Genomic DNA, 143,026 nt, shown 5'->3' on the forward strand with positions numbered 1-143,026 from the left:
GCTGGAGAGGAGCTGATCACACACAGACAAGCTGGGGAGCAGCAGACAGATGCCACGAGAGCACGGCTGTCATCGGCGCGGCCAGGACGGAGGGAGGCGAGGCGAGGCAGAGGGAGGAAGGAAGGAAAGGGGAGGCCGGGACGGAGTGAGATGGAGGAAAAGAGTGAGGCCGAGGAGGAGGAGGAGGAGTGGGAGAAGGGAAGGAAAGAAGAAAAGGGCGCAGAGGGGACCACTGCAATCGAGGGAAATGAGCGAAAGGCAGGTGGGAAGGAGCATATCAGGGATGAGGCCATGGAAGGAGATGAACAAAAATTAAGAAAGAAAAACTTTCAAATAAGGAGAAAGCGCAGGAAAGTAAAGGGTACCTGGCAAGATGTAACTGCTCGAGTGTAAAGTGTGGTGAAGGAAATGTCTCATTTTCTCTGTCTGTTTCCACGTGTCAAAGCAAATGCACTCTGCCAAACATTTTACTGAGTGGTATACCATTAAATAAAGTGTCATTAAATAAATACATTATTGTGTTACTTTAAAAAAGAAAGAATAAAATATGCACTAATAAAATGTTGCACAAATGTGAGGAGAAAATGACTCGTACTCTGCCTTAAATTGCTGGAGTTCGGAAGAATTGTGTTTTCCTGTTTAAGCACAGTCCTCATGAGAAGTCTGTATTAGGGCTGCACAATTAATTGTAATAAAAATCACCATCTCGATCCATCAAAACATCAAAACAAACGCTCATACTTTGTCCCTCAACAAATGACCATCAGCAAAGAAAAGCCCGGGTGAGACGAGTGAGAGAGACCGACGAAAAGACAACGCTCAGAAAAATACTGGTTTAAGGGTTAAATAAGAGACGACAAAAAACTGAAGTTGATTGTTTTTTTGGTTTGCTGATTGATGTAATCTTCTTAATGATGGTTCATCAATGATGATAAATGATCCGAAGTCTGCAGTTTATGAACATTTTGAGTCATCAATGTTTTATTTGATTCAGTAGTAGCATTTTATTGATATGATTGATCTAAAATGTCCTTGATTAATCTCAATATTTACATCATGAATACTTGGAATATTTTATATCACATATCAGCCACCATCATTTTTGTTGTTGTTGTTGTATTGTGTTTCAAGTAAAAGAAAACAATGAACATATTATACTATTATCATATTGCAAAAAAATTGTGAAAGAATCATTTCAATTCTAAACAAGAAAATTTGCAATTCTCATTTTATCCAGAATCATGCAGTCCTAGTCTGTATGCATCCACGTCAACGTTACATAATTTAACTTTAGTTGTATCTACAATATTCTCACTGCCTAACCTCTCTCTGTATATTGATGTACAGTATGTGCAAAATCTGATGAACAAAGGATGTTTAGACTCTTTTCCATCACTCAGTGCCATCGGAGAGGTATCACAAATTCAATCTGTAACATGACACAATTAACACAACTAAACACAATTATGTTTTGTTAGCTTTAGCGCATAACTAGTTTAAGCTTTGATCTAATTTTGAGAAAATGACTATTGTTTTATTTTTTTAATTTAGTGTAAGTGTTGGTTTTTCGGGTATTATAAGGGAAGGCTTTACATTTATAGGAGCTGAAAAATGACAGCATTAAATCAAATATTGTTTATAAAACCATTGTTTGTTAAAGATGCCATAGTTTGCAAAACCGCCTCATTCCTGTACACCATGAACCATTAACACTGCTCAACCCACGACGGAGCTCAGTAATTAGCACCCGTAGCAAAGTAAAAAGAGTAAACTTGAAATAATCTGTATTAATAACCAAAGTGAAGTTGCGGAAAAACAATTTACAAGCACAGTTTTAAAAGGAGATGCAAACCTCAGGGAGCAAGCTAAAATAGTTCTTTAAAAAAAACACATGTCACACATTCTTAAACTGAATGAGTTTCATGTCAAAGATCCACTACTAGAACAAATTCTGAATTAAAATTCCATAATTTCAGAAATATTAGGCCACACAGTGAAGAGGCAAGAAGGGAAAGAGAGCGCGTGCGCACACACACACACACACACACACACACACACACACACACACACACACACACGCACGCGCGCACACACAAACACAAACACACGCACACACGCACACACACACACACACACACACACACACACACACACGCGCGCGCGCGCACACACAAACACAAACACACGCACACACACACACACACATACACACACAAACACACACGCACATACACACACAGGCATACGCACCACTGCCACCACGTATGTTTAGTCAAGTAACCTCATTAATCTTGAGGAAAATATGTTGCTCAAGAGAAGTTGTCGCCTGATTTCTCTGATCAGACGTTATAACGCACACATCAAGAACGTGCGCTGCAAATAAGCTTGGGAGGCAGCGTCACTGACTGCATCTAAAGCCAACACTTCAATTATTGGATAAATGGCTTCCTTTGCCCTCTAGAAGTTCAGTGGGTTGTCACAGATAGTTCCTTGCTGGATCTTGTCCATACATTGTCATCTCACTTGCTGGATGGTTCATGACATTATCGCCAGACCTCCAAGATGGGAGTATCCCCTGAGGTTACTGGGGACTGGTGAGGCAGTTTCAATGGCACTTGAGATATTTTCGTCTGTAGTTGTCCTGCTAAGGTCTGTACAAAGGACATCTTTTGTAGAAGGGCAGGCAGTAGTAGAAACAGGAAGTGGGTGTGCCTGCAGGTTTAAAAGGCATGGCAGTACATGAGACAAGGACTGGCTGTCATACTGGAGCTGGTCAGAGCGCAAAGCAACAACTTCTCACAATTTGCTCATTTGCAACAGATGACTTGCAGGCAGCATGAACCAGACGTCTTGCCTTCAACATGGTAAGCCTGCGTGTCCATATAATCAGGTCACACTGGAGAGTCAGGATCTTTCACCTCACTGGTCTCGCAAAAAGGAGCCTTCACAATATTCCTTCCATTTTGGGTTACAAATCAACACCACTATGCTGTTCCTTATTAATTAACATCCATCCAACATAAGGTCGATGCAGCGGGCGATCAACTTGCCGGATTGTGGGTGATCTAAGCAATGCAAATTTAACAATACATGCTGTTGCTGTCACCCCCCCATAGGGGACCTTAATAGGCAAGGTGCACTGAGCAACTTACACAAGCGGTACCTTGTAGAATTGCGTGCAAGCATTGAGGTGAATTGGTGCCATTTTAAAGGTTAAATATTGATCCTTACTTTACTTCATTGTTTAAACTTTTGCACGGTACTGTATATTGATAGTACTAATATGTATTTCTGAATGGAAACACAAGTACAACCCCTCGAACAAGAAAAAAAAAGACTGTTGTAATAACACACCTATCTGCACTTAATATACAAAGTCTTGACTTGCTATTGAAGTTATCTCATTCACGAAATTATCAAAAACACATGGGAACAATTTCACAATGTTCCCGAACAGTCCTAAAACTCAGCTTTATGACTTTATCTCAAGGTTTAGCAGCACACATTGCAACTTATTCATGTCGTCATTGAAATCACTCAGTTATAATCAAATCAATTGAAATCATAGGTGACAAAAACAATGCTAAATATCACTAAATAACTAGCCAATCCAACACAACTATGTGCTTCAACTTTCTGTCAGCAACAGCATTTTCAGACAGTAAACTAACTGTGCATCATTGTGCTCTTTGACATCTCAGTAACCAGTGTTACTAAAGACATAACTGTGTGTCATAACTGACACAGTAAATCTGAATTAGACACAGTACAGTAATTGTACATCTGCAGTGGTGAGGAATCCGCTTATCAATTTATCTCTGTTGCACTTGTTTTACTTCTCGCACAATAATCACTCTGTCTGTAATCCGAAGAGGTAGAAAATATGGGTAAATAAAGGGGAGCAAAGACAAAGACAGGAACTGATAAGAGTGATAAAGGAAGTCTTTTTGGAGAAAAAGTAGAAGGATCAGATCAAGACAGCATACAGTATCCATATCTTATATTCTGCCTATTATAACAGTGATCACGTCTTTCATCGGACCATATTATGTTCTTTAAACACTTTGGGCCTTTCATTCCCATGCGATTCATTTGCACATCAATATTTTTTTTTTTCAACTCTTGACAGAATGCAAATATTTAGTGGCGAAAAAAAGCAATGAAGGAGGTTGATTTTTCTGAGTTTTTGCACTATGAGAAGAGGCATCGACCAATCACAATGTGTGGCCAAGGAGAAAAATATCAAGGACAATGTATGGAAGAGCATCACCGAACAACTACGTTATCGGGACAGTGAGTCATTTATGTAGTTTACTTTTGGATATCGTAGAGTTGGTGGTAATCAGGCAACAGTATCATGTTTGGCGAACGTACCAAAATCTCCTCTTCTTTTTTCGAGTGAGGAGGAGCAGGACAAGATCAGCATCACTGAATGATATTGAATCCATCCTTTTTCTGAAGAATCAGCTGATGCACATCTATTCAAAATGATCTTTGAACAACTGTCGCAAATTTGCATACGTTAGTGAATATTTTGCTTTTTCGTGCCGTTTACTCGTCACGCCCATGGTGTGTAAAGGACTTCAGAAGGATCAAAGTCACATTTCAGCCGTCACGGACCCTAACCTTTATTTTACAATGATAAACCACATTTACTGCCCTGCACATCCATTTTGGTTCAGCATCTTTCCAGTGAATGTCATCTAAAAAAAAAGAAAAAACAGTAGTATAATTTGTTTTAAGCCTTTACAGTCAATCATTTTGCATCAGAATTAAAAAATAAACACACTTTTTAAACGTGCTATAAGCACAAACTAATACCATCCAATACGCATCATCTCATCACACACACACACACACAAAAACACTTCCACAAGCTCCTTTCCCCCCACTTTAAGAGAAGTTTAGACAAAGTTCCCTCCTTTTCCTTACACTTGGAGGCTTGTGTCTTGCAGAGAGAGCCCATCACAAAGCGTCAGCTAATCTCGGAGATGGCAGAGAGGGGACATGGGTTTGACAGGGGCTCGCTTACTCCATAAGCCTGCCATTAACACTAATCCTTATGGGTGACGAGTAGAGGAGGGGCGGTGGCGAGGAGGGAGGGACACGACAGGCTGTAAATATCAATAACAAATAGGAGACGTGGTGGTATTAGCCCCCTCCATCCAGTTCCAGCGCCGCCACCACCACACCCTCATTCCAGCCCATTTTGGCCCCCATGTCTTTATCCTTTATCTTGCAGGGATTGAGCTGAAGTTAATCTTGCCAGCCGTTATGACAGTCAATTAGTAGAGAAGAATGTGGCTGGACTGGAGATGCATGAAAGTGAATGTATGGGGGTTTGTGTGTGTGTGTGTGTGTGTGTGTGTGTGTGTGTGTGTGTGTGGTATGTGTCGGTGAGTTTGGTACAGAGGGGTGTGTGTGTGTGTCTGTTGAGAGATGTTCCACAATGACAACTATCTCTCTGTCCGCCCCCCTGGAGAGCAGATGGGATATGAGCCTGCCAATGAAACAAGAAAGAGTTGTGTGTGTGTGTGTGTGCGTGTGCGTGTGCATGTGCGTGCGTGCGTGCGTGTGTGTGCGTGTGTGCGCGTGGCTGTTTTTTTCTGTGCATTCAGTGCAACAGTGTCTTCCCATAGTTCCACAGTTGTACAGTCTGGTGAGTTGATAAGAGTATATTTTCTCAAACGGCTGCCTTGTTATAAAGTGATGCTTTCATGACATGACTCACAGGAGAAAGAAAAAAAAAAAAAAAAAAAAAAACAGGCATTAAAAATATTACTCATTGGTGTTTGTTTGCTCCTGCTCCATTTGTTTTACTAAATGCAAAAATATTTCAGAGGAGAAGTTTGGCTTATTGTTCAAATCAGAAGACACAAATTCACAATGTTAAAATCAGTTCAGCTTCACTTATCTGACTTATTTAGTCGCCACTAGTTGATTTGAGTTCATGTTTATTGTGAGGAATCATCTACTTGCAGGTAATTTAGTTAAATGCTGCCCAGCGATAGGGAAAGAGACAAAACAACCTCAGTCTCGAAGCTGCCACACTTGGTTGTGAATTTATAATAAGTTCAGATTTCACTGCGGTGCTGCTGCGGTTTCTTCCCCCCCACACGTTTGAGGTAATATCAGGATCAATAGCGGCTGAGTGAAAGATCTAACAGCAACAGATGGACAGTTTTGGTGTCTGTGTTTCTCATTATTTCATGGATAAGTTTACTCTATGTTACTCTACGTTTTGGAAATGTCTACTGTGTAGATATGAAAGCAAAAGAAATGTATCGTTTAACTGAATTATTATTTTACCGATTAATCAATTAACCACGATGTCAGAAATTTTTATTAAAAATTGCCATTTTCGAGCCCAAAGGGACCTCTTCAGATGTCGTGTTTGTCTGACCTATAGTCGAAACCAAAAGATTTTCAGTTTACTAACATATATTTTAAAAGACAAGTAGAAAATTCTCATATTTCACGGTCTAAAATCAACACTGCTTCTGTATTTTTACACGAAAAAAGAAAAGCATAATTTATTGACAAAATATTGAATTAGTTGGCTAGCCATTCCAGGCCTAACTACATTAAAACTTTAAAACAGCACTTCCAGACTGTTGTATGTTCCTTTGCAGGCAAAAGTTCTCATCAAACCAAACAAATCCTATTTGAAATCTGAAACTGACATTGACATCCATCAAATCTAATCTCTCATCATCTAATTTGAAAATAAATTATATATATTTCTGGGAAAGCTACAAGCAGCATAATGAGCTTGTTTACCTTTTCGGATGCTGGTGAAACAAACAGCCGGCAGAGGAGCCCGGTTCTCTGTGGACCCCGAGGGGGGGGGGGGGGGTAAGGGCAGCCACCCAGGTGCCCTGAACCAGAATGAGAGGCTAAACTGGGCCGCAGGACGCCCCTCGGTCCCTTGAATGCCTCTCCCAGGGCAGAGGGGTCCTGGAGGCCAGCCCAGCGTGGTCCAAAACTGAGCTGAGTCAGCCCCGGGGACCAGGACAATGGCCAAGAATGTGTTCATGTGGTAATGCAATCAACATCAAATCTAACGAGAACAGATTTGGGTTCTTTTGTTTATTTATGGTGCTTTTTTAGAGTTATGAAGCTGCGCATACTCTCATGCCCATAAACCCTGCTGAACTGTGCATAAACATCGCCGTATACACACACACACATAAGCAGGCTTACACACACACAAACACAGCAGCAGTAGCAGCTGCATAAGTCTTTGGGTGAGTGCACATCTGTTAGACTGACTTAGTACAGTGAAACTGGCTGCTGACAGCAAATGTTTTCACTCAAGCCCACATTGTGAGTTATCATATATGGAAGGTGCAGTGCGGGGAAGAGTAGAAATTCATTTATGCTTTCTGTGTCATTCTTTGTCTCCCATGCAAACTCTTTCAGTCTTCTTCTGGTTTTCCTTTTATTCGCTGCCCGTTTGAGGCCCGCCGGCCGGCAAGTTAAATCAATTATACCTCGAGCAGTGGAAATATTTGCGGCCATTTGAAATAAATGCTTTACCCAGGTTTCTCTTTTAAAAAGCCCCCCATTTCCAGAGGGGAGAGGGCAGGTCGGGGCCACATAGCTCCAACCATCTATCATCTGCCACCTAAGCGCAGGCAGTAATAGCCTGCTCTTCCTTCTCATATCAGAGTGAATGGTCGCAATGATAGAAAGGCATGTTTTTATGTGCCTAAGATGTGTGATTGTATGATTGATTTGAAACCTGGTGTTCTTTCCTGTGAGTCAGAGGATTTGTGTGTAGGCAGAGGATGAAAAATAGATGTAACGATTGGAACAAAATGATCTGACCCTCAACCTTCAATCTTTTTATGCCATTCAGAGGAAGCTTTCAATTTGTTGACATTCAGTGGTATGATTACTCAGAATGCAGCGCAGCGTGTATGCGTGTGCGTGTGTGTGCGTGTGTGCATGTGTGTTGGGGACGACGTGGGTGTGGTTGTCGATTAGTAGGTGTGGATGTTTTAATGTGTGCGAGTCACCTGACAGCGGCCAGCTGGGGCGGAGAGTGTGTGTGTGTGTGTGTGTGTGTGTGTGTGTGTGTGTGTGTGTGTGTGTGTTGGGGTAGGGGGGGTGTCGAGGGCACCAAACAGGTCTTTAGAGTGAGGTTGAGTGAGCAGCAGAGTCTCTCTCTCACACACACACACACACACACACACACACACACACACACACACGTAGCAGCCAAGTCCATGACAGGCCCGAGCCAAGACTGTGTTTAGAACAAGAAAAACACTTTGTTTACGCTTTAGGGCCCTTCACTGCTCAACCAGTGAAAAGAGGGAAATCAACTCATCCCTGGTTCCCTAGCCACTGCTGCGTCGTCAACAGATGAAGTCAGCATCTCACACCCAACAGATGGGGCGCCGGGAACAGCAGCCCACTTTACCAAATGGACCTTTCTTTTCCCCGTTTCCCAATCTTCTAATCAATGCTCGGCGTCTGCGAGACAGCCCTCGGAGCTGTTAAGTTGAAGGTGAGGAAGTTGCTGGTCGAAGCAAAAAAAAAAAACGTGCATATCCGAGGCGTGCAACGGTGCTTAACGCAATTCTGAACTTGCTGTGGCATCAAGTTGGCTGAACAAAGAAACACATATATGATTTATTGTTCAAAAGGAAATGTCTTTTCTTGGGAATAATCCTGCAGGGCTTTGGTGAAAGTGCATCTGTGGCAGGGGATGTGTAATATCAGATGCCGCTTATTTTGAAATTGTCTTGCTTTAGTGAGATCAGAGCATCCAGATGATAAGGACACGCCCACATAAACGCCCTCAATCAGATGAACAAACAACTCTGGCTCCAGAGGGAAAGCACACACACAATCTATTTATTTATTTTTTATCATTTATCCTTTAAGTCGTCTGTTTTTTTGTCCACATAATTCCTTTATTCTTCACACCCAAATCAAGTGCCTCTGTGCGCGGCAGATAAATAGGAATTCCAAACTCCAATGGTTCATTTGTCATGGTGTGAATTCCAAGACTGGAATCTAGAAATAGCTCGAGTGTTTCAAGCGCGGTTGTTGCCTGGGGCTCGGTGGCATGTAGGAGGCTTTGGTGATATTTGCTTTTTGCATATTTTCTACTAGGGGGCTTTTTTGGAAGGGAGATATGCACTTTTCCCATTGCAAACATTGCAAAAAAAAAAAAAAAAAAACAGAAAAGATTTTTTGTGTGTGTTCTGAGCTGCACGTTGTAGGAGGCTATGCCCATTATTTTGGTATGACATTACAGTTTTAATTGAATTGAATACAATTTATTCTTAAGAAAACTTTTAATTAAGTGCCATATGGACAGATTGTGGAGTAGTGGCCTCCATGATATTCCCTTGGGGACATTTGCTGCATAATTAAGAATATGAACTGTAATGACATGGTGAGATTTAATAGAAACTTGCAGTCTAAATAGGCATCGTTGGAAATCCATTATTATCCAGTTAGAGAGGGCCTGGTAGGGTTCTCAAGGGACAGTGGGCTCCCCAGAGTGTAACCCTGGGAACAGAAAAACCCACAAGAACGAGGAAAGGAAGGAAGGAAGCAGAAAAGGACGGAAGAAAGAAAGGAAATACAACACTTCCTCTATTATACTCCTGAATTTTAAGCGCGAGTTCTACACACCGTCACTCACTCAGGCTACAGTGGAGAAGCAAACTCTCTAATCTTTGCTTCTTTAAACATTTAACACAAGTGCCTTAGTTTGTGCTCTCCTAAAGGTCTTTTTTGTTCTGATAAACCAGGTCAAGGTGCTGTATAAATATTGTGCAAGTGTCAAAACACTAAATCCACAAAAAGTGCACACAGCTGTATTCAGCAACTCTAACATTTAGACACTCATGTCATTTGTCGACCTTCAGCATGGCCCACTTTTCAGCCTTTTATGTGGAGCAAAACACACTAGCAAGCTACAACATGGAAGAAAACCCTGGGTGTGCATCACCCAGAAAAGGGTTAGCTAATCAGACGAGAGAGTCACTGATGTCAATGCGCCTTAAAGAGCCAGACACAAAACAGCCTGTTCTTGGTAGAGGTCCACAGAGAAGCTTAAGAAAGAAGATATAAAACTATATTGAGATGGTTTTTGGCACTTAAAACGACAAAAACAGCAGAAATTGAACAACAGAAAAGTGTACAATATGGGACCTTTAAGTGTTTATGTCCAACTTAGAACATTATAAACATTCAGCTGGTGGACATGGAATGGACGGTCTTGTCAAATTCAAGACCTTAATGTGTGAAAAAAAAAAAAAAAAAAACTATCAAAGTAACCAAATGACCAATAAATATGAAAATTAAGTATCTAAAGTTAATGTATAGATAATAACATCAATAAAAGTAAATATACCTTAATCAGGAGCCACGGAAAATAATTCTTAAGAATACAACAGCGAGCATTTCATTTTGTTTGTCATCAGAGTTAAGGTATCTCCATACAAATTGAATTGAGCTAGAAAACAATATCAAGGCTGAGGAAGGACCTGGAGAAAGTTGCCTTATGGATGTAAAATTTACCAACTACAAGTAAAAGATTTGTCATGTAACTCAAAGGTTTATTCGAATTTAGTAATAATGCCTTTCGGCATAATTGTTATAGAATTTCCAGTCTTGTTATAAAACATCATCCCTGCAAAACACATATGGGGGCGGGGGGGAACAGTGACTGCTATATGTAGGAAGACAACTTTCTGATTCTTAAATCCTGCCTGCTAGTCACTGGTTGGTCGACTACATCTCCCCATGGGGAGACAGCTGTCACTGAGCACAGCACAGATCTAGAAGAATTGGGGTGTGATGATAATTCAGAGGTGTGGCATCAAAATAATACAGTTAGTTTAGTACACAACACTCGGGTCAGAACGTGTTGCAGCATGATGTCAGGGTGCTCGCCCTTAACTCGGTCGACACAAGTTATGGCATACGTGGAAATAAATATCCTGAACCTAATATCCTTGTTTGTTTCTCAATACTCAGTTCACAAAGAAACATCTGAGACGGAGAGAGTGAAGAATTAAAAGTTGACTGTTATGTTTAGTACACATTTTTATTTCCTGCAGGCCGTTGTTTGTCAACCATGTTTATTGTCTGAGGAGTCAAACATTGTCCACAGCTACTTTCTGTGTGGAGGAAACTTGAATGTCCGCAACAGCTCAGCGCTCAATTCAATTTCTGTCTGTCTTCTGGGGTTCTTCGATTGTCTGGAGCACGAATAACAGTCGAAGGAGAATACAGCAGGATGAGGCAGCTGAAGTCAAGGTAAACTATTTTCTGTGAACGACGCGCTACAAAGTAGAGAATTCCTCTGTTGTTAGCGCTTAGTGAGCAAACAAAACAAAGAAAGGGAACAACAAGTAAAGCAAAGATGTAAAAAGCTTGATGCACCACAGAACAGAGAGAAAAGAGAGGGAGAAGAGAAAGATTGAGAAGAAAGAAAGAGGGCGTTGAGGCAGCCAAGGAGAGGGGAACTATGGAGGCCAGATAACAAGAAAACAAAGGCAAAAAAATCTAAAGTGTGTGTGTGTGTGAAAAGAAGAGAGAAATAAAAGGAAGGAAAGACACAGTTAGCCGCCCGCAGAACAGAACAAACTCATTTACAGAGCAGCGGCAGACTTGAAAACAATTATCTGCCATCTCCGTTGCCTCTGTAGAAGAGTAGCCTGTTTTGTGGGTCTCTTTGTTTTTCTCAAGGACATATTCATTATTTCAGATGAGACCCATTTGAGTCTAAATAAAGACTTTCTCTCCTCTCTGTCAGATTCACTGGTGCTGTGATGTTGCATCTGAGGGGATGTGAAAACACGTTTGAAAAGGAGTCTGATGAAAGCACTTCTATGCCAGTAATGCATGTTCATTAAGTTTACCACCTCCTCTTCACATTTGAGTCCGGGTGCTAATATTTGTGGCTTTTTGTTTATCTGTGTTTGCACCGTGTGCAAGTTCTCTATAAAAAAAATAAAAAAATTTAAAAAAAAAAACTCAAAAAAACCCCCGAAACATTTGAGCAGTCGGTGACATGTTTTTCTTCCGTTCGCCGCCCACTACAATAGTCTTCTGTCCGAACGGGCCCTTTGAAAGCAGGCCACATCTACTCCTGTGCATGCGTGGAAGAGGAAGAGGCTGGTGCTAATCACATCCAGACAAAAGACACCTCTAACAAACAGTAAACAAGGAGCCAGAAGTCTTTTATGACTCACAGGGGACACACACATTTGCAGAAAGCGTGATTCCTCTCCAAATTAGAAGATTTTGACATTGCAAGAAAACATTTTTGCTGTTGTGTTTGTAGCCATCTGAGGTCACGACGCCAAACATGGATGGAATCAAACTGACACGGAGGACGACGTGGAGAAAGAACCGAGCGCGATTCAGGTCCCATCTTACCTGCTCGGGGAGGTCGTCTCCGCTTTAAGACCTCGGGGAGGGGGGGGGGGGGTGAAAGCAGGGGTTACAGGCACAAACAAACACACGCATGCACGAACGTACACATGCAAACACAACACACTTCAAATGGCCTTCAAGAGTCCTGCATTCCACATTTAATTGGAAGCAACTTAAAAAAAAAAAAAAAAAAGAAAGAAAGAAAGAAATCCACCACACAGCACCCTCCAAAGTAAACTTCTCGGAGTGGTGAGCCAGCCAATCACACGGGGAGGCCAGGTCTCCGGGGCCCCGCCCTCCAGAAATAGGCACAGATAACCCATTGTTGGAGCTCAAACAGTGGTCTTACTCACACACACACACACACACACACACACACACACACACACACACACACACACACGCACACACACACACACACACACAGATGACCTCGCACACAAAAACACACTAAGTCTTACTTGTGAAATCAGCCGTAAACATGTTTTGTGCAAAATGGGATCGGAGTCAGCTGCAGGTACTGTGAGTGTTTTCACAGCTATTTAATCCTAAAAATTGTACGAGAAACTAATGGAAACTAATGGATTGGAGTAAAAAGCAGAGCAGAGAACAACAGGGAGGACGAGGCTGTAGGAGGGTGAAAAAAAAAGAAAAAAAAGTAAAAAGGTATGCCTGGTAACTAGTTAAACAAATCGAATGTCACATTACAAGGGTTGTATTTTCTCTCCTCACACGCACACTTTTAGGATACAAGGGAGACTATTGAGGGTTAAAATTGTGTTCTTTTAATTCACACGTATTAATGTGATCTGACGTTTGCGCTGGAACATCAGAATGACAGCAGGTCTGCGAGCCCATGTGGGAAATTTGACTACTTTGATCTGAGCTTGTGTGACTGCAATCCGTGTCAAGATGAGGACAAAGGGCAGAGAACGAAAGAGAGGCGGCGGCGTATTTTCCACTGCGATTGTATTAAATTAATGTTGGAAAATAAATATGCTTTAATAAACAGTTTGACATTTCTTTAGCACCCAAACAACAAAACCGGAGACACTGCTATTTCTGCTATTCTCCCATATTTCCCGTAATTCAGGGCATTTGTTTACGTTCTGTTTTTTCATGTTTTAAAGCATGATTTAAACTCTCACGCTCTGAAATAAATAAATGTGTCTGAATCCAATCTGGATTAAAACATTATAATTGTGAGCATTTATCCCTGCAAATCCACAGCTGAATTTTTAAGAGGATGTGAGCACTAGTTTTTATTTAACGCAAACACACACAGGGGGGACATCTGTGCTGAACGCTGACCAAATCCGCGGCGACTTTACTCACAATACAATTTTGTTGGAAGTGTTAGAATTTGTTTCAAGTTGATGGCACAGCCTCCATTTTGAGTTGACTTTGATATCATTCTGCGAACAGTGAAATGTCTGGATAAGTGTTGCGTTTAGGCCAGCCATCTGTACCATCTCCAACTCCAAAGCAGTTAGATGCAGAGCAGCCCTCGAATTAAGAGGGGGGGGGGGGGGGGGGGGGGAGGGAGGGGGCGAGACGCCGCGGCGTTTTAAGTGGTTCACTGCTGGCATCTACTGGAGAAACGGAGAAGTCCAGGAGCGTGAGGAGACCCAACGGACCCTCGCTCTGCCGCTCACAGAGCCATCCCTGCTCTGCTCCTCCAAATAGATGAGTAACTCCGCAGATGAGGCATCACCTCCCCAGTTCCAGCAAGAACAACACACATGATGTGGTTTGCCAAAGACATGAATTGTACTAAATGAAAGATATAGGATAAAACAATATACTGGCTTTTTAAATGAAGACCAGCTGCGAAGTCAAAAAGTGCTCGAGGAATCATACGTCATCTTGAAGCACATAACATAAGGGACATTTTTCTGATGCTGAATGGAAAAATACATTGTTGTTGGTTTTTTTTATTTGTTTTTGTTTTTTTTATAAATGCTCCTTATCTTTACATCATCATTTACAGATTTTAAGAAAATAGTTGGATAGGAAAAATGTTGTTATTTATATCATTTGAACTGAGAACTCGGTGAGGAAGAAATTCTACTTTTTTTTTAGATGTTAATGTTATATTTGATCTTGAATTCCTGGTTTGGATCCCCTATTCGAATGTAAGGTTCCTCCTGCTTAAAAGTAGAATGATTATTTGTATTAATTACTCACTAAACGTAGATGTCAACTTTTTTTTTTTTTTTTTTTTTTTTAAGAAATCGGTTGTAAAATGATCACACATTTCACTTTGGATGCTTTCAGGTATTTCACCTCATCATTATTTTCTTGGCAGACAGGACCGAATGCTGGGCGAGTACGCGACAAACGAAAAGCAAAGATCGGAAAATAAAATGTAACTTGAAACCGCGAGATTATAAGAAGCTCGGTGATAGTTTTTTTTTTTTTTTAAAAACATCCAAGCCATGAAATATTTCACTGCTGCCATAATGGCCTCTCACATTACAAACTGATATATGTAGAGACTCAAAATCCAAAAGATTGCTCTTGAGAAAATAACACAATTGACAGCAATAATTAAAAGTACCTTCACATGCAGCACGGGAGTTTACCATGTTAAACTGTATGCATTTGTGTGTGTATGAATGCAAAGTGAGACCTAATGTGCTGGTAATACTTCTCTTTCCTCGAGGCACTGCAGAGCTAGAAGTGATTTAAAAATGGTGTTAAAAATATCAAAATGCTGGAATAATGTCAGGATCACAATATTATTACCAAACTGATACTCAAACTACAGATAAACTGTCATAATTGTTGATCATGTGCAGTTGTGCACTGTGCACACAAGTCCACTAAAGAATTTGTCAGTTTGAGCAAGTTGGAGTAAAAGAAATTCAAAGAAAATTCGATTACTATAGTTTCCACTTCTTCATTTTTATGCGTGTATGTTTGCGTATGTCCATGTGTGACTTGGGAAATCACTGCTCGATGCGGAGAGGCAAAAACAATCAGCGTGGGGAGAGAGCGGCGACGGAAAAGATCTCCTGTGTGAAGGAATTACTGTCACTTTTTCTTTTTTTTTGCCGAGAACAATTCTCATCTAATTCTTGTAATTGTTGCCTCATAATGTGACACATTCATATGAGCGAGTGCATTCAGCTCCGGTCTGTTTAGGGATGCTGCGGATTGAGTTAGAGAGTTCATCCGTTACAATGAAGAACAAAGCGACCCCCTATCTGTTTCAGACATTTTGGCTCTTTATGACGCCGAGTGCGGCTCCGAGGTTGTCAGAGAATTCAGACAAACAATGCATCGCTTTGAGATTCATCAAGAGCGCCATAATAAGATCCTGTGTTGTTGATCGTTTTGAAAGGGAGAGCGAGGGAGACAGAAGCAAACTCCAGACAAAAGGGATTGTCTTGATTATTTGTCCGTCAGCGATGTCAGGAGCATATTACGAACAGCGATGGCTGCGAGGATAACGGTGATTGAGATTAGGCCCTGCTGAGAAGAGCGAGGGGGCGAAGAGGGAGGAGAGACAGAGAGAAAGAGCGAGGAGAAGAAGAAGAAGAAGAAGAAGAAGAAGAAGAAGTAAAGAATAGATGTGACTCGACTCGGAGAGAGCTCTGTGATAACTGCCAGCCAACAGCCTGTTTGATCCTGAGGGATGGCAGAGGGATGTAAGGCGTTTGAAGCTGACAATCCCTTTGTGATGATAACACATGTTTTTCAGTGTGCGCGCTGATCCTCCCTCTCCTATTGTATTATGGGCAGCAGACGGCAGCTGCCTGGGCATTGTAGCGCTGCCGCTAATCTGAAACAATATCTTTAGGCCCGGCGTGGTTATGAGCAGCTGTCGGCATTGTGGGAAGCGCTGCTAATCTGCTTCAGTATCTTTAGCCTCTCGTTTAGCTCTTTGATCCTCTCCCATTATGCCTCCCTTCCCATCACAACGAGCGACTGAGCTTGGCAAAGCTGTGCTGGAATGTTGGATGGATAGCAGGAAAAAAAGAGGGAGAGAGGGAAAAGGACAAAAAAAAAATACACAGCACTCCCATCAGAAGCTCGTCTGCTAACAGATGTTTCTTCGCTGCTTTTCCCGCGTGTCTGTCTGCGCTTTCGCACCTGTCACAGCCAGTCAGGCAGAGAGACGGGGGGAAGATAGACAGTCAAGACGGGGAGACGCGGGGTCCTCACAGATATCACAGGAAGAAGAAGGAAAATGAAGCTTCTTCCCTTTAAGTCTGACAAACCCGTCATTTTGGTCTCCATCACGCTATTTAGGCTTTCACCCACAGGTTGTGATTCGGAGCGAGATCTGGATTCCCTCAAGGCACGAGCTCAGTTGGTTGACATCACTTCAGCTCAGCTTTTTCTACTTCCTCTTCCAGCTCAAGGACAAGCGAAGCACGTGGATGACACTGAACAACCTGGATGGGTGAATCAATGAAGCTTGCCATAGCAGGATGCTACAAGCGTACAGGTCAAGCGACGTGATTTTTGGTCATTTGATTATCAAATACCAGCGTCAAAAATGGCGAGCTGAGCAACCACAGCCAAAAGCGGCTTCGCTACCCTTTTCGGAGACTTTGTAAAGCCTCCACACCGCAGACATATTATTGCACCTTTTTTTTTCACACGTAACGTGAAATACGCGAGCCCGCCCGTATGTGCCGGGGGACGTGGTGTTGAGCGTTTAAGCCCGGTTCACACCAAAGATTCACGACGGTACGAAACCGTTTTAAGAAGGTTGCAGGAAAAGTTCCAGCAGTCTGAACTGGCTCGACTCAAGCCAGCTGATGGTGCCGCCTGTAACTCAGCAAAAGGGGCAGTTTTAGACTGGAGTTATCATGTTTTTTTCTGTTTATTAAAGGAGACATCAATTCTTTGATGGAATTGCTCCGGAAAAAGCCAGGAAGTTACTCAAATTCTCATTCTTAAGATGCTGCAAATTATATACAGATATGAAAAATGATTTAAAAAAAAAAAAAAAAAAAAAAAAAAAGCCGACAGTTAAACAGAAGTACAGAGAGTCATTGCTATGGAGACGTCACACCGTCTCGTCTAATTGCTTTTGGAATTGCGAGTTGTTGCAAATTTGAAATCCTCTCGTCGCAAAGGATCATTTTATCGCCCTGTCATATTGGCAGAAATGTTCCTTTTGGGCCGATGACCAATATTTTATTTTTAAGCCTTTATCGGCTGATCATTGTTGGGTAATAAGAGCTCTCGTGACCTTTGGCCAAAAAGGCCTCGCTGAGACTTTCCAAGTCAAAGATACAAGTCACTGTTTTCTTCTCCAAAAATAAATTCAGGCCAAATGTGTTAAATTGGAAGAAAATGTCTCACACATTATCCTTTTCGAGCATGCCCACCATCCTCAAACACTCCTCCATCACGCCAGAACCATAAATAGTCAGTCCAGTGTGATAAATTCTGTCTAGTTTCCAAAAACTACTAAATTCCATGAGGTAGAAACCAGAGGTGGTACAAGTCTCAGCTTTTCTTGTTGTGACAAAGTACTATCAAAACTATAAGCCTTCTTGGTAGGTTCATTCATCTAAATCTTGTATTTTCTGTCCCTGCATGATTAGGAGTTCATATTTTGGGAGGCACAAACAGTGCCTGGATGTAGGAAGACACAAACAAATAAAATGTGAAATAATTTTAGACACAGTCTGATTATAGAGGCAAAAGCAGCCCAAAAACCGCCGCACACCTCTCCTGCACTGCTTCATCAGTACAGTCTCTCGCTGTATTGGTCTCCTACTTCCTCTTAAGAGCAGTTAAGTTCACTGAGAGTGACCAAAATATCCAAAACAACAAGTGAAAAGTGAGAAAAAAAAAATAAAATAATGGGTCTCTCTTTGCTGTAGCTGTAGAAACTGCAGACAAGGGATCCAGGCTAATAGGCTAATTATGACTAAGAAACAAATCAGGTACGAGACAAATTACAGTCTTTCAACAGCTTTGACTGTTTGAGCGAGACAGTAAGTAGTAATGAGAACGTAATGAGATGAGGTAGGTGTAGCGGAGGTGTGTCTGCGTGTGGATCATTGTGTGTGTCAGTCGGGGTGCGAGCAAGCCAAAGCGAGCCGAGAGGATACAAGCTGCACACAATTAACAGAAACATAAATATCTCACCGCGCTTAAGCAAGCCATTAATCAGATATAAATAGAGCGAAGGAGCCCTTTGTGATTAACGAGGTGAGACTCGCTGCTAATTACGGTTTCCCTCTCCTCTGGTAATTAGGTTGCCGCCTTGAATGGGGATGACTGAGACTGCCCTGACCCCCCCCCCTCCACCCCCCCCACCCCCCCCAACACACTGCCATTGTTTGGCTCTGTGGCTCCTCGATGCGACTGCAGTAGACTCCATTTATGTGTGTGTTTGAATTATTTTCTCGTTCCTCCTGCGGTGAGCTGTGTGCTTTAAAGCATCTCGGGGCGGCTGAGGTGGGACCTTCTTCCTTCGTCTTTTGGTCTGCGCGGGAGGGTAAATGAACGGGTCCTAACTGTGTCGCAGACAACCAATCATAATTCTGCATTTTAGTTTGGCATTTGGGATGGACAACCGGAGTTCACACACACACACACACACACACACACACACACACACACACACGCACACGCACACGCACACACACAGACACACACACACGCACACGCACACGCCTGCTTGGACTTGAATTTAGTGTCATGTAGTATTCTAGAGACAACACACAAACGAAACACATCAAATAGGCTACAGCTCAAGACCTTGTTGCTTCATTCAGGATGGTTTTTTTTGGGGGGGGTGGGGGTGGAGGGGGGGGGGGGGGGGTTTAGTTAAATTACAATAACACTATCAGCTAAATTGAAACTGCATCAATGCAAATGTGATGTTTTGTTTTTATATTTAACAGGTTATTGGTGAGTAAATGCATATTCCTTAGTAAATAAGTCGCAGCCAAATTTTGTATATTATAACTTTTTTTTATTTTTGTGCACATTTCCACGACCCTTTCAAAATGGCCAGGCTCCACACCCGCCAGGTGAGGACCACTGTTTTAGAATATGGACGGACAACCGCTGCCAATTAAAAAAAAAACACAAGCAGATGATAAATTAGTATTTGGTTTTACATCTAAAAGTAAATCTCTCTTTCTCTGTATAATATTATTATCATAAAAAGGCTTACTTTCACTAGTAAGACACTGAAAACAATTTAAAATCAACTATATTAGCCAAATAATTTATATAATGCTTTTTTTTTGTTGTTATTGTTGCCAATTTTGTGACTTGAGTTGATGGTGAAGAGGCAAAGAGGATACAGGGGAGGAAGGGGGAAGACGTAACATGCAGGTTCCAGGGGGCTCACTCTTTAAATTGGTGCTGTTTAAATGTAATATTTCCATATACAGTGGGTATACGTTTGCACATTTTTATGTACATATCGCTTTCCTTTCTGATATTGACATCTATTCATATTCACTGTTTGCCTTGCCCTCCAGCATGTCTGAATCGTTCCCCAGCTAGTTAGAGGTTTGCATGTCAAAGCAAGCATGTGTTCGCAGGCCCGGCAGAATCCAAGAGTACCGGACCCGCTCGGGGTTCTGCGACGCGTCCACCACTATGTTCAGTAATAGTTCAACAAACACTTGGATGCGAATGCAACCTTTCAATCCATTTATTGGAATATTGCAGGTAAGCTGCTTTACTACATACATGCATTGCTACTTTGGCTTGAGAGGTCAACCACAAGCTTATTCCGATGGTTCGACTCCTGCACCGTCAGCTTCACGATGGCTTCTACCTCTACTTCGTGCCTCGTCTCTGTCACTGGACTTTAAGTGTTTTTTTAAACCCACAGAAACGTTACAGAAATAATCTATATTCTCTCTACTGGAGTCTGTTCGGCCGGCCCGAGATCCTTGGTGCTGGAAGTCCACTGCACGGGGCGTTCGCATTAAGAGTTTGGTGAAATGACACCTCTGATGGATGTGCATCGCAGCTGCGTCAGCACTTCTTTTCGCCCAGGCTGCAGCCTCTGACTACCAACAGGCTTACTTCACCGCTCCCTGACACACAGTCTGCGCCTTGGTGATATACAAGTGTAATCCATTATTACACACTTACACTAATTGTCTTCAGTTGGAAGTGGCTGCTATGACCTTTTTATGGGAAATGAAAATAAGTGGAGGCGCAGAACAGGCGATATTGGATTCTGTTGTTAATTAATGTGTGTATTATCTGGGTGGATGAAGCCAGGGGGAGGAAGTTAATTGAATTACAGTCAGCGAGTTGGATAATGCACTGTTGTAATTGTTCGACTGTATAAGACAGTGTGCACATTAGGGAGACGAAAGGCAGGCCTGATTTACTTCCAGAGAATGGTAAGAAATTACTTGTTTGGTTTTGGGGGTGTGAGGCATGAATGGCTTTCTAATTCATCCTTTGGGTTACTGTAAACATGTGCACTTCTAAAGCCTTATGTACTTACCACACGATTGCAGCACAGCCGAACAAACTAACACATTGCAGTATTTCTGCTGCAGTAAACTTTTTGAATTAAATCCATATAGCCTTTACTTAGATTATTTCTGATATATAACCAAATGTAACTCAATTGTAACTGTAACCAAACCTGGTCTTCGTCAAAGAAAAGCGGTCAGTGTTGCAAAGCAATCTAAGCCCGTTCAATGAGCTATTTTCTCGGGAAATTCAATATTTTCTTATTTGCTTTGAATATAGAGGTTCAATACAGGGCATATTAAGGAGCTGCCTTTATTTTAAATATAGAAATCCATGTTAATAAGCATTAACATCACAAATAATAAATGCTGAATAGGATTAATTTTTGACACCGTGGTGAGTTTTCTGGCAGGTTGAGGGGGTCTATGCTGAGCACTAGTTTCTTTCTGTGGGTTGTGTCGCCATCTTGCGGTCATTTCAAGTACAAACTCTAATCACACAAATACTTCCTTCCTCTCTGTCCCAGGTCAGCTGGGACCTGTTCAGATGGGAGAATTACAGATGTAATGATCTCCCAAAGACGCACAGAAATTTCACAGTAATATTCTGATGCCACTTAATACATTACACCTGTCATTTTGTTGCTGCAGTTTCATTTAGTGGCCCTTCTGGCCCTATTGAAGCCACGGTGCTCATTTTAGCTTCGGGATGGTTGAGAATAAAGCCCAGTTAAATAGACAATTAGTCGTACCAACAATTATAGTGAAGAAGTCATCATTTGCAATATCTCTCTAATGGGTTACACAACAGACTACATCATACTTAGTAGGTATATCAGAGACAATCAAAAAGTCCAGAGACTGTTCCTGTTGCGCGCAAACGGAGAGCGGCACAATGATGTGTCCGGAGCAGGAGGGGAGGGGGGCAATCTCGAACCTTTGGGAGCAAATAGTCAAAGTTTTGTCGCTCGTTTCACATCATATATGACTCACACATTTTGTCTGCAACCCAGTGTACCCCGGCAAGGCAGGTACACGGGCTCGTAGCCAACGCCACAACTAGAATCACTTGCACCTCTACACACAAACACACAAATTAACACCGACAGCATAACTTATACATACATAATGCTTTTGTTTTGCACTTGCTTTTTTTTGGAGCTGAAGGGCCCATGCTGCATGGAGTACTCAGCACCTCTAAAGTCTCCTTATTAAAGTGAGAGGGTAAACGCTCACTGTATAAGTAGCCGAGTAGGACTTTTGGGGGGGGCTCAACTGATATACATGACTAAGTCTTTTAATTATACAACAATAAATGCAAAGTTAACAACAGCGACTTCACACAAGAGGCTCTGCCTCAGGGGCCTCCTGGGCCTGGAAGGCATATTGGGTAATCCATCCATGGGTACACATTACACTGAATAAAACAATAAAAAAAAAAAACAACAGAACCCAAAAATGATTCATAGATTTTGAGATCGATTTTTGTCTTATCTTTATCACACAAGGACTTCAGAGCTCCCAAAGACCCGCAGCACTTAACAAAGCTCGTTACAGCACAGCTTTCAGCCGGAAGGAAAGTGAAGGGGCTCTCCCAAAATGCAGACCCTCCGCACAGGTGGATTCACAACCGTAGGACTGTATAGACAAGTTCACAAGTTCACAAGTCAGCAGGTGACCTCCGTGAGTCCAACACTGCACAACGAGTTACTCACAGCCAACGAGCAGACGGCAACAACACCTGGGAAGAAGCCAGCCCAACAAAGGAAGAGTCACCTTTCTTCACTTTGGAGCCATTCTTCTTCTTCGGCGCGGTGCAGTATCCAGGTTGTATGGTATCCATCCTGCTGTGACGGTCACCTTGTTTACTGACGGCAATTTTCAAACCTCTATTAGCTCCGTTTAGCTTCAGGCTAAAACAGCCACCAAACATTGGAGCAATATTGGTAAACGAGCCAACTCTCCAGGTTGTTTCTCTTCAGTTGTGTGGTTAACCCTCTATTGTTTTGATATACAAGGTTTTTGTTCCGACACTTGGGTTCAATTCTCTACTTGGCCACTATAAGGGGGAGAATCCGCAGACAACACCTTTGAGACATGGTCCCTCAACTTTTGTCCTTGTTGGTCATTTTATAATTAGGGTGCAGTACCGTCTTCGACCACACCGTTTAGCGACTATTAACAGCCCTCAGCCCAGGGAGGCGCTGTTTAACTCAGTTAAACGGAATCCAATGTTTGGCAATTAGCGACTTAAGTTATTAGTAAGCGATCATAAAATTATCTCGCATATCCGTCTGGTGATTAATAAAATTGCCCCATTACCACAGAAATATTACCTGCATGACTTGTACTCGCAAGTTTTGCAAATTACAGACGGCTCCCTTTTAAAACAAAGAGACACGAGAGGAAAAGAAAGCAAACACTCATAAGCGCAAATAGACTTTATTTTTCAAAGCATATTCACTTTTTTTTTTTTTCAATTTCACCTCTTACACCAGGCAATTATTCACTATAATGCAACTTTTAGAAAACAAAAAAATAAAAGAACTCCCTCTATTTACATCAATTCACATATGAAAACAAGCAAAGATATTACATTTGTTTGCTGTACATATAAACATATGCTACAGTGGCCAGAGAGATTCAAAGACAGACTTTTTTTTTTTTTTTTTTTCTTTAAACAATGTTAAATACCACCACATTCCTGAAATATATTGGTGGCTCATGTCATTAGCAGTATTGAGATGACCTTTGATATACAGTGAAAATGCATTCACTTGTTCCAGATGGGTGGGAAATAAATCCTCCGTGAAATATTTCACCTGTATACTTTTTTTTTTTTCACATTTTTATTATTCAGATTATGATGAAGTTGAATTTGACATACTACATTAATTTGTTTGTTTGGTGTAAATGTGGTCTGAGTCTGACAGTCTACTAACCGTACACCCCCCAAAGAAAACAAAAACAAAAACAAAAAAAACTTCCACAGACCTCTTAAAAATGTCCACCAACACAACTCGCAAAACCCTTAATTTCATCAAAAACCATTTACCATCAAGTACAAATTTCTGGAAGATTCTCACGTTTGTCAACACGTAAAATTCACATGAGGTCCAACCTGGACTCTTTCTGAACTCTTCCATCCTATTCACCAACATGACAGACACACAACACTAAATTGGAGACGGGAGCGAGGCGATCGGCCGTACCTTTAAACTTCACTACTGTAAGTAGAAAATAAGACCTTTCACAGGCACACAGGCAGACGGACGCCTCTACTCCTCAGCTGGTGTTGTGCGGGAGTACGAACACGAGTGGACTACAGTCTCGTCAGTACTCTCTTCGTGGAGCATTTCATTTCATTTCGGAGTAAACAAGAACATGTTCGCCTCACCACGTTTTACATGTGATGGATACGTTTAAATTGTAAAGGAAGAGGAATCTCCAGTGCTCTTCTGGCACTTTGCATTTTCTAATAATTGTATTAGTGTGTTGCTGCATCACCAAACATCCACGTATTCTTAAAGACCTCAGCATTAACATTGCCATTTAAATAAGTAGAAAAACTGTCACTTTTAATAAGTCTATGTCATTGTTATTCTCATTCTCTTTGTGAAACAGTGTGCACAATGTACAAGCAAAAACAGATGTCAGCACTTTGGTGTTGGCTTCTTAAATAACAAAGAGATGAAGTGGTTTTTAATTTTTAAAAGGCTTCCTAAAGCTCTTTTTTTTTTTTTATTAAAAAAAAACAAAAAAAAAACATGTATATGTAACATGAAGTGAATCTCAAGTTGTTCGGTGCTCTCGCTCTTCAGGTCCCGCTGACAGCAATCGTTGCGTTTTTCGACGCAAAGCTGTCAAGCACCGAGCCGAGATAACCAGTTTCACTTTCTATTTTCACCAAACTTCCACACTTTTCTACGGACCATTATTTCGACATTCAGCGCTTAAAATGATGAATGCCTCGCAGCGATCTGACAGTCAGCGAGGCCATATCACACATAATCACACATTTGTGAACAAAAACTGGTCTACAAGTAAATGAAACGGTCAGTCCTCTGGGACTGAACAGTAGTGTTTGTTTTTTTGTAACATGAAAGATGATTCCCAGACTTTCCCTGACATGGAGCAGACATGGTTTGGTCTTGTTTGGAACAGCATGGCTTACAGTCGACTTCGCAGAGGATTAAATCCCGGCTGACTTTCCCGCCCAGCGCGACGAACATGGAATGATCAAATTTGAAAGCGAGATGCGTGTTTCTACAAAGTTCACATTTAGACAAAAAAAAAAAAAAAAAAAAAAAATCCAAGCGTCATAACAAACATGAAACCTACGTTACAGTGAAACGTCTCCCCCAAATCAAATGGCTTTTCAGTCGCGTACGACTATTCAACTCGAGGAAGAGGTTAGAAGTAAACACACGATCTGCGTTTCTACCTTCGTAAGCCAAAACATAGAAACCCTCATCCGACTACGCGGCAACAGTGACTGCATGGTTATTCTGGTGCGCCAGCCATGCATGCGCAGTATACTGGGGGGAAATAAGGGCCAAAACAAGAGAGTCACAAGGCAGGCCGCAAGGTTGTTGGGGTTTTTTTTGCGTGGTTCGTATCACATGGGATGAAGGGACAGCACTGGCCTTTCCATGTTGGCATTAGTTTCTTTTTTTTTTTTTATTTTGTGCAAACAAAGCAGGCTTTGTGTTGCTTTTCTGTCATTTTGAATTTGGTCTTTAACTGGGCTGTTTTGTTCCCTCCCATGAATGCGCACATGAGGAAGGTGTCTCCGGGCCATCGGATTAGTGTTCGGGCCACCTGTCGGACGTGCTCGACGGTTGTTCTGTATTTGCTGCGAATGAGGCGTTCGTCCCACCTCCGCCTGGCGTCTACGGTGATGTAAAGAGCTGCTTAACAAATACAATAAGCTGATATCAAGTTAACATCTGAGTTGATATTAGAATAACAGAAATGACCACAATAAATTAAGCCCCTCGGGCTTCACATTGTAACAGGTCTTAAGTCTGTCTTTCACACACATCCTGGTTAACAAAGGTGTGGCTGCAGATGATGGATAAGATTGTGGTCCACTCAGTTTTTTTTTTTTTTTTATAGATAAGGACATTAGAGGCGAACTGTGGGACCTCGAAAGGACTGTCAGTGTGGCGCTTCTCTGCACGGACCTCTGGAGGGCGCTCCGCAGTCATCACGGGAGGTGCAGAGCAGGCTGGATGGGAGAAAGAGCATGAGGAAGAGGAGATGAGGGGGTGGGGGCTTTTTACTCTGGTAAGTTGAGCGCAGCTGCTTCTGGTTTCATCTTGAAGTACTGGTTGAAGCGCAGGACTGCATACCTGAGAGTAGATGCACAGAGAAGGGCGGTGTCAGTGACATGTTAACTCGACGGGTGCCAGTGCAAAAATATCAAGACTGTTTAAGGACACTGTGCACTGAAATGACACAGACAACATCCATCTGGATGCTTGACATTTTATTCCGAAACATGTGATTAAATTACTGGAACCTGCTGGCTGTAGTGGAATAAAATAGCTCGTGATTTATTTCAAGATGGGAACGTACCCCAAGAAGTCGAAGTCGATGGTGGAGAATTTGGCCTGAATCAGAGCCCAGAGCCCCCAGAAGAAATGAGATGCCTGGACACGGAGGAGACACAAAGGATTAGGACGTCCTCGCTGTCCAAGAGCACGTGTTGCTTCTAACAACCAAACACAGCTCGCCCAAGCATACACAAACCCCGCCAGCAGCCCTATAGCAACGACAACAAATTGCTGACTGACACAGAAACACAATTGACTCGCTTGCCCATCCTCCACGCTGCCCTCTTTTTTCCTCCTGACAGTAAACAAAGCAGAATGGGACACGGGTGTGGGGTGAGGTGGGGGGGTGGGGTTAGGGGGGGGTGGGGTTAGGGTGGGGGGAGGAGGATGGGGGGTGGCTCTCACTGAGGTCGCGAGCAGTCATTAAGAGTGCCTCCCGTACGGCGGCTGCATCAGTGAGCACATCACAAAACACCCGTCTCTGGTATTATTCGGAGCAGGTATCCCACTTCACAACCCACATCAGTCTGTTACTCCGTTTAACCCACGGCACTTTATAATCTGCGTTTGCTGAAACACACCTGGCAGAGTGGAAAACCCACTCGGAGCAGGCCCGGAGGACTTCGCCGTGTTCTGCAAGCGTCTCATTGCAACACTTTACTTCGGACTGTTGAGAAAACACGCAGCGAGAACCACCGTGACACCAGAGCTATATCTGGCCTGGACACACAGGGCACAGTGTATGTCGAGGCTTACACAGAACCTCTTTTTTTTTTTAACTACGGAGGAAATGTTTTACTTTCATTATAAGACTTAAATGCTTTTTTTTTTTTTCAACGTTGTCCAGATCCAATGACAAGTTTGTTCCGGCGAACGTTTCCCACCAGCCTTCGCCGCCTCCGAGGCACACCAAGAAGTGTTTCGTTAAAAGAGATCCGATACGGGCGAACGCAATTATCAGTACGAGATTTAAGAGCTGCAACCTTACAGTTCTTTTTTTCAAAGTCTGACTCCAGTGATAAGTGACGCAAGTAAGTGTGATTTTTACGACCCATCCTTCACGGGATCATAAGACGTGTTTACATTAAACACGCTGGTAATATGGCAGTTCAAATCATCATTCAAAATAAAAGAAAAGAAGAAAAGTACTTGGAATAAATCATCATTCGTCTGTGGCTCAATGCGTCACCGTGATCTCGTGTAGTTTATTAAAGTAGGTCGAATGCAAATCCTTACCAGGATAAATTGGTTGACTTGAACATACAGAACCTCCACTTCTCTGTCAGTGACGGCACTGCTCTGGTCTTTGTACTCCTTATAGGCCTCCAGGTAGGAGCGGAGCCACTGAAGCTGAAAGACTCGTTCCGGGTAGTGACTATAGTCCACTTCATTCAGGCCTAAAAGACAAGAACAGATGAGCCCCTGCGCCATATTTGTACATGTTGTTTTATACACGCATGTCGAGTAGTACGCGTTGTACTTGCCAGCGAACTCATTGAAATGGTTCCCAATGTCATAGGCTTGGTAATTGTACCCAGCGTACTCGTAGTCAATGAACTTTACATTGCCTGGAAATAGAAGGAGCATTGTTTAGACAAGAGACACGAGAAGCAGACATAAAATGATGATGTTGTGTTTCCCTTTGATAACTCTGAATGTCATGGCTTTTCATTTCATACCCTAACTTTATCTTCATGCCTGACTAGGACTGGCTGGCCAGTTAGCCGATTGTGCGGGCGAGGAGTAAGAGTTTGCATTTTGAGGGGAAGTAAGAGTGTGGAGGAAGACTTGAGCAAAGAAAGATAGGTGACAAGAAAAAGTCAAAGAGTTCAGCGTGTATATTTAAAACAAAAAGCCCCTGAAGAGCATCTCTCAAAAGTTGATGAAGGAAAACCTCGGAAGTAAAAGAAAAGAGAAGGGGCGCACGTCTTCACGGAGGCAGCGGAGCCATCTGCAAGTTAGCAGTTATGAAGACCCGAGTTCCATCGGGCTTTTCGGCAACTGGGACACATCGGCAGAGGTGAAAATGTGCAGAGCGTCATGCAAGACATGGGAGGCATTCAAATGCGCGGGTGAAAAAAAAAGCAGCCGGGAGCCGGCTGTTCGGGGAGCACTTGTGTCGGACGCATGCACGGAATAAAAGTCTGCTTCTGAAGACGTGGGAAAGGAAACGGAAAGCAGAGAGACGAGAGAGAAGGACGATGGTAGAATGCAGAGACACTAAAGTGAGCTACCAAAGCAAATGCACAGCAACACACCGCCTGCTACGCGCTCCGAGAGATTCGCTTGGGAGGAGGCGACGTGCTCGACGATGACCCGAGGACAGACCGATGACCCGAGGACAGACCGATGACCCGAGGACAGACCGGAGGCGCAACGCCCCAGTTTGCCCCGGCGGCCCTCGCGACGTTCACGGGGGGGGGGGGGGTCTCGTGCGCCTTCGGATCGACCCGCAGCCGGCGCCGTCGACGCGCCCGGCTTAAACGCTGCGTTCCCGGCATTCGCACCTACGCGTAAACCCGCCCGGAGGGTGCGGCCGACCCGTCCCGCTCGCAATTCTGAATTTAGTCTCGCGCTTCAAAGGATGTGTTGCTGCCTCGAGTGCGTTCGTAGGCCACCGAAATGTATCCACGATGAACGAAGAGGGAAGCATTCGGTCTTGAATCTCAAAATACAAACCCTTACTTTTAAACAGGCCCCGTTGGTACAGAGACATGAACAAAACAATAACAAGTTGTTTTTTTAATTTTTTTTTTTTTTTTTTTTACAAACAATGCATTTACTCTTAAATCTCTGTGTAGGGTTGTTGTTGTTGTTGTTGTTGTTGTTGTTTTGGCCTGGGCTAATTTCTTTGCCCTAACATGTGGAACATTAGTTGTTGTTGTTTTTTTGAGGTGCTGGACTAGAGAGAAAGACACTTTGAGGTGGGTTACCAGCCGGCGTGTGGGTCCTAGCGGGACACAACTGAACACCTCCGGGCAGTGGCTATAGCCCCCCCTGTGCAGCAGATGAAAAGGTTGGGGCAAACACATCTTTCTCACATGCTCACGCTTCTCTCACTCACACATTTGTCCTTTTATCCATTCTTTCTCTCCACGCAGTCAGTGTGTGTCGAAACATCAGGCCCCGCCGCAACACTCCCGTTCCCCACCCCCTCACTTCCCTTCTCGCAACACTCCCCCTCCAGCGCCCCCTTCCCATTGGTCTGCCGTGAACCCAATAGCGTGACACCTCTGCTGCTTCTGAAAATGACAGAATCTTCGAGCGACTTCCTGTTGGCTGCTGAGCTGCAGATATTTTGGCCTTTGGGACAAAGTCAAATGATTTTTTTTTTTTTTTTTTCTTCTTCTTTTTTTTTTCCTTTGTAAATAAGCGAGAGGGGCGGGGACGCTAACGCAGCCTGTGATGAAGGCTGAGAGACAAAGGAAAGAGAGACAAAAGGAAATCATAAGTTATAAAGCTCTCGGTGTGAATTTTAAACTTTGAAAAATAGGTTCCACCTCTTCTGTTTATGGCTTTATTAATACAGGAAGTGGCGGTTTCTTTTCTGTCACATTTGGCAGACGAGTGGTTTCAACTCGGCGTCTGCAGCTAAACGGAAATGGCAGAAAGGGGCGTGAAAGCTATTCGGTTTCTTTTAATGCCCACTCAGCGAGAGGCTGCGAGTTTAGTGTAAAAACAGCGATTTCACTTATTACAGCGACGCTGTAGACAGCTTGAGTAGCCACGGTCAGAAGCGCAACAGCTAGGGCTCGGAGCTGAAGGGCCTACACTCTGTCGCGGTCTCCTTTCCGTCGTGGTTGTCAAATGTAGGAGTGGTCCGGTTGTGTTTTCAAGGTTAAAACATGTGATTAGACTAAACGTACTGGGATAAAAAAAAAAAAAAAAAGGGACATTCCCATCTATTTGGGCCTTTAAACAAAGAAGGACAAATAACCCGGCACCCTCTAGTCTTACGAACGGAAGCCTGAAACATGATTCTGCAAGTTTGCAAAAACAAAAAGCATAGATTTCGTGCACAGACTTTTACATGTGTGCCTGATTCATACATTAATCAGCATGTGCACTCCGGCAACACTTTATTCGTTACCCTCGAATGAGAAGGAATTTAAAGGGAGTTCCCTGCTGAGCTCCAGTGATACTGGGTATCTTTCCGTGCTGACCCGATCCACGCTTCTCTGATATGCAGAACCACGGATTCAAATGAGATTTGAGAGCGCTTTGGCAAAACTATTTCCCCGTATTTTTGCAGAAGCATGTTTCTGCTTTAAAGAATCAGGTTGATGTTATTCTGTATTATGAATGTCAACTTGTCCCATGAAAAGACCAGAGCCAACAATGAGTCACTTAATACTTTCCAACTTTCCCAAATCCCATTCATTCCTTTCTGAAACAGATCCAAAAGAAAAAGTTGTCACAAATGTAGTTTGCTTTAAAAAATAAGGCTCAGTAGTTTTCTAGAAAAGCTGAACTCTTGCAGTTTTAGCAAATGTAACCCAAACAGGGAATTGTCTTGAGACCAACATTCTGCGGATTAAGACACATTTGACAGACTAATAATAAGTTATAGCAGCACGATGTTGTACCGTATGTGGTATTGAGTCAAAATAAATTATAATATGTGGAAGGAACATTTCACCCACCGAACTCATCAATGTGTTTTTATTAGTTCCTGGACAACAATGAAGCTCTATGACACAGGCAAGACTTTGTTAGCTTGATTGTTTCAGTGTTGCTTTTGATCTTGTCATTGGGGTTCATTGGCGAAAAAAAATGCAGAATGTCATACCTCATATTATCTTTTCACTTCTATGGCCTTCTTCCCAGTGATTAATATTGATGCAATGAAATTCCACAAAAAAAAAAAAAAAAAAAAAAGTAGAGTAAAGAGAAGGAGAGTAGCTTTACGATTAATGCCTTTGGCTGGAGCTCGTAGTTACTTACAAATAGGGCAAACAATAAAGACAGCTCTTCAAAAACCTGTATCGTAAGAAGCCTAACAATTAAGACGTCAGATCGACAGCTGCTGGCTGAGTAACATTGGAGGGTGATAGGTAGGTACGTGGCTCCTACTGCTACCATGAGCTCATCCCGATTAGCCTGAGCAGAGGGCAGACTATGCGAGGGCCCTCAGAGCCGACTGCGTGTGAGGTTTGTCTCTCTCCATTGCCTCCCCAGGGCAGGGCGGCGCAGGGCAGCCACAGCCTCAGCTGCCATTCCTAGGGGAGAAAGGCTAGACACAAGGAGCTGTGAGAAGGGCCTCGCCCCTCGTCAAAAACTGACGAGGGGCCTGACAGCTCGTTACCCTCCCTTAAAACACCCCCCACCCACATATATATATATATATATATATTAAAAAAATAAACGGTACTGTGCTCTTTTCCTGCTTGTTTACCATGCCATTCATCTGCTACAGAGACAGTGACTAGAACAGCTTCACTGACTAGCCTCGTAGGCCAGCACAATTACAGTTGCTCAGTGCAAAAGTAAGCTACTAAGTTTACCCGAGGACAGGCTGCTTGACATTCACACCATGAAAAAGTGGCAATATGGCTGTAGCAGCAAAAAAAAACATGTGCTGCCAATATAACTGTGTATGTGATATGATGTAATGGCATTGTTTGCTCTAGCTGACAACATTTCTATTCAAAGTTTGTTTTTTTTGCACAGAATTAGAACGACAGATCAGATTAATTTAGGAACCAGACAATCTGGTGCACAGAAATGTATGATGATGCAGTGTTTTAACAAATGAGTGCATTCACAAAACAACATTTTGGCCAACATAGCAGGCATGTACACGTTATTATGTACCAACATAGCGAGCACTTTAATATACCTCAATTTGAATAAGGATTCGATCCAGAGCCTTTGCAGAACATCCAAAAAACTGGATTATCTTCTGTCTGTCTGTCTGTTCTAATTCTACACCTGCAGCACAATGCAAACACTGACAATAAGTGAAGCATGTGACTCGGGTGGAGGAAGCCCAGTGAATGCAATCCTACCTAAGCGTAGGCACCGATGCAGATCACACTACAACACAATTCAAGCCCTCAGTAACGTCTGTGACTGCGCTTCTGCAGTTCATACTCACCTGCCTGCTGGTTATAGATGATGTTTTTGCAGAGGAGGTCGTTGTGGCAGAGAACTACCGGGGAGCCCAGCAACGACAGGTTCTGCTGGAGCCACACCAGCTCTTCTCGGAGGCAGTGTGGGCTGGGAACCTCCATGCTCAACCTGGAGGGGGCGGAGGGGGACAGAGGGTGAGTGTACTGAGAAGAAGCGGGAGTAACAAGAGTATTAATGGCGTGGCAGGTGGAGGGGGAAAAGTCAATATGGGGAACCTGAAAGCAGAAGTTAGAGGTTAGAAATAGAGGCGAGGATGGAAATGAAAACGGAAAATCAGACGCGTTAAGAGGGGAAATAAATAATTGGTACTTTCATTTTTCAGACAAACAATTTACCCCGATACATGTATTTACATTTATGTGTAACATTTTGTCAAGTTAACCGCAATGACATGTACACCGCAACTCTTAATAATACCTGGCATGACAATGTAACAATAGCCGTGTCTCATAAAAACCTAATGTGAGCAAAATGGGACATTTGTTTTCAAAGAATGATACAGTAAGCTTCATTAAAAGAATTAATTAGGGATAACAGAAATCTTCTCAATATTATAACTAGAATAAAAGATCTTGTGTTATTTAAGTAATAAATGGAGCTTATTCACAACCACTTTGTTACAGTAGTTTCAACATTAAATACACAAAATACATATACATGTGACTGCTTAAATACACCACTCTACAACCAAGATGTTTTTGTCCATTTCTATTCAGTACAAAACATATTTATTCAAACGGATTAAGACATTGGACATTTTCCATGAAAATAATCAAGCTGTCTTCTTCTTCTCTTCCTGCTTGGTTTAGTTAAATGAATTATGCCCCTCCAGATGCTGTAGGCGTCGCAGTCTCTCTTAAGTCTTCTATGCATCAGCGTTTCTGTTCCCGTGGTAATATTTTTGGTGGCCTCCATGTGGATATCAACAGCCAACAAAGTCATTGTTTGTTTTCGATTCATTTTTGGTGTCACTATACATGAAGGTAGCTATTATTGCCAAATCAGTGAAGACTTGGTGGTGCCACGGTGCCCACGGCACACGCGCGAGCTTCGATAATCAGAATTCAGTTTGCACGCGGGGCAGCGCAGGACCAACAAGTTTCATCACAACGCGATATTATATTGATTCTTTGGACACCGATTTAACATTTGTTGACATCACAAAGTTTGCCACCGTGCGATTTCAATTCAGGGGTCTGCGATCGATGTGAGATGACACCATATCCCCATTTAAGGCAATCAGTTGCATGCGACATCACTTACATCAAAGAAAATACAATCTGACAAATCTTATTACTGAGCACCTCCAGACTTTTATATAAAAATCTATCTATCCCTTTTAAGAACTATAATAAAAACAGACTTCCTGTTTACCTTAAAGTGCCACATTGGTCATGTTTAAGTGCAAACGTTGATGTCCTTTCGATTGTGAACGTAAACCGGGCACATCTATGCTTCGTTACCTTGGACTTACATGGTTATATTTCTGTGCTCGGTGGTTTAGAGATATTGAGATTAAACAGTTTCTCAGCCAATTAAAGGAAACTAAAAGAACTTTAAGTTTAGTTTTTTTATACATTAGAGCAGGATTTTCGTGTAAACCTTCAATCAACTCATCTCATCGCTAACTTAATTGTACAGACTCGCACGCTTCACTGAAGTTTGATGCGTATTTAAGCTGCACTGTATGTAGAAGCTCACGATGACGCTTATAAGGCCTCATGTTGTTCCACATGAAATACAAAATGGCAGCTTTGACACTAATCGAATATTATCTTGTAATACAATTTTTTACATTTGGCATGGGATGAGTATGTTGACCCGACTTTTCTCGGAAATCCAGAATATTTCCACATAGCTGATGTATTCCTGAGAGGGGATTCAATATCCTCGTCTTTTTCTTGGCTAGTTTCCATTATTCTGCTTGCAGCTCGGCAGCCAGCGGCATTTGAATGTTTATGGAAAAGGAGCGCTTCGACAGAAAAGGTGACACACCCATCCAGTAGGAGTTTAGAAATAAAGGCGTGATCATGTGGATCCATGTTTTCACTCTGTTCCAATGAGACTGGATTGTTAAATCATTGAATCGATAGATTGATCTCGATCAATAAATGGTTACACACCTGCAGTGCACAAATGAACTACTTTTCACATTTGCAGTGTGTTGCTCTTTAATGTTTCACAGTTTAGAGACTGTGGATTCTGTTATGTCACATCTAAGGAATGTCAAGGCTGGAAAACCTGCTGACATTAAGACAGGAATTCCACTTACTTCCTCAGATATATGAGACACTTACAAGTGGTAATGATTGTCCGACTCTTGTGTTGCGCCATTGCACATGGGCTTGTTTGCATCATTTGTGACTCACTGATAAGAGAGGTAGAGGATCATATAGCTCTACACTGACACGACATCTATACAATAGAGGTAAAGCTATGTAATTAAACAGTGCCATCTTTGTTTTACTACTCAGCCTTCGACAAAGGTCCCAAAAGAAATGACATAATTATGATAAACACTATTCAAACCCATTGATCACAGGGTTATGTTTTCTCCAAGTTCACTAAAAATACAGAAAAGTACTAAAAACACAATATGACTTCATCAATCTTATCAAATTCATCTCGTGCTCTATATTTCTTTATACTCCCAACTCATTTTCTATTGGTACAATCTGGTTTTGCGAGGTGTTGCTTTGTGCTTTTGCTTTTTATTTCAAGTATAGTTGGACATGACACTATTTTCACTGGTCTAAATGATCGGTTGATTGTTTAATACCTGCAGGTAATCTGAAGGCAAGTCGTGTACAAAATCGGAACATTTCCATAATCTCCCAGGAGAGCTAAAGAACTTCTTCTGAAAGACGTTTTACTTCTAGTGACTATAAAAGTGACACTGAATTGGAAATATCAAAGACATTTAAAGGGCATCAGGTACATTTGTAACAGTTAAGCAGCCACATCTGAGGATCTGGAAGACTGATGCAACTTTGATCCACTGTATGGCCTCACCTGGCGTTCTGCTCAGGGTCCTTGAAGTACTTGGGAATGAGAGCGAAGTACTTGCCCAACTTCAGCCACAGGTCAGACTGCGGTACCCAGCCATTATGGGCATGGATGGCATGGTACTTGGCCAGCTGCCTGGCAATGAGCCTGCAAGGTAGAGGATGAAAGTGAGAAGAATTGAATCCGAACTGTAAGCAGAAATATGCAAATAAGCTCCAGTTCACAAATTATTCATTGAGGGTAAAAATTATTTAAATATATTCATAAATTAGAACTGAGGATCTGGTCAGGAAGTAAAAACTGGACAAGACTTGGGTTAGAGAAACCAACCTGTGTTAAATAACTGTTATTAGGTTACAGTTAAACTGAATGACAATGTTTAATATGACTTAATTTGTATAATTCACTTGCTATTATTATAAAGTCAGAACAAGCCTAAATATTTTGGGAAAATTTACATTTAAAATTTAGGGATTCAATTCGCAACTATTCATCTGTCACATTTTTATTGATATCAAATAAATGTTACTGTTTATTATCTTAAGTTTATTAACTTTTCTCATGTTCAAGCTTAGATTTTAGTTTTCAAACAGACACAAGAATTACTTAAACGGAGAACAATTTATTTTAGTAAAACTAAATATATATTTAAAAAAAAGTATATATCCCAAAGTTGTACGAGTTAGTTTTATCAAACTGCTCAGGCTAACACTTTTAGATAAAATCAGGAGCCCTCCATATCTCGACCTACATTTTGGTGAAACATTTAGCGCCATTAAAATGACCAATTCTTTTTTAATTTTCAAAAAAAAAAAAAATTCCTACTGTACCAACGTTTAGTGGTCCAAACTGTGTCTCGTTGGACAACTGTACATGTGTTTACATTTTGTGAAGGAATAAAATAATAAGCAGAAGGGATTAAGTGAGGACAATAAAAAGAAAGACAGAGAACTGGTCTTTCAAGTGACAGGCACCTACAATTTAAGAGGCCACTGTGAGTGTTATGTATGCAAATTGACATTCGGGATGGTAGGCAGGTGCCCTCATTTAACTCAAGCCGGTCATACATTATGGAAACACCGCTCAAGGGACTGTTCCAGAAGTTGTTGTTTTTTTTTTTTTTACCTGGAAACAGGTTGGCTGCGGATGTGCTCGGGCTCCAGGGCAGTTCCTTGCAGAAATTCGTAACACAGGCCATTGTTGAAGGTGCAATAAAGGCGCGGGGCACAGCGGTTTGCGTGTAGTACCCTGAAACTTTTCACCTCATTCTCCCGGTCCACCAACAGCTCCGTTTTGTTGCCATAAATACGGACCAAAACCACATCCTGCATGACCGCACCCACGTAGCAGCCGAGCAGCTTATTGGTTATTCCATCTGTGAAAAACTGCAGAGAATGAGGAAAGAGGGGAGAGCAGGTGAATCAGGGAAAAATCGTTTCAGCTTCAACAGGAACTGACACATACAATTAGTCAACAGTGGGACCATCCACACGCTGCTATTTAAGTCCTGAAAACCTACTTTGTTGTGAGCATTACATAAGTCCTGAGAGGAGTCAGGATCTGGCAAACTACAGGAAAGAAAGGCGGAGTGTATGTAGGCACACAACATTTGGGTCTGTCTGTTTGTGTTGATTTAAGCTGAGTTGTCAGTGCTGTGAAGCTGGCAACATTTTAGTGAGATGTGGCGCGCCGACATACCAGCCCTAATTGTTCACTCTGTGGAATTGACCGAGAACGACAGGACTGTCAGGAATTTTATTTTGCACGAAGAAGCTATGACCGGCATCCGCTGAGTTCCCACTTTGCTCTCATTGATGAATATAGGCAAGCGTAGCAGAGCATGTGACCAGCAGCCATACTCACTGTATGTTTACTAAGCAGAGCCACACCCCCAGTTATTTACTGGAAAGGAAAATATCACTTCCAGACTGTAATGTTGTGCGCAAGTCTCAAGAGTGTTTATCGCCGTTCAAGAATTGCGCAATGTATCTTCTCTGGTTTTCCTTTAGGAAATCAATCGGCACTCCTGTAACATTCGACCTCTTGTAAAAAAAACAAAAAAAAACACAAATGTAAACAGTCATGCTCCGTTAGTCATCCAAGGTTCTTCCAGAAGTTTACAAGGACAGTGAAAAAAAACCTCCTTCCAATCTCTAGATTATATTTAACTCGGAGCAGTTTCTCACACTCGCTGCCAACCTCATCAATGCCAGAAGCTTGGTTGTTTGGGGGACAGCAGAGGAGTAATTTGATTACTTAAGACAGATATATATATTGAGTCTTAAGTTGCTGCTTTGATTTTCCATTATCACTCAAACAGTGAGGCAGGTGATCAACAGTGGAATGTACCAAAGTACATTTTCTCAAGTACTGTGCTTCAGTACAAATTTGAAGTACTTGTACTTTACTTGAGTATTTCTAATTTATGCAACTTTATACTTCTGCTTTACTAAATCTAAAAGGCGAGGCAAGTTTATTTGTATAGCACATTTCAACAACGAGGGCAATTCAAAGAGCTTCACATAAAACCATTAAAAGCATCAAAACATCAGGCAAAAGAAAAGGATATTTAAAAACAATTAAGAACATTGATTAAAACATTAAAAACAGTCATTTTTACATTATACAAGCTCAAAAAGAAAGAAAAAAAAAGGATAAAATACAGTAGTAAAATGTAGAAATGCAAGAAATTAATCAACATCCTTAAATCTGGTTCAGTGAAAGGCAGCAAACAGAAAAGTCTTCAGTTTTGATTTGATGGAGCTGAAGGTTTCAGCAGACCTGCAGGTTTCTGGGAGTTTGTTCCAGAAATGTGGGGCATAAAAACTGAACGCTGCTTCTCCACGTAAAAGGCAAATATTATACTTTTTTTTTTTTTTTTTTACAACATTACATTTGCTTGACAGCTTTATTTACCAGTTCCTTTCAGGATTACAGTTCCCCATACATTTTCTGTCCAGTGACACCGTGTAGGATTTTTTTGAATCTGTCTGATAAAACTGAAGAATTAAGACGTTTTAAGCAAAAAAAATAAACGACTTAAAATGCATCGTTTTCCAGAGCTTGTTCACTTGTTAAGAGACACACGGCTCTTACGGAGCAGAAAATACACAAAACGTATGACGACCTTAAGGTAAATATAACAGTATACTGCAGACTCAATTCACCGAGAGTACACGAGGTAGTTAAAATAAACACAACCTTGATTTAAGGGTGACGTTGATCCAAAAAAAAACATCATTCAACAGCAATACAATGACAGGAAACGTAGTGTGTACTTTTACTTTAAATATTGTTAAGCACAATTACTTTTCTTCTGAATGCAAGACTTTAAACACGGGGAGCAGGTATTCCCACCGTGATAGTACTACTTATTTCTTCCACCGCTGCAGGTAGATCGTGAAGCAAGACCGGGTTGTATGTACCGGGTGTTATTTACCGGGTTGTATGTACCGGGTGTTATTTACCGGGTTGTATGTACCGGGTTGTATGTACCGGGTCGTATGTACCGGGTGTGCGGGCTGCAGCAGAGAAGCAGCAGCGATCCTCCCACCGCCTCATCTCGGCCCGGAGCTGACGCATAATGCTACTCGCGAAGGCAAAAAAAAAAAAAACATTACAATTTGCGCAGTATTTCCGGCGCTGTTAACGCAAAGCGAGGACGTCTGGTTTTTTGGGGGTTTTTTTTGCGGATGTCGACCGCATTTATTTATTTTTTTTTTTTTTGTACAGATATTAAAACGCATCTCTCTCTCGTTACTAAGCTGGTTTCATGTGACATTTAAGCAACGGGAAGCAATTTCCGTTAGACGTTAGTTACGCTCGAGCGTTGCTGGCTAACGTCGCGGGTTTTTAAAACCAACTTCCAACTCCGAAGAAAGGCGGCGTTCAAAGACGCGGCGAAACGTGGAGTCGGGTTATAAACCGAAGTACTCTTTAAATTGTTAAAAATGGGAAAAAAAAAAAAAAAATGGCACCTTCATTTTGACCTCGGACGGCTTCCAGCTCGGTCTCAGCTCTTTCATCAGCTTCAGCGCACCCGGTCTGAAGTCGCTCTCGTCAACTGTCACGTCTATTTTGGGCACCGCGGGGGCCTCGTCGGGGACGTGAATGTAGTTGGCCATGGCTACGTCTTTATTTCTGGAAATATCGTACACTGGAGAGCCGCAGTGCTGGATTCTGCTGCGAAATGCGCAATGTATGAAAATGCGCGGAGCGCTGCGGGTGTATAATCCTGGCGGAGTCGAAGTACGGCAACGCCTCTCAAAACATCCCACCCACCTCAAAAAAAAGTTCCCCCGGTGCATGCTGGTCGTCGACTGACTCACCGGGAGCGCGTGTTGGAAAAAAAAAAAAATCGTTCAGCGTGCACCACGGGCGGTGATTAATCATTTAAAACGTCTTCAAGCGCGTGCAAATTCTCAAATGAATGGTTGATTTCATTGTTTACGTTCGATACGAACGAAAATACAGATAGTTACAAGAAATAAACACTCGAGAGCCGAAGATATCACCCGAAATGCTCGGCGTTGACTCAGGCCGGTGCGTCTTGGTGACTACGCACAAACGTACACTTGCTGGTGACGTCACATCCGTATTCTACGTGAATAAAATACGCTTTGTGTCCAAGTGCTTTAAATGTCAGTGGCGTATAGGCCAGTTACAGAGACACAGAGGGTAAATCCACTTTAACTCATGGTAATCCCCCTTTACCGTCATAAAGGCGTCCAACTTGTATGTGACACTTAAAGGAAAACGTGAAAGCTGATGCTTTTGTGAAGATACCGTGTATTTTTTATTTTATATTTTTAGAATTAGTAGTTGTCAGTTCATTGATGACGTTTGCCATCGTATTTATATGGCAGCAGCATTAGAAAAGCCTGCACTCAATGCAACATAAACCATGACTTGGTTCTATGACGCAGGTGTGGATTGAATGACAGACGATAAGAACAACGTATAGGAGAGAAATGAAGCTGGTTTTGTCAGGTCATTAGTATGACCACTGGTCATCCAAGGAAGTACTCACAGAGCCCAATAGCAGCTGCTTAGCCCTTTTAAATATATAAATGTCTTTCATATCAGGGGTGAACCCCTGGTGTATTTCCATCCTGGCTATTACAGGCGTCGATCATGTCTTTTCTACGCTGGCATACATTTCCCACCAGATCTGGCTTGCTTAGTTGCATAGTAACCATATACAACAGTACCTGGGATCTCAGTGCACCAGTTGTACTGCACGCCACTCCAGCGGTCTGCATACAAACAAGGATTTGAATTTGAATCTCAACGCGTGTGCCACTGTGAGTTTTGACTCATCTTGTAAACGAGGCTTTGCTCTCACCCCCACAGGTGCACAATTACACCTGGGAGAGCTGCCCAGAGCAGCGGGTCATTCCCTGCTTGTTGGGTAACTCCAGGTGAACTAAATGGCTTCATGAGCAGCTTGTTAGGAAGAGGAGAGCCTTTTATCCATGACACTTTTGGAGACTGACGGCTTACTTTCATAGTTGTACATTCATGAAAAGAAGTGGGACATCCCCCCCCCTCTCACTACTGCTAGGGGGCTTATTGCACAGTTGTTGTATTTTTTGGCCATTTTCTACAATGTATTGAGACTAAAAAACAAGGTTGCCTTATCAATCCTTTATCAGCCAAGAGGTTACCAAATCAATGTGGGAAAATTCCTGTCAGTAAGCCACTGACCCACAAAACACAAACCTACAGGCAAACCAGCAAGTGGAAATGGCCAGTTGTCTTCTTTAGTGTTTGAGACAACTCTTTCCACTTTACTTAAAATGTTTCTACACCCTTTTAAAAAGTAGGCGCTCAGGGTTTTTTCAAATAGACATATCCCAGTAACCATAGGCCTTGTGCAAGTCTGATAACGCCAATTGTTGCTGAGGCGCAGGAGGAACTCTCGTTACTCCATAGGTTGAAATTTGATCCAGAGTTACTTAGACAACAAAGCAACAGACAGATTTCCCTTTTACTGCCAAGTATTATCAAACATATCCCATTCTGCTGAGTAAAACAATTTGTTGGCCTATCAAAACAGTGGATTAAGTGTTACTGCAGGTCATCTTCACTCATTTAATTCTGAATATGTCTTACCTGAATATGTATCGCATACAAGTCTTTATAGTTAGTTATGACCTCGCGGATAAATTGGTGGATGGATATCCAGCATTACTGCTGCAACGAAGTAAAAACTTCAGCAACAGTTTAATTCATGTGGTTCTGAAAATAATTTTATTTCACAGAAAAAAATGAAGTCTTTAAATTTACAAGCGTAGAGATAATGTACATTACACAGCTACTTCTCTTTATCAAAACCCATTTTAGCATAGACATGACAGACTGCATGATTCCTCCCCCACGAGACATTCTTCCTTTATCAGTCTTCCACCTTGCATTCTTCAGTCTGCAGTGATCAACATGTTCCAAAGTCTCAAACACAGCACCGGTGCTCAGTCGAAGTAGTCCTCTATGTCGATGTTGGGGTTGAGCAGCTCCTCTCCGTACGGCGTCAGATCCATCTGGTTGAGGATCAGGTTTTCAAAAGTCTCCTCCAGGTCCGTTTCCCCGATCAGCACGGCTCCCACCATCCTCCCTCTGCTGAGAACCACCTGGAATGAAAATGGAGGACTAATCTGAGTGAAAATCAATTTAAATGAGATATTTTCTCCAGTCAGAGACAAAGTGCTTCGGGTCACATGAGGACAGATGCATATCTCCACAATTTCTACTAATGTTCAGCTGTTCATATGTTTTGCATAGAGCCCAATTGATATAAATCGGCCGATATTGGCCAACATCACAAATCTAATGGTATCGGCGAGTAAGTTGGCCAATATACAACATTTCTTAACAGAACATAATGCAGAAAAAGATGCTTGGGGTTAACTAGAAATTGCTCTATCTGTGTCTTTTTTTTTTTTTATAGTTATTTAAAATGATTAAGTTCCCAATGAAGTTTAATATTTCAGTGTACTGATGTCAGTGTTGATGATTAACTGTAAAATATCCTGACTCCATTAATATCTTTGTCACAAGTGTCAGAAATGATTGATAATCACATTTTAGGATCATTGCGAAAAATCTGTGTTTGTATATAGTGTACATACAGAAGAAACATTAGCAGATATGTTAATGTTGACATTTTTGCACTCCCTAATATCTGCATAGGCATCGGCCCCAAAAACATCGAGTATCAGTCAGTCAGGCTCTACTTTAAGACTTCCATTGTTCCCAACTCAAAATTAGCATTGTATGTACATATAAATAGCTCGTTCATTGCAGCACTAATCACATTACATATTTTCCAGATGCCACCGGTGATAAAACAAATACCTAACAACATCCAAACAACACTAGATTTTCACATAGTTCACAGGAGGGGAAGGATTCTTACAAATCTGTGTGCAGAATATGAAATACTCATTTTATTTGACTTTATTTGCCAAATAGACAAGTTCAAATAAAGATTGAGCTGTACAAAGAGTATTATCACATCATTTTTCTCTTTGGTGTCACCTTCACATACTCCTGGCCTTTGGTGCAGCGGAGCAGCAGCTCCTGATCGGACCCCAGACCCTGCCCATTAAACTTTCCCAGCAGGACCACCTGTTTGAATAAGGAGAAAGGAGGAAGGTGTTTAAACACACACTATGAACGGGCCTCCAGGCACAGAGACGAGAACACTGTGAGATGACCTTGATGGGTCATGACAGTCATGAACAACGGTCATAATTTGCATCGTAGATGATTAACATCTTGGTTATGATTTGATGCAATGTAATTTCAGTAACTCTGCTGCACGGCAGTAAAAAGTTGTTCACCTTGTAGTTGAAGAATTTGGTGATATGCGAGAAGAGCTCGAAGCAGAAGTCCAGCTCGATTGGTGCCGACAGGACGTGTGCCGCCATGCAGCGACCTGCGTACCAGCCCATCTGACGGGCCTGCGTCCACAAACGCATCTGTACACAACACACACACACACACACACACGCGCACGCACACGCACGCACACACACACACACACACACACACACAGAGTATGAGATTCAAAAATATGTTACAGAGGAAATATAACACTATTTAAAGCTTTTCAGCTTCAGTAGAGACTCGTCTAACTCTGTGTTAGTGGAGCAGGAAAATATATGCAATGTTCAGTCTTGTCTTTCTTTTCAGTGAAAGCTTTCAAGCACTTTGGTGTAATTAGTTTGAGTCTGAGCTGCAGAGAGACGATGATTTGATGATGAGTCCAGGTTTTGCTGAAAGAACCAAAATAGCAATAAATTGCTTGACAATTTAGTCAGAAGACAAATAAATCTGGCAGTACAGATTATGTTGTCCTAACATAGAGTTCCTGAACGTTTCAGGCCAAAATCTCCCAAGTACCACTTCCCATCACAGATACCATAATTTTATATCCAAAATATCCAATTCGCTGATTTAACCAGGCAAAAACCTCAAAAAGGCTAAATAAAAGCAACATGAGGCTCCTTTTCATAAGACCACTCACAAAAATCACTGAAACTCAACAGAGTGAGGCACGAAGAAACAGCTGTTTGCAGCTCTCGGTCCCTTTCGCTCTCTTTGAGAGTACATTGACGTCTTTTCACTCTATTGCTAAAAGTGGTGCCACTTAGTCACTCCTTCGCCGTCTCCTCTTCAGCATTAAAAGGATCATTTGACCTGTCAGGTCCAGCGCTGCCTCTCAACTGTGTTTTGAACCTTGAAGTAATTTCAAAATTCTACTTATTCCTAAAAATAGTGTCTGAGTAGTTTGATTGTGTCAAGTTAACGTCAGCGCTATGTTATGTTGGATGTGATGTGACATCACCCAACATGGCTAAGCTACAGACTATAAATACAAATTTACTTATTCTCCCAGTCTGAAAAGTGAAGCCAATGCTCAAGTGCCTTAAAGTGCAAATCCACTGAGGGCCACTAGGGGCGGGCTTTAAATAGCCTCTGGCTCTAATAGACTCCCATTCAAAAAGCATCAACTTTAAAAGCCTCAACGCAGTTCACAAACCAACAGGTGACGTCATGTTGGGTTAAGTACAGGAAAATTTGATTTCTAAAACATTTAAATGACTCACAAGTAGTTATTTAAATAATTGTAGTGTGATGTTTATATGTAATACAGTAACTGTTTGTTATAAACTAAAATTAAATGACTTTTTTTTATTCTTAGGCCAGTTGTAGTGTAATTGTTAGGCATGACTGTAAGGCTCTCGTGTACCATTGAGGGATCACTGGTCTACTATATAGGACAACCGAAATGAAAATAAAAAATAAATAAAAACGGCATATTATGAAGATTAATAGAACATTTTGTTAGTTACTTTACCTGCTGCCACAGCAGGCTGTGTTCCCAGCATGCAGTGCACACGTCTCCTGCGGCGTACACATCTGACTCCGATGTCATCATATGATCATCGACTCGCAGGCCGCCATCTTCTGCCACCGCAAACTAAAACCATACAACAGAAGGTGATGCTCAGCCTCATTAAGAAGCAACATACAGTATGATTTAATCTTTTCTGTTCACAAAGGGACATGATGAAGCGCTGCTGGAGATACGGTCATTTTCCACAGGCTTCAAACCAAAGCAATAAAAGCCCATCCATCCTTAATTAACATCTAGAGGCATTAAAACCACTTTACCACTTAAAAAGGTCAATAAGATGCAGTGTTAGCCTGGTTAAAACCATCATTTGTTCTTTATCTACATTTGACAAAAGCACTTTATGTGCTTAATAATTGGAACGGTCATATCTTCTGCCCCACAATGGGGAAATTCATGGCATCGCATGCAACTCCTGATGTCACAGTCATGAAAGAAAATCAACAACTTTGGGTGAAATCTGACATGGCACTGGCACATCTTGATGACAGCCGGTCAGTCATGTGACCGTATGGCGAATGACACATTTAACGCATTTAACACTAATGCAAAACAACAATGTTCCCAAAGCCTGAAGATCCCCCGAAGCACTGGCAGATTTCCTAATAAATTCTACTCTGCATATGGATGAGGTTTTCTTACAGTGTTGCCGTGGAGAAATGGCTCCGTGTTTGGCACGACACCGGTGGCGCTCACAACTAAATCACAGCCAAATGTCTTGCCGTTGGACAGCTGGATGTACACTGGCCAGGATCCTGCTGGGACAGAAGAAAAGCTTGAGGAATGAGAGAGCAGAGAGGATAAAAAAAAAAAAAAAAAAAAAAAAAAAAACAGGAGCAAGAAAAGGATGTGATAAGAGGACAACTCTTAGCAGCAAATCTAGTTCTCACCACTTTCTGGTCTGAGTGTTTGCTGTGGGGAATAGAAAAGCTCCTCAGAGGTGAAGATCTTTTCCACTTCACACTGGTATTCGACTGAAACTCTGCGGGACACCTGAGCACACACCAGCAAAGCCAAGAGACATATTGGAGCAGAAACACAGGGTAACATAACAGGTGGTCAAAAATGATTATTTGCTTTCAATATTTCCCACAGAAACAGATTTCTCAAGCTGACCTCCATGTTAAAAGGTTCATTGTGTAGGATGTATGCAGCCCGGCTCCACCCATCTATTGCTCACAATGTTCATTTTCACATTAAAGACGGACCACTCAGCGACCAGTGTGATGACATTGAATCAAGCTTTTTGTTTTGAAATGTAGCTCCAACAATGGCGGCAGTGGTAGAGCTGGATGAAGCGATATGAACAGTTGTCGACTGGCAAATATCAAGGAACTGAGGGCAGAAAAAGATCAATGACTAACACCTGAAAAAAAAAGAAATAAGTAACTGAAATGTCTGTTCACAACTTGGTGAATTTTGGCGCACAACATACGTCATATGGTGGTCAATGCCAAAGGGTTAAAGGCTGATCCAACAGTTCAAAGTTATCCCAAGATCTACAACCTGTAGGATGCAACGACTGGAAACGATCCCTGATGGAGCGTGACCAGACTCTTATATTCATGAAGTGAATGTGGGCCTGATAATAGCAAGTGTCAACCTCCAGGGCTGAAACATGAAGCCACTGTTGAACTACCAAAACCTCTGTGTTAAAATAGAAAAAAGAAAAGAAATAAACATGTTTACAGCCTGGTAGAAAAGCGATGGCAGGAGATACCTAGAACTGAGCTTCAACACCACTTTTCCAGGAAACCTATTGGTGATATCAGAGACAACATACATTTTTATCTTTGGGTAATACTAGGCTAGGTTTCTAAAGCAGGAAATGGAAGCAGAAATTGGCAGAAATGAAATATGATAATGATAATTATGTTTTCATTAGTGTAAAGTAGCTTTCTCTGGTCAGAGACAAAGTGCTTAGGGTCACATGAGGACAGATGTACATCTCCACAATTTCTACTAATGTTCAGCTGATCATATGTTTTTAATAGAGCACAGTTGATATATCGGCCGATAATGGCCAACATCACAAATCTTTAATTTTGTCAAAGTAGCTCTCAGAAGAAAAAAGTTTGGAGTCTCCAACAATCACTAAATCCGACACACTGCTCCTTTAAGGTAACTAACATTCACACACTGTCTCACCTGCTCTGCTCCTCGGAGAGCTATTCCTTCATGCCAGTCTGGACCCAGAGCACTACCAGGATCTGTAGGACCAGAACCGTGCCCTCTCGAGTTTCTCTCTGAGAATGGACAAGCACGCACATACATCTAATCCATGCCTGTATAAAAGGACAGAAGAGCATGGTGGTCCAGGAACAGATCCCTCTGTAAATACAAGCAGTAGAAGAGAAATTCCTTACCTGCTGTGAAGGTCTGTGAGGCTCCAGGTGCTGCTTCCTCCGTAGTGTAGCGAGGCCTCTTACACAGAGCGGCTGCCTCTGGTTTGTCGGCCTCGAGTGACGGGATGAGGAACTGCGCCGCTCCGGCATCAAAGAAGGTGTTTCCTATGGACTTGTCCTTCACAGCCCAGATCACCTCACAGCCCTCCACCTCATATCTAATCAATACACGTTAATTAAAACTGAATGGGTGAATGGACAGTGTGAATAACTAATCATTATGTCATGGTTGTGGGTTCTTACGGTGAGTAAAAACACATTTTCAGCAGTGGTTACAAAAGACTTACACTAATTCCAAAGCAATCCCTCCGTTTCCAACAACAACAATTCTCTTTGCTTTGGATAACCGCTTCTGAAACTCCTGAAACGCAAACAGAGGAAAAAACTGGTGGGCAGCAACATGTTTTGTAACCTCAAGCCAGGATTTTGACTGTCTGCTCGTAATTTACAGAACCTGACGGAAAATGGAAAAATGGAGCACAACATTAAACAAAATCAAAATACAATTCAAGTCTTTTCCTTTGGAGAAACCGCTTCTTGCTGGTGTAAGAAGATCTTAGTAGTTCTATCTCCTCAGGAAGTTTGGACCATTTGCTGACCAACAGCCATAAAAAAAAACAACAACATCCAGAAGCATTATTGGTTGTACCTGAGCGCTGTCTGTGTCCCGTATCCCCAGTACGTAAGGGTTGTCCGGGGTGAGGAGCTTGGGTCTGCCGCCGCTGCAGATACACAGCCTCTCATAACCAAAGACCCGACCATCTGCAGTCTCCACAGACTGAGGAACACAAAGCAGAATTCATCAGAAATGGCAATTAATATTAACACCAAACTTTATTTTTTCACCTTAGAATTTGGGAAATGGATGTCTTCATAAATTGTGGCTATGATTTTGGACATGAAGCATTTTTTGTTTTAATCTCTCTCTTGTTGCACTGAACTTAAAGCACATGATTAACCACATGTCCACAAGGTGGCGATAGCAGACAGATAACTGTCATCAGAAAGGTTTTGTTAATGCAGAAAATAACTGTTTGGACTTGGTTACAATTGTAATCAGTCAATGACTAATTAGGCATTAAAGCATGTATGAATGTTGTTGTTTCAGTTCTTACATATATTCTACATGCAGTATATAAGACAATAAGACAATTTCTTATCACGTCTAGATCAAATCAGATTCTGTCATTCTGTATAAAGACTGCATTTTACACAGACCATGACAATATATCAATTTCAATTTGACTCTGCAGAACAGCTTCTTACATGTGACTGTGTGTGAAGTAACTTGACAGCTGAGTGGATGACGGTCAAGTTGGGGAATTTCTCCTCCAGGACACTGGATGGTCGCTCCTCCACATCAAACTCCTCCAGCGTGTGAGACACCTGTCCAAGGAGGACAGCAGGAAGTTACACACTAACTGCATGTTGAGGGTTGGGAAATACAGATTGACATTTTTTTCCTCATTTTCTGACATTTTCAAAGTCCAAACACCTGATTGGTTATTTGAGAAAATAACCAACAACAGATGAATCTATGAAGGAAAGAACCATTAGTTGCTGCCCTAGATGTGTCTATTATAAAAGCACGTGGCATTTTGCTTTAATGTTGTAATTAGTTGCTGGGTCACAAAACACACGAGGACACACGCTTATAGAGTGAGAGCCAGATAAAAATAAAAATAAATCTAAACCACCACCACCATTGATCATCATCATCATTATCATCATCCTCCTCCTTGTGTCTGTCACCTGTTTGAAGTTGGTCACTGCCTTGATGTGCGGGCCTGCTGTAATCAGAGCCACGTCAGCTGACGGGATCTGGGATGACAGCTGTCAATCAAGATGAACATTTAAATTCAGCAGATCCACGACATGCATTATAGAAGTCAAGGCTTTGTCTTTAGGTCACGCGTGTAAAGTTGTCACTTCTCAGCCATTCACTTTCACCTGCTCGACGCATGTCACTCCTGCGATGCCGCCTCCAACAATCACAAACTGAAACGTTTTCTCCTTTTTATCTGCCATTCCTCTTAGACGCTGAGCTAGTAATTATTGTGATGGCTTGCTGGCGTTAGCGTACAAGAGAATGAACACTGACGTAACGTCACTTCCGTGTTTACAAGTAGCTACGGCAAGCAGCAGGACACTTTTTCCAAAACTCAACCGCCAGGACACGATTCATAAACAGGGACCAAAGTGCAATCCACGTGCGTTTTAAACAGCGATTACTATTAGAAGCAATCGGCAAGTGACAATACAGAAATGGAATAATGTTCCATTACAAGTAGAAGTCCAACTTAAATCAAAGTACAGAAGTATTAGCAGTAAAATGTAGTTAATGTATGAAAGTAAAAGTGCAGGTTTGGTCCCCCTTTTTGTAAGATGTCAGAAGACAAACAGGATGGAAACAACTGGTTTACATTTTAACAATGTGTTGTATTTGAAAAGCTCTAATATCATCTATTCTGTTAATCTAAACACGTGGTCTTTAAAAAAAAATTAATTACCAAAGGTTCTGCACGTTGTTTAGCTTCTTTACCATTTCTAAACAAACTGAGCCTCACTTGCGTTCATCTATCCAATGTCTGGCTGGAGAATTTCTCCACGTATCTGCAGTGCTAGATGAATTAAAATCACTTATTTCCTTTTATACTCACCGCTTATGCAATGCTATGATAAATCATGTTCTTATATCTTACTTTTATTACTCATATTTATAAAATGCATCATGTCAAAGACTTGTTTTTGTATTTGACAGTAACAAATCATTTTCACCCTGTTAAATTAATTTAATCCTATCTTTCAGGGGCTCTTGGTCTGTTTGTGCTATGCAAGTAAGGCAACAGTGTGCCAACTATGTCGGAATAAATAAATACTAAATGGCTGACGCAACATGTTATTTCTATTAATAGCTTGTTCATATGCACAAAACCCGAGTAACGTTTGACCATTTAAGGAAATAAAATTTCCAGCATCACAATCATTAATAATTTAGTTGATTAAATTGTTTAAATTCATCCCTGTATTACTGTAGACATGTAAATCAGTGCAGCAGTGAGCTGGTTATAGTCCTTAACATTTCGGGGGTATGGCATCCTTCTTGTTTATATTTTGATCACTGTTGTACCTTTTAATGTCAGAGATTAATGTGGTCACCGGGTCATGAATCAGATCTAAAATTCCATCAAAACATTCATCAGCCATCGTCCCTGCAGCGATAAACAACTCCCCGCCGGATAGCAGCTGAAGTACGGGCCCATTTGTGGTTTTACATGAAGTAATTGACAGATCTTGACTCGATCCCCATTTTCTGGCAACATTTGGCCGATAATGGCTGCATTGTTTTTGCATCCATCAGCAAAAGCCGGCACTTGTTCCGTTTTTGAAAAAGCTTTTATGCAGGTGTTAACCATGCATGGGAGTATTGATGTCAGTGTCTGAGATGATCGGGTCACTGGTAATCAAAGGCAGGTTAATGCTGTGCGTCATAATTCCCCTCTTGATTTTCATTACGTTACCCTGAGTGACCCCTGCAGGAAGTCAACACCTGACTATATGAAATGGATTATTGTGATCACAGTGTGTGCCATCATAAAGACGCTGTTTAGTAAGCACTGAGTGATTTTAATGGATGCAGCATTATGACACATTGATGACAAATTCTGGGTGCATTTTAGTCTGTGCAGCTCTTCATCACGTAACTGAAAACCTGCTGCTTTTAAAAATTAATCTAGATTTTGTTTTAAATATTTGATTCTGACTTTATTTGAATTCCCTAAATTGTCATTGTTGTGCATTTCACAGTGTTTTCACATTCTTATACCCTGCTTTTATTCTAATTCAACCAGTCAAAGGTAATTTTATCAATATGAAGAGTTGAATTAAGGGTACTCATAGTTTTATAACAATCTCTCATTATTGGTGCAAACACGAGGTTCTTTGCAGCAGTCAGCAGGTGGCAGCGTATAAATTAAAAGAGAAGAAAAGTGAAATTTTATTTCCTTCAGTTTGGAGCAAGAATGTAAGCAGAACTGACCCAGCACATCAGGTGAGGAGATACAAATCAGATCAAACTGTACAGTAAATTGAAATTATGAAATGCCTAAGTCTAGTTTGCATAAATGTTTTCTATTCATCCACTATCTATAGCTGTCTTGTGGAGCCTATCCCAGCTGACTATGGGCGACGCAGGGGGGGAAACCCTGGACACGTTGCCAGTCCATCATAGGGCCAACATACTACATAAAACCATATATAGTAATATACTGACGTGAAGGGCATTATAATTAGATAGCAATAGATAAAGGCTTACAACATTCACATATCTATAACATAAATGAAATATATATTTAATATTTATATACAGTATAATAGCTGAAACAAAATTATAATATAATATATTTCTGTGTTTAAAAAAAAAGTCAGTGCAGACAAAACAATTGGATGAACCTCTGATGTATCACATATGCAAACAAAAATATCACATATACAGTTTAAGATCCCATGAATCATTTCTTCTTTTTTTTTCTTTTTGTCAAAAGGTTCAATAAAAACCTCAATTAAAAAAAAAAAAGGGCTAGATTATAGGAACAAAACCACAAGTAAAATGTAATGCATGAAAATGTACTAGTTTAATAGACAGACATTGCTGAGAAGATTAAAACCACTTTTATATCTGTGAGATTAAAGCTGCAACTAGCAGCTGGTTATTATACTTTAAAGAGGAACGACATCTAGTCTGGTGATATCTAAAGGTTGTAAAATAGTTCCTAATTGTTTCCTCTTGTTTTGGTCCTCATGCTGAGCTAACTTCCTGCTGCCTCCAACTTCCAACCATTAGCTGTACAGACACGATAGTGGCATTCATCTTATCTCATCTCTCTCATCAAGAAAGCAAACAAAACTATTCTTCAAAAGGTCAAAGTTTTCTTTGGTTGTGGTCAGCTCAGGTAACATAAAATGGCATAAAAGTTGAGAATGGGTTTGGACCAGAATGAATGACAGTTGTTCTTAAAACATTTACAGTCGAATAGTTTTCACACCAAATGTTTCAACGACCTCAACGACCGCACTTACCGTGTAACTTGAAGAGGATCCATGTCTGAACCTTGTCCTCTCACTACTGGGGTCCCTTGAGGCTCCGTCCCAGGTCCCCTCCTCTTCTCTTTGTACACCAACTCTCTCAGCTCTGTCATTCACTCACATGTACCAATTGTACTTTCTTGATTCTTGTTGTTCTGGGTTTGTATAAGTACAATTTAACCCATACAATGAATGTTAATGTCTCACAGCTTAAATGTGGCTTAAAACACATGAAGATTTTACAAAATAAATTTTTAAAATTTTATTATGAAAACAACAGATAACATTTATTTCATACGGCTTTACATTTGTTTTCTTTTTATTTATTGTTGTATTAAGTTTTTTTTTTTTTTAAATACATTTAAACTTTCACATCATGCCATCGTGGAACAGCATCAAAAGAACCACAACACACAAAGTCAGGGGGAAATGCACACCGACTTAAAAGGTTTAAATTAAAGGCACTGTTTCTTAAAGTTTATAAAATAAACAAGAAAATTCAGATCATAATGATCATCATCATCATCATCAGTGTCATCTGTACCAACGTCATCCTCACGATCATTGTTACATAAGATGATTGGTTATATCATCGGAGCACTGAGAGTTTCCTCTGCTGGTACTAGAGAGGCAGGTAGCTGGGAGGCTGCAGTAGATCCCTCTTGCCGTAAGTGGCAGATCCCACGTTGGTCGGGATGTAGACGGTACCGATGGTGTTACTGGACCGAACCAGGAAGTCTGCTAGCCTTTGGGTGACGCAGGTGGCTGTGTTGCACTTCCTCTTCTGGATATGGTGACTGAGAGGGCGAAAGATAAGCACGGACATTTAGAAACATTACCAGCAATGCTCAGGGCTGGGATGTTTTTTCATATAATGAGGAGATAATACAGCCACTGATTTATGGGAGCGTCGTTACCTGTTCATAGCTGTGAGGCCCCTCCGTGGCCGTGTGCCCACGAGGTCGAGGAAGGGGTTGGAGATGAGGCCGGGAAGTAACCAGCCTTCGCCGTCTTGCAGAGCACTCTCCTGCTCACTGGTTGAGCTGGGACTGAAGTACCTGAATCATAGGGAGGGAAAAGGGCCAAAACGGTTTCACACTGATGATATCCTCTTCAAAACATCCTGAGAGCAAGGCGAGAAAGTGGCCACTTAGCCTCCCCACTTCTCCGAGTTGCACAATGAGGCACTTTCACCCAGATGAGCACAATTGGCTTCCACCTCCAGAGTTATACATCCGTGACCTGCCGGCCCGGACACAGAACATCACAGCCCTCTTTACAGCACTATTTCCATGATACTCAGCTGCTTCCTGCTGACCTCAGGTTAAACTCCTCTATTGGTTTCTGAGCTCTTAAACCAATAGTCAGGTAAGCTGCTATCTATCTTGATATGATCAAAATTTGAGTAAGGTGAGAGCGGCTACACTGAGTTTCTTGCTGATATTTAAACTCTGCAGCTCGTTGCTTTATGAACAGCAGACTTCTTACCTGTGACTCGGGGCAGCGGTGACACAGCGCAGCAACACAAGCAGCATGAGGAGAAGCACAGGCAACCTCAGGTGATACATAGTGTGAGGTGATTTCCTGGAGAAACATCAAAGTTTGATTTAATGGTTTGGAGAAGAAATCATTGAATGCTGTATTATTATTTTTTTATTTTAAGATGTGGTCAAAACAACAGAAACAGAGACACTTAAGTACATTATCAATGCATAACGTCTGGCTTGAACGCACAAAAAAAGACTAAAATATTAAACAAACAAAATTCTGATTATTTAAGGCAACGTTATAAGAAAAAACAAATAAAAGTAATGTTAATTCTGCACAATATATAATTAACCGACAGTAAATGTGCTCAATATTTCAGTGAGAGTGATTCACAACAAACCTCCAAACTTGAACCAGTCAAAGGCAAATGTTCTGATCATTCTCATAAATTCCCATTAGAGTAGTTTAAACATGAGGCACAGCTATGGCTGCAATTCATTCATATTTTCATAATTAATTAATCAGCTGCATAATTTTTAGAATCTTTAAGTCTGTAAAATGTACGAAAATTGTAAATGCTTATTTTATCCGAGCAGTAATGATGTTTACATATGACAAAGAAAAGAAACAAATCATCACACATCAGAAGGTGGAACTGGAGAATATTTGTCATTTTTGTGTGAAAATTCATATAAATTATTGATTGACTTTCAAAATAAAAGTCAGTTAACATCACATTCATTTTCACATTCCGTATGCAATGAGTTTATTTCCTGAACATATTCATATTACATTAGATTTAAGACACCCTTATATTTAATAGAAAATCCCAAACTTGTTCTGCATAATTTTCCTGTGATCCAGCCAGTCAATGTCCTTTTAGATCTGAAATTGTATTTACTCGAAGACATAAAAGAAAACATTAAAAGAGGTAGAAATTAAGTCAAATATTCCCCTCTGACACAAAAGAAAATTACACAAACTAACAACACTGTCCATTTCTTGTAGCACCCTATTCATCTACATTATATAAAAGTTAGCCTCAGACACATGAACAAAAGACACGCAAGCCTGAAGAGAGACAGACAGAGCACTTACTTTGTGTTGTGTTGTGCAGATCCCAGCCTGTAACTGGAGCAGTCCAACGTTTGTCAGACTGTCACACAAGCCGACTCCAACAGTTATAGGCTGTCCGCTCAAACCACTTGTGACATCAGCTCTCACCAAATATAGCCTTGCATTTTCATTTTACACAGGGGTGGGGGCGTTGGTTGGGTTGTGTGTGTGTTTGTGTGTGTGTTTGTGTGTGTGTGGCGGTGGTGGCGGGGGGGTGGGGTTGTTTGGTGGTAAAGTGGGTCTTATATATGTCATCACACTCAGCTCTGCCTTAACGGACACTATTAAACGCTCAAATACACAGAATTTTGATTTTTAACATTCACCACGCACGCATAGACAAACACACATATACACACACATCTCTGTACGTCACCATCCTCATCATCACCTTCGTCACCATTGGCATCAGCCGCCGTGATGGGACTGACCCGGCATAAACCCACACCAGGGAGATGAAGACTGTCAGAGTGGAAAGCTGTCTTCGTATTTACCTCGAGACACGTAGTGAAGTTTGGGGTCACCAAACTCTGGCCATAGTGCCTCCCACTGGGCTTCAACGACCATGAATAATGAATGTGAAAATGAATTCTCATCAATAATGAATGGTGTCTCATTATTTTGATGGGACATGTCACAAACAACAAAGCACTAATTAAAGAAGTAATGGTAAAATGTGTGAGTAACACTTAACAAGCACGTGACCTTTGAATCTGACGAGTAGAAAAGTGGATTAGTAATTAGATCCCTTAGGTTCCTAAAAAACTGGTCCCAAATATTAAGTAGTCAGCTGTAACTTTCAAAAAGCTTATTCATATTTTTAGATAACCAATAGATCAAATCATTATTGTGCTCATTTAAGGCCATTGTTTTGGTTTAACTATTTGCAAAAATGGACATAAATGGTCTCAAATGTGAAGCCAATGCGAAAATGCCTTTAAGTGCAATACCACTCAGGACCACTCGGGGCTGGCTCCGAAACAAACTCCAACTTCAATAGACTCCCATTCAAAAATTGTCAATTTCTTTCATGAAATGAAAAGACAATAAAAAATTTTCACAAGTCATTATGTCATATATTAAATTGCTACTCCTGATTCCCAATCCCATAATTATTATAATAGGACTGAATTTAGGATTGTGACCAAGTGGCAAATTCTGGGGCTGAAAAATGAAACCAATAACTGCAGTTCCTCAAATGGCCACTTGAAGCTGGCTCCAAAAATGAGTCTGTCCTCCTGTTAAAATGCCCAACTTTACAGCATAAATAAACATGTTTTCAGCCTTGTGTAAATAACTGTTTTGGACTCTCGAGTCAAATTGACAACTGTTGAATTATTATACAAGCCACCCATTTAAATCATATTAAGGTTTAAAGTTATGCATAATCAAGACTGGGGCTACTTTGAATGATAGGTGGGGGGGTGTCACAGTTGGGGAGCTGCCTGCAGGTTTCAGCAACCAGGCTTTTATCGGTCAACCGTTAGCTCCACCTGTGCACCACCATTTTTGAATTAGCCGGGACAAAAGCGGAGTCATGCACTGCCAAGATGGTGACAGCCAGCCAGAGCCACCCTGAACTGAGCTTTTAAAACATCATGGATAGTCCATTTTTTTATGGATGTCACTTGGGTTTTCTCCCAAATGGTCCAAAAAGCGAGTTAATGTAAGTTTAAGAAGTAACAGCTGAAGCAAACAACCCCACACAACAGTGATCTCTTTCTGATTGGTGCATGGAAATACATAACATCTTCTTTTTACAATTCCGTCCTGCCCACACTGATTGTTTTTGCTGTGAGGTGACAGTGCTAAAGACTACAAACTCATGCCGTAGAAACAGTGTGTTCAGTCTGTGCAGGACCCGAACACTGAAAGAAGGGACTTTAGCTCTTGGTTTCTGGCAAATCTTCAGCCGGAAGAATTCTCTGCTGCCCGCTAGCAGAAACAGAGCTTGGAATGGATTAAGTTGAAAATGACATACGGTAAGATCTGTGGGTACCACAGTGGAGAGAGAACTCGTAAAAATGTAATTATAAGAGAATGCAAGAAAAAAAAACACCGCACTGAATTTAAATTGATTACCACTGCCTTCACTTTCATAACAACACACAGCACGATTCTTAAAGTCGACGTTATTGTTTCTAATGATCCGTAAAGATCACCCCACCGTCTCGCTGGGGAGATGCCAGCACAGGCTGGAGACTGCTGGTAAGTGCTGGTGGTTTACACCGCAGCTTTGAGCTAACAGAGAAATAATGCCGTCCTAATGGACGTGTAACACCCCCAAACCCAGTGTGGTCCGATGAACACCTTCCTGAGTTTCCTGTAAGCGTCACAAGGAAATGTGCAGTAACAGCAGACAAAGACAGAGTAACAGGCTATTTTTCTGATCTTTCTACTGGATTATACAGTTTGCATGTGCAGCATGGGCTATTTCTGGAGTGACAGTCATATCTTGACTCTCTCCACTCTTCCCTGATGCTGATATTTGTTGTTTCCAGGCTGATTTCTGCAGATTAACACCGAATACGTCTTTATAAAACAGATTATGTCAAAGCCCGATAAAGCAATCGTATTGTTTTCATTGGCAAACGCAGATTGATAGAAAGGTTAACATGCATCTTGAAAAATAGGAAGGAAAGTGAGAGGAAAGGAAGAGGAGAGTATGTCAGTGACAAAGAAAGAAGAGTAGGTGGTTTATGTGGGATTTCAAGTCTAATTTTAAAGGTAGTCCAGGGAAACATGTCATGTCCCATGGATTACTTTAATATTTGTGAGGAGCCAGATGTTACAGAGGTGTCGGCTTGAATTCCTGTTCACATCACAGAAAGAAAGCCATTGATACCACAACTAACCTCTCACAAACTGAGTGAACCTCCACCATATTTGAAGGTATCAGAAATTTTTCTTTTTGCACTCCTCTTTCGTATTTTGAAGCAGCTTTGCACCTGTTTACATTAGCTGCAGATATTTGGGCTCTTTAGCTCCAATACACACACTCAATATGGGTTATTAGTATCACTGTGGCATTGAACATAAATGGATTCGAATGTCACCAGGGAGCGATTAGGACATAAGGAGCCAGTTCCAGCAGAGGTAATAGTGCTACGGCCCCTGGTAATGACTGTTGAGAGCATCCACACCTGCAGTGTTTGTAGTTAACTCCATAAATGTGTCCACTTTGCATGATTTAATACCTACACAGTATTGGAAGAAGGAAACTCCATGACCACATGGTCTGAGTAAGTCTATTCAATAAGAGAGGCTCAGTCACACACATACCCTATGGCCTGTGATGCATCCACAGACACAAATAAACAGTTAACGTCACTAACACCTACCTGTACTGGAAAAATAAATGGCAGGTTTGGGTGTTTAAATTAATTGCTTGGAAATGAATGACTCCTTGGCCGGGAAAGCGGAAGGTGTTTTGTTTTGTTGTTTTGCACGAAAAATAATGGGTTTCCCTCTAGCACAAATCTCTTTATCATAAAACAGTCTTATACTGCACATACAATGAGGCCTCTATAGTGGGTGCTCTTATTCCGTCTTTAAAAGCTTTTAAAGTTGTGTTCACTGGAGTCCACATCATTTTAATAAGAAATAATGGCAAAATAAAACTCATACATTATTTTCTGATATTTGCAAATAAAGTGAAATATGAACGAAGTATGGCATGTTTGCTTTTAGCTAAACTTAAAGCTGTACTAAGATATCTTTATACTAACAGTTGATTAAAGACCCTGTGTGATGTGGAGGGGCAGCGATTAGGACCCAAACCACTGAGAATCATTACCTCACACTGCATTTGATCTCCGCTGTACAGAGCTTTAATGCTTATTTGAGCTAGTTTTACAGTCCACAACTTTACTGCTTTACTTCCCCTTTGACTGTTATCAGACCAGTGAGTAGGAAGTTCACACAGCTGTCCCAAATATGTTGCCTCGTGCCAGGGGCCTAATAAACCTGCTGCCACGTTCAGGCAAAATCAGCAACATACCTATATAACCAGAAGACAGTACCAGCTACAGGCCCACCAAACCTTCATCGTCACTCGTAACAATGATAAACACATGGTTGCGACATAATTGCGGTTTGGTTAGGTTTAAGAAAAGTACTTGGTTAGACAGAGGAAAAGACCATGGTTTGTGTTGCGATAAGGACATTACTTGCGTAAGTTACGTTACATACATTGTGTAAGTAAAATACGCACGTTAACTCACATATGTAACTTGAAAAAAAATAGCATTTATTTTTGTGTGGGTTGACATGCTGTGTTTTATCCATCCAAACACTTCCAACCTGCCTCCCTGTGTGGATTTTATCCGTTAATACTACGTCACCTGACTTCCTCCTTTGCTCCCATGATAATAACTACAGCCACTAGAGGTCTCAGGGACTGTAACCTTCTAGCCTACATGTTTTCCCAGTATACGTTTACTACACCGCTACTAGTCCAAATATCTGAAACAGATGCGTGATAAAAAAGATCTATTCAATAGTTTGAGAACAGTCCGATTGGGAGTTGGTTGTCTCTCACAGATCTCATGAGCATTGTTTTCCACATATATCACCTGCTGGGCACTACCGGTCCAAAACGCCTTTAATAGCTAGGCTTCTTTGTGCTCACCTAAAATCTGAGTTTAAAGTATTTTGTGACATCACAACAAGTATCGTCAATTTACACAATTTTTGTGTTGCATTAAATAGGTGCCCAAAAACACTACTTCAAATGACAGCTAATGTCTGTTCAAGGTGCAAATAAGGCAGTCTTTTATAGCACATTTACCCTTAAGCGTTAGAAGGGGATAATGTATCGCTATTTGGTATTGTATTTACGGCATGTTGTGCTGACCCCAAGTGGCCAAAAAAAATCAATTAGACTTGATTTGATTAAGAATGACACATTTTAAAATTACCGATGTTTACTGAAGCTTTTAAATCAGGTCTGCAAAATTAACATACAACAATATCAGTCATTCAAGGATTAATTTATTGGCACTAAAAGGAAAACATTTATTGGGTCCAATAAGTTTACTCTATTATGTTGTTGTTGTTTTTTATTATTCTGGGTCTTGCAGAGCTGCGGTGTAATCATCATCTATTTTTAAGTACTGTACAATATTTCTACAGCTGTGGAAATGGGACCACTGGTAGCCCCTTTCCTCCTCAGGACTAAGTGTAATATAACAGCTCTATATTGTAATAGAAGAGCATGCTCTAGTCCAGATAAAAGAGAAATCCCTCTTGACAAGTACATTTGACGTCAGGCCAAACTAATGTCGTTTCTAGAATTTCTCCAGTTGGCCCAGTTTGATTCTGGGTTTGAGACCACAACGGTGATCAACGTACTTTCGTGGGTCATCAGTTTCTCTGCTAGCGCTCTTCCTATAACTTATTCTTGTCATCTGTGTGATGGTCCAGATTCTCTTTTTTCACCTGTGCAGTTGTTTCCTCAGAGCCCACCTCCGTGTTTGCTCCATCACAAGGAAGATTAGTGCACTCAGCAGTGGTCTCTGTCGGGGATTTAGGCTCCTGTGTGTTATTTGTGGAAACGGGTTCGACATTTTGGGACTGCTGCTTTACTGTGTGAACCTCCCCTCCTTCCTCCGAGGCTGTCGCAGTCGTTACCAAAACCTTTGGGGTATGAGGCAACTTCGGACTTCTGGGAGTAGCGCTAGTCTGTTGAGTGGACTTTGATGGAGTCTGAAGCTCGATTTCCTTTGTAGCCTTTAGTTGCTGCATCTCGGGCTTCCGAAACTGTCGCCTGAGTAGGAAGATGACAGCAATGATGAAGAAATAGGAGGAGCCACTGAGACAAGTGATCAGACCCAGGAAAATTATCCTGCAAATAGAGAAAATGGACAAAGGTTAGACCTCGAATCTACGAAGGCTTTTACCACAATTATACCAGTCAGTAGCTGAGTGAGGATTGGAGCACAGTTGCATTTATTTCCACCATGGATTACCTGTACATATCAGCGTTGTAAATGCGACACGCTCCTCTGCCCCCACACTTCTTGATCGACCACTTAAGACAAGTTGAATCAATCAGGGCTCCGAAATACACCGGCGCAGGAATTCCACCTACAAAGCATCAACCAGATATGAGCTCCACTACAATGGAGAGAAATTTTGTGTCCCTTGTATTCTGAGTGCCAAATACCATACGAAAACAAAAAATAACACTTTAGAGGTGACATTTTCACCAGTGGAGGGACTTTAGTTTTGAGAGCTACACAGCCGAACTGTCAACCAAAAGCAAAACAAGTAAAAATCTAACAGATAAAGTCAAAAGAAGCTGCGTGCTTTACATGCAACTAAAAGTATGTGAAGCTTACCGAGAGTCCTTGTCACCAAGGCCTGAATACCCAGCGCAAGGGATTTGAGCTCTGGCCCGATGCATCTGTAATTACAAAAAGAGATGAAAAATAAGATGAGGTATTAAAATAAGATATTACATTACATTATATATATATATATATATATACAAGATATAAGATAATAAATGTATTGCCGTTTTCAATTAACACCACTGGGCTGTGAGGTGATGTTTGACATATTGGCCACACTCGGTATTGCAGGATCATGAGACGCATTCTGGCCGAGTGTGAGGCACAGCGGTATGAATATTCAGCCTCGGTATCACACCAGCGCGTGTCGTACACCCTTCAATCCACGAGAGGATATTGTGTCAGTGCCATGTTTTGCTCCGCCTAGGTGACCCGGCCGTTTCCTTTCCAAGGGATAGAAAAGTGGTTGAGCCTTTGGAAAGAAAAAAGTCAATGTGGATTTCTTTTGAGTAGCCTAAAGAAATTACTTACATTGCTTCGCATATTCTATTTATGTACATAATGTAAGAACAATAACTAAGTTAGGTGAAGTACGTGACATAAAATTACATATTTCAACCCGAGCTATGATCTTTTTCCTAAACCTAACCAAGTAGTTATTGGTGCCTAAACCCGAGGCACAGTCGGTTTCATGCCTGTGCGACACAGGATGTGACGCTGACACAGTATCCTGGACCGATTCGTGTATTACATGTGTATTACTAAAGTTAATGCACATTCAACCTTGAAAAACCTTTTGGGCCTAGTTTTACTTGAATAAAACTTGAAAAAGTTAATTTGTTTGTGACGCCTTCATGCTGCCTCCCTTCCAGTCAGGATCACAGCAGCCAACCAGTGTCTCTCAAACACAACCGATACTCTGGTGTGATTTGATATTTTAATTTACACATGTCTTACTGAGGCTCAACCCACTGGAGTACAACCCACTAAAATACAAAACTGCAGCACCCCCGACATTCCCAGCCATCATTATTTCTTTTGTGTCAGGTCAGGTTGCACAGACCGTATGATGACCATGTAGCCCGGCGTGGCTCCCAGGGAGTTGATAAAGGAGCTGAGAACAGATACACCCATGTAGGAGGTGAAGCTGCGGCTGCAGTCCTTGGCATGAGGGCACTGGCCCAGCCTCACCGACGTACTGGTGCCTGCTGGATAGGAGTAGGACACACAGCTGCAGTTGTGAAAGACCTGGGAGAGAAAGAGGGCATTCAATCCGTAGGATCAGATAGTTGTTTTCTTCTTTCCTATTGTCAAATATATAGATATACCAGAAATAATGACTCATATAAGGGTGGGTCAATAAGTTCAGAGACTGTTCCTGTTGCGCGCAAACAAAAGCATGTGTAACTCAGGTGCTGATTTTGATCAAGAAACAACATTTTTAATGCTTACTTATTATCTTCCTCCTGCTGCGTGCACGTCACTGTGCTGCACACAGCAGCAGTCTCGGAACTTATTGATCCCCTCGTATTTATGTTTTGTAATATTAATCATGTGCATTGTAAGATAACACAATACATTGAGCATGCAATGATGAATAAAATGTATACATACAGTGGGTACGGAAAGTATTCAGACCCCTTTACATGTTTTACTCTTTGTTTCATTGCAGCCATTTGCTAAAATCAAAAAAGTTCATTTTATTTCTCATTAATGTACACTCAGCACCCCATCTTTACAGAAAAAAACAGAAATGTAGAAATTTTTGCAAATTTATTAAAAAAGAAAAACTGAAATATCACATGGTCATAAGTATTCAGACCCTTTGCTCAGTATTGAGTAGAAGCACCCTTTTGAGCGAGTACAGCCATGAGTCTTCTTGGGAATGATGCAACAAGCTTTTCACACCTGGATTTGGGGATCCTCTGCCATTCTTCCTTGCAGATCCTCTCCAGTTCCGTCAGGATGGATGGTGAACGTTGGTGGACAGCCATTTTCAGGTCTCTCCAGAGATGCGCAATTGGGTTTAGGTCAGGGCTCTGGCTGGGCCAGTCAAGAATGGTCACAGAGTTGTTCCGAAGCCACTCCTTTGTTATTTTAGCTGTGTGCTTAGGGTCATTGTCTTGTTGGAAGGTGAACCTTCGGCCCAGTCTGAGGTCCAGAGCACTCTGGAAGAGGTTTTCTTCCAGGATATCTCTGTACTTGGCCGCATTCATCTTTCCTTCAATTGCAACCAGTCGTCCTGTCCCTGCAGCTGAAAAACACCCCCATAGCATGATGCTGCCACCACCATGTTTCACTGTTGGGATTGTATTGGGCAGGTGATGAGCAGTGCCTGGTTTTCTCCACACATACCGCTTAGGATTAACGCCAAAAAGTTCAATCTTGGTCTCATCAGACCAGAGAATCTTATTTCTCATAGTCTGGGAGTCCTTCATGTGTTTTTTGGCAAACTCTATGCGGGCTTTCATATGTCTTGCACTGAGGAGAGGCTTCCGTCGGGCCACTCTGCCATAAAGCCCCGACTGGTGGAGGGCTGCAGTGATAGTTGACTTTGTGGAGCTTTCTCCCATCTCCCTACTGCATCTCTGGAGCTCAGCCACAGTGATCTTTGGGTTCTTCTTTACCTCTCTCACCAAGGCTCTTCTCCCACGATTGCTCAGTTTGGCTGGATGGCCAGGTCTAGGAAGAGTTCTGGTCGTCCCAAACTTCTTCCATTTAAGGATTATGGAGGCCACTGTGCTCTTAGGAACCTTGAGTGCTGCAGAAATTATTTTGTAACCTTGGCCAGATCTGTGCCTTGCCACAATTCTGTCTCTGAGCTCCTTGGACAGTTCCTTCGACCTCATGATTCTCATTTGCTCTGACATGCACTGTGAGCTGTAAGGTCTTATATAGACAGGTGTGTGCCTTTCCTAATCAAGTCCAATCAGTTTAATGAAATACAGCTGGACTCCAATGAAGGAGTAGAACCATCTCAAGGAGGATCAGAAGAAATGGACAGCATGTGAGTTAAATATGAGTGTCACAGCAAAGGGTCTGAATACTTATGACCATGTGATATTTCAGTTTTTCTTTTTTAATAAATTTGCACAAATTTCTACATTTCTGTTTTTTTCTGTCAAGATGGGGTGCTGAGTGTACATTAATAAGAAATAAAATGAACTTTTTTGATTTTAACAAATGGCTGCAATGAAACAAAGAGTGAAAAATTTAAAGGGGTCTGAATACTTTCCGTACCCACTGTAGGTGGTGATACGTTGAAGAAATTTAAAAAAAAAAAAAAAAAAAAAAAAAAAAAAAGTCCAGTTTCAAATATAATATCATTTATTTAAGCACATGTTCTCTGTGCAGCTACTGAGGAGTGTTTCCCTGGATTGAGGGTTGAGGACTGCATGATAATGCTGATAAACATCAGATGATGAGGGTGTTGCTGAAACACCTTTAAGGGAGATAACTTTATAAATTATAAAGATTTAATTAATTAAAGTGGCGGTGTTTGAATAGTGATACCTTTGTACCCAGTTGTAAGTCAGTCTTGACCCAAGTATCTTCCACTGACAGCAGGTTTAGTGTGAACATTGTACAGTATGTTTGTGCTTTTTATGGTGTGTGTGTGTGTGTGTGTGTGTGTGTGTGTGTGTGTGTGTGTGTGTGTGTGTGTGTGTGTGTGTGTGTGTGTGTGTGTGTGTGTGTGTGTCCCTACTGTGTTCTTGCCGTGTCCACTGGAGCTGAGGCAGCCAGCCAAACACGGGGAGATGTAAGTGATGCCGCTGTCTGAGCAGACAGGGTCCCACTCCTCTGATGAACAGGAGCAGTCGCTGTTGCACTCGGAGAAAAGCATTTCTCTGTCGTATGAAAAGCTCTGTGTCCTGCAGGGGAGAGAAACGATTCACCGGTAGTAAAGAACAAGTGCAAAAAAAAAACACATAGAAATTTGAGGCTGCAAAATTGTTTTAATTATTTTTGATTTGCTAAAGCTGTGGAAGTCGTCTTAGCACTGACCCGTTGTACGAGATGGTGAGCCCAGCCACGGATATGTTGTCACACTTGGTACCAAACTGCAGCAGTAAGAGGAGGTACGCCATGAAAGAAGTGGCAAAGGAGAGCTGAGCTCCAGACACTACGCCCAGCTTATACCTCTTCATCAGCAGTCCTCCCAGGAAGATCCCCACTGCTACTGCAGGCAGGTTCAGCACACCTGGAAGAAAAACACAAGGGGACCTGGATACATGAGGGTCTAATGTCTCTAATTCCTCCTTGAGACCTTCAGCTTTAAGTTATCGCAAACGCTTGATTGCAGTTGTTGCTGCTAAGGGTGGCTCAACCAGTTATTAGGTTTAGGGGGCAAACACTTTTTCACACAGGGCAATGTGGGTTTGGATTGTTTTTCTCCCTTAATACTAAAAACCTTCATTTAAAAACTGCATTTTGTGTTTACTTGTGTTATCTTTGACTAATATTTAAATTTGTTTGATGATCTGAAACATTTAAGTGTGACAGACATGCAAAAAAATAAGAAATCAGGAAGGGGGCAAACACTTTTTCACACCACTGTATGTACTGTAGGTGTACCATCAGACTGCAGGCCCTGCTGACTTCTAAGATCGCTTTTGCTCTTTTAGTTGTTATCTAAGAGAGGAATAGCTTCTGCTTCATCATAGGAAAAAGATTGTTTGGTACAGGGTGTGTACTCATATCTTAACATCATCAAACAGTTAACCTTTAGTGAATTAATGAGTTTTTGGCTCTGAGTAACAGCAGCAAAGCACAATCCGTCTGGCATATGATCTGCTGTAAAACCAAGAATATCCCGGGGGAGTAACGACTGTGTTCCTGCCAGCAAGAAACTTGCACGTTTTTAACTCTTAAACGCCTAAACAGTCATCCCGGTTATCAAACTAAAATTTTTAGAAGGCTTTATCACTCATTACTCTGCCACTTGCCGGAAAGAAGCTTAAGCTCAAGCGGCAACCTACAGTGATGTCACCCGTTGGTTTGTGAACGGTCGTAATGAGGCTTCGAGTTCAGATATTGGCCGTCGCCATCTTGCAAGTACGGAATACGCAGTTACATCTCCCAACCGTCAGCTGACCTAGTGTATCTCAAAATGTCGGAAGGAGTTTTAGTCTACATGAAACAACTAAATGAATGTAGTTTATTATTTACCTATGAGGAAGTTGGCTCTGGACGCAGACTGTCCAAACTGCTGCTCCATGTATTTAGCTTTGAAGGTGAACAAACCAATAAAGGAGTTGAACTTCAGGATGCTCCCACAAAGAAGCAGGAAGTAAGCAGGAGTTCCCAGCAGGCGCTTCAGCGATGGAAGGAACCCTGTGGAAGGACATATAAAGTTAATCAACTTTTGCACACATACACACAAGGAGAAGATTTGTTTCTACTGGACCTTTTGCAATTTCGGTCAGCTGGACGTTGTTGTTGTTGTTGGATGCATCCTCTGTTCCATCCAGGGTCTCACAGGCAGGAGCTGGTTTGCCCTCTTCACCCTCCTGCTTGGGCAACGAGCGCGGCAGGAACCAGAAGGGAATGCTGGACATGAGCAAGAGGGCAGAGGACACGAGAAAACCCATCCACCAGGCGCCCACCCAGCGGGCATCTTTAGGAGTGATGCTCACGCTTTCTGCATGAAAGAAAGGAGTTTTCAACCGGAAGCTTTTCATTTTTTTTCAGTCTTCCTTCTTGAGATGTGACCATACTGAGCACCAGAGTTTCTCATCGGGGTTGGGACACAGTAGTAAGCACTGCACACTTAAGGTGTTCTAATTTTGTTTGTTTGACGAATGAATTATTGATTGTGAGTGAGAGTGAAGACAGTTCCTCACAGAGACACTCAGGGAAGTCCTCACTAACCTGATCTGACGAGGTGCTGAGTGTATCAGACCTTTGCACCATGAGTTGGTCTAAATGAGGCCTGACCAAGGCTCCTGCCAGAGTTTCTCATGTCTCAAAGGCAAAATAAGCCCTTTTTTTTTTTTTTTTTTTTTTTATACTTTATTAGAAGCAGAATATTCCCTTAACTGTACCTGTTCAACTTCTCCATCCTGCACAGTATAATTGCCATTTACATTAATAATAGTTGCTTATTTTCTGATCTAGATATTTAGTAAAATACTTTTTTTTTGATTTGACAACTTATCACGACAAAACTTTAAGAATACAAAACAGAAGGAAAAAACAACAACAACAAATAATAACACACTGGCACACCACCAGCCTGATATAATTACATCTTAATATACATAAGCAGACCAACTTGTTCCACTGAGTTTCAACATGGATTAGAAAATAATGAAGTCGTTCTGCAGGTGTGCGGGTCCGCGGTCACACCTGTCCAGCTTGATCCTGTCCTTTTTCACCGCGAGGTTTAGGATTTTTGGCAGTCAAGGTGCAAAGAAGTCCTTGGCGGTATCGCCATCTGTGCGTTCAGACAAATTGACAACCTTTACGTCGATGCGTCTGGACCGGTTCTCCTGATCCTCCAGCCGGGTCATGGCCTCAGTTAGCGGTGCGTTCAAGTTTAGCTGGAAGCTGTGACACCGGGTCCTCTGTGTTGGATATTCTTTGTTCTGCTTCATCCACCTTTTTCTCCACCGCTTTTACACTTTCACACACACCGAGTTCACCGGTTTAGCCATCTGGTCGAGTTTATTTGTGGTCTGGACCGTCCAGTTCGTCTGTTTTTTCAGGGTTTTCTCCCCAAACTTCATACAGTGACATTACTTCTTCGGTCGCCCTGTTTTATTAATATTAAGTTATACCTAGAGTGTTCATAAAAGTGTTTAGTCTGGGAGCTTAGCTTTCAGAGTGATGACTAACAGCCCGATTTCATGTCAAAATGTGTCATAGTTAGGTAGCACAAAACCTATTAGTTTCACTGGAACAGCTCTAAAAATGTGAGATGCCAAAGTTCGAAACTGAATTGTCGAAGAAGGAAGTCAAGTAACCGAGTGGAAACGGTGACCTTGTCCACAAAGGGAGGATGGCTTCACGATTTCCATCCCACTAACCATAATTGATGATACATTCCTCACGAAACAAAACCATTACACTCACCCATATCAACATATCCAATGTCAACATAGAGTCTGGCACAATAGGAGCCCAGGAGGAATCCAAACATGGGGCCCAGAAGAGTGATAGTCTGGAGACAAGCTGTCAATCACAAAATAATTAGAATATTACCCTTTTATATAAAGTGGTTTAGAGGAAGGGAGGTAAAAAGTGGAATTTCAGTTGAACCCTAGTGGGTATATAGTTGTCCAATAAGCATTTACAAGGTATGTTTAATGTATTAACATGATGAGAAATTACATTCAAGTAGAATGAACTGCTGAATGAATACAAAGGGAAACTGATGTGATGTCATAATCAAATGATTCGACATTTTAAGAAATCTATATGTCATCTGGAGCAGTGGAAAATCCCGATTTAGGCCCAGAAATGAGCGATGACATCTCACCTATATAGAAAGGGGAGTTTTCTGCTTTGGCAAAGTCATCGATGTAGGAGATGCCCAGAGGTGTGACGGGGGTTTCTCCGATCCCCCGCAGAGCGTTCCCCAGGAACACATAGATCCACATGTTGGAACCAGAATCTCTCACGCAGGCTGCATATTGACACACACCAGGAATTCATCATATTGATTTAGTTACAAACATCTGATAGATTAAGTCATTTTGTTAGAAACTTATATCTTTAATTTCATTGCAATTCCACTATATCTGTTCTACAATATTTTTTGAAAAATGAGAAATCTTTCTACACTCATCACATATTTGTTTTACATTATACGTGTGGTTTTTTTCAAACCACTACTTTAGTTTGCTGCCTGTTTTTTTTTTTTTTTTTACCAGGTGCATGCACTCCTCCTTTATTCCATACACGTGTCATCGAGAAAGAGAAATAGGCTACGTCAATAATGCAGACTACCTCAAACCAGACGTATGAATAAAATCTGATGATTCAATGTCATCTTAATAGGATGTGGCTTTAAGCTTGCATACCACATTGTATGCGACCCCCCCCATATTGTACTTCTCTAAATACATCTCATGAGGAGAGCTGAGCAGGACCAATAGGTTGTGTTTTGTGGGTGCATGACTTGTGTGTATAATTAATTATGGCTCAATAATAGAGACTGAAGCAACATTTCGGCTGAAGCCCGACTCAGCAAACCAGAACGGATCGGAACAAGAGCACCTCCACAAAACGTTGAAAAAATAGGCGACCAAACTGAATATTACAGATGTCTGCTTTTCATACATATTATTCTGCTCCTTTTCTTTTTTTTTTTTTTTTTTTTTTTTTTTTTTTACAAATCAGCTCTTGTTGGCTACCTTTTCAATCAGCATCCAGACTTATTGAAGGAGCGGTTGACGATATGCTGTTGTGTCTCTGTTTAGTTCTGTTAACAAGGGAGAAGGGATTTGTCGTCTGAGGTGGTTGCTACGCTCAGCGGCTGTGCAGTTGTTGGGTGGTATGTAACTGCACAGGAGGAGAGTGGCTTTTAAGGTCACACAGGATCAGTGCATTCCAGCGACGGTCGAAAAGCTTTTGCGACTTTTAATCAGATTTTATGCAAAGGCAGACTCTCTGGATATGGTACTGCTGCACAGTTTCTTGCTCCACTGACCATAGAAAAGGCATCTGGTATAAGTTCATCCTGATTGCAGGTTTTTGACTTCAACTGCATGGGTTGAAATTTGTCAGAAAGTGGCTGTCCAAGGATGTTGTCGACGGTGTCTCGTTGAGCCGGACTCAGATCGTCACACTTGGAGCTTTTGAAGTGGCATCTTGGCTGTTTCAGCTGACTTTTGATCCTATATGACCGATACGGTACTCTTTCAAGTCTAGCTTACATCCTCATATATTTATAGCTCAGCCTGATTTGCAGGCAGCCAGTTGGGCGCCATAGAAAAATTGAAAAAGACCACAAGTTGAATAGGCCTGGTCCACACCCATGCGAGTGATTCTCTGAGGGTGTATTTAGATGGAGGGGTGCTTTGAGTTACTTGTTGCTATGAAAAAATGCCATGGATTCAATTGTAGTATTTCATCGTAGATATTGGGATATTTCAAGCTGAGATATTTGACCAGCTGCTGGCACTTGAGGAAACATCAGTTTATCACCATCAATCTCTGTACGAAATGTATTGCAAGTCCATCCAATTGTTATTAAGATATTTCAGTCCAAACCAAAATGGTGGACGGGCCAACATGTCTACATCGCTATCCATAGAGCCACACTACTCGGCTGTTTGGCTTATAAGACATAATGGTTTCAATAAGATCCAAGTTACTGATATTTAAGTGGAGGTCATAAAAGCCTACATTTGATCCCAGCATGTCACCCACAGTCCTACCTTTGTTGTCTTCCACTGAAGGCTCTATCTGGATGTCCGGTACATCGAGTGTTTTCAGAGGATCCACACAGGCAGCAATGCTGACACTGTCATTCTGGAAGACCTGAATGACCGTGTCGTACTTATAGCTATGGAAACAAGTGGTGACACAAAGAGACGTTAATCATTTAAAGGTCTTTCTTTTCATCATTCTTGTTTCTAAATCCTGGCATTTACCGTCCCATGAAGAAGTGTGTCAGGCCGGTGAGAAAGGCCCCTACTGCCATGAGGGAGCAACCCATGGCGATGAGTCTGGGCCGATGCAACTTGGCCCCAAAATGACTGACCACGGCTAGGAACAACAAGTTGCCTATACAAACCAAAAGAACAGAGATCAATTTGAAAATCACGAGTAAATCATCAGGGGGAGATCAACAGCGGGACGTGATCCGATTGCACAAAGGTTTTAGGGTTAAATTAACAGATCGATGTTACCCATCTCAAAACTGCCATCTATGAGTCCGATGTGTGTGCTGGAGAGATCGAAACGTCTCTCAATCTGAGTGAAGGAGCTCTTCATGTAGGTCCCTGTCAGGGCCTTGGAGAAATAGGCGAAGGAAAGCGCCACAATGAACCACTAGAAAAACACGAAGCAAAGGGAAATGTAAGAGTTCTGTGATCACAGTATGCACTGTAAATTCACTCAGATAATAATCAATGGTAGAAAGGAGAATGTACGTGGCAGTGTATGGTTGTTGTCCTAATCTCTGTTCATGGCTTTGACTACTTGCTGTAATAAGATCAGCTGGGAAACTGTTCTGCCTCCACTTGCTTTACGCTGTGTGTGTGGGCATCCTCCAGGTTTTTTAGTACTGAAGTTACTTCCCATCAGGTATTGTTGCAGTTCCCCTGCATGGTTTGCTGTGCAACAGAAATCATTGTATAATGCTGCAGGGGCTTTGATTCTCAACTTAAACTATGCCATCCCTTTATTTTAAAGACCTTGAGAAGGTCACTCATGATTTTATTACTTCAGGGTTGAACTATTGTTATTATTTCTATGCTGGAATGGATAAGACACTAATATCTCAGCTCTCAGCTCTTCCTGACTACCTATTTGGGCCAACCTAGGTCCAGCAGACTGCTTCAAAGCTTCCCTCTCCAGATCAGGTCGTCAACCTCGCTACCAGTGTTTATATCTCATCATATTTATTCTCTCTGGCATTTCAAGATTAGGCCTAATTTTTAAAATTGTAATTTCTTTTTACAGCATTAATGACTGCTTACCCACATCCTGCATTCTTGTTATGGCTTAATATTGTTTCTAAATTCTTTTCATTTTTACTTTTAATATGTTTTCATTTTGTTGTTGATGGACTATTTTACTTTAAGTCTAAATGTGGCATATTAACAAACCGACTTATAATTTCTCTTGAAATGTTAAGTCAGTGCACAAAAAACTTTTGATACAACAAACATACACTGACATCATTGTAGTTTAAGCATCACAATGTGTGAAATAAGCTCTTGATTTTTTTCTACAATACACAGGAGGAGAGTAGACAAAGGTGCCTCCATCCAACATCCGAGTTTTAGTTACCGTCAGTGGGTTCAGTTACACCAACTGAAAACCTTTGCTTTATTAATGCACTCTTACACTGATTTCTCTAATTAGGAAGGAGGATGAGTTGAGTGATAGGTCTATATTTGTGACATGCAGTAACAACGTGAGTTAGAAAACTGCAATCACAGAGTGACCTGATGAACCTGCTATTACAGTTTTTTTCATTTCGTTTTTGTTTTTGTTGAGGAGTCTGAGAATTCAAACCAAATAATCACCGACTGGACTAAAACCCATGTGGAAAAAGAAAGTCTGGGTTTGAAATTGAAAATAGATGTGTTTTGTAAGAAATGCTTTTAACTTGCTGATAGTGACTTCTGTGTGCTGCTGCAATCAGACGAGGCTGAGCTCAGGACTGACACTGAAGTGTCTGACAAAATTTGACAGGCTCTTCTGGAGTAGAATTTTGACCTGGTAAGATAATCGAAAATGAAAGATGATCAGCTCTTGGCTTGATTCCACCTATTCCATGGGAAAAGCATATCTCAATTGACCCAAAACAGAAGTTCTTCTCACATGTTGGGGATTTATTGCTCAATCATCTATACCAGTTTAGCCTGTGTGGGGTGAAAGGAGATGCTATTCAAGCTTACAATGGTAAGAAGTGTCTCAAACGCTCATAAGGCAGCTGCACCAGCAGGTAAAAAGTCTGAACCTCTTCATGCTGTAAGGAGACAGTGCTAACAACTGCACCACCACACTGCCTTTCAGACTGTTATCTAGGGCATTTACACTCACTATGTCAACAAAATGAACTACAAAAATAGATTTAGGAGCAGAGAAGTGTTGATTTCAGCTAGATTTAGTACTTTGAGAGTGGAGATGCGTTTTCTGGTCTTCTGGTTGGCCGGGTCACACAGAGCCTTCTGGCTGGTCATCTTGTCCATGTCCTGTGCTGCTTCCTCCATCCTGCACTCAGTGTTTGTCTACTGCTACAGGCCACTGCAAAGCACAAGGAGAAGAGACTAAGAAGGGATTTCCAACCAGGAAAATGTCCTTAAGAACTATAATGTGCCAATTCATAAAAGTATGAACAGCCTCCATGATCTCGAACAGTGAAATGAAGGATAAATTCTACATTTTGGGATATAAGCTTGTTCTATCTCTTGCCAATAGTTAGAAAAAGAAGATGGGTGGCACTCTTATAACTGCACGGTAGCTAGATCAAGAATCTGGTTCATTTAACTCGGATCAAAGTCTGCCCACCAGCACATCAAAAGCTCACTAATTTGCAAATTTTTTCACAGTCAGTACGCTAAGCTAAGCTAGGCAGGTGCAGCAACATGTCCATGTATACATATACGGGCTATATCAATCCTCTCGTGTAACTCGCTGCAAGTGAATAAGAATACTTCACAAAATGTCAAAATGTTCCTCTGAACTTGGTTTTCCCTTTTTTTAATTGGTACACATGTAGCTACATTCATACACATTGCATTAAATAGCATCAAAATGTTTAATTTTTTACAACAATCGTCGGATGATTATCCCCTCACAGCAATAATTATGTATCCAAGCTTTTCATTAAATCAGCTATGAGCATGAAAATGTCTGAGAGACCATATCTGAGCCAATTCTGTCAGTTCACATCCACATGTCACCATTTGTGAAGCGCGGGAAAACAGAAGAGCTGTAAAACCACAATGGTACCTGTGTCGACTCCTCAAGCTTCCTCTCCTCGGGGCCAGCGAACATCAGGTGCTGCAGGCTCAGTGCATATCGCAAAGAAATCTGGCTTCCAGTGACTGACTTTATCTGTCCGTTAGAAAAGCTGTGAGGGTGGAAACCTGACAGAAAGTTACCTTTTTTTTTTTTTTTTCTCCCCAACTCTCCCCATTAAGTTTGAATTTGTTAATACTCCCACACATTGTGGGATTGCAGCTTGTCTGTAATCTTTTATTCAGCCTTGACCAGTATGTTCTGGCCTTGCAGAAAATGCAAATATGATACATTTTGTTATAGTAAGAGGAATAAAGCAAAATCAGCACTGCAAAGCAATCCCTAAGAAAGTTTAGTGAAATACCTAGTGCATCTCCAAGGCCAAGGGGCGCTGAGGTCTACCCTCTCTTCTTCTTCTTCTTTCTCTTCAGCTCCTCTTCAAAGCAGCCATGTGTCTGTCCTCGGACTGAGAGGAGACGGACCTGCTCTCCCCGAGCTCCTATTCTCCCGTCTGAGGACAGAGCTGTTACTTGGAACCGGGGGACAAAAGGCCTCACACATTTTTATTCCACACACATGGCAGCCAGTCCAGGAGGGGGGCAGCAACAGGGGATAGGAAGGGTGGGGGTGGGGGTAGATATACAGGGAGTGGGGAGGGAGGGAGTGCAGATTAGTAACTTCAAACCAATCCTACTGGATTTGTTGAGGTTTTTTTTTTCCCCCCACAAGGTAATATCAGGACCCAGTGCTATTAAACAGAACTATAAGTACTTTTTTATACTTTTTTTTTTTATATATATATGAAAGGGAACTAAATGTCCAGATTTAGTCATCAGCTGATACTGAAGTTGCTCTGATGAAGAGCTCAAAGATGGAACAGTGGGTCTTAGTGTTAACATGGCTCTGGGAATGCTCTATTAGTCCAGTGACCGCAGGAGGGTGAAGGGTTGAGGGGGGTGGAGGGTGCTCAGGCTGCCAAACAGCAGGTCACACACTCAGCTTTATCCCCCTCACAAATTCCATGGATTATGATTATTAAGAGCCTTTCACATTCCTGCACAGCGACAGTGAAGCAAACTGTTTACCACTTTACCTCTCTGGGAAGTTTGTACTCGGGGCCTCCGAATTGTGCAGTTGGCTTGAATGAACTATGTGTCTTTTGTCACTGGATCTGGTTTCAGGTGAATTCAGGCAGGAATGTAGGTTGTCACTGCATCAGGCCACCTTAAACCAAAGGCGGCTGCACCTGCAGCAAACAGATACTAATAACTAGATTATATGTTAACATTATTTATTTTTTTAATTCTATAACACTGAATTCATTTTTCTGATTACATTACATTTCATTTAGCTGACGCTTTTATCCAAAGCGACTTACAATAAGTGCATTTCAACCATGAGGGTACAAAACCCAGAACAACAGGAATCAAGAAAATACAATTTCTTCAAGAAAGCCAAACTACAAAGAGCTAAAAGTAAGTGCCATTAAGTGCGCTACTAAAGTTCTACTATTCAAGGTAAATTATGATTAGCTTTGGTTTGTGCAAAAGAAAGACACCTGAAGTAGCAAACAGTGCTACAATGGATATTTTGTAGTGTAGAGCACAGCCTGCTGGTCACACAAGATATTGTGTTCAATTAAAAGTGGATGCGGAGATGTTTTTAATAAGATAACATCATTTCCATTTAAACCAAGACATATAAAAGTTGGGTTTTAAATCTTATCGACACTTAAGTATTGGTCGTAATAGTAATGAAAGAGATTTACAGTCCTAGATTATCTCACTGGTAATGACAGTTACAAAACATTACATAATATGGCAGGAGCCCAAACATTGCTTCTGGTTCAATAAAAGAAAGGGGTGAACTATTTGGCAAGCACAAAGTAAACACAGAAGAGTCCATGCTCAAACACAACAGGTTATGTAATGACAACCCTCAACTTTGAGCAAATGAGACTTGATAGTGATGTTCAAACACAATGAAGAAATAGTGTTGACCTTTACAGATAGTAAGTAATCAGATAGAAAGTAAGTGTGCAAGATTCAATTCAATTCAACTTTATTTATATAGCGCCAAATCACAATATAGGTTATTTCATGGCACTTAACACATTAAAGATGACACAATGAATCAAATGCAGCTCAAAAGCATGTGTAAAATCACATGGGTGGGTTGGAATAAATTAACTATTTAATGGAATAAGGGAACATAACAGGACATGGATGTCCATGACTGTCCATAATGCGCCATTATTTGCTTTTTGACAGACTCTAAAAGACTGTTAAACTTCCCATCCTGGCATTGATTAAACCCCAAAACATCACAACAATAAACATTACATGGAGACGTCAATAAGGTTAAAACCATTTTTTCAAAGGTTCTCCCTATGGAAGCCAAGAATGGTCTAAAATGTAGTTATTTTTTACATGTCGTTGACTTGAGGTCACGAGTTAATCATTACGTTATTGTTACGATTGGGGGCAGGTTGGACCCAAACACACAATACATGGAGGTTCAAAGACTTACAGACAATTTTTGTATTTAAAAAAAAAAAAAATGGAGTTATAGCTGAAATAAAAAACAACAAAAAGGAGAGCCAAGCTTGCTGTATCCTTAAAAATAACCTCCAAAATAAAACCAAACAAACAGATGCAGGGAAGTACAAACAAATTTACAGAAAAAACAAGAAACTAGTGAAAATCCACAACATAAGATTGACAGGCAGGAAACGACAGGGAACACAACGGACTGACAAAGAACTGAGGCAGGAGAGAAGTAAATGTTCAGAGTGCTGATGAGGAAACAAGACACAGGGAAGTGCAAAAACAGGCTGGAAGTTTTCAAAAAGTTTTTTTAATTTTTTTATTTCAAAATAAAACAGGAAGCACAAAACTGAAATAAACACTGCAGAACAGAACCCAAGTGCAAACCATGACAAATATCTCAAGTAAACAAAGCTCGTTTTCTTGTTTTCCATGAGACTTGCAAGCCCGTCCCACTGTGACGGAGTTCCTGAAAGGTCTGGTGAGAATTGTTTTTCTGGACCCGTTTTCTTGATCCCTCACAATACATTGTGTTACTTTGCAATAAGTTTTGCGTAACCACACTATGACATGCATTTCCTCTGACCTCAGAATAAACTGAACTGTATGATAGTAGCGAGACTCAGCGCACCCTCAGCTGTGGTTGCTCTTCTACGAATTGTAACCTCAGTGGGATGTCATGCGTAACCAAATAAAAATGTATCGCACCCGCATCCACTGAGCAGATAAAAGATGTATTTCCTGGCAGCTGTACCTGCTTAAGATTTATGACATAAAAATACGATAGTGTGAACTTCGCTTCTTAAATAGCAATGACTAATTTGAGTGTTATCTTGAGAAAAAGAAACAAGACATTACAATTTCTCCCTGTATAACTCCTTGATTGATGTACAGTCTGATGCCTTGATTAATAACAGGTACAAATGGTCTGATATTTTCAGCTTAAATCAGTTGCTACAGTTCTCAAGATGCCATCTATGCATACCGGCATGGCCCTCTCACGAGCATTAGAAGTAAAATTAGAGGAATCAACCTTTTGTTTCGTCATGATAACGAAGCTTGTTATCTCTAGATAATAAAATAATCAACTTGTCGTAGCAACGATTAAAAAAAATAAATTGCCAGCTCGGCCGTCCTCGGCTTCCATATCAAACAGAAAGAACGTGTTTCTTATTCCAGGAGAATAATTTCAAACAAATTTGCTTTCTGTGAGGTCAGCAGGTGCTCAACAGTAGCCGAGACGGTCACCAGTCACAGGATTAATGACCTCTGTCAGTGGTGCCCTTTTGGCCCAGGCTGAAATACGTCAACTGCGAAACTTTCATGGTCCCTCCCTCTTTTCCCCTAAACTCTAATTATATAATATCTGAAGAAGTAGCAGTTGTTATCATGCCAATGCTCTAAACAGTGTAAACATTAGGCTTGCTAAACTAAATATTGTCTTTAATGCTTACAGATAAGCTTCAAGGACAATTCAAAGGTAAAAATGATAAAGCAAAATGCAAACACATCTAACTCAATATGCAAATTCTCAACATTAACAATAATTATGTATATCATCTGATGATAACCAGCAACTACAGCGTATGAGAGTAAAACCAAGTTTAGCACTCAATGCCCTTCCTCTTAGTCCGCTGTCCAAACCACAGTGAACCTTTCTGGACAAACAGTGGTGAGTTTGAGGACTATTTGAATGCTCATGACCTGTGGGGTTTGTGTAAAAACATGTGATGTAACAATGTCAGACTGCATGAGACATCCAGACATGTCACACGCTGCTGGGGCATATTGCTAATGTCTGAAAAAAGCTTCCCATATAACCTGTTAAATGCAAGTTTTATTGCATGACAAAAATCCTAACGGTCTCAGTTTCCCGTGCCTTCTCATCGCTCATGTTTCTGTATACGTGCACATAAAATAAAAAATTTAATTCTTTTTTTTTTTTTTTTTTTTTTTTTTAAAGAGTCTAAAAAAAAAACTATGTGAGGAAATACACTGGAAGCATGATCAGATTTCTGAGAACAGCGAATGAGTGTGTTAAAGCACAAAATGCTCAATAAAACTCAAATATGTATGCATGCAAGTACTTCAACAATATTCACACAGTGAATTCACATTTTTTTGAAGATACTAAAGTCTCTTTTACGGCGGGTTTTTTTTATTTTTTATTTTTTTTTTATTTTTTTTTTAAAGAAAATAATGTCTGTCAGGTCACAACTACAGTAACTTAGTAAAGGAAAGTTAAGGCTTTAAAAAGAATTTAAAATGTCTTCAAGGAATAGTTCCCCATTTTGGCAAATATGCTTGTTCACTTTCTCTTTCTTTGACCTTTGAAGTAAACTAATGGTAGTTATTGGCTTTGATACAATATCTGTGTTGAAAAATACTGACATTGTACCATTACCACATTTGGTCCAGTATGGGTTCAGCACAGTACACAAGCATTTACCTTCATTACACAATGGTGTGGCCTTCCAGAAATGTCTTAAATAGTGCTCTCCTTGTCTGTGTCCTCTTGGTTTTTGGCTATGTTGATATTGGCATGTCCATTTCCGACTCCGTTACCCTCCAGTACATTTTCTCTGGCTTGACTCCTCAGTGCTAACTTCTTCTGTCTCTTGACGATTTTGAGGTAGACGCCTCCCCACAGCATGTTGGCCAGGAAGTAGAGTCCGGTAATCAGCCCCATGAATCTTATTCTGGAAGTAAATGCAATATTGTCACTGTAAGTACTTCGGTTTGGGATTACTAGTTCAAATTTTTGGACACATTAACAAATGGTGTGCTACGGTTAAGATATAGATGAGAAATTCCATTAATACAGGATGATCGAAAATGTGCGTGACTGTTCCTGTTACGTATGAACAGAGCACAACAAAGTAATGCTCAAGGAGCAGGAGGAAGTAATAACTTTCATGAGGACATTCTAAGTTTTGTCAATTGATCAACATCAGCACCTGTGTTACACACGTTTTTTTGTCACCACCGGTACGTGAACATTTGTGATTTCACCTTGGGCTTGAGCACATTCGTGTTTCAATGTCCAACAACGAAGAAGGTGCAACAAGTGGGTTTTCGTTGACATTCGTAGGATTGTGTATCGTGAATTTGTCCCTCAAAAGGTTATTGCTTCCCCCTGCTCAATGCATATTACTGTCCGGTGATCCGTTTTGATCTCGCCTCATATGTTTATGTTCTTGGGTATTCAATTTACTTTAAACTGCCACTAGTGTTGTAGTTGATACGGGACATCATTTGATAGAGACAGCATAGCAAAAACAATCTGACAAGTAAAATTAACTTCAATAAAATGCAAAACAAATTAAGGTAATCTGTTCAATAAGACAAAGAAAGGTCACTTGACTCAAATTTTATGGACACCTTTTCAATATAAATGTTTAAAATAAACATGACTTGGTATATTACAAGTAGAGTATTCACGCAGGATGATAAAGGTCTGGTTCTACTGTACCTAAATGCATCAGCATCATAGAGTCTACATGCTCCACGGCCTCCACACTGCTTGGAGCCCCACTTCAAACAGGTTCGGTCAATCAGTGCTCCAAAATAAATAGGCGGAGGGATCCCACCTGGAAACACAAAGTGTACATACAAACTCATAAAATATCTAAAATATCTTCATTAAAAGGTTGATATACTAGTTGTGTTTTAGGTTTTACTAAGAACAGTAATGTACTCACCCAGAGTTCTTACTATCAGTGTCTGCATTCCCAAAGCCAGCGACTTCAGGTCGGGCTGTATGGATCTGAATTATTGAACAAGAGGCACCATATTAGAAGTTTGTATAAGCAACACATACCAAGACTGACAATAGTCTTACAGACGCACACTAAAATTAAGCAATAATGAAGAACAGAGATGATTTCTTGAGGTCAATTTGTCAAAGCTGGATTATCATGGATAATTACATAAAGTCCCGAGTCTTGTTGTTGACACTTTTAAGGACCATAAAAATCTCCACAAATGCCAAAGATCAACACCTGCAAGGCATTCTTATACTGAGCCATAAGAGATGGTACCTGAGCTATAAAGTTGATCGGCTCCAGTGTCACTCACCTGAGCAGTACGATGTATCCCGGCGTGCCCCCGCAGGCAGAAATGAAAGACCCCACCACGGACAAAGACATGTAGATTTTGAATTTGCTTTCACAGTCGCTCTTCCTGGGGCACTGACCCAGCACTGCAGACATGTTGATGGCTGGAGTCATCGTCTCCTCAGTGCACATACACTTATGAAACACCTAAAGAAACCAGAAGGATCGAGGCTAATTGGAGGCTGTGGGTTTGTGCTGTTTTTTTTTTTAATTTTTTACAGCTGCTGATTCTTATAAATCCAAGTTTTTGTTTTTAAAATTAAAATGCTTATCACCTATTTATGCTCGTCTGACATTTCAAATGACAACATTCTTCACTTTTACACCAGCCTTTGGAAAACCCACCAGTCCCTAACACTGCTTATGAGTATATACTGTATTCAAAGATAAATTGCTAAAAGAGATTTCCAAATGCAACCTTGCAATCTTGCTTGTTAAAGCCAGTACTTTGTCAGGAATCTGTGCATGTCTCCTACTCTGTCGCTGTTTTCCTCCACGTGTCTTTATGTGTGTCAGATAATCTGTCCGTCTCCACCGTTTTTATATGAGTCTCTGTAAATTGCTGCCTCACCATGTCTCTGCCGGTGCTGGTGGAGGTCTGGCAGCCGGCCAGGCAGGGCGAGGCGTACGTCATGCCATTGTCGGCGCACACTGGGTCCCAGTGCTTCTTTGAGCAGGAGCAGCCCATGTTGCACTGCGACAGCAGAGTCTGTGGGTTGTAGGACACTTGAGGAGACCTGGGTGCACACGGACACGGATGAGTATTCTTAATTTGCAATGACGTCACAAACATTTCAGATGCAACCAGGCTTTATAAATAAACCTTATAGACATACGTGTGCGTGCGTGCCACTCACCCTTGATATGAGACAGTGAGACCGGCCACCTCTGCATTGTCACACCGGATGAAACCCTGAATGGAAAGCAAACAAAAGGCCCCGAGAGAGGCAAGGATGGACACCCGGGCTGCTCCGACGATGCCAAGCTTGAAACGCTTCAGCACAAAACCTCCGGAGATGATGCCCAGAGCCACTGCGGGCAGGTTCAGTGCACCTAAATGGATACAACGGGAAAAAAAATGATGACATGAAAATGCTCCACTGGTCATTATTTTTGGATATATTGTAAGAACCAACTGAGCATTTAGCATTTTTTTTTTTTTTGATGTAGGAGCTGGTGAGGAAACGTAAATGAAACTGGGAAATTGTGAGACAAAATGTCAGGAATGTCTTTGAAGGTATGTGGAACAGTTTTCTCTGTTTGTAATTTCTATTGAATCAGATTTAACGACCGTTTGGTGCTGCAGCAGTATCCCTGGTGCTGCTGCATTCAAATGTTTCTGTCCAGCAGCGAGTTGTTGTCGTGCTGATGTTATGTTTCATGATAAAAAGTTACTGTGGAACAATCCATGTTGTAACAATAACACCGTTAGCTGGCCACTCAGGTAAACAGTCATTAAATGCTAATCATAGCTACTTGATAGACAAACACTCACACCAAAGGAGAGCCCACAGTGGGCCGCTCACATTTTAACTTTATCGCTCACAATCACACTTCCCTTCAATAACATCATTGTTTTAGAAGCCTCGGGCTGCACGGTGCTGCTGCATACCTATGAGGAAAATGGCCTTGGAGGGCGACTGGCCGTAGATCTGCTCCATGAACTTTGGCTTGAAGGTGATCATGCCGATGAAGCCGTTTACTGACACCAGGTAGGTGAGGATCATCAGTGAGAAGATGCTGTTTTTGAAGAGCCGCCTCAGAGATGGTAGGAAATCTGGTGAAGAACAACAACAACAAAAACAGAGATTAAAACAAAAGAATTTTTACTGAGATAAACCTTTTTACAATGGTAGAAAAAAACCCCTCTATTTCATATTATTTACACATCTAAACATGTTACAGCACAAATGTTTAGATAAATAGATTTATTGCTTATATCCATTTAAAATTACAAATATTACCTGACCGAACATCTTGCCAATTTAATTTCTTTAAGACTTTTCATTTTTGTTATTTTTATTGACATACATCCATCCATCGCAGATTTTTGGACAACCTCTTCTGTAATATCTCTTTCAGATAATAACACATCATAACGTGAACATTTTGCAGACACTTATGATTTCATGTTGTGTATTGTACTTCTGCATAACTCTTTCCCAGTTATATAATATACATGCAGATATTGTATTTATTTAGATGTGATTAGTTACTGCAAGTATTCAGGGTGAGTGGTCTGGGCTCTTTGTTCTGTCTAGGTCATACATGGTTGGTGATTAAACATATTAACTCTAAAACCCTAAAAAACAGTGACATATTAAAGGGGGATTAAAATCCAGGAGTTCTTAGCCTACATCGTTATAGATAAGGTTAGGTAGTTACTTTATTAATCCCCGAGGGGAGAAAAAAAAGAAAGAAAAAAAAAGGCATTTTTCATGACTTTCTTTTAAGTTTTATGGGAGGCTTTGGGCTGAATGTATGTCCTCTGGCTTATCTAAACATTGTGTCACCTTTAGCCAGCTCCTGGAACGAGACCGACCTCTCCTTCTCCTCGTGATCCTGGGTTTCTTCTGGCAGGAAATTCTCCTGCTCCGCCACCGTGACCAGCTCCCTGCTTTTACTCTGCCTCTGCTCTTGCCCCTGCTTGGGCAGAGACTTGGGCAGGAACCAAAAGGGGATACTGGACAGGAGAATCACCATGCCGGTCACTATGAAGCCCAGCCACCAGGCTCCCACCCAGCGGGAGTCCTTATGGGTGATGGTGATGCTGTCTACAGAGCGGGAGAAGGATGTTGACTGTAGGTTGTGAAGGGAATCGTGTTTGAACCCACAAACCCTGATAGTTCAGCCATTAGCAGAGAATGAAAGCATTGAGTCCACTCATTCACGAATGGTCAACAGATCTAAGCCACATACCAAACGATAAGTCCTACGATATCAGCAGGGTAACATGTTGGGAAATACTCCTCCACTTTGACGACCCATAATCAGTGAATGATCAACACTGCCCATGCAAGTTCAAAAGAATTAACTAAATTGCTGAAGGGCTCTTTAATGTGGGATTTTTGTCTCACTGACGTAAAATCATGGATAACCATTACTATTGCAAAATACTCAAATTACTGAAATGACAGCCAGCGTGTTGTGCACCGTTACAACTTCACATGAATCAATCTTCCTTCTTGATATCAAGTAGTCCTGTACCTAAATCCACAGATCCAATGTCCACGTAGATCTTGGCGAGGAAGGACCCGAGCATGAACCCAAACATTGGTCCTAAGATTCCCACGGTATGGATACAGGCTGGAAAATGGGAAAAGAAACGCAGGGAAATAAAAGAAAATACTGTTTTTAAGCAGTTTCTGGAAGTACAGTGGACATCTGAATGGTACAGAAGAGGTGTACAGTAAGGCAACATTAATACACTAGAGGCTGATGAAGTCAAAGTAGCATAAAGTAGCTGGGTGAAACAGAAAAAAAACAAAAAACAATGAAGTGGAAAGTTTGTAAAGTATACAGGAAAAATGGCACATACAAGTTACAGATCTTGAACCACAACAGGTGCACGGTTGTAACGAGAATCAAAAAAGAGCAGAATACTGGCACTCACAGGTGAAAATTTATCTGAAAATGTGTAAAATGCCCCAAAAAACTAGTAAAGACAGCAAACTGTTAAAACTAACTTACCCAAATAGAAAGGAGTGTTCTCTTCTCTGGAGAAGTCATCCAGGTAGGAGACTCCCAGGGGCATGATGGGAGTCTCTCCGATTCCACGCAGCATGTTTCCCAAGAACACGTAGATCCACATGGACGAGCCGGTTGCCTTTTCACAAGCTGAGGGGAGGAACACGGGACTTGAAACTGGCACTGGTATGAACTCAATTCATTTTGTATGAAAAAATAAAAAAAAAAAAAAAAAAAATGGACAAGCGGCTGAAAACACTGTGACAAATATAGATTTCCAAACCTGAGAGAGTTAATGCAGTGAGTGTGTTTGCCAGATACCTGTTATGGCCTCTACATCAGGCGTCTCATCTGCTTCTATCATGCTGTGGTTGGACAGACAGGGCAGGGTGCTCTCAGTGCTGTTGACATCAGCGATGTGAGACACACTGGTCTCATATTTATACCTAGAAAATGTTAAAAAAAAAAGTTATTACAAGACGGTCTGAAAATCATGGATATTAAATACACTCTACACAAACTTTCAATTTCAGTAAAACCATGAATGTTTGTGTGACGCGTGATGTACACATGTACTTTGATTAGATATTTTAGAAAACATGCATGTAACATCTGAAGCGTCACATGTTTTACAAGTCAAGCATTCTCGATAACTACAAAAATGACCAACAGTATGCACATAAGGATTAAAACAATAAACACCAAAGGTCCTGGTTTATTGTTTGTCCATTGGTTATTGGACGTGTATTGAACTGCAACTTTGTTAAAGGTAACTGAGATAATTTACATTATCACTTAATCATTTGGGAAAATGTAGTTTTCTTTTACTTTGACTTTATGTTGTACTCACTTATCAGATATTCCTATATTTTGACAACATGATATATTTATCTGGCTGTCTCGGCATGTAATAAAGCACCCATGTGTATATGGGCTGGTCTGTGCACTTAACTTGGAGGTAACAGGCTGCATACACGGGTTGGGAAGGAGGCTCAGTAATGACAGGTTTGCTCTGGGGGCCCATACAGGTTACTTTACGATATTACTATTGCATTTTGAAAATGGGGCCTCACTCGAATTTGTAGTTCTTTGATAGTACCATTTCTAGTTCAACTAAACATTCTGCATCCACAGCAGGTCTTCCTCCAAGAACCATTTCATTATATGACTTATGTGCATCCTTACTGCAGATATATACCTTAATAGGACCAAAAAGTTACATATACAACAGTCTATAATTAATAAGGAGAAGGAAGCTGTGTACTAACAGTCCCTGGAAGAAGTGAGGCAGCGCTATGAGGAAAGATCCAGTAGCCATGATCAGACAGCCAATACCAATCAGCCTGGGACGATGGAGCTTCGCACCAAAGTAGCTCACAAAGGCTACCACCAGCAGGTTACCTTGGGAAGAAAATTCAAAGTTAATGACTGCATGAATGAATGAGGGAATTAGTTATTGGCAACTATTTACAAACACGAGAGTTGTACCAGTCTTGTCATCTTACTCGGGTCAAGAAATCATATCGGCTTCCCATTTAGGATGAAACATTAGTACTAAATGGAACATCAATCTGTTGTTCTTGTGTCAATATGTTACCATTTAAAATACCTGGATGTAGTTCAAATACAGTGGCACATACCCATTTCGAAGCTGCCATCTATAACACCAATCAGGGAACTGGGAATATCGAAGCGCCTTTCAATCTGGGTGATAGAGCTCTTCATGTAGGCTCCACAAAAGGCTTTGGCAAAATATACAAATGCCAGAGAGGCCAGGAAGAGCTGGAAAACACACACAAGTTGTTAGATGAAGCTGTTGGGGTGGGGGGTTGATTAGATTAGATTTTGTGAAAAGAGCTGCCAGACTGGAGTATCTCTTTTTACCTGGTAATCTCTTTTTAATGTCTTTAGAGTGAAAGGATTAGAGGACTCCTTTCCAGTTTCAGTAAAAAAAAAAATGAAAGTTTCTGAATTGGGCTTTTTTAAATGATGAAAGGATGTAATCGTAACTCGTTTAGACATTAAGGGAACAGCTGTATGACATTTGATTGATTAGAGTCTTTATAACAGGATAAAGCCAGAAGTCACTAGGCTATTGTTTAAAATACAATCTACATCAATTCAATTGTTTAACATCTCACTTCATTAGTTCTTGTCTAATCATAGCCTACAATTAATGTCTGGACATGATAGGTCTACAGGGCTGCTGTGAATGGGATCTACTAGCCAATAGTCGTATTGTAGACTTTCTAAAATCGTAGCAAAAGTGTCAGTAATAGACAAAACTGCAATAAGAGGGAAAACAAATCCTTACGTTGTCTGTCTTCAACTTGATTCTTGAAATGGTAAAGATGCTAACTTTGTATAGATTTAGGCTCACTTTTTTAGGATATTATCATGGAGACTTTTCATCAGTCCATAATTAAGGGTTGTGTTGTTTTAAAAATCACTGAGAATTTTGAGAAGTAAATCTGACGCTGTTGTCTGTAAATGGTAGATGAAATCCTTCAACAGTTTTTGGTATTTTCCAGGAATTCTCTTGTCACAAATCTTATTTACGTGCAGCTGTATCTTTGACAGATTGTCAATGATTAAAGAGGACTCTCCCTGGGATGTATAGGTCACAGATTATTCTGTGAATACGCCGATAACTGCAGCTACATGCCTGACAGTTTAAGGTCTGCCAGTAAACATTTCCTCCAGAGCCCAATATTGGTTTTATTTTTTTTAACAAAGACAGGTTTCACGAATGACTTTATTTTTAGAAATGAATATTAATTTCCCTTTGAGCTGATAATCTCCCATTTTTCTATGTCATTGTGTAATATGTACTATAGCCAATGATGTAAGCATTTAACTGTGTCAACATATTGAGAAAGTGTGCAAATAAACTGCGCTTTCATTTTGGAACTACAGATCACAGAAATCAGTCTCAAAGTTTCAGAGTTTTTAAAAGCAAAATGGAGCTTTTTCTGTTGAAGTTCTGGCTTTTACCGCTTCAACAGGTTTACACTGACATATAATACCGTACAAAGACAAATCATGTTAAAAATGTAACTCAAACATTTAATAGCCCGATCGTCTCACAGGTTTAAACTTTTTTGGGGGTGTTTGGCTTGGCTGCTTTTAACTTTAAAAAAAATGAAGACTATATATGAAGAGTCCCAAATATTTTGTAAAACTGCCAGACTGCAAGATTTCACTGACCTTGAGCTTGGAGCAACATGCCTCACGTGTTTTCTTGGACTCACTCATGATGCTGACGTGCTCAACGGATGGGAGAAAGCCCAAAACACCAAAAGACCTGCAAAAAAGCAACAAAAATATGATTTGGACCAAATCATTTACATCAAATAGACTTTTTGCAAAAATATTTAAAAAAAAACCAAATTATATGCAACTATAAAAGCTGTGTTTTGCAGTGTAGCGTTATATTTAGCAAACATAAGTAATAAGGACATCTTGTCCGTAGTCTGAATTTAGTAATTTCATTGATTGCTATCAAACTAATTTTGTTTCTCAGTTTTTACACAAAAAAAATATTACAGTTACAAAAAAGGTTTAAAACATTTTAGTCTCAGTGCATCCTAAATATGTAAATATGTAACGTAATGTAATCCTAAATAAGAACTTGTAGAATCAGAAGTAGTGAAAAAGCAAAAAAAAAAATTTACCTGAGAGGCAGCAGGGGTCCTGTGAGGGATGGCAGCTGCAGGCTTGTTTTACCGGACAGGACTTTGCGCTTAAAGCAAGACTCTTATCACAAACAAATTATAACATGGCCTGTGATCAGTAACTCAGGCACTCATCTGCACTTGTTGACTTGTTATCAATAAAAAGCCCCTCTAGCACTGATACGCGTACAATCAAACACAAAGCGTGACTGCCTGTGGTTGTCCAGTAGGATGCTTGTCTGACTAGCAAACGAAAAGGTTCAGAGGTTCACTCAATACAAACACACAGGGACATTCGCAGTCTCACACATCCTCCTCTGTGAACATCATAAGCCTCCCGAGTAGCCATCCTTTTGAACGCACAACAAACAGCAGCAGCGTGAAGTTGGCCAAAGCTTATTGTGGTACAAGCCTGCTGTTTCTGTTGGTTTGCTAGATTCAAAGAGGGAAATGCTTTCCTCTCCCGCAGAAATTCAGCTTTTCTAAGGCTGGGTGCTTTCAAGGCCTGATCAAAGTCTTCCTGTCCTATTGATAGCCCCTAACAATGGCATCCTCCCTGTGTCCTAATGGTTGAGTACTGTATATCTCATTAGCTTATCTCACTTGTTAAACAGTATGTAAAGCATACATTATACATAAAACAAAACAAAAAACTATCAAACATAAAAAAAATTAAAAAAAATCCACTATTGCAAATTGTATCTTTGTATGTGGAGTCTCCAGTTGGTGGTGTAACGATGTAGTCTCAAGCACTGACAGTGTGAAAGGAACAAAGTCACACTCAAACTTATCCGATCGAGGCAGCAGGAGACCAGCAACTCCCATGTACAGTGAGGTAAAATGACCGTTTTTGTCAAAGGAGTCTGGTTGCTGTGAAGAGAGATATAACGGCTTCAGTTTCCCATCAGAAAGGACTCCAAAACAGCGAGCACTTGCACAGATATGGAGCAAATATATTTTGTTCCTAACAACATACTCAGCAGCACAATGCTTAGTTTCTGTGCCCGCAGCTCTCTGAGCTCCATCTATTGCAGGTAATACACTGGCTATGGAAAAGTATACCACACAACTCAACCTAAAACAACCCACACTATCCCTTTAATGGAGCCAAGAGTGATACAAGTCAAAGCAGTGTTGCTGCCAATATGGAAGTTGCATCAATGTGTAGTTAGGTAAATCGTTCTGTTTACTCAATCGAAAACAGATGGAGACTTCTTTTTTTTTTTTTTTTTTAAGTAAATAACAAAAATATGTTGAAAGGGAAGTTTTTTTTTTTTTTTTAATTGATAACTCATTAAATTTGAATCAGATTTTTAATTTGGAAATCTAATAGATGTAAAGATTACTCATGTTATAGGCTTTGGTCTGTGCTGTCTTTGTGCTACCTCTCTACACTCACAGCTGGTGACATGCTTAGGTATCCTCTCCCTGAGCTCCTGACAGTAACTACTCTACTGCTCCACCTGCAGGTAACTGTGTAACACCACCCTGCTGCAACAGGAGGAGAGGAGAGTGGGAGTCGGACCATTTTATGTTACCTTGAAAGAGAAAACAACACTATCATCCAATGCAAATGTGTGCGTCTTGAAAGCAAATGTTGGAGTGTAATTGTACAATTTATTTAACTTTGTCACACACAGATCACATCTCAACAAACCCAATGTGGGACAAAAAGTATGTTTGCATGGGACAAAGTGGGGCATATGTCACCAATGCTTTGAGGTAATGTAACTAGTCCAACTCGGAAAGTAAACACACACACACACACACACACACACACACACACACACTAGACTTTGAAGGTTACAGGTTTGTGAAGGACCAAATAAAAGTATTTCATTTGAATGCAACTTTCCAAACTCCTAAATAGAGTAAGAATAAAAGAAAGCTATCGTTTCACTGTTAATTAATTTATGTGGTGGCGGCTCACTACTACAGTCTGCTGACCTGTATGATCAGGAGTGCTGCAGGGTGGTAAATGAGAGTTATTTCAGCTACCGTTTCCTCACCTGTCTGGAATCTTTTTGGGGGATTTCAGTGGTAATGTGTACACAGTTTGGCCCGTCTCTTTTTGAGCCACACGTTCATAGTGAGACTCGTTATACTGAATCGCTTCATGATGTGAATCTGAGACATAACTCTGGTAAAGAGTGCTTTATTTTGTTCGGTAATAAACTGACACGAGAACATTTTCCTTTCTAAACACTTGAATGAAAAGCTAGTGACGTTCTCTCTGTCTCTCTCTTTCTGTCTCTCTCTGTCTCTCTCTGTCTCACTCTGTCTGTCTCTCTGTCTGTGTGTGACATGGACACCCCTTCAATCTAAATTCTCAACCAAATGCAAGCCACTTGTGAACTCTTTTTTTGTTTGTTGGAAGAATTAACGCTACAATACTGCCAAGCAAGCATCCACCAATTTTTGAAGTCCTAATTAGGGCCCGAGCACCGAGAATCGGTGCGAAAGCCCTGTTGTTTTTCGTAAAAATGTTGGTCGTTAGACGTTAGACGTTCTTATCCTTACGTAAAGTGATTTGCCTTTTTGGAATCTTTATCATATTCAAAAACTCATGAAAGTGGAAACACATTTGTCTCCCGGCGAAAAATTTCGTATTCGAGTGGAGTCGCGAGTGGGCGTGGTCAAATGGCTCGCCAGCGCCCCCTACAGAGATGCCCCGGCGGCCACATTTATCTAAATTCACGAAATCCGGTGGACACGTGTATCACACCCAGATGCACAAAAAAGTTACATTGCACTGTTACGTCAACTCGACAGGAAGTCCACCATCTTGAATTTTGTCGCCATTTTGGGCGATTCTGACACGTTGTACTTTGTCGAACTCCTCCGAGGGATTTTGTCGGACCGACTTGAATTTAGGTTCTATGGATAGAAAACATGTTTGGGATTAAAAGTTATCAAAATAATTCGTTTTCGGCGATGCATGTGCCCGTGAGAGGCGGCCATTTTGAGCGTCTCGCCATGAAACTACAAGTTGCTTTAAATCTTGTGTACATGGACCGACCTTCTCCAAACATCACAGGTATGATAACAGCCCCGCCCTGAAGACCCCTGTGGGGTAATATTCACTCATAGTCATAGCGCCCCCTGGTGGACACTGAAAATGACACTTTTCATACTTTCACATTCTACGTCGAGCTGGTTGATCATATGAACCTGAAGTCGGGTCACAACAACCTAAACATGTAGTTGATGATATATGGAGACATTCATTCGACTTTGTCAATGGGCGTTGTCGTGACGATGCGGCAAAGTTGGATGTCTCGCCGTGACACAGGAAGTTGATGTTTAAGGTCAAAGGATGCTTGAAACCTCACGAAACATGTCGCATACATCCGGCATGGTGAGACGATACATCTGATGTGTGTTTTGTGAGTGGGCGTGGCCAAACGGCTCGCCAGCGCCCCCTGCTGGAGAGAGGAAACGAGACAAAAATAGCAACTTTAAGTGGGGATACGCGGTCCCTCGCGCGCTGCACATTGGGGAGGCGGCACGCCGGAGTGCGAGGGCCTGTACATCACTCCTTGCAGTTTTAATTTTTAGGCATGTTTTTCAAGAGGTTCATCTCACAATATTGATATGACCCTCAAATTAAAAGTGGAAGTTCGCACCAATTAAAATTCATTATTTTATTTTTACATTCATGTAAAACAATGATGAATTTTTAAAGATGAATTGATGTGATTGGCCCCTAAAGAGTAATTTCTGGTGGTCTTTGGGGACAGTCGTTGATCCTGTTTCAGTTTAAATGATTTCAGTCTCTTTGGGGTTCAAAATGTCCACTCTGGTATTTAGGATGACGAGTCTGGTGTTGGCCGTGTTCCCAGCGTGGCGTTGTTCCTCTCCAGCGGGTGGTGCTGTTGTCCCTGTCGGACTGCTCTATGTGTCTTTTGCAGTGCCCACAAATGTTGTGTGCCGTCCCTGCACCAGACCACTTCTTGTAAGGGGTTGTGTCGGGGAGTCTTTGGTGATGGTCGTCTCGGTGCTGGTACCTGGGATGTCCGCTCAGTGCTTCTGCAGGGGAAAAGTCTTTATCTTGGTCTGATCTCCAGTTTCTGTGACTGCGTCTGAAGACCTTCCTCTCTTTCATGTCTATCACTTGTTCTCTACTGTTGTGGTTGAACAGGCCTCCTTGTTCTGACTCTTCTGTCAGTTGTGCTTCTTCTTCACCGCCCACTGAATCAGAAAATGTCCTTTCAATAACCAGCAGTTTATATCTGCGATGTTTCTGTCGCACCCAAATACCAGCTGAATACTTGTTGGGGCCTTGGTCTCGGCGATGACGGACAATAACGACTTTCCTGCCTGACGCCTTCATCTCTGGTGCTTCATCGGTGCAGCTGTCAATGTTGCTGCTCTGAGATGTCTCATTGCGTCTTTTTGGCTTGGATATGTCACCTTGTGCCAGGGACACATCTTCTTCTCTGTACGTTGAATCAGAGAGTCCTCGGTAGCGGGCAAGCAGCTGGTATCTTCGGTGTTTCCGCCGTGCCCACATACCAGAAGAATCCTTGCTGGGGATGGAGCCCGGGTCTCTGCGACGGTGGACGATAAAGACTTTCCTGCTCATCGTGTCCATCACTGGTGCTCCATTGGTGCAGTCGTCCATGTTGCTGCTCTGAGATGTCTCATTGCCTCCTTTCGGCCCAGACCCGTCTTCTCTTTTAGACTCTGAATCGGAGATTCCTCGGTAGCGGGCAAGCAGCAGGAACTTGCGATGTTTCCGCAGTGCCCACAGACCAGAGGAGTCCTTGCTGGTGATTGAAACAGCGTTTCCACAAAGGCAGTCAGTTAAGGTTCTCCTGCTCTTCTCGTTTATCACCGGTGCTACACTGGTGCAGATCCCTTTGTCTTTACTCGGAAACGTTCCAATGTCAGCTTGTGTCGCGGGTAAATCCTCCTCACCATTCACTGGATGGGAGATCTTGCGGTAGCGCGCAAGCAGTTGGTACCTGCGCAGTTTGCGAAGTTCCCACAAACAGGAGGTATCTTTGCTTGGATGCCGGTTTCTGCGGCGTGTTTGCTTGCGTTGTTCTTCCATGCGTTCTCGTCAACGAAGCTTGCTGTTGTGCGATGTGTTCTTCAGAACAACTGTAAATGTTTTCTGACCACTTATTCTGCTGTGTTTACACTGTTCTGCTGTGACATCACTCTGCTGTGACATCATCAGATTCTCTTCCTTTAATCTCAGATGAACATTCTACAGAATGCTTCAGAGGCGGCTCTTTAGAGCTCCGTGGTTACCATGGAGACATACAAGTCTTTATTTAGCTGTATTGTCAGCAACACAGCAGTGAGTGTAGGATGCTATTTTTTTTTTATTTTTACAAAAGAGTACAGGAAGTGATGATAGTCTTTTGATCAAGCCATGGTACTCCGAGATGAATTTGAAATTGATGCAGGAGGCAGATGTGACCTTGCATTAAGGCAACCAGTGGGGGGGACCCCTATTGTGTTTTAATGAAGTCTGTTGTTGGAGACCTTTTCAGGCCTCATGGTCAGGTGTGTGAAGCATGGCAGCACCTGTGTGTGCTTTCCCCGATCTGTAATCCACAGTTTTAAATTAGGGTCTCCTTTTACTTGTTCCTCCTGTAAAAATAAGCTGTGGTCTACAAATTGATGCTAATTTTAAGCAGAAGCATTCCATTGGTTTTTAAAATACCTCATAACAGAGCAAAATGTCAGTCGCACCACATTGTTATAGGATCAAAGTTGACATGGTCACCAACATTTTTGCTGTTATTCATTCAATTTTAAACACGCTGTTGTTGATTAATATTGCCATCCTTGGGCCTTGCTGCTTCTAAGACTAAATCAGTTGGCGTTACAAGGTTAGACAACTGAATTTTCACCTATGAACCATTAAATTCAAGTATGTGCAAGAAGACCCTGTCCCATTATTGCCCTTATTCTCTAATGAGCTCAATTATGGGCTACAATCAGCCTGTACTCATTCTTTGTTTTGTGTGACACTGCGTTCCACAAATTAATCCACGACATACTTGTTCACTTTTTCAGTGTTCTAAACTTAATCAAGAACAGAGGAGGGAGGACAATAATAAGGTTGAATGTGTTGAAGACTGTGACGGAGGGGCCCCGTAACTGACCGCGTGAGGCGCATTCAGACACACATAGACGTGCACACGTGCCATTAGACTGTACATAAAAAGGGATGTATTCTCCCGGTCTGAAAAGTGAAGTCAATGCAGAGGTGCCTCAAAGTGCAATTCGACTGAAGGCCACTAGGGGCTGGCACCAAAAAATCTCTGGCTCCAATAGACTCCCATTCAAAAACAGCAGGTGGGTGTAGTCGGGTGTGGATGGTTGTAGTTGTTAGCAGTTGTAGCTTTGCACCGTTCCTCAGAGCTCGTTAGCGGTAGACCATGTCTAGTAACAATCTCAGGTTTTCTCTTATGGTCTTTACTTTGATGTATTTGAACTGTAACTGTTCTGAAAAATGACATTGTTGTTTTTTTTTTGGTGGATGGTTCATTAGCCATGGATGCCACCGCATCCACAACACTGCCATTGTGACCAAAACCAGTGTAATCTCTATCTTCTGCCAACAGTTAGGCCAAATTCATGCCATATGCTGTTGATAGTAGATTGTGAGAGACAGAAATCCCTGTGTTAACAAATCATGAGTGTTTTGGTCTGAAATAAAAATCTCTGGAGTCATTTTGAAGTCTGCTGGCAATCAATCTAATGACTTATTAAGATTCATGACTTCCCAGCTGCACACCTGCCCTAATGCAAATGACAAGAGTCTTCCTTGGGGACACACACACACACACACACACACACACACACACACACACACACACACACACACACACACACACACACACAGGTTGACTCTCCTCTCAGCCTGTTCCCGGGGCTTCCCGTTCAAACTAAAGCACAGACGAATCAGCTGTTTAAAACACCTGTAGCAATGCATAGTTGTGCGACATCATCAGTATGTGAATACTATCTTTAATCATAAAAGACAGGTTTATCTGAGAGCTATTTGTTGGGCTCAGTGAAGGAAAATTATTTAATTTGTTTCTGTTTTGTTTTCTGTAGTAAGCAGACGAATGATTAAGATATTTGCTTTATTGTATGTATTATTCAATTCGCCTGATGTAAGTGTTTCACAAATGTAACCAATAGTAGATTATTGACAACTATATGCAGACCTCCAGTTTGACAGTCAGAGTGTGTGACTCCCCCAGTTCATCCACCTGTTCTACAGAAACATGGACTTGTAATGCTAGAGTCAGTCCCGTAGGGTGAAGCAGTCTTCCAATTTTTGCAGATATCAGCTTGTTGAACAGCAGCAGGGGAAATGAGGCCTGTTTGAAGTATTTTGACATTTGTCACTGTTTTCATAAAGCCTGTGCATCATTATCAGCTGGCAGTAAACAGCAGCTGTATATCTTAATTAATCTCTGTTCCAACATAATTTTTTTTTTTTTTTATTGAGTTTATCAAGCTGTTCCATTTTGATTTTCAGAATACAATTTGCATAATTTAACTGAAATGCAGCAGACTACAACCACCACAAATGATCCATGAACTGGTGCCCTGGCAGCCTCCAGCTCCTCCTCCACTTCTGCAGGGGACCCAGAGAGGGCTGCCCAAGTAGTTCCAGCAGGATGTTACGCCCGGCTTCGTCTACGTCGGGGCCCCCTCCTTCATCCTTGGGGAGGCTTTCTGTTTTGGCTGGGGCGATGCTCCTGCAGAAGAGGGAGCTGGACCTGAGCACCAGCAGTGAAAATTAAAAAATGTATATATATATTAAAATATATACATATTTACAGATTTGAACATAAAAATGATGTCACACTCTTCAATAAAAACACACGAAATGAAGATTGCAAATGTGGCAACAAGCTCTGTCTGCTGATACGGGGAGGAAACTAATCACATGGGTCATTTCAACTGTTACATTACAAGTGGCTGTTTGATCAGAAGTATCTCCTCACCCTCTCTCATCACCACATTTTCCCATCCCGTGACCTTCATTAACCACGCATGCACGAGCCAGATAGATAATGAAACACGTTCTGGCACCACAATTAGCCGCTGCAGACGCTAATAAGGCAACATTTTTCATTGTGTGTAATTATTCCAGCCCGAGCCTATCACCTGCACATTAACACTACCGCCACACAGCACCATGCCTGTGCCCTTGTGTTTCTACACAGAAACCGGTGTTATGTCTGCTCCTCACTGGGTATTGTTGAACTGACCTTTGCCGAAGCACAACGACGGTTGTGTGATACGAGTCGTTGCTGGTTGGAGCAGACAGACAGTACTGAACCGGACTGTGCAGGCTGAAAAGGATTTATTGCATGACTTGACCATCCAAATTAAATAAAAGGATTTATCGAGCAGTGAGGTCATAGATTGCAACCTTTTTAAGAGGCTGAAAGATCCTCTTCGGAGCCAGTGTTTGGTTTGTCTGTTCTGGGCTACTGTAGAAACATGGCGGTGCAACATGGCGTCCTCCTTGGAAGGGGAACCGCTTCCTATATAAAGGGCTCATTTTAAACATACACTCATAAAAATGTAATGATGAATATAATATCCCATTTCTGCCCATAGATCCCCCTAAATTCTGAACACTGAACCTTTTAGGGGTTTTCATGATATTTGAAGCAAGATGTTTCAATATTTAAGGAGAAATCTCATCTTTTAAGTTACCTAGGATGTGTTATTTTCAATAAATTATTTTGCAAAAAACACAATTTCCTTCAACCAGACTACCCTCACCATCTTCAATCAGTGTTTTCCTACATTATTGTGAACACCTCTGATAACACCAATCCAAGTGAGAGTCTTAAAAATGGACATATGTCTCCAGGTCTGGTAAAAGTGAAGCCAGTGCAGAAGTGCCTTAAAGTGCAATACCACCTGTTTTATTTGGTGGTTTTACACAAGGAAGAATATGTGTTGCTCGTATCAACCAGATGCGTCTTCTCTTAAAATAAGCATTATTGACGCTGACATGTCCCATACCTAAATCCATAGATCCAGAGTCCATGTAGGTCTTAGCAAAGAAGGACCCGAACATGAACCTGAACACAGGTCATGGGAGGTGTTCTGTATGAGTAGAGGCTGGCAAATGGAGAAACAAAATTTTTTCACAAAGTCCACAGTGTTACCTTTACAAAAACTGAACATTAATACTTACTATATATACACTGCTAAAAAAAAAATAAAGGGAACACTTAAACAACACATCTTACATCTCAATGAATGAAATATTCCAGTTGAAAATCTTTATTCATTACATAGTGGAATGTGTTGAGAACAAAATAACATAAGAATGATCAATGGAAATCAAAATCATTATCCCATGGAGGTCTGGATTCAGAATCATACTCAAAATAAAAGTGGAAAAATCAAGATCACAGGCTGATCCAACTTCTGTGGAAATTCCTCAAGACAAGTCAAAATGAGGCTCAGTAGTGTGTGTGGCCTCCACGTGCCTCTATGAACTCCCTACAACGCCAGCACTTGTTTTAAATTTTTTTAAAACAAAGAAGGTTGATCTGATTACGAATCCATAAAATTTGAACACATTACATTTGGACTTCCAAAATATTAAACATACACTGGAAAATGATTTAAACTGGGCTTAAGTCTGTGCTGTCTGTACTTTTCAACGTGCACAGCTAGTGATATGCTTGTAGTTATATTGTCTGGTAGTGAGGTCAGAGCAGTGCAGGGTCACTGGTCTCCTCTCATAGGTCTGCTCCAGACAGCATCTCCACTCCTGCTGCACCTGCAGGTCACCGTGTGACACCACCCTGTCGCAGTGGACCGAGGCACAGTTGAATGGGGGACGGGGGGGATGGGGGGAAGAGGGGGAGGGGACAGAGACAGACAGAAAGGGTGAGAAATGTGTTTTTTTCTATCCTTATTATAGAAACTAATAACAGCACTCAGCATAAGTTAGTTGACTGTTTTGACTGTAACTGCTGCTAATAATCAGTATAGATTTGCTCTCACCTGGCCTGAGGCACACACTGACCCTGACACAAAGGCATCTGGATGATGCTATTACAGTTGTCTATTGTGATGCTGATATTGGACAGTTTGGGAGCACAGCTTTGGTTACCTGGAGATAGAAGAGACATACAGGAGGCAGTGTGTGATGGGTGCAACCATTTCTTCTTTTTCAAATCAGGGCTTTTAATTTGAGCAACAAGGGCAATTTATATATATATATATATATATATATATATATATATCATATTGCAGGGTAACATTAGAACAACAAGGGATAAACAGGAAGAGCAGAATAAAAACAAAATGCCACCAACAATATAGAACAGAATCATAGACTAAACAAAACTCAAGCTTCTCAAAGACGCGGCTAAATTGTGACTTGCAGGATAACATTTATAAAATCTGATAGAGAAATGAGTTTCGAGACAATGTGAAAAGTTAGCAGTTAAAAATAACTTCATTATTTTTTTTTAGCTTAATCGCAAGAGCAGAGCCAGCCCTTGGATCATCAGGACTCCACACTTAGCCTGTGTTTGGTTAAGTTGTTGGAAGGTGTGGGTAAAGGTCAGGATCCAGTTAATTGACAGTGAAACAACCAGTAGAGCCCACATCCCTCCGGCTGATCCAATGTAACACCAACCTGTATCCATTTCAAATTAAAAGCCGTCCTTTCAAATTAAAAGCCCTCTACCAGACGTACACTAAGTTTTGACCTGGTCTAGTTTCTTCTGACTTCACTTACATGTAAAGCAGCAATGTTGGTCGTCCCAAACTCTGTCCTCCTGGAGAACAAATACACAACAGTTCATCATCAGCTGTTCCATGTTGAGCTTATTCTTTAAACATTTAAATGCTTGGTACCAGTTCATCAGGTGTGTCAAAAACAACTGTTGACATTTTTTTTTCCATTTCATGCAGTTCTATACAGCTGTGGTAAATAAAATGTCACTTTTATACTCAAGAAATAATAATCACTGTTGCAATTTTTTACTTAAATTAATCTTGTATTTTTGGACAGGACTTAAAACATTTTTTTTTATTATTTTCAGACCATTTCAGGAGGTAAATACAGTAAAATATAGTTTATTATTGTAAAATAAGATGTTATAATAATTAATTTATGAATCACAGCCGGGTTCTCAGTACCTCAGGGCAGCTTTCTGTGGGACAGACTCTCGTCTCAGTCTGAACGCCCTCTCTGCTGCAGCTGAATGACATGCAGGGATGGGCCGCATCTTTCCATCTGTCTCCCACCTGCACACATAAAGACAGATGTTATTATGAGACAATGGACAGATATAGTGATTGTATTTGATCCAAAATGGAACCAACAAAATCCTTAAATGCCATTTACAAAGGTTAATATGGGATTATACAAAACATACCTTGTATGTCTTGTCATGATAAGTGCAGGTCTTTTCAACTGAAAAATAACAAGCAATAAGTGTTCAGTCACAGAACTGAAAACTGAAATACGATGAAAGCGACAGAGCTCCTGTACAGACTTCAGTCTTTGGACAATAAGAACGCCAAAGATGCAGCACAAATTAAATATATTTCAGCTAAATATGGATGTGCAGTGTTGTTTATTAAATGCACTTGTCATGAAAATTTTTTTTTTAGAAATTAGATTAAATTAAACTGAAAACTGCAAGAAAAATGTATAAATAATCCTAAAATAATGAATTGCCAGTCCGTACCACAAGTCTGTGCCCCGCAGCAGAGGGTTACCGGAACAGCGCTGGGTTCACAGAGAGGAGCCGGCGGTACAGGTTTTCTATAACACTCCTCGGTCCAAGTCTGGTTGTTACATGTACACAGGTTGCAATTGGACTGCCAGACCTCACCAGGCTGGAGGACAGGTACAGGATATTACTAATAATATTACTGATAATCTCTAATTATTTCTTATTTTTTTGTGAGGGGAATTGACATGGAAGGTCCACGGCTGGAACCACTACAATGCGACATGTTCTGTTTTCATTCCACTGCTGGAGACACAAGAGACTGTTCTTACTCGTTTGGGCTCTCCTGTTGGTCCTTTGCAATCTGTCAAGGGAAAAAATAGAAACTTGCTCATTTCCCTGCAGAAGTGTTTAAATAATAACCTCCCAAGAGTTATTGTCACCATTATTACTCACATTTACAGTCAGGCACACAGATGTTGGAGTGATTTCCTGCCCTGACCAGGTTGGGTGGGCAGAAACAACCTGCGGTGTTGTTTTCGAGGGAGGCCCCTGGATAAAGCACGCTGAACAATGAATACAAAGGAGACATAGAAACAATGAATATCTTGACAAACTAAGAATCAACACTGGATTTAGTAAAGTGTGAATGAAATGTGTAAAAGTCGCCAAACCCGCAAGAGCAGAAGTCATCTCGCTTGTTACAACATTCTCTGTAAACCAATCCTCCCAGACACCCCACATCTGAAACATCACCAAGTACACTTAATAACCACAGAATTATTATAAGGAAGAATGTATCATTTGTACTTCAACCAAAATGTTATTTCAGTCCATGAAACACAAAAAAGTATGCAAATTCACTAAGACAATAACTAATCCCTGGTTTTATTGTATTTGCAGCTGTAACCCAGGTAATTTTCAGAAGCCCAATTTACAGACGTTCCTCAACGTCTCACCGAGCGAGCTCGAGGTCTGAACTTCCTGGCTGCTGCGCGTAGCAGAGCCCAACCGGAGACCCCGCAGCAGAGACAGGTGCGGGAGCCACACGAGATTTAGGAGGGCTAAGTACGACATTTTGAGATTCCCAGGAGATATTGAGTGAACTTGGCAGTATTGCAAGTGGAAGTTACCTGCTAAGCGGCTGTGTAGCCGTCGACGGAAAAGTTATCGCCGTAGGGCGTTCTAACTAAGTGGATTACCGTGGTGAGTGGCTACCTGAGGTTCGCTTGTTAGCATTAACTTTTGAATTGCAGAATTGTGAGTAGTTTACTTTGAGGAACGTAGCTCAGCAAAAACCAGTTCGGACGGGGTTTTTTTAGGGATTCTTGAAGTGACGACAAGTTGCTTTGTCTGCATCTTCACCACTGGTCGTGGATCTCTGCACCGTGTCAAGGGGCGGTAGGAACTAAATCTGAGAAACTTTAAGAAGGGGGTTTTGTTTTTGTTTTTCAGGATCCAAACGGAGGAAAAAAAACCTAATTTATAAAACACTAATGGTCAGCTAGTACCCTTAAAGAACTCCCAAATATATAAATACAATATCTAATTTGACTGACAACTTTAAAGGAAGCGAGTTAACGGTTTAAAGGACTAAAAAAGACTAGTAAGGACTAATACCTGCATTTTGGGTTGTTTAACAGAGTTTAGAGGTTTTTACCTGATTTGAGAGTGAGTTTATTTGTCATTAACATGCAATGTCCATGTTTGTACATGTTGTTATATGGTAATTTGAGTTAAGTGGAATTATTTTTTTTGGTTAAGAGCTGAAGGTTTAAAGGTACTGTTCAAGTAAAATGATTTAAACAACTTTGTAAATACATTTCTTTATTAACTTTTCCTAAGTCATTGGTCATGTGGGTGCTTTGTAGGCTGGAGATGTAATTGCTCTTTCATAGAGCTGCTACCACCAATCTCCTTCAAGAACCTAGTGATTAGTGAACCTGAACCTAAGTGAACTGTAACCAAACCTAATAACTTGATATTATATTGATATCTGGGCCAGGGTTAGCAGCATAAATTGCCTTTTAGTAAAAGGTTACGTGTTACAACAAAAATAAAAAGGTGCCTACCGCAGCTGCCATTTGTCAGTTTTCTCCAGTCAATACAGAAACCAGCTCTTTTACATTCCTCAGCAGTTTGCTCCAGAGACGAGCAGGAGGAATTTGAGTTCCCGCAAGAGTCAAACTCACAGTTCTTCTTCTTCATGTTTAGATCTATATACTTGCTACACACCTCAAAGACTCTGAGGAAACAAGAGTTTATTCGATCGTTAGTTAACTATATAGAATATACTGATATGTAACATAGAACAACTGAAAACACGTACATAGAGACAGACAGTGAAAGTTATACACCATTAAAATTAAACCAAAAATAAAGAAAACCAGATCTTAAGCAAGGAAAAGGTGCTGCGTTGTGCCTCAGTTTAAGACTTCTACATTTACCTGCAAACACACTTGTTACTACCACTGATTCTGACACCAATACACTGTTCAGGAGTGTTTGTTAATGTGTGGAGCTTACGGGTGGTGTAGCAGTTCACATAGTGGGTTCGGAGGGCAGGGGGTGGGTGTGTTGGAGGTGGGTGTGCTGGAGGGGGTTGACAGATCAAAACAGGGAACATGTGCCGGAACACAGGCTGGCCTCCGAGGGTCCTCGAGAACCCACTCATAGGCCGTCTTATCACAGCAGTTGCCGTCCTCAATTTGCCCTCCTTTACGGATACACGACGGCCCACCACATACACCTGGAGAGAGAGGGTGGAGGAATGAGCTCAGAGAAGAAGATGCGAGATCAGATATCGAATGCACTCGCATACATTTTAATGGACGTAAACACCAGTTCCCTACAATCCAGTAAACAGTCAGGATAGCAGCGTTGCAGCAGTGGTTAAATATAGAGCTACATCGGAAAACAGATGACAAAGGTAACCTAACAATCTGATTCAGTAGAGTCATACTCAAATCTAAGTTATTGCCACTCAGTAAGCTGGCTTCTTTCGTATTTTAGCAGTCTGAAGTCTTTATTAAGGATTCGATAACATTTAATGAAAAGTAATTCCAAAAGTCACTCAAGTCTTTGCGCTGGTCTAAGCCACTTTTTGGACATGCTTTTGCTTCTCCGGGTGACACAGAGATGTCCCTCTATACCCAGCATGCAAACATTTCAGTCCCCCAACCGATACAGTCACACGTTTGTTCCTACATTCAAATACGCCCCACAGGAGTGTTTAATAAAGTTAGCACTCTTGTTAGGTAAAGGGACAAAACCCGCATGATTTTAAAATGATGGCTTGAACCATGTTGTGCATTGTCCAAGTTATGCAATCTTCATTGTCATGGCAACAGTAAACATGCTCTTAAAAAAACGGTCCCAACTTGTGGTTGGAAACGGGAAGTGAACCACATTGTTCTGAACCCAAATCTGCTGTTGTATCAAATCATCCACCCAACAAGGAAGAAGTGATGTATACACATCAGCTGAACTGCATTTTATGTTGGAGACATTTCTAGTAAATAATCTCAAATGTACTCAATAATGGTATCGGGAAAAAAAAACAGATAATGAGAGAGCAAGCAACTGGATTGGTACGGTATATCTTTATGTCTCATAGTGGTCAGAAATGGTTAAATGCAGCTTTCGCTATACTGTTTAGCTTTGTTAGCGAGACATCCTACTATGAGGTTTTTTGGTATTACCTGGAAATCCACTGTACCCACACAACCACCGACTGCTAAAATGGATATAGCAATTACAGTAGCATGCATTTAACCTATCATCTTCTATTACCCACCACATTGTCCCTGGGTGTTGTTGAGGAAGTGCTCCATGGCCAGATTGACCACCAGGGTATAAGACGGTGTGAGGGAGACAAAAGAGCGGATCTCTGGGATAGAGATTGAGACCATGTACCCCGTAGTCTCAAACCTCAGTCCGTGCACTTCATATGGCGGCTGTATGGTTACATTGTTCAGTGTGGCCTGAGGTAGATTAAATCAGCATCAAAATCAGGTCTCAGTTTTCCAATAGAACACGGCAGTCTTAAATATTTTGAAATAAAACATCCTTTATAGTGGCAGTACTTAAATAATAGACATTTGTATTATATCCTACCTGTACTGCAAACAAATGTGGGACGATATTAAGTGCAGCTGTATTGTTCTGATATTTCAGGATGATGCCTTTAGCACAGGAGCCTTGGAGGCCTGGTACACAGTAGAAGTTGTCCACAGCAATGGTCAGATTATGACGTGGAGACTGCTCCTCCATCAGGATGTAGGTACAGTCGTCCAGGAAATCAAAGGTTACTCCTTCGAAAGAGATGTAGTGGGGGTCCCCATACAGCTCACAGCGACCTGGGAGCAGTACGGGAAACAATACAAGGTCATCTTTGTAAACTTAAATGCAATTTGATGCTGTTCTACTGTATATCAAAGTACTTTGCACTCTGAATCAAAATTTAAATATATTGTCAAAGCATATCATCAAACATCAACATGAAGAGGAAAATGTTAATGTGTCATGATTTTTGAATAGTCATGTAATAATAAAGATTAAATAGTTCTTGTAACTTTTGTCTGTTCTTAAATATATGTTCTCTTGTTTTTAAGGTGACAGCTAAAGACATGCTCCCATCAGATTTGTCAAATGTGAGAAATTTCAAAGTTTGATGAATAGTCTCATGCAAGTATCTAGAATTTTTGCTTAAAATGCACATCTCTAATAAGCATGACAGAGGAGCAGTGGCAAAGACAGATAGACATACATACTTACAGTCACACTTCCATGTTTCATGGCATTCATCTGAGACCTTTGTGACTTGACCTCTAGGGCAGGGGAGAATTGTAGGCTCTGGATTGCTCACTGGCTTCAACTCTATCATCCCGTTGTTGCAGTTCTTATTGAAACAGTCCTCTGTCCATGTTTCACCGCAAGCCCACCTTATTTTCCTTTTCAGGTCCACACAAAAACAGTCTGGTGGAGGTGACACTGTGGATTCAGTGCCATTTGTCATTGTTGTAAGTTGTGTCGAGGCAGCAGTTGTTACTGAAGGAGTGGTACTCATTCTAGTTGTAGATGATTTGGAGGTGGTTGTGGGCATTGTTGACCATGTTTCAGTGGAAGTAGAAGTAGCTGTAGTCATTGGTGTAGAGGTGGTTGTGGGCATTGTTGACCATGTTTCAGTGGTAGAAGTAGCGGTAGTCGTTGGTGTGTAGGTGGTTGTGGGCATTGTTGGCGATGTTTCAGTGGTAGTAGAATTAGCTGTAGTCGTTGGTGTAGAGGTGGTTGTGGGCATTGTTGACCATGTTTCAGTGGTAGAAGTAGCTGTAGTCGTTGGTGTAGAGGTGGTTGTGGGCATTGTTGGCGATGTTTCAGGGGTAGTAAAAGTAGCTGTAGTCGTTGGTGTGTAGGTGATTGTGGGCATTGTTGACCATGTTTCAGTGGAAGTAGAAGTAGCTGTAGTCATTGGTGTAGAGGTGGTTGTGGGCATTGTTGACCATGTTTCAGTGGTAGAAGTAGCGGTAGTCGTTGGTGTGTAGGTGGTTGTGGGCATTGTTGGCGATGTTTCAGTGGTAGTAGAATTAGCTGTAGTCGTTGGTGTAGAGGTGGTTGTGGGCATTGTTGACCATGTTTCAGTGGTAGAAGTAGCTGTAGTCGTTGGTGTAGAGGTGGTTGTGGGCATTGTTGGCGATGTTTCAGGGGTAGTAAAAGTAGCTGTAGTCGTTGGTGTGTAGGTGATTGTGGGCATTGTTGACCATGTTTCAGTGGAAGTAGAAGTAGCTGTAGTCATTGGTGTAGAGGTGGTTGTGGGCATTGTTGACCATGTTTCAGTGGAAGTAGAAGTAGCTGTAGTCATTGGTGTAGAGGTGGCTGTGGGCATTGTTGACCATGTTTCAGTGGAAGTAGAATTAGCTGTAGTCGTTGGTGTAGAGGTGGCTGTGGGCATTGTTGACCATGTTTCAGTGGTAGAAGTAGCGGTAGTCGTTGGTGTAGAGGTGGTTGTGGGCATTGTTGACCATGTTTCAGTGGAAGTAGAAGTAGCTGTAGTCATTGGTGTAGAGGTGGTTGTGGGCATTGTTGACCATGTTTCAGTGGTAGAAGTAGCGGTAGTCGTTGGTGTGTAGGTGGTTGTGGGCATTGTTGGCGATGTTTCAGTGGTAGTAGAATTAGCTGTAGTCGTTGGTGTAGAGGTGGTTGTGGGCATTGTTGACCATGTTTCAGTGGTAGAAGTAGCGGTAGTCGTTGGTGTAGAGGTGGTTGTGGGCATTGTTGGCGATGTTTCAGGGGTAGTAAAAGTAGCTGTAGTCGTTGGTGTGTAGGTGGTTGTGGGCATTGTTGGCGATGTTTCAGTGGTAGTAGAAGTAGCTGTAGTCGTTGGTGTAGAGGTGGTTGTGGGCATTGTTGACGATGTTTCAGGCGTAGTAGAAGTAGCTGTAGTCGTTGGTGTAGAGGTGGTTGTGGGCATTGTTGACGATGTTTCAAGGGTAGTAGACGTAGCTGTAGTCGTTGGTGTAGAGGTGATTGTGGGCATTGTTGACCATGTTTCAGTGGAAGTAGAAGTAGCTGTAGTCATTGGTGTAGAGGTGGTTGTGGGCATTGTTGACCATGTTTCAGTGGAAGTAGAAGTAGCTGTAGTCATTGGTGTAGAGGTGGCTGTGGGCATTGTTGACCATGTTTCAGTGGAAGTAGAATTAGCTGTAGTCGTTGGTGTAGAGGTGGTTGTGGGCATTGTTGACCATGTTTCAGTGGTAGAAGTAGCGGTAGTCGTTGGTGTAGAGGTGGTTGTGGGCATTGTTGACCATGTTTCAGTGGAAGTAGAAGTAGCTGTAGTCATTGGTGTAGAGGTGGTTGTGGGCATTGTTGACCATGTTTCAGTGGAAGTAGAATTAGCTGTAGTTGTTGGTGTAGAGGTGGTTGTGGGCATTGTTGACCATGCTTCAGTGGTAGAAGTAGCGGTAGTCGTTGGTGTAGAGGTGGTTGTGGGCATTGTTGACCATGTTTCAGTGGAAGTAGAAGTAGCTGTAGTCATTGGTGTAGAGGTGGTTGTGGGCATTGTTGGCGATGTTTCAGTGGTAGAAGTAGCTGTAGTCGTTGGTGTAGAGGTGGTTGTGGGCATTGTTGACGATGTTTCAGTGGTAGAAGTAGCTGTAGTCGTTGGTGTAGAGGTGGTTGTGGGCATTGTTGGCGATGTTTCAGGGGTAGTAAAAGTAGCTGTAGTCGTTGGTGTGTAGGTGGTTGTGGGCATTGTTGGCGATGTTTCAGGGGTAGTAGAAGTAGCTGTAGTCGTTGGTGTAGAGGTGGTTGTGGGCATTGTTGACGATGTTTCAAGGGTAGTAGAAGTAGCTGTAGTCGTTGGTGTAGAGGTGATTGTGGGCATTGTTGACGATGTTTCAAGGGTAGTAGAAGTAGCTGTAGTCGTTGGTGTAAAAGTGGTGGTGAGTATTGTTGGTGATGTTTCACTGATAGTTGAAGCAGTTGTACTGGGGGTACTTGTTGTAAATGTGGTGGCAGTTGTAGTTGTGGGTGGAGGCGGTGTAGGTGCTGTTGAAACAGATGGAAATAAATGCTTTATTTTGAATAAAGGTTACGTAAAGGGACATATTCGAAACATCTATTTAATATTTTCCTGAACAATTTACAGTTACACAGCTTTACAGGCCTCCTTTAATATGTATTTATGAAATTCTATCTAGCATTCTTACTACATTTGTATATTTTATCAGACACATTAAGGAACAAATGTAGAAGTAAAAACAAACATATTCAATACTTACCACAAATAATTGTTCCAATTTCACAGCGGCTAGATAATGTAAGGGAGTAATAAATATTCAGCTGTCATCGTAATTACCAATATAATTTTAAATATTATGGTTACATGAAATATATACATTTAGATATGTTGGGATGCCAGAAATGTTATCAATAGGTGAACTTACCACTCAATAGAGTTAATCTTCACCACTTTTCCAGGTTGAACAATGGTGTCATTGAAATAACAAGTGCAGTTCATCAATGCGGTGCATTCACCAGTGTTTTCGTCATAGTGTGGCGCCTCCTTTGGACATCTCGGGTAACAGCCTTTTCCAAGAATGAATGTATTACTTTATTTTATGGGCTTCAGTGGTGAAGCATTACAGGTAAAGAAAAAAACATTCTATAATGACTCAATTCAAAAAAATTTAGCCAACGATTGTTTACAGTAAAATCCCATTTAGACATACAAATTAAAAATAAGACATTATTTTCATTTTCCAGACTCAACTGCTACTTAAGAAATAAGTTTACGAATTACATTCAAATACAAATGAGAAAGTTTGATTACCTTCCAGCTTGTGAGTGAAGGAGTTGCTTTTGCCACAGGTCAGCATCTTACCACAGGGTTCATAGTGCCAGCTACACTGACCCTGCTCGTTGTAGTAGTCACAGTAGACCGCTAAGGTGTAAATTATCACAGGTTATAGTTATAGTTAATATTTGGTAAATTTCCTGTAACAATGAACAAAGCTCCTAATGAAAAGAACCCTTAAATTGTCCACTTGTAAACTTAAACAAGATATGATGCTACTTAAGCATTCTTTAACATAGCCCACTGAAAAAGTGAAGTTTTTACAATCCTGACCTTCAGACGTGACAAGACCATTTTATAAAAACCAGTGTACTAAACCAAGAATAACTGGAGCAGGGCTGATGTAATCGATTCGTTTAAGCTACACATTTTCTGCTACCGTCATGCTATCCTTCTGAATCAAGACAGCTTTTGGAGTTGGGTCAAACTGACTACGTGGGAGGAAAAAGGATCTTAACTTACGACATAAATCAGGTGTCCTCCAGTTTACGCAGACGTCCTGGTCGCTGCAGGCCTCTGCATAAGCTGCCACAGCTGTGCAGAAGCCCAGGAACTTCCCTTCAAACTCACAGGCGCAGGACTCCTGCACACAGGCGTGGTAGTATGGTTCTGGATCCACCTGAGGATTAGTAAAGATCCAGCAGGATAAATAAGACTGTCACTGACATGAGCTGGGGAATAAGATTCACAGTCCCCTCTTTGCTGGCCTTGATGAAGGCCGATGGTTGTGTCTCTTGGGGGATCTTTTCAGGATGGTACTGCAGGAACATGTGGTTCTGGGGTCATAGCTCTATACAACCACAGTGAGAGTTGTGTCCATATTTCCTGGGGGGTTGTCCTTTGACAGAATTTCCCCTTGTCACCAATCCTGTTCATGATTTTCATGGACAGGATTTCAAGAAGAAGGCGGGAGGTGGAGAATGTCTGGTTTGAAGGGGTTCTCAGGATTGTTTCACTGCTACTTGCAGATGATATATTGCAACACATTAGGATAGATAAGATCTTTGATTTTGACTATCAGCTCTTTTTGGGTGATTGACTCATTGATTGTCGACTGTGCACGCACCACCCTTCTTCCCACATTTTGTAAGAGGCCCTGAATAGAGACCCAGAACCTGGTGTCAGTGTCATGCTAAATAAAACACATACCTTGAAGTGGCAGTCTTTGAAGGTGTCTCCTGTAAGGATCATGCAGCGCCGCTGAGCCCAGGCTGAGCAGTAGGAGTTGCGTTCACATGGAAATAACTCTGTGGTCACATCAGAGCAAGGAGGAGTGGCAGCCTTCCAGCTGTTTCCAAAGGCCATTGGACTGGACATATCTGAAAAAAGAAGTTTGGTTTTATTTTGACCATCAGGACAAAAACATTGTTGCAAATGAAACAGTGAGAAAACGGACTCACCTGCCGAGCCACTTATCTGCAGGTCATTCATTTCATTGGAGTCAAAATTCCCACAGAGGCCACACACTTTGTTCTACAGGTGGATGAGATGACAGTAAGTCTGAAGTGACAGAGAAATGACTCAATTTGAAAATACTTCTTAGCATCTTCATCACTCACCCTCCAGTTTTCATGCAGCTCTATGGTGATGCGGGTGTGTTTGTCCCAGATGAGCGTTATCCCGCTGCTTGGCACTGAGATTATGACATAGAGCCCCACAGTGTGTGTGGTGTAAAGTGAACCCTCCTGCAGACTCCAGTCTTCTTGGACTCGTTTGGTCACCTTCATGTCACTCAGTGTCAGGGTGACTTTGCTCTTGATGGGACACATTTTTATGAACAAGTTAATGCACTGCTTTCCTGGTTCATCACCACTTATCCCACAAACTGTGCCAATAAATTTGTAGCATACTAATGCATTTTAAATCCCGAATGAATTGAGTGAATAGGCAATTTAATAACAGAGATTTAGCTGGCAAAATGGATGAAAGGACAGGATAAACAAGTGAACAACTAAATAGATAATACAACATCTTCACAGGGAGTCGCATCCACCTGCAGGTCCACGACAATAGAACGAGAGCAGGTGAGCGCTTCATCACAGCAGGGAACGCTCTCCACTCTGACTGAGAAGGTGCCGTTTCCATTTCCACAGTAATCCTGAAGTAAAAAACAAAAACAGAGATAAACAATGGTATGCAAAATATGACAAACTATAGCCTATATTTTGAAAATGCCCGACCTTGTCAGGCATTTGAGTAATGTCAATGAACGACACTGTATTGGAGCTCTGCAAAGCCAGATTTTGATGTGTTAACAACAGCATTATAATACATTTCTGTGGTGCTTTGGAATAAAAACTCATCACCAAGTTACACTCGGTTGGTAAGTTGTGATTGACCCCCATGCAAATGTGTTGCTTAGGCCCCTCCCCTCACCTCAAACACCCTAAACATTTAGTCTTTACACTAGTGTTCTTGTTCGGTCTCACCTCTACAAGCGTGTACTGACAGTGTCCATCAAAGCGATACCATTTAGAATCAAAGGTCTGGTAATGTCCGTTTCCATAAACCTGACACGTCCCGGGACATGGCTCATCTGTGCAGTACCACTGGCCCTGAACACAGACACTGTAAGATAGAGACATGTGTAACTACGATGGTTTATGGATGAATACAACCTTCTTAATGAACAAGTAAAGTAGCCCCGCTGAGCGTGTTACCATGTTTTACAGTTGGTTTGGACATGCTGTCCGGCACTGAATACTTTGCCGCTGTATACACAGGTGCAATTGTCCCTGGAGACACAGTTTCCGTGGTGATCCTCATACTGGTCATGTGGGCAGTAACAGCCACTCTCACAGGTCATAATGGCACCCTGGAAATTACAACAAAAGGAAGTATTTTAGTTAATAAAATGTGGGACTTTAAAATCTGTTTTGGATAAAAGAGAAAGTGTTACGACTGCAAACTGAAATGAAGAATGAGTAACAATACAAGAATACATGAACAATGTTTATATAAACATGATTCCTACCAGGGGTTTGCTGAGACTGTCACATGTTTTCTGAGCCGTGTTAACTGGATACTCTGAACAGTGAATGCAAACCTTCCTGTTTCTGCAGCCTGACACGAAACATCACAGACAATGTCACAGAAAGCAATGCATGCGGAATTTTTACATTTACTTGATTTCATTAGTTGAAATTAAGTTGAGTTTTTGTTATTTTGCTGATACAGATATAACAAAGATAAGAATAGGTCTAAAATATGTAAAATGATTTATGATATATTAATTTGTATTTACCACAATCCTTGGAACAGTGCAGTTCTCCATTCTCACAAAGGCTGGAGAAGACACAATATTTGGTTTGAGGTATACTGTAAAACTTTCCCATGCATCATACTGTAAATGTAGTCAGCCACAAAGTAAGATGATGATAAAAATATGTACTTGAACCTTTTAAATGACAACAAACCAGTGCTCAAAGTGGACCTGTACTCACCAGTACACAGTATCGGCACTTTGATTGACTGTTTAGTGACTGACTGATGAATTTACTGTTGTGCGGACAAATGAAACAACTTTCTACATCCACTTCAAATTAAGAGTCCTTGTTTCAAATTAATTCAGAAATAATTGTTTTAATTAGAATTGTTTTGACCTCGTCTTTTACTCTAATAATTGAAGTGGTTGTCTCCTTGATTAAAAAGAAAATTATGTCGTGAACATGAACAATATTTCCTTCTATCTTTTATTTACTATAGAAATTCAGAATATAATACTTAATGACTAAAACCAGATGACACACCCGCAGACACGTGAATGAGGGAAGTAGCCTACTGGCCCTTGTTTTTTCCAACTTCACTGCGATAAATACTTCACTGATCAGCTCACCACTGTCGTCCGTCGATAACAACAGGCCCCGGCGGCGTTGTTCCACCATGATGGTAACAAGGACAATCTGCCTTTGGGGTGCACATGTGCTCTACGTTTAGGTGGGTTCCTTCTGGGCAGCCACAACCCTCCACAGGATCGTCTTCCAGCCCACAGTGGGGGTCGGGGCCAGACAGAGAGCGGCATGTGTGGTTGCAGGCCCGTATGTTGTAGGAGAACACTTGGTTCTTTTGACATTTCAGAGCTGTAAAAGAACATTGTTATTTCCATTAAACAGGCTCCCTACTTTTTATTAACTACAACTATTGTTTTTGAGGCTTTGTATGTGTTGCATGGTGGCAGAAAGACGCTTTCAATAAAACATTAACAAACTGTTGGGAGCAGCAATAATCTAATCAGGACTTGTGCCAGTTGTCACTTTGGACAGTATGATTGTTCCAGTGTTAGGATGCCCAAAAAAAGACAGATGTCTCTTGAGCTTTGTGTATTTATTTCTATATATTTACAAAGGCTGAACTCACTGCAGTTGGTAGCCTTCCTCCAGTCACCGACTTCAACCCCCAGGTTGGCGCAGGCTTTGGCGTAGTTGCCCAGAGCAACACACAGACACTGCTGCAGATTGCTGCCACAGTTACAGGTTCTCTGAATGCAAGCCTGGAAGTAATAATCAGTTTGATCGTAACAGAAGACCATTACTGAAATCTCAACATCAGCTAACTCCAGAAAATGTATAAAAAACTTAGTAAGGATTTGGTTGTTGTGTCAAAGTGTTCTTACTGTGTGGTATTGGTCAGGTGGGATGTGACCGTGGCACTCAGCAAATATCCCAGTTGGATTGTTCAGCACGGAACATTTTTCATCGGCAAATATTTCTGCAGAAATACATGAGATGAAATAATTAATTGTGTTCGCAAAACCACTTGGAAGTAAGGTGTTTTTCTCTATAGCCAAGCTGTTTCAGATAAATTCTCATCCCTGATGTACAGAAATCAAGCAGCCACTTTACAGGCACATTTATATCATGGTACCATTGTCAGTGTTGATGCAGGTTTTGGGGATGTTCACTGGACAAGCGCCAATGCTCCAGGAAACAGCAAAAGCCTCAGCTATGTTCTCAATGATCCCGCTGCTGGTGGTGAAGTCGTCTGTGGTGTCATTGTTGTTGTTGCCACAAATACCTGAAAGGAAGACTGGTCAATCTGGATCACGCTGACAAAAATAATGTATTTTAACAAGTGTGTTCCTCACCTGAAATCATGTCAGTGTGGTTTCTAGGAGCGGAGATGTAGAGCTGGATCTCAGGAGACATCTGGACTTGGATCTTTGTACCGAAGGATGTGTGGACTTGAACGTACATGGAGGACTGCCAGAAAACCAGTGCGTGATCTGACAGGTGACACGGAGGTGATATAGTGGGTGATTAGTCAAACCATTGTGAATGCATTGCAATGCTAGCAGGCCATTTTCTTCTTCTTCTTACCAGACTGATGAAATTCAGTGATCTCCAGGTCTCCAGATTTAACCATGTTGTGTGTAAATGTGTACGTTTCCTACAAATTCCAAAGGATGGAAAATCAGTGGTGCTTCACCTTTATTCCTTTGATTGATTACAGTATGTTGTTTACTAATTAACTTTGAAAGACTGTCTGTACCTGAAAAAGCTGGAGAATAACTGTTTTTAGAGACGCTTTTTTTCCAGAAAACTGGATTTTTACAGTCAAGTTGAGACCCTGCATCATGGTCGAAGAAATTACTGCCATTATTATCACAAATAAGCAGCATTGGTTTAATGTTAATTAAACAATTGGATTGTGGGAAAAAATTTACCTGTAAGGCCATGTATGCACATTTACCGGGGACCATATATTGTTTGCCGTCAAATGTTGTCACAAACTGTCCTTCAACGAGACATCTGGCTCGGCAGGAGTTTTCAGAGCAATGCCACATCCCGTTATAACACAAACTAAGGAAGAAGTCATGTGTTATTAATTCTAAATGGACATTTGCAACCAGGTGATATTTCATAGGTATCCAGACTTTTTTCTGTCTACTTACCATGACTGACACTTGGTGCTGCGCACGTCTCTGGTGAAGTAGCTCCTGCCATTGAACACACAGGGGCAGCTGGACGGATGCACACAGTGGAAACCATCTGCATGATCATTATGCACCAGACCTACGACAGTAAACCCTTTATAATTAGTCTCAGATAGGCCAAACAAGAATCTAAACAACAGACTCGCATTGTGAAGAGTGTGAAGAGCGGACGGTGGTCACCCTTTGGGCAGACACAGGAGCTGGCGCTGTCCTGGTTGGAGAATCTGGGCTTCGGGTTGGAGCAGCTCGGAACAAAGGCAGCACCCTGTTCCTCATAAACCAGGTCTCCAGGACAAGACGGCGGATCTACAGGAACAGACATTCACATCGAGTGACGTTAACAAAAGAAAATGCTCATTGAATTGAGTCTAACAAAATTCCTTTTGCGGTAAAAGTATAAACACAAATGAATAAAAATATCTTTGAGACAACTAATTCAAAGCTTTTCACTCAATCGTTTTAAAAGCTTATTAATATGAGATCACCTACCACATCTGGTTACAGATCTCCATGTGTTCCAGGCATAGCTGCTGTTTCCACACTGCAGAACAATCTCTTTGAAGAAAGCACAGCCGATGTATTTGCTTCCTTCATGGCTGTAAATGTTCTCCTCACACAGTTGGATATAATGAAGTGTTTTGGCTTGTAAACAATCCAAGGTGTAGGAGAAGAACTCTCGGCAAGCCTGCAAACATCATCAGTGTCATGACTGTGGTCTTTGGGTTTGTTCCCTCCACCCACCAGAGGTCCCCAATCTCTGTCCTTGTCTTGCTTGCCTGCTTTTTATACTGTGAACCAACAGCTCATAAGTCAAGCTTGTGTTCTGCTGTGTGTCTACTTGGGTCCTCGCTATCTTTAAAACTGAGACAATTAGATGGAGCATCTGGAACTACTGTGGAGTGATTGAGGCCTGTTTAATTTCATTTTATGTTTAAGATATAAATATAGTTGAATAGATTGACTCCTAAACATTTGAACAAATAAAAGAAATTCAAAGTTTAGACATGACATTCGCATAAAGATTTACACATTATTCTCTAAGCTCACTTCACAGTGAGTGGGGGTAAAAGTACAGACACACCATCAGGATGAACAGCAGAGGGATATAGCACATCATCAGTACACCATTTTCTTCTGTTGTGCTTTAAACTGAAACAGTGGTTGAAACAGTAAATTTACCATATTAAGAGAAAAGTCAGGATCTCTGGTTTGACACGTGTCCTCCATGAGCACGCTCTCTGTGATCAGCTGCTGCTTGTTGCCTGATTTAATTTGAAAAAAGTACATTTAGAGCAAGCTGTAGGAAAACAAATGGCAAAAAAGGCAAAAAAAAAGTTGCACATTGTTATGAAATGTGACAGATGCCTTCGCACTTTGAATTCAATTTTATTCTTGTGTTTTCATAAATTTATGTTTTCCTCTTTAATTAAAGCTGCCATCACATACAGCTCAACTAAAGTTTACCAAGAACATATTTCAGTTATGAATGAATTTATACTAAATTATAGCCAATAATAACCAGTATTTATACTACTGCAACCACTAACATGTAATAAAAGGATCAACATATCATGGTTACAACTATACTATTACAATCACTTCACGCATGTCTTGTCGTACTGTGGTCGTACCTGGGGCGTTTTGTTTTCCACACAGTCCGGTCATGTCAGTGCTGAGCTCCTGCTCCAACTCCACCTTCACAGCAAACAGACAGAAGCTTCAGGAGTTGTACGCAGTGATTTATAGGCTGTGTTCCAAATCATATACGTCCCTTTGTACTCTAACATATATTACTCTTACGCTGACATGTGTGGTACTTGAATTTCAACAGGGTAATGTATCAAATCCGGAAATAACCATAACATTTGAATGCATCACCTGCCATCCTATCTGTCGGCTTTGATTATTTTACACAGAAAACAATATTTTTTTTGCCTTCTTTTTAACACACTCAAAAGACCCACTGATGGCTTCTGTCCAGCAGCAGTAGAGAAAGAGGAACACGTTTGTGAGGTGCTCAGGAACAACTGCAACTTTCTCAGACTCCTTGATTTGAAAATTCTTTACATCTGTGCTCGCATCCCTTCTTCTACGTAGTCAAGAGAAAAACGTCCAGCGTTTCTCACTTCTTTTTTGAGCCGTTTTGAGTGCGTCATCTGGGCACTGTATGTTTCCATACTTGTCAGTGTGGACGCACTTATGCACTAACATTGTGTTAGTATGTAAGTATTTGGAACACAGCATATTGTCTGTGTTCTTGTGTTTCGGCGCTCCTTCAGCATACTGTTTGAGTCCTCTCACCCACAGAGTGTCAATCCCTCCAGGTACACTGTGCCAGGTGACCGTCAGAGGAAGCAACAAGCTCCTCAGTCTGGTGTAGATGCCGTACTGGTAAATATGCTGGTAGGTGTGGTCGTACGGGAGGGAAACACTGCCGGTGAATAAACACACATCAGAATAAACATCGGTGCAGATCTGAAATCGCCTCACTTCCTCAACTTTGATTAAAAAAAATAATTAAAATGGTAATGCTGGTCAAATATTACAGTGCACACCTTCACTAAAACAGCCTGTGAAGTGACCTTGTAGACTGTGATAACCTCCAGAAAAGACACAATTATAACGCAATGTCCCAGAGTCAAAGATAATAATTAACTAACATTGATGTCAAGTTTTAGCTGGAATGCATAAAAGCATAAAGCACTTGGCTGTGTGTCTGCAGCTGCCTCACACTCCTGCTGTTGTTGGTTCATCTTAACAAAGTAGTTTATTTAAGATGATAATTTATGATGTAAAACAAATACAGACTCAGGATGTTCGATTGGGTCAGACTCAGTCATTATTTGGCTTTCTACAGTTTCCTCCTAATAAACAGTATTTGAGATGATTTGAAGTCAAACCTTTCCTTCTCCACCAGGATGTTTCCACCCTGCAGAACAGTCCTGATTTTGTTGACAATGATCTCGACTTGGAGCAGCAACCCGTCGTCCCCTCGCTGCACAGTGACGTCACATTCGACCCGGTTGTGGGTGAAGCGGGTGAGGGTGAACGGACAGTTGGAGAGCACATAGAAGGCAGAACCACTGAAAGGCTGGACGACCCCGCTGCCGAACGTCCTGCAAGTGTCTGATCACAACAAAAGTCAAATTACTGATCACCAGTTATTTTGAGATTTGCAAATTGATCTATACTTACATTTCTGAGTGTCTGTCATTGTCACAGATTCACTTTGCCCCAAAACTAGGAGACAAACACAGGGTCACACTGGTGTTAAACATGAATACAGTGAAAGAAATGAATACAAATGAATGAAAACACCAATACTTTAGATACGAATTTGATCCCTTACAGAAAAACTCTGAATTTCACATGTGCAGAAACTGTAGTCACATGACACATTTGAAACATGTATTTTTCCTGTGGAAAACATTGTTTTGGAACATTTTCATGGTGTAATGTGAAAAGCTGATGTGGATTCCAACGTGAAAAGTTTTCCACATATTTTCTCCATGTTATCATATGTTGCAACATGTGGTAAACATGTCTCACATGTGTGTTTTTGCTGTATGGGATGATAAAATAGAGATGAAATGCACATTTACAAAGTAAAAGTAGGGATACGGGAATTAGGAAAAAAAATGCACCACTACAAGTAAAATTACTGCATTGAAAATAAAGTGCATTCCATTTTCATCATCTTACTAAATATTTCGTATGAAGTTGAAAATGGTGAAGGTAACTCAATTTAAATGAACCGCAGCGCAATAAAGAGTACATTTTCTCTGAATTGTAGTATAGTAGAAATATAAAAATGCATGAAATGGAGATGCTCAAGAAATACCTTTAAATCAAAGTCAACTCATCTGGCTAAGAACTTAAAATAGTAAAAAAAAAAAAAATAAAGTGAAATGAATAACCAGTGGAAACAACCATGATTCACCTCAGATTGTGTTTATAGAAGAGGAAACATTTTACATTTTCGCTTTAAAAATTTGTTGCTGATTATTCAGCGAATATTTGTAGTTATTTTATTTAGCAAAATCCTCTTTCTAAGAATTGATTCTCATTTAAATACATAAATGAATGACTGCATGGTACCTGAGGCCAGTGAAACGCAGACGGCCAGTATCCACCGCTGTGAGGTCATGTTGTCCGATGCGCCGTCACTGCAGGAGAGCATGTTCGCAAGCAGCCCATCACAGGGCTTATATATCTATCCACACACACACACACACACACACACACACACACACACACACACACACACACACACACACACACACACACACACAGACACACACACACACACACCACACATACACACTAACTTCTTTCCGTGAAGCTACCAGGAAACTAAAATCAGATTAAACATTCAACTAAATGCAAATTTTGCAGACTCACAGAAATTATCACACAATGCTGTAAGATGAGTTTGCTTTAAGGCATATCTTGCTTATCATGTTGCATTTACAGGTAAGTAAATCTTTTTCGGGGTGTAGAAACAATCCCACTGAAACGTACTCCTGTGGGAAATTGTGAGCTTCTGTATGAAAGAGGGATCTTGATCCAGAAAAAGTTGCAAACAAACCCCACACATGAATGGATGCACAAACAAAACTGGTAAGGGAGAGCTAGCAACCTGAGCCTGTCCTTTTCCTTGAACTCTCATGTTCCTTTGTTTCCAGCAATCTGGTAAATATCTGTGTATTTGCTCTGTATGAGCTGATCATGTTTCATTCTTTCATTCCTTCAAGAAAAAACTGAGTATAAGGAAGGTAAACAGCAAAAAAAATCAAAAAGGCAATATGTCAGTGTCACCCTCATCTCTAATAAGTAAAATATTAAGTCCTGTATTATGTTCAAAGAAGGATGCTTACTTTTGGCAAACACCAGCGAGCCAGACAATGCTTTGCATGTTAACAGAGGAGAAAGAAAATAATGACAAATGAGGCGAGGTAAATGAAAAGAGTACGTGAACCAGGATGTAGTTAATTATTTTATGTGTCAGAGCATGGAGGGAAAGCACCACACAGCTTTTGAAGATGAATCCATAAAGCAAAGATCATATAATTGGTAGAACTTTAGTAGCGCTTAAAATGGCACTTAATTTTAGCACTTTGTAGTTTGGCTTTCTTGAAGAAATTGTATTTTCTTGATTCTTGTTGTTCTGGGTTTTGTACCCTCATGGTTGAAATGCACTTATTGTAAGTCGCTTAAGATAAAAGCGTCAGCTAAATGAAATGTAATTTCATGTAATATCCAGTATAGAGCTGAAAACTAAGTTGAAAAGCTTTTTACTATGGCAGAGAGGTGGTAGAAAGATTAAGGGCATTAGCAACAAAAAAACACATTAAACCTGAGACCTGTCACTCAAACACAACACCTGCCGTCTGAGATCATGTGTCCTTTGGACTAAGAAGTACTTTCACTGCATATAAATAAACTAAATTCAAATGTAAGTGGTTGAATGTGGTTGTAAACTATCAGATTATACCCCACTGATGGCATTTCAGTGGCATGAGGTGTAACTACTTGTCAGAACTTAAAGTGTCGGCCAAAGACAGCTCTGTGAGTGTAGCATGGACCAAAATCCTTCATTTTTTTTTTTTTTTTTTTTTTTTTATCCTGTCTGACTTACATCTGAGCACTATAGGGGTGTAACGCCACACAAAATTCACGGTTACGTATCAAAATTGTTTTTTTTAAGTCACAGCTGAGTCAGTTTTCCTTACAGCAGAGAAAACACAACCTCAAACACCTGATACACCAGATGGTCGGATTGAATCCAACCAACACAAAGAAAAACAGTAAAGAAATGCACATCATTTGTAAATTTATCACAACATAATTGTAATTGTAATATATTGTAATGCATCACTTCAGGAGAAACACAGGTGAAACTACAAACATTAATGACAACTCTCTTCCATTAAGTATCAGCAGTATCAATATCAAACCCTGAACCTGCCTCATCAAAATGTGATACAGCCATCATTAATGTTATTAAGTACAGCTGTGTCTTTCCTGCCATGACAAGTCAAAATACCTGCTATGAATAAGCCCTATACGTTTCACCCTGTTTCTTCTTTTTGAAACTGGTTTACATAAAGACAGAAAACAGGATTATCTTCAGCCTGAACTTTGTTACTGTGATCTTAAACTTCAGCTGACCTGGCACGCATTATGAGGCTTGGTTAAAGGAAGAAAATATTTAACTTGACCTGCTGCAAATGTGACCCTACCCCAAATATGCGGAAGAAAATGAATCGATGAATTACTCATTTCTAGTGTCATAAGCACCCAATGAAAAAACTGTAAATCCGGTGTTAGAAAAATTACTCAGAGGCTGTACTCAAAATCAAACATATCGGGCATTTATTTCTGCAAGAAGGAGCAAATACATGTACACTCAAAGAGAGCAGCATTGCTCAACGTCACTCCTCCGTAGGGCAGCTTTTATACAGTGTGACAAAACAGTTGACAGTCACCCCCATTTCCTTTGTATCTGCTTTCGTATGGTAATACTGAATTGGTTGCAGGTCACAAGATAAGGACACAGGGGAGTTGTTGATTAGATGCGGAAAGTAAAACAAAAGGAACTTTCCAGGAGTCACTTGCAAATAAGATGACCACAGAAACTTTCTGGAGCCACATGCAGACCAGAAGAAACAATCTTTTTTCTTTCCATTGCTGCCACCTGAGGCTTGGACAATGTAACAGACTTTGTCATCTGTACTCCTCACTGCTGGCAGCAGTACACTGGCTATATCAAATAGAAATCCAATGACGATGTGATAACAGGAAAAGTAGAGCTGTAAATAATAAAGTGAATGTCCTCTTTCCATAAACAGTCTGTACAGAGCTCAGTAGGTACTCAAAAACAAGAATTTTTACCCTCACAAATATTTTTGGAATAATTTGTGCCTCCAACTATGCAGCCCGTTGGTTTAGAGTAAGATTGGTGTCAACGTGTTTTTCCCAGATCGTATTTTGTTAAACGCCCATACAGGAAATCTAAAAGCTGAGGTGACATCACACCTCTGTAAATATTGCAATATTACTTAACTTATGGATGGTAAAACATTAAAAACCATTTGAAATCATCATGTTACAGAACATTAATATAGGCGGTCACTCAGTGATATTCTGGTGAGACTTTGTTTATGAGTTTGACGAGGGAAGACACAAAATGTTGTTGAGTGTGTTTGGGATCCAGAGAACAGCGATGAATGAGGATCCACTCAACATGTTCATTGATAGAGATCATAGTACAGATCAAATGAAACCATAGCAATACTGGATTCAACTATTTAGGAGTCCAAATGTCCTCAGAGAGGACGAAGTTGAAGGTGCAGATAAAAGCTGATGCAGGCAGCACTACAATATCAGAGACATCCAGCAGGGTGAGCCCTCTCATCTTTTAAGTTTTTATTATCTTCATGTGGACGGTTTTGCCAGAGGCAGCCTGTTGACCGGCGACAGGTGTAATGAAGCCTGTTTGAATTGAAGTAAAATTACATTCTTTGTGTTTTCAGTAGATTTTAGGAAGTAAATGTTCTTAATTATCAAATGGGAGAACACAGCAAACATCCTAAATGTCCCATATTTCAGTACAAGTCATTTTATTGAGTTTATGATCGCTGGTATTTCTATTTTCAGGAGGCTATAGAATTCTCAAGGTTTTAACTGAAATGCAGCAGAATAAAATCCTCACCATAAAGGATCCACTCTCTCCACGCCACGCTTCCAAAACATTTATTTGCGTCATGCCGACGCTGGCGGTGACGAGCTGATCCACTACACTCCTCCTATGTTTGTTACCTTTCCTCCCCACTCTTCTCCAACTCTGCCATCAGGACCACAGGGATGTGGATGCACTCACAAACAAGGCTGGACAACAACTTTATTTCGCAGTTACTGTAGATTTGAGTGGAGTTTTTCTTTGGACAAACCTCCCGGCTGAGGGGGGTGAATTAGATTTAGTGGGTGAGTGTGGTTTTGTTTTCTTTCTTGGAAGCTTCAAATCCAACTCTGCAGCCCCGTCCTGTGTTGTATTTCCCTTATGTCGCGAAAGCAGGTGGACCATGACTACAACCTCCGGAGTATGAGCAACCTGATGGGCGAGCGGTGGAAGAAAGTGAACGACGGAGGAGAGCGGAGTCTCATCAAGGCTCCGTCCAGCGCCAGCATCGGCAGCCAGGGCGCCTCCGCCGGAGCATCCGCCGCCGGCGCCCCGGCAGCAGCAGCAGCCGCAGCCTCCTCCACCTCCACCGCCACGGGGGACCTGGAGAGGGCTGCCCGCAAGCAGTTCCAGCAGGATGTCACGCCGGGCTTCGTCTACGTGCTGGCCGTCTTCTCCGCCCTGGGGGGCTTCCTGTTCGGCTACGACACCGGGGTGATCTCCGGGGCGATGCTCCTGCTAAAGAGGGAGCTGGAGCTGAGCGCCCTGTGGCAGGAGCTGCTCATCTCAAGTACTGTGGCCGCGGCCGCCCTGTCCGCGCTGCTCGGCGGCTTCCTCAACGGGCTCTTCGGGCGCAGAGTGTGCATCCTGCTGGCCAGCTTCTTCTTCACCGTCGGGGGAGTCGTGATGAGCGCCGCACCCAGCAAAGAGGTGCTGCTGGCGGCGAGGATCATTGTGGGAGTGGGGCTCGGTAAGCACACAGTGTCCCCTCAGTCTTGGATGAGATGTTTCACCAGTCTGATCATAATATAGGTTTGCATATTGTGGAAAAAGAAAACAACTGTTGAAACTAGTTTAAAACGTCATTTTAACTTCATGACACTAAGACGCAGACAAGCTGCTGAATTGGAAAGCAGTGAAAGGGTTTCACCACACCCAGCACTTATAAATAAAATGTGATACTTTATTGATTTTTGCTTGAACATTTCCCCCTCACTTGCTCTCCATTAGAAAGTTCAGAGTTCGCAATCAGCTTAAGTGCCTTTTGAAGTCCCACATCTTAAAGGTTTTTGTGGTTTGCTACCATCTTTACTCTCCCTGCTTCATGGCCCTCTAAGCGCACACGCTGCAGGCCACAGGCTATTGGACAACTGTCTTAATAATAATTATCATTACTATTAAATCTGCGTGGGTTCCATTAAGTAATACAGGGGAAACTCATTCTGAAGGCAAGATGACATCACAGCGGGCCCAAAGGAAACCAGAGGAAAGCACGGAGGAGACTTTAAGAGTCGCCAAGATCGCCTTGATGTCACAGTTGCATTAATCTGATTGGCTGCATCCTCCCCTCGACATATAACCCCTTTCACAATCCCTCTCACTCGCTTCCTTCCTTCCTATTTGTCACTGGGCTTTCTCCTCTCCGTGCAGGCAGCGCTCATTTCTGATCAGAATTCAATGCACTCGACGTTATTTATAGGAGCTGCTGTTACTCATGAGTTGCATCCTCTGTGGAAAGGGCGGTTAAATCTGTCTGTCAAGGCTCAGCGCCCGTATGCCACCTCCTTAGAGAGTTGGAAGCGCCTCTACTCAGTGATACGTGGAGGAGCAGCAGACCATTTTCTTTCCTTAATCAACTGCTGGGATAAAAAGCAAGCTTAATTCTTTAATGAATATCACTGGCCAAAGTGACAAATTTATGCTTACTCCCTTGTAAATTAAAGCCCTTTATTACTTCAGACCCTTTTAGTACCATTTCTAATGCTTCATGTGAGGAACAACTTGATTACAGGCAGATCATGCTTTAATATGTATGTTTGTTCATCTGGATTTGGGAATGTCCTGATAATGAAAGGTTTTTGATCAGTTTTCCAAAAGGTTGGAAGATGTGAGAGAAGTAATGAAAGATTTAAACTGGGATCTACTGGCAAGGATTCTGTCTCATATTCCAGGATTATCTTGCAATGCATGTTATGTTTTGCAGTCTGTGTGAAGTTATCTTTAGTCTATAGAGGACATCCAAATTAAAAAGGCCTTGATGTAGCAGTTGCTTTAGTTTAGATTTGATAAACTACCTTATATGAATGTGGGGGTCAGGTGATTGACAGGAAGTACGCTCGGTTCATGTTGTGATGGACAGTTCAGCTCGGTTCAGTTTCAGTCCGTGGGAGTTTCTCTTCTTCCAAAACAAGAGTGAAGCAAACCACTGATTGACAAAAGTGAGTGAAGGGTGGAAAATAATATCAATATGTTATCACACTGTGTGAGACACCCTTGGAAAAGTAGCTCCTAAAACTTAAATTGGCTTTTCCTTGGACCAAAATTATTCTTAAGCAAAGGCTGCTTTCTTCTCTGTTGTTTGTTATTGTGCTGTTTTCTCCATAGTGTTTGCTCTCCCATTCATTTAGACCAACTACAGGGAATGTTACAAACATAAGCTTGACACTTTGTAGAGAAAAGGTTCGATTAGTAATAGAAAATGGCTGCCACTTTGTCTCATTAAAACAAATTAAACATGTAATTTCAAGTTGTTAACATCGTGAATCAGACCGATGCTTCTGATGTTCACATTATTTTAATGTGATTACACAATGTGAACATGTTGATTAAACCCTCCATCCCAAAACTAAAACCTGCCCTGCTCTTGAATCCCACTCGTGTCCTCTTGCACTTTCTGCCCTCACATTTTTTATTTTGTGCTTGATGCACAATATTAAGCTGCGAAAACGTTCTAAAGTCTGAGAAACATTACTCTGATGACATCATCAGGGTGCTCTTGGTTTGGGCTTGAAGAGGACAGAAAGCCTGCAACACAAACAATGGATGAAAGCAGAGCCACTTATAAGGCAGAGAAAGTCTGATTTGGAGTCTTTATTAAGAAACAATAAGGGGACTGCAGGAGCCACCTGTTGCTTGTCTACATAAAATAACGACATAAAGTGGGACAGAAAAGACAGAAAAATGCTTTGAGATTAAACAAAGAAAGTCAAAACCTGATCAGGTGATCACAGAAAATCTAAATTGTTCTATGTTTATTTTTTTCTGGCAATATACTTAAAATGTACTGTTCCTGTGACCCACAATGTGAGCATTTACTTGAATTGAAATTGAATAAAGTTTTAAAGTTAGGTGGGCATTTGAAAATGTTAACTTGGGTTCTGAATTTTTTTAAATTAATATATTAATATGTTGATAATTTTTTACAAGTAATCACTAGTAAACACATTATTGATGATTAAATGATTGCTAATTTCAGTTCTACATTTAAAATGCAGTTGTTTTAAAAAATAAAAAAAACCGCCATAATTATGCTCTTCAGAATATTTGCAAACCTGTTGCAGTTGGAAACATGGGGATTATTTCAGCTGCTAACTTTTGGTAAATTTGATGCTGTTAGATTGATGTGCACATAACAGACAGTGAGTTCTTAAATACCGGTCTGTACATGTACTGTAATAATACCATGAACAAGTATGTGAATAATGCCCATCTTGGTGTTGTCCCTATTGTGTTTACACCAATCATGAAAAGTAGAAAAATATTTTGGGAGATTTTAACATAAAAAGTATATGATGTTAGGCAAGGAAATTCAATCATCCTTTCCCAAATGAACACGGCAAATGAGCTGCAAATGTGGCAACAAGCTCTGTCTGCTGATACGGGGAGGAAACTAATCACATGGGTCATTTCAACTGTTACATTACAAGTGGCTGTCACCTGCACATTAAAACCACCGCCAGTTCTCACGAAAGCCAAATGCTTTGCATTTCTACATTGAAAGGTGCAAAAAGGTCATCGGAAGTGTTTGTCAAAGCAGGAAAGGCCACACAGCACCATGCCTGCGTCCTTGTGTTTCTACACAGAAGCCTGTGGTATGTCTGCTCCTCACCGGGGATTGTTGAGCTGACCTTTGCCTGAGGACAAGGACGAGTCAAATATCCACTCTCTTTTTGTCCTTTCTTTGGTGTCCACTAACTGCGGGGAAGTTACACGAATCAGAATTTAACCTACTGAAAACTTTGCATCTGTCATTGCTCAGCAGATCTTGGCCATCCCTGAGGAGTTTCCCCTCAATGCCACGTGCTCTTATTGTAGTAATGGTTCAATTTAAAAGGTTAAAAAGATCCATAAATCGTCCAGCCTCTGATGCCTGCAGCCTTATTTATAATCCATTCCCTCACACACAGACCAAAACAAACAAAAGCACACACACTCACCCTCACAGCGAGTGTATAATCAAGTTTTCTGGCTAAATTATTAAGCGGTCGCAAATGTTGAATTGTTTTGTCCTTGGAAATTGTAGATGGGTCCGCATAAAAACAGTGCCGTTAATTACTCTGTGATACCATTTAATTATGACCTCGGGGCTGGCTAATTAATTGGTTGGTTTATGCAGTTAAGTCTCAATTCTCATCCGAACACGACGGAAGCTTGGTGTCGGCTTAATGAGAAGTTGGTTAGTGTGTGATGTGGAAATCACAACACTAAAATGTCAAGTTTTCAGATAATCTGTTTTCAGTTTGACATTTGTGCATTTGGAGTTTCCAGAAAACATTTATGAGAGTATGAAGTTATACAAATTTGAAGTTGCATGTTATAACAGGTGTCATGTGGTTCCACAATATGCCTTTTAGATAAACTAATGTTTTGGTAAAAATCCAGTGTGAAATGAGGCAAACTTTACTTAATTCAATTAAGAAGGGGCACGACATCTCCTGCTTTTACTGCTGAATGTAATCACCACTCACACCACTCACACCACTTCTCATTTGAAAGTCAACAAGAGCTTTATCTTGGGGACTTTTCTCTTTTCCTCACTCTGCATTTTCAAGGATGCTCCATTAGTCCCTAATTACCTTCCTCCATCACAACCAGCTACTTAGTACCAGAAAATGTTGTGTCTGTCTCTTTTTAATAGGTCGCGGTGACGGAGGGTCGAGATGTAACTCCCTCACTCCCTGAGCCTCGAGGCCACCGTCACACCACCAGAATGATCCTATTGTTTCAGTGCTTTAAAGCTGAGCCTGACCCGACGATGACTTTAGACTGTGTTTGTATGTGTGTGTGTTGGGAGCTGTCCCTGGTGCTGAATAGAAAGCTCATCAGTGCTACTGTGTGTTTGCAAGGGATTCACATTCAAGTGAAGATTTTAGGCCTTAAAATGAAATCAATTTGCACGTTTTCAGTGTGGTTTCAGTTCCAGTGGAGAAGCACAGCGGAATATGAATGCTTCACATTGCTCCACTGGTTTAAAAGTCATGTCACTTGATTTACTATATGTGCTCTGAAGCAGTAATACTGATACCAGCTATCAGCTGTTATACACTAAGGATGGGTATCCGAAGTTGAACTATTTGATAATCGTATGTAATTGGATGTTGTTAAAACATGTATATAGCTTCATCTTTGAGATGAGGCAATTGTTTTTGCAGCACATCCAACATCAAACTCACTTCGTCTGGCTATTGATTATTGATCAGTAGATGTATCGTCTGCTCGGTGCCTTGCTGTGTTTGACTTGTATGGTAGCTTTATCTGGCAGAGTTTGCACAGTGCAAATCATTCATTTATTTATTATACACATGGTGATCATTTTTCCTTTTAAGTTTTGTAACAATCATCATCATAAGACGGCCGACAAAGAACAAACAAACACCAAAGAAACATTAAGGGAGAATGTGACTTATCGCTGAATGAAGTAACAATGATGATTGTTGCCCCCTGATGAGAGCCCTTCATTGTGCATCACTGCGAACCGAACGAGTGTCAGCAGTGACATTTGCGGTGACTGGAGCTCTACCAAGAACAGGCTGTTTTTATTTGTCTTTGATGCGGTTTTTATTAATGGCTCTCTCTTCTGAGAGTGACGCGCCCCAAGGCCAACCACAGGTTTTCTTCTGTTTCAGCGCTGGACTGACTGCTCTGTGTCAGGTTGAACAGTAGGCTGTGCTGAGTGCGGCCATATTACACGAGTGTGAGTTTGTGACATCACAAACTTACAAAAGTCCAAATGTCACAGTTGCTGAATATCTGCTGTGTCTAAGCAGACTGAGCGTTTTGACACTTTCACAGTATTTATATAGCACCCGGACCTGCTTTATAATCAAAACAGAAATGGAAATCTGAATCTATACGATATGGGAATTTTTAATGTTGAAAAACACAACTTGCAGTTACCACTTATCACCATCGGTGTCGCTAAAGAGAACAAAACTTATTTTTTGGTATTATTTTTGATTTTTTGATTTTGAGGGGTCAAGTGAACTAAACTGTCTGGAGAGATTCTGGAAATGTCAACCTTGTATAGCTTTCCAATTTCCCCACGAGTCCAACTGAAGTAAACAAACTAGCCAGTGGAATGACCATTTGATTACTAACTTTGCATTTGCAACCTATGTTGTAGACATTTGTGAAATATGACTCCAGGTAAACAGCGTATAAAATGTCAACTTTGCATAACTCATTTAAATCCTTGTCTCGGAGTCCGACAAAAATAAACAAACATTTGTTCCCTCGATTAGCTGGTTTTGCTGACTTCATATGGATGTCCAGTACTTGCTGGCTGATCAAGTTAACTGTTTGGTCAACCACTTATCAAAATGTTAGAACATTGAAAGAAAGTAAAAAACAGAACTTTCAAGAGAAATGATAGCGTTAGCGGCTTTAAGGCCAATGAACGTAACACTACTGTGAATCTGGACTCCAGAGACTCGGAGCCAGAAACGCTTCATTTGAAATGATCGATAAACTGAAGTAAAACTGTCTAGTATTTAACCTTCTTACTGGCCTTAATGTGTTCGCTTTAATGGGCTCTAACATATTTTCCCTGTCACCACCTGCAACAGGATGCAAAATGGAAATGATCCATTACTCACTAAATGCATCCGCTGCAGCATCTCACCAGCCGGCATGTGGGCTGTCTGTAGCAGCAGGCGGGGCTCGGACAGCGATAAGCTCGTGGTAACTAAAGGCTAAAATAGATAAATTAGTGGAACAAGGAGGGAAAACTAGCAGAATGAAGAGGGAGGACGAGGAGACCGGGCTGTATGAGGTGAATACCGATAAAGGCATTAAAGCAGAGAATGATCCCGAGGACTTGTTTGTGTTAAGTCTTCTGAAATCTGTGCATATGTTGTGTGTGTGTGTGTGTGTGTGTGTGTGTGTGTGTGTGTGTGTGTGTGTGTGTGTGTGTGTGTGTGTGGGTGTGTGGGTGTGCATCTGCAAGATGTCAGTCAAGTGTACAAACAGCGCAAACACATATAATCACAATTCAGCTGTCGGATAGATACAAATGAAAACAGATTTCATGGCTTTCGGTATTGTTGGCAGTTTGACATATTAAAAGGTTCTGCTGCTGTAGTTGCATGCTGAATTATGGCATTCAAACATCAGACTTATTCCAATATCAAAATATTCTTTTTAAATATATTTTACAGTTGGGACCACATAACTTCCATTCTGGCGGACGGCTCTTAACACTACAATACCCATGAGCCTCTGCAACGGAGGAAATCTCCAGGATGGTTTTATTCAGTCATGTGAACTGTTTGGCTGCTGAGTGTTTCATCAGGTTTATTGTAAGCCTGCTTGTTTGTTTACTATTAATGTGCATGTAGCTGAATATTTGGGATTTAAATAAAATGTTGGGAGTTGTAGTTAGTTAAATAAGTTTATACTTTTTTTGCTAACACATATAGTGATGATTTTTGTTGTTGTTGTTGTTGTTGTTGTTGTATGTCCTGAAATGTTTTCAACTACCAGTTACTTATTATGGCAGAAATGGACTTTTACTTCCAAACCCCCTGAATGCCTGAAAGAAATCCACCTGGTTAACAGCTGCATTAGAATGACAACCTTTTAGTTTCATCATTTAATTACCAGAGTTGAGATCAATTGAATCATGTGCTCTGGTTTAAAACAAAGAACTGCAGAGTTTGTTCAAATCAGCTGTAATCTTACTATTACTACTCATTAAAGTAGTCTCAATAACATATTCTATCAAAAAGAGAACAATGTCTTAGACTTTTGAAATATCAGAGATTGTAAGTCTGCAGCCTTATGATGGGTATTTACAGAGAGGCGTACAGAAGTTCACCTACAGGGTGAAAAAGGAAACGTTATGAAAATAAAGGCTCTTGCTAAACAGCAGCTGAGAGTGCTGCTAATGTTTCTCACATCCGCAGCAGGCAGAGACCACAACAGCTGAATACTAATGTCAAATGAAGGTCTCTTAAGGTGCAATTCTTCCACACAGCGAGCAAAATCACTGTATTTAGAAACTTATAGTTGGTGTCACGAATGCTACACGTCGTGAGACCAGTGCGGTGTGCACATGACCAAACAAAAACACCGCATTTACAACAGAAATGGTGCTGTAAGCGATGTAGGAGCTTTTTCTTGCGTCCGTCTGTCATCAGCTTGTGAATGGATTTCCATCAAAATGGCCTGAGCAGACAGACTCGGTGCTGATTAGATTTCTGCAATGATCTGGATCTCGGATTTCCGCCATCAGATGATAATTATTTTTTTTTAGCCCCAACAAAGATAATCGACTCGCCTCAAAATCCTCGGGGCATGTTTGCACAGTCAAGGAACCACTTTGAATAAAAATGTAAGAGTGAAAGGATGCATTGCTCGGCAGATGGTTTTGGTCTGCGACTGCCTTTTCCTCTGATCATCCTGTCTGAACACTCAGCAGAAACTTGACCACAAGGCTTTGAGCCGTGATGTTCCTCTTGAAGTGCGTGTGGGTGGGGTGGGGTGGGGTGGGGCAGCAAATATCCTCTTCTTTCCTGGTTCTCGATTTGTCTTCCCAGGGCTGCAACAGTGTGGTGCCCGCTTGGAGACAGTCTGTCTGGTTTCCCAGCAAAGTGGTTTCCGTAGCAACGGGTAGCCACGTAGTCATGGTGTCCGTCTAGGGCAGGGTGGTGGCAGTAGGGGGAGGAAGGGAGGAGCGGGGGTGTATAGAAAGCAGTGGGAGACTATTAATAGCACTTATCAGGAACCTAATGCAGAAAGCTTCAGTCTTATGGCACCTCGTCATACACATCCCGAACGAACACACTGTTTGTTCTGTGTTTATGTGAGTACAGACGTGTGCACGTGACTGTACGTGTGTGTTACTGAGAGTGTGTAAAAGTACAGAACCGAGATGGACTTGAGTATTCTTTCTGTGTCTTGGGCTCACCTTAAATCCACATGATATCTCTGCTCATGTTGTAGATGTCAAATAAGTCAAATTTGTCGCAGACAGTGCAGACATTCAGAAGATTGTAATGAGTACAAATTCTGTCAAGTTACTCACTTTGGTGAGTTTAAGGTTTAAATTGTTGTTATTTGACATAAATAATATAGTTTTATCATTAATACCTGAGAAGTTGAGTGTCACAGGGATAATGTATTTTGTATAATGTATGTATGAAGTGAAGTGAAATGATTTATCAGAGCTTTGTAGCCAAACTCAGCTTCTTGTTGGGACTTGAAACAGGTCGAGTGCCGATGTTGAAAAACAATGAGCTAAAAGATGCTAAAAACCCTCCTTTAGAGTTGAAAGGACTGAAGAGTCAGGTGATAATTATCTGTGATTTGTATCACTTTGAGCGACTGATTTTATATTAACCGTTCATAAAAAATGTGAATGTCAACGCACATAAGGTTTTAGTCATTGTTTAGCCTCAACCCTTGCTTTGATAGCTTAATGTGCTCTATATTCTTTCATACATATAAATATTACCAACTCTTTTCACGTGTTTCCTATCAGAGGTCAAATCTGAGTGAATGTTCAGAAATGCTGCTTCGGTGCCTCTAACAGTCCTCTCCCTCTCTCTGCCCTCCCTGTGTAGGTATTGCCTCGATGACGGTGCCCGTGTACATCGCCGAGGCCTCTCCACCGCACCTCAGGGGTCAGCTGGTAACCGTTAACACCCTCTTCATCACCGGGGGACAGTTCACCGCCAGCCTCATCGACGGCGCCTTCAGCTATCTGCAGCACGACGGCTGGAGGTCAGATGAAACTTTATTTCACATAATATCTGACAGAAAGTCCCTTGAACACTGCATTTCACATGTTTAGGTACAAATGCCGCTCAGGTGACGGGAAAGACAGCAAAAGAAATCCAAGTCAGACACTTCTGAAGGGCTGCATGGCTCCACATCTCTCTTTACGATGGACACATGTTCAGATATGATAGGAGCGTCTTTTCTTTGGGCTCTTATCATGTCAAATGCCAGAAAAAGTCATTCTGGCTCAGACCCTCATTCAAAATGTCAACACATGCACAGGTCAGCCTCTAACATTTACTGAGAGCAGCAGCTCTGTACGTTTGAAAGATACAATCCAATTCTCACTTCGTCCTTCGTTTCTCTTTTATCTGTTACTTCACTCTCTTCCTCGTCTGTTTGCGTTTGCGTGAATGCAGCGTTTGAATATTGAGCTGTGAGATATCGAAGATAAGAATTGTCCTTTTTTTTTTTTTAAAGGAGTTGCCTCGGCTGCAGTTCTGATGGACATGATTGTTCAGAAAGTCCCAGATTGGTGTGATTCATAGATGATAATTGCTATTTGGAGATGCTTATTGAGTTTAGAGTTAAAAAAAAAAAAAAGAAGACACTTTATAGTTTTGGTTTGCTGTCAACGTAATGTGTCCATGTAAAATGCCTTATTTTAAAAATGGTCTCAACACTATATAAATGCACTCAAAATGCTGCCTTTGGCTGTACCAGACTCTCAGTAAGTGGCGTGTTTGTTTGCATGTAAATCCTCTTATTACAACACCTTGTTTTATGTTCAGGGTTGAAGTTAAATGCTGAGGTTATTTTAAGCAGAAAAGTCTGAATAAAGCCGTACATTTTTATGAAGTAAACCACCTGATGCCTGCTGGCAAATCTACATAAACTCTTGTTGAAAGCTATTGAAATGTTGTTGGAATTGAAATGTGTGATCATAATTAGAGTATCCCTCCCTCCTTCCCTCCATCCCTCCCCCACCAGGTACATGTTGGGTCTGTCGGTGCTTCCCGCCATGCTCCAGTTCATTGGATTCCTCTTCCTGCCGGAGAGCCCTCGCTGGTTGATCCAGCGTGGGCTGACCCAGAAGGCCCGCCGCGTGCTCAGTCAGATCCGAGGCAACCAGAACATCGACGAGGAGTACGACGGCATCAAAAACAGCATCGAGGAAGAGGAGAAGGACAGCGGAGGAGGTGAGGGGAATGGGGGGGGGGGGGGCAGGAGAATCTGGTTTTCTGCCACAGTACCGGCACAGCTGTATGTGCAGCAGTTGGTTATTGTCCTCTTATTTGCTGAAGTTGAACGCCATTGAAACACTTTACAGTAAGGGTACATTCATTATTAGGAATTAATTCATGAATTATTTGCATTAACACCTCATGAATGGTCAGGAAGTCACATGAGGTCAAACTTTCATTCGTGAGCTCACGCATGAACAACACATAAATTACAGCCTTAACTAAGGTGAGTATATCATCAATGATTATGAATTATTAAGCATGATCATGATGAAGTGTTACCACTTTAATTGAGGGGACACAATAACAATAAAGCCATGACAAGCAAACGTTGAGTTATTGATGACCACAGTGTTTGGATTTCAACAGCGTTCATGAGCTATGTGCTGTGATTGGCTGATTTTTGTGTGTCCATTTACCTGCAGGTTACTATGAATAAGACACAAACATAATATAATTATTATTATAATCATAATAATTGCAAAACATTTATTCTCCCATTTATTGTTCGAGCACTTACCACAGTTTTACCCACATTCCACAGTAAAGATCAAAATGTTCACCGCTTCATTTTGTGCCACAAACATGACGAACTAATGAGTAAATAATGCTTAGATAAGTGATCATTTTTATGTGCTCTGTGCTGCAGAGTTTGGTGCAGTGGTCCAAATTTTTTTTTGCTTGGAATTCCTTATGATCATGCTTAATAAATCATAATCATTGATGATGTACTCCCCTTAGTTAATGCTTTAATTAATTTGTTGAGAACATTAATGAAAGACTTTAAACTCATGTTACTTCCTGATGATTTCATGAAGTATAAATACATGAAGTAATGCTTAAGTCATGCATGAATCCTTGATAATTCATTCACCATTAATTCAAGTATTACTGACAGCAGTTTAGTGCACAGATGAGCCACACAGTGTGTTTCAGCCCCGGTAGTTTTTGCGAGACCAATAGTTACTCGTGGTAAAAGCAAGGCAACACTGCAGGCAAACAAACTCGCGTTGTTTTTAATAGATCGGCCGGTAGTAATGTCAGCTGTGATCTGATTTCATGCTGCACACAGAGAGAGAGAGAGGGATTTATTTTATTTTATTTTATTTCACACAGCAGCTATGTGTAAAGCTGATTACCTTACGGAGGAGTTGGAGGTTGGCAGCCTGTCGCCTGCAGCTCACTGTGGCAGCTCGTCTTGTCCCTTTACTCTCGGGAATATTTTAAAACTGATCCCGTCAACAAAAGAAGATGGTGTCTTGTTCAGTAGACGCATTTTTATTGAACAACTCCAGACAGTGCAAACTTCTAAAATACACTGAGTTTCCTGTATTTTTGCGTCAAAGTAAAAGCAAACTAAAGTTTCTCTACGTGACCCCCTTTGATGCAGAGCAGCAGCAGTTAGGAGTACAGCTCTGATGTGATGTTTACACATTAGCATTGTTTTGAAAGCAGTTTCAATCTTGCATGGGTTAAGTCAATTATTATATAGAGTAGTAATTACTGAATGCAAATAGATTGGCTGGCTAGTGCTGAGGATCAATCGTGTTACAACCTCAAGGATTATAACTTTAAAGTAACGCTATTCCTACCTGTGCAGTATATGAAGGTCCATGCAAAGCAGAGGGTGGAAGTAGGCTTTATACAGCAGCATGGTGGAAATTAAAACAAGACCCTCTAACATTAAAAGACTTAAAAAGACAAGTTGAAAATCATTTCCTAATCTGCAATCGCAAATATGTGTTTATTGTCCATCTGAACGGTTGCATTTGGTTGTCAAGTAGATTTAGTGAACAGCTCAGGTGTTGTTGAATGGTGTAAAAGTCACTACTAAAATCCACAATTAAATATATATATATTATGCAAATAATGCAAAGTCAAAACTGCATTATAATAATCCTCTAGATGTGTAATAACTTAATATATAGTGTTTTAAAAACCTTCCATAGAGCTCGCATACTGCGCTGTGGGAGTCACTGGTTTAATTCCTCGGCTCATTTTATTAGCAGCTGAACGGTCGTCGGGACGACAGCAGCGTCCTTTCCACTCACTTCCATGTCCTTCTCAGTGAGGATGATTGCACTGGTTATGCTCCCCTCCTGCCGTGCGATGAAGTCTTTCCTATTGAAGGAGCAAATAAGTCATTCAGTCGCTCTGTTGTATCCGTTTGACTCCCAGGGCAATGGCATTAACCTGTCAATCAAAGAGTGCGAGCGGTAAAGTGCCGTCATTTGTCCGACGTCTAATTGACTCGGTTCGAGTTTCTGCAGGTGGAGTTTTTGTCTTTTTGTTTGTCTCTTCGTCTCCGCTGGTTTTCGGTGTTCAAAGTAACTGTCAATTTTCGCTGTGTGATGGTAAATGCATCCTCACACATCAACAGAACTAAGGGCAGCATGCTCTACAAGCCTCAGTGAAGTGAGTCTCTTTTAGGTCAACCATCCTCTGAAAATGTCGCAGCTCTTTACTTCGATATGAAATCTTTACAGTTTTCAGAACCTGTACTTTTTCACTCAGATGCTGCTGTGACCAACACTGTCGCATTTCAGCTTTCAATGAGGTGAATCAGCGCTGAAAATAGAGATCTCTGGTGGAGAGGGCGGATAATGTGACTGAGCAGGTAGAAAACGCTTTCTTCTTCGTGGTCAATTATTGTGCGAGCTGACCTTTGATCGACTACATGGATGCAGCCGGTCTGATATGAAGGTTTGCCGGTGCGAGCAGACTGTATTGAACGAGGTTGTCAGAGTGATGGCAAATTGAGCTTTATTAACTAATATTGTGACAATGATGATATGTTCGGTCTCCGTCTCTCTTCTGTGTCTGTGTGTGTGTGTGTCTGTGTGTGCGCGCACACGTACGCACGCACACACACACACACACACACACACACACACACACACACACACACACACACACACACACACAGTCTGATCCGGTATTTACCCTCTTATCTCTACTCTCTTTTCAAACATAGCTCAGACTAGTCTCTATAGACAAAAAAAAAAATGCACCAGTATTTACTCACTTTTTCAGCATTATTTTCCTTGGTATTGTATGTCTTCGTGTGGTGGTAGAGAAATGGTAGTGGGTAAACAGAGCAGGCAAGCAACGGTCCAGCCTGCCGTGAATCCAACCGGGGACTCGCTGCTCAGAGCATTTGTGCCCATGTGGAATATGCATGCAGAGACTTATGCAGTTTAGAGGGGGAGTGTGTAACCCAAGTCATTTTCTCTAGCTGCAATTGACCGATGTTCCCTAAACGCTTCAATTTACCGCTGTTTCTTAAACGTCTCACAAGCAGACTATCAGTACATAGTACAATGTACAGATGTTCCGTAAATGCCTCACATGTACGTTGTCAGGAGATACAACAATTTACAGATATCCCCTGAACATCTCGCATGCAGACTGTCAGTGAATGCTACAATTTACCAATGTTCCCTAAACGCTTCATATGCAGGCTATTTGTACCGACAAGCCTCTAGTCTCCACTCAGAGGCTGCAGCTCACTCAACTCAGACCGGTGTGTGACCAAAAATGTATTTGAAAAGGGTGAAATCTGTTTTTCTAATGTAAGTTTTACTTAAGCCGAAGCAGTGATTTTATCTAGAGCCCAACGCTGTGATGGGTATCACTTGTCCTTCACAAACTACGACATCATATTAGAAGAGCCACAAGCCACAGACAGAGAATCCAGTTTTCTAACTGTGAATCTAAAAGTTAGAGTGCTGTACTGTACTTTCCCAGGATTTTGTAGCTGTTGGTAAGTCTGAATATGCAATAGCATCCGAGCCAAAAGTTTGTAAACATTAACGTGATACTTGTATGTCAGTTTTGTACATAATTTTGCAAGTAATCAAAGAAAGAGAAAGACAGGACGCAGCAGTAGATCAAATGGCAGGAAAAAAACAAACGAGCAAAAAGCTTGAAGGTGCTGTAGAAGAAGAAGAGCGGGGTCCAAAGGAGAGGAGAGGAAATTAGATTCATCCTGCAACTAATCAGCATCGACAACAGAGAACAGCGTGTCTGGAAGGAAGGGCACTTATAGATCCCCCGGGTCTGAATGGCCCGCGGTGAGGAAGAGCCTATTATCACACGCACTCACAAATAATCACAAACCGATGTATAAAAGCAGACACTCTCACAGTGCCCCTCTTGTGGGACTCCGTCTGTGTCCTGCAGTGTCGTTTTCCTTGCAGCGTCTCGCCTCAACCTTCACTGTAACTCCGCTCGGCACTCCTCGTCAGTTGGTGCGTACGAGCGGAGACGCAGCAGGTCGGCGCCTCACGCAGAGCTGCCTGCTCGTTATCTTGTAGCCGGTGGTTTACGTGTGGATTCAGTGTGGCGTGTGATTCATGGACTCAACATCCAGACTCTTATAGGATTGTTGTTTCGGTCAAGTTGGTCTTCTCTGGAAGTCCAATTAGGGCGGCAGAAAATGTAACGATGGTTGAGCGTTCGCTGCAGAGACGTCGCCATTATTTTTGTGTACGGGGCATCTTTTATTTTTGCTTTGGTGAGGATGATGGTGATGAGGCTGGAGGATTGAACTGGCAGCATGCCCACGGCACATTAACCAAACACTATCAATGACTATATTCCACAGTGACAGCTCCTTTCTGTCTGAACTCATTAATAAGCTACTTTCCAAACACGCTGCACTTTACAGTAAAACGTCACTCTCAGTATTTGTTTCCTCTTGAATGTTCGTGAATCCAAATTAAAATTGCCAATTGCAACAACCTTGACCAAGTGTGTTGCCTTGACGAGAGGCTAAGCCTCTGTAGAGAGCCAGAAAAATCTCTGTTTTACCAACAATAGGAAAGTATGTACAAAAAAATGCACAGAATCACAGAGGAAACAAAACCTGACAAATACAAAGAAAAAAAATAATAATGCAACCATTGACTTGATGAAAGTAAGAAAAAAAGTGACATATCAAAATAAAGCCAAATAAACTATGAGAAATAACATTTGGTGTTATAATGGGGAACAAATATCAGCATAATCCAGAATGAGTAGAAACACTTAATCTTTTTTTTCTTTTTTAAATGGAATAAATGAAAACCAAATTTGACTTTTTTATAAAAGTATCTGTGCAGACTTTGGAAGAAAACTCATCAATTGTAAGGTATTTAATAAAATCAATTGAAGATATCAAACACTCATCACTGAATGGAATTGAAAAATGCTTTTAAGGACTTTTTTGATTCACTGTTTGGTGTCAAGAAGCAACAAGCAAAGCAGCTGTCTTCTTATTCAGAAGCAGCTTGTTGATATTGAACCTGCTCTGTGTACACTACGAGACGAGTAAAAGTCAAAATATCTTATTTTTATCAAATATAATCTTGTCAACCACCACATGCACTAAGTTTTTAGACTTGTGTCAATGTAACTGTCTTGATTTTGTCACAACTTGGCTCAAAGACTGCAACACGAAGGGAGGCAACACGAGAGGGCGGCTGACCCAACATCATTTATTTTTCAACACCATAAGTTAGATCATATGTAACACATTTTTTTACAGATGTCATCTGATCTGAAGAGAGGAAACTACCCTCAAAGGATCAAGACAGCAGAATGAAAAGGCAGATCACAGCGAGACCAGGTGCAGCTCATTGCAGCTGATGACCCTCCATTCAGCACCTGTAAAAACAAACAGGGACCTCTCGTTCCCAGGTGGAGGCTTGTCAGTTTGTCCTAGTAAGGTATTCAGTCTAATTTTCAGCTAGAGCTGACAAGAAACAAGTCAAACAGCCATATGTGAGGTGTAGAGTGATATACTGTAGTTTCAGACATGTTTTTCTGAAAGATCTTTCTTTTTTTAATCTGAAATAATGCAAGTTATTCAAATGAGTTACAGTTAAAACTCCCTTTTAACAGGAAGAAACTTCGAAGAGAACCAGGCTCGGAGATGAGCACCCGTCTGCCTCGACCGGTTAGGGTGAGAGGGGAGCAGTGTGAGAAAAGAACAGCATAGACAAGAAAGAAAAAAAATAAAATAAATATATATATATATATATATAAACCTTGATCACTAGTTTTGTGTCACTAAATATAGTTTAGTCAGCAGATATTTTTTCTTACCTTGTGGACGAATTCTTTCAGTGTACAAAAAAACACCCTGAGGAGAACGCTTAATTTTAATCAGATGAAACTTGTAGGAAAAAAATTCAATGATTTTTTACATTTCTTTTTATCTCACTAACTTTTATTTTGAAGTCATACAGCCAATCAGAGCCTCTTGTACTGTGGGTCAGAATCACGTGACACATCAGTGCAAGTTGTTTTCAGGGTGAAAACTCAGGGACACAATAGTTTCAACCAAGTAATCAAACTATAGAAATTACACCTTAAATCCTAAATAACAACACAAGATAACTTTTTAGATGTCTGTTTTATCAATTATGTGCGACTTGCTATACACATCCAACCTCTTTCAAACAGTTCTATTTCCTCAGCTCACTCTGTAAAAACGTTTCCCTGTGACATTACCGTAATGAGGTTTTTAAAGCAAATTGGACTTTTAAAAGGAATTGGAGGGAGTCGGGCACAAAGGGCAGCCGCTACAACGACATAACATCATTCGACCTTTTCAATGTGCTGTCACTCCTCTGCAGAACATGAAACAAACGTTGCTCCTGTCTCGTTCTCTCCTCCAAATTCACCTCCGTGATTTTTCTCTTGGCTTTTGTCGCGCACACAGTCCTCCTTTTCGATATCCTTTTTTTCATTTGGTTAAAACCAGCTGTTTTGTTCGCTCAACGCACCACCACCGTCTGCGCCTCATCGTGCAGTGGCTGCACTGCTTGTGTCATTTGTAATTCACATGCAGGACCAACGTATGACCTGTATACCAGCTGTCACCTAGCGACCAGACAGATGAAAGGGATAGAGAGATTGGTGAAGAGACAGATGGGGGAATTAATAACAAAAACTCTGGCTTAGTTAGTCTGTGAGCATTCATGGTGAGGTGACATCACTGCCAGCTGACTGAAGGAACAGGACGTGCTTGTTGGTAGGAAGGACAGGAGGGTCCAACTGATGTGCTTTACTCTGATGACCTGAGTTCTGTGACCCATTTAGAAGAGACTAGGATCCCCAGATGAGATTGTTATTTTTATTTATTTTTTTCAGACGAGAAAGTAAAAAGTTTGTTTGACTACATGTTTGGTAATATACTGAATCATTTTACACATCGGTGCAAGTTAAGTTGTATTTTGTCCGAAGGTAAAGTTAAGCTCGTGCTTTTTATTGGACAGAGATGTATCTGTGGATTGTGGGCCCTTCATACTGTATGTACAGAGATCACCATGTTTCAGTGAAAAATACTTTACTATGAAAGTAAAGCCTGCTGAAGTTACGTGAAGTGCAGGTGATGTTAGCCTGATGGGAAAGGCTGTATCAATGTTAACCCTTAAAAATCACGTCACACCACCATATCAATATATCTCTGGTCTTGTCAGAATCCGTGTTTAAGTGAATTATGTGCGTTTATACTCTTCTGCCTTTAAAACGTAACCGTTTAATGTAAGTATTTAGTTGGATCCCACTTTTCCCCACATCTTGCTAATGATAAAGTGTCACTTACTCACGTCTTTATAAAAGACAGACAAACCTAAATTAATTTTAACATTTTCATAATTATGTGGTAACTGATATTTGGATCTCTGGCAGGTCATTGCTGGCTTTGATGACTGCTGTTGTAAGAACTGTAAAAAAAAAAAAAATCTAAACAGTCTTTACATGCTGTGGCTGAACTGCAGTCTTGACTCAGACCGTCCTGCGACATAAATCTGAACTTCACAGTAGAACAGAAACACCTGCCTGCATCATCAACCACCTGTACGTGTCACTTTGTGCTCATAGTAGAAATGACACGAAGTTTTGCTGACTTGACATTTGGAGCAAAACGGTTCAAGTGAGACATACGACCTGTTCGGTTCACTGGTCACGGTTCGTCTGTAACGTTCGACTCATTTGAAATAAACTATGAGGCGTGTGCAGAAATAAATATCAACTAGCTCAATAACAACATCGCACCAATACCACAGTGTCATATCCACCAGCATTGTTTCAGTCTGTTGTATTGGAGCATTTTGGGTTTAGTGATGCGATGATGACGGCAAAATAAGTGGATTATAAAACAGAAAATGTGTCCCAGCAATGTGCAACATGTGTTGCTAATATTATCAGCAATAGATCCGATGTTTGGAGACGCCACCCTGGAGTGTCCTCTGACTGGGAGCAGGAGAGAGTCTGGGAGGAAAAAGAAACAACTTCTGCCTGCATTTAAACAGCCTCTTCATGCAGATTCAAAGGGCAAAAAAACAGAACTAAAGCATTAGTGGTGTTTATGACAAAGAGATGCAGCCCTGTGCAGTGGCGGCGGATGCAGGATTTCAGCATATGATTAAAGTACTTGAGAGGCACTGTAACATCCCCTCCCAGCGGACACGAAGGCAGCGCATTAATTTCTGAACTTTATGAACAGACACGACGAGGATTTGTCAAAGAATTGTCCAACGCAGCCTTTATAGCTTTTGCAACAGACGGATGGAACTCCAGAGCTACTGAATGAACGTTATGTGACTGCACAATGCGTCACTTGAGAGTGGGAAATAATAAGCTCCCATTTTACGAGCATCTCTCTGATACTCCCCTATAATGTTGATGGCATTTATGTCTTTAATGTGGCCAAATAGAAAAGCTGTCATTTTTCTTTTAATTAAGATTTGACAGTGAGGAGTGTTTACGTTCTTAGTCAGGCAAACCGTTAAGTTTTCTTTTTGCCAATTACATGAAAAGCATGTTGAAATTGTCGATGCCCTCCCCCCACACTTTACCAAACATTAGTGTAAACTGTGTGAACCGTTCCACCCTCACTTAACGTTGTTGAGGGTGTGGCGGTTCTGTTTGAATCCTGATTCGGTCTCTAACACAATAAAGAGAAAATACAGAAGTTCAGTGTGTGAGAGATTTGTCAGAATGGGAATTAAAAGATCAGGCATCCATCAATTTGTCTATTTGCCCTTTTCGAGTACTTCTAAAGTCTGCTGTTACATTGCAGCTGAGAAATCACAGGAGAAACCTCATAATAATAATAACTAACCTTTTCCCCTCCGTGTCCGTGTCTGAACATGTGATCAGTGGCTCTACTCATGACTCCTGCAAAGACTATGTAGCTGTGTGTGTGTGTGTGTGTGTGTGTGTGTGTGTGTGTGTGTGTGTGTGTGTGTGTGTGTGTGTGTGTGTGTGTGTGTGTGGTAAAAAAAATAACCAACAAAGGCTTAGTGGTTACCATGGAAACAACACTTCTCACCTCCCCTTTTCCTCTCACCTCAGACATAACAGTGGCACACACACACACACACACACACACACACACACACACACACACACGTGCACTTAAAACATGATGAATTTCCAAAGGTGCAAAATGCCCTGTGGTCAAAAAGCCGATAATGACGGTGACATTATAATAAACAACAGCACATACAGCGATGATCACCTCCTGACAAATAGGATACTGCTAGGATTTTCCATAAGGTACACTTCATACTGTATGAAATACATTTTTTAGATGTTTGTTCGGTAGAAAAAAAAATCTACTCAACAAGAGTACAACATTTAAAATCGGGTTTTAAAAAAAGCTCCTCTAATGTGAAATTTAAATTTTTTTTTTCTTATTCTTTAGTCTCTTCTGCTTTCTGTAAATATAGTGTAATTTAAATTTGTAGTTTTGGCACACTAGTCTTTGAAGTTTGAAGAACAAGAAAATAGATTTTCTTAGCTCAATTTAGTCTCAAAAATAAATTTGATCTTGAGTGGGGTTTTTTTTAACACATGGTTTTTATTTTGTTCCCTGTCCTGATCAAATCTTATTATGTCTAACAGAAG

General features: G+C 41.2%; 7 protein-coding genes across 14 annotated transcripts in view; 1 reads left to right on the plus strand and 6 right to left on the minus strand.

Moving 5' to 3' along the window:
- Window positions 1-23,260: 23,260 nt before the first annotated feature.
- On the minus strand, window positions 23,261-40,021 carry etnk1 (ethanolamine kinase 1). 5 transcript variants are annotated; one of them, XM_069156648.1, is made up of 8 exons: window positions 39,508-39,826; window positions 36,656-36,915; window positions 35,537-35,677; window positions 32,490-32,632; window positions 27,877-27,960; window positions 27,629-27,789; window positions 26,415-26,488; window positions 23,261-26,188 (listed from the first exon to the last, which is right to left on the minus strand). In XM_069156648.1, exons 1-8 carry the CDS (start codon window positions 39,652-39,654, stop codon window positions 26,116-26,118), a joined length of 1,083 nt encoding a protein of 360 aa, XP_069012749.1. In that variant the 5' UTR covers window positions 39,655-39,826; the 3' UTR covers window positions 23,261-26,115. The 5 variants fall into 5 exon arrangements, 4 of the variants coding, with proteins under 4 accessions (XP_069012749.1, XP_069012751.1, XP_069012750.1 ...); XR_011178649.1 differs by lacking the exons at window positions 23,261-26,188; window positions 26,415-26,488; window positions 27,629-27,789 and adding an exon at window positions 29,326-29,389 and having other exon boundaries at window positions 27,875-27,960; window positions 31,182-32,632; window positions 39,508-40,017; XM_069156650.1 differs by lacking the exons at window positions 23,261-26,188; window positions 26,415-26,488; window positions 27,629-27,789 and adding an exon at window positions 29,326-29,389 and having other exon boundaries at window positions 27,875-27,960; window positions 39,508-40,021.
- Window positions 40,022-41,763: 1,742 nt separating this feature from the next.
- Window positions 41,764-49,435, minus strand: pyroxd1 (pyridine nucleotide-disulphide oxidoreductase domain 1). 2 transcript variants are annotated; one of them, XM_069156653.1, is made up of 13 exons: window positions 49,304-49,435; window positions 49,106-49,186; window positions 48,620-48,739; window positions 48,003-48,131; window positions 47,641-47,714; window positions 47,315-47,511; window positions 47,097-47,194; window positions 45,839-45,941; window positions 45,591-45,703; window positions 44,892-45,014; window positions 43,372-43,509; window positions 43,067-43,156; window positions 41,764-42,159 (listed from the first exon to the last, which is right to left on the minus strand). In XM_069156653.1, exons 1-13 carry the CDS (start codon window positions 49,379-49,381, stop codon window positions 42,001-42,003), a joined length of 1,503 nt encoding a protein of 500 aa, XP_069012754.1. In that variant the 5' UTR covers window positions 49,382-49,435; the 3' UTR covers window positions 41,764-42,000. The 2 variants fall into 2 exon arrangements, with proteins under 2 accessions (XP_069012754.1, XP_069012753.1); XM_069156652.1 differs by having other exon boundaries at window positions 45,591-45,706.
- Window positions 49,436-52,741: 3,306 nt separating this feature from the next.
- LOC138202703 (calcitonin gene-related peptide 2) lies at window positions 52,742-55,071 on the minus strand. The gene is made up of 4 exons (XM_069156960.1): window positions 55,025-55,071; window positions 53,927-54,022; window positions 53,356-53,496; window positions 52,742-53,235 (listed from the first exon to the last, which is right to left on the minus strand). The coding sequence occupies exons 2-4, from the start codon at window positions 54,004-54,006 to the stop codon at window positions 53,061-53,063; spliced, it is 396 nt and encodes a 131-aa protein (XP_069013061.1). The 5' UTR covers window positions 54,007-54,022; window positions 55,025-55,071; the 3' UTR covers window positions 52,742-53,060.
- A 4,943-nt stretch (window positions 55,072-60,014) lies between these two features.
- On the minus strand, window positions 60,015-74,491 carry LOC138202553 (solute carrier organic anion transporter family member 1C1-like). Its single transcript, XM_069156654.1, has 16 exons — window positions 74,342-74,491; window positions 73,969-74,105; window positions 73,128-73,260; window positions 71,193-71,334; window positions 70,935-71,067; window positions 70,719-70,846; window positions 68,816-68,962; window positions 68,410-68,508; window positions 66,743-66,976; window positions 66,505-66,669; window positions 65,341-65,536; window positions 65,042-65,207; window positions 62,399-62,583; window positions 61,384-61,448; window positions 61,012-61,129; window positions 60,015-60,887 (listed from the first exon to the last, which is right to left on the minus strand). The coding sequence occupies exons 3-16, from the start codon at window positions 73,224-73,226 to the stop codon at window positions 60,431-60,433; spliced, it is 2,334 nt and encodes a 777-aa protein (XP_069012755.1). The 5' UTR covers window positions 73,227-73,260; window positions 73,969-74,105; window positions 74,342-74,491; the 3' UTR covers window positions 60,015-60,430.
- A 1,530-nt stretch (window positions 74,492-76,021) lies between these two features.
- LOC138202555 (solute carrier organic anion transporter family member 1C1-like) lies at window positions 76,022-88,305 on the minus strand. The gene is made up of 15 exons (XM_069156655.1): window positions 88,000-88,305; window positions 87,533-87,629; window positions 85,966-86,107; window positions 85,594-85,726; window positions 84,647-84,771; window positions 84,329-84,475; window positions 83,846-83,944; window positions 83,152-83,412; window positions 82,251-82,415; window positions 81,496-81,691; window positions 81,210-81,375; window positions 80,601-80,785; window positions 80,225-80,289; window positions 79,996-80,113; window positions 76,022-79,222 (listed from the first exon to the last, which is right to left on the minus strand). The coding sequence occupies exons 2-15, from the start codon at window positions 87,578-87,580 to the stop codon at window positions 79,009-79,011; spliced, it is 2,064 nt and encodes a 687-aa protein (XP_069012756.1). The 5' UTR covers window positions 87,581-87,629; window positions 88,000-88,305; the 3' UTR covers window positions 76,022-79,008.
- Window positions 88,306-97,271: 8,966 nt separating this feature from the next.
- Window positions 97,272-118,163, minus strand: LOC138202719 (mucin-6). The gene is made up of 43 exons (XM_069156982.1): window positions 118,082-118,163; window positions 117,179-117,223; window positions 116,884-117,109; window positions 116,285-116,414; window positions 115,615-115,678; window positions 115,163-115,245; window positions 114,473-114,668; window positions 114,164-114,289; window positions 113,942-114,062; window positions 113,714-113,849; window positions 113,539-113,616; window positions 113,367-113,436; window positions 113,135-113,272; window positions 112,915-113,064; window positions 112,664-112,758; window positions 112,408-112,540; window positions 111,887-112,130; window positions 111,296-111,336; window positions 111,026-111,114; window positions 110,712-110,866; window positions 110,481-110,619; window positions 110,045-110,149; window positions 109,611-109,805; window positions 109,452-109,524; window positions 109,201-109,370; window positions 108,514-108,670; window positions 108,028-108,138; window positions 107,642-107,783; window positions 107,477-107,505; window positions 104,475-105,572; window positions 103,815-104,056; window positions 103,495-103,681; window positions 102,225-102,447; window positions 101,771-101,943; window positions 100,373-100,442; window positions 100,155-100,264; window positions 100,031-100,062; window positions 99,714-99,864; window positions 99,399-99,436; window positions 99,160-99,267; window positions 98,756-98,795; window positions 98,014-98,122; window positions 97,272-97,811 (listed from the first exon to the last, which is right to left on the minus strand). The coding sequence occupies exons 1-43, from the start codon at window positions 118,161-118,163 to the stop codon at window positions 97,664-97,666; spliced, it is 6,252 nt and encodes a 2,083-aa protein (XP_069013083.1). The 3' UTR covers window positions 97,272-97,663.
- Window positions 118,164-121,709: 3,546 nt separating this feature from the next.
- The window catches only part of LOC138202557 (proton myo-inositol cotransporter-like), a 73,260-nt gene continuing 51,943 nt past the window's right edge, over window positions 121,710-143,026 (plus strand). Inside the window, exons 1-4 of one of the 3 annotated variants that reach the window (XM_069156660.1) lie at window positions 121,710-121,969; window positions 122,061-122,634; window positions 131,726-131,885; window positions 132,873-133,081. In XM_069156660.1, coding sequence (XP_069012761.1) covers window positions 122,088-122,634; window positions 131,726-131,885; window positions 132,873-133,081 — 916 coding nt within the window. In that variant the 5' untranslated portion in view covers window positions 121,710-121,969; window positions 122,061-122,087. Of the gene's footprint in view, window positions 122,635-131,725; window positions 131,886-132,872; window positions 133,082-143,026 lie in introns of all 3 variants that reach the window. The other 2 variants (XM_069156658.1, XM_069156661.1) reach the window with 2 other exon arrangements.

The sequence above is a fragment of the Embiotoca jacksoni genome, unplaced genomic scaffold (genome assembly GCF_022577435.1).
Source record: "Embiotoca jacksoni isolate LCO1_2020_lvr unplaced genomic scaffold, fEmbJac1.0.p SCAF_21, whole genome shotgun sequence".
Classification (NCBI taxonomy): Eukaryota; Metazoa; Chordata; class Actinopteri; family Embiotocidae; genus Embiotoca; species Embiotoca jacksoni.

Excerpts from the sequence above, each read along its gene's own strand:
- LOC138202703 (XM_069156960.1), bottom strand. The coding sequence starts at position 54,006 with ATGTATCACCTGAGGTTGCCTGTGCTTCTCCTCATGCTGCTTGTGTTG. Across the intron at positions 53,497-53,926 it reads ACCGCTGCCCCGAGTCACAG|GTACTTCAGTCCCAGCTCAA; the intron begins GTAAGAAGTCTG and ends CCTATGATTCAG. Across the intron at positions 53,236-53,355 it reads GGCCTCACAGCTATGAACAG|TCACCATATCCAGAAGAGGA; the intron begins GTAACGACGCTC and ends TCGCCCTCTCAG.
- LOC138202553 (XM_069156654.1), bottom strand. The coding sequence starts at position 73,226 with ATGGAGGAAGCAGCACAGGACATGGACAAGATGACCAGCCAGAAGGCT. Across the intron at positions 71,335-73,127 it reads AACGCATCTCCACTCTCAAA|TGGTTCATTGTGGCGCTTTC; the intron begins GTACTAAATCTA and ends GTGTTTTTCTAG. Across the intron at positions 61,130-61,383 it reads CTTGGTGACAAGGACTCTCG|GTGGAATTCCTGCGCCGGTG; the intron begins GTAAGCTTCACA and ends GATGCTTTGTAG.
- LOC138202719 (XM_069156982.1), bottom strand. The coding sequence starts at position 118,163 with ATGCTCTCCTGCAGTGACGGCGCATCGGACAACATGACCTCACAGCGG. Across the intron at positions 117,224-118,081 it reads CTGCGTTTCACTGGCCTCAG|TTTTGGGGCAAAGTGAATCT; the intron begins GTACCATGCAGT and ends TTTGTCTCCTAG. Across the intron at positions 108,139-108,513 it reads GAGGACACCTGATTTATGTC|CGGTCTACTGTGACTACTAC; the intron begins GTAAGTTAAGAT and ends TTTACACCTTAG.
- pyroxd1 (XM_069156652.1), bottom strand. The coding sequence starts at position 49,381 with ATGGCAGATAAAAAGGAGAAAACGTTTCAGTTTGTGATTGTTGGAGGC. Across the intron at positions 47,715-48,002 it reads GGGACACAGACAGCGCTCAG|GAGTTTCAGAAGCGGTTATC; the intron begins GTACAACCAATA and ends TTTGCGTTTCAG. Across the intron at positions 47,195-47,314 it reads CTCACAGACCTTCACAGCAG|AGAGAAACTCGAGAGGGCAC; the intron begins GTAAGGAATTTC and ends GTCCATTCTCAG.
- etnk1 (XM_069156648.1), bottom strand. The coding sequence starts at position 39,654 with ATGGCCAACTACATTCACGTCCCCGACGAGGCCCCCGCGGTGCCCAAA. Across the intron at positions 35,678-36,655 it reads CGCAGCCAACCTGTTTCCAG|GCTCATTGCCAGGCAGCTGG; the intron begins GTAAAAAAAAAA and ends TCTACCTTGCAG. Across the intron at positions 26,489-27,628 it reads AAGTCAACCAATTTATCCTG|GCATCTCATTTCTTCTGGGG; the intron begins GTAAGGATTTGC and ends CTCCGTGTCCAG.
- LOC138202555 (XM_069156655.1), bottom strand. The coding sequence starts at position 87,580 with ATGAGTGAGTCCAAGAAAACACGTGAGGCATGTTGCTCCAAGCTCAAG. Across the intron at positions 86,108-87,532 it reads CATGTTGCTCCAAGCTCAAG|CTCTTCCTGGCCTCTCTGGC; the intron begins GTCAGTGAAATC and ends TGTGTTTTCCAG. Across the intron at positions 83,413-83,845 it reads CATTGGATCTGTGGATTTAG|ACAGCATCACCATCACCCAT; the intron begins GTACAGGACTAC and ends CCCGCTCTGTAG.